The 118,823-nt window shown below is 46.9% G+C and overlaps 2 protein-coding genes across 4 annotated transcripts; both read left to right on the forward strand.

The window, feature by feature from the left end:
* Nucleotides 1,672-46,832, forward strand: HCK (HCK proto-oncogene, Src family tyrosine kinase). The gene is made up of 13 exons (XM_018057690.1): nucleotides 1,672-1,970; nucleotides 20,292-20,409; nucleotides 23,381-23,423; nucleotides 23,786-23,885; nucleotides 24,643-24,741; nucleotides 28,665-28,768; nucleotides 32,283-32,432; nucleotides 32,776-32,928; nucleotides 34,437-34,616; nucleotides 35,453-35,529; nucleotides 40,829-40,982; nucleotides 42,882-43,013; nucleotides 46,313-46,832. Exons 2-13 carry the CDS (start codon nucleotides 20,293-20,295, stop codon nucleotides 46,513-46,515), a joined length of 1,512 nt encoding a protein of 503 aa, XP_017913179.1. The 5' UTR covers nucleotides 1,672-1,970; nucleotide 20,292; the 3' UTR covers nucleotides 46,516-46,832.
* TM9SF4 (transmembrane 9 superfamily member 4) lies at nucleotides 61,655-114,973 on the forward strand. Of its 3 annotated transcripts, none has more exons than XM_018057691.1 (18): nucleotides 61,655-61,894; nucleotides 82,183-82,296; nucleotides 87,308-87,407; nucleotides 92,318-92,486; nucleotides 92,586-92,715; nucleotides 93,924-94,047; nucleotides 95,328-95,446; nucleotides 95,550-95,661; nucleotides 96,892-96,962; nucleotides 101,615-101,747; nucleotides 102,347-102,428; nucleotides 102,521-102,596; nucleotides 105,347-105,430; nucleotides 107,231-107,406; nucleotides 107,878-107,941; nucleotides 109,098-109,217; nucleotides 109,970-110,059; nucleotides 113,019-114,973. In XM_018057691.1, exons 1-18 carry the CDS (start codon nucleotides 61,880-61,882, stop codon nucleotides 113,166-113,168), a joined length of 1,929 nt encoding a protein of 642 aa, XP_017913180.1. In that variant the 5' UTR covers nucleotides 61,655-61,879; the 3' UTR covers nucleotides 113,169-114,973. The 3 variants fall into 3 exon arrangements, with proteins under 3 accessions (XP_017913180.1, XP_017913182.1, XP_017913181.1); XM_018057693.1 differs by having other exon boundaries at nucleotides 61,858-61,894; nucleotides 92,362-92,486; XM_018057692.1 differs by lacking the exon at nucleotides 61,655-61,894 and adding an exon at nucleotides 81,172-81,193.

The following is a 118,823-nucleotide window of genomic DNA, read 5'->3' on the forward strand; positions in this document are numbered from 1 at the left end:
GTCATTATCTTTCTCATTCATGGTTTGGTCCCCCTCCATCACCACCTGCCATCCCCCCCACCCCCACCACAGGGGACCTTTGGTCATGTCCGGAAACATTTTTGGCTATCACAACTGAGGAATGGGGCTGCTACTGGCATCGAGTGGATGACATCTGGGAATTCTGTTCAACCTCCTGCTATGCACAGAACAGCTCCCCACAACAAAGAATTTCAGGACCTAAATGTCAATAGTGGGGCTGCCCAAGTGGCTCCATGGTAAAAAAAAATCCATCCGCAGGTTCCACCCCTGGGTGGGGAAGATCTCCTGGAGGAGGAAATGGCAACCCACCCCAGGATTCTTGCCTGGATAATCCCATGGACAGAGGAGTCTGGCAGGCTTACAGTCTATGGGATCACAAAGAGTCGAACAAGAATGAGCGACTGAGCAGGCACGCAAATGTCAATCAATAGTGCTGAGGCTGAAAAGCCCTATGTAGCTCAGCCCCAGCATAGTGAATAAACGAGTGAATGAGAGACGGTGGGGGCCTGAACTGACTGGTAGTGGGTGGGACTACAGAGACACTGTAGTGTTTCTATACATTTTTGGAGGTGTGTTCAGCAGGATTTAGGGTGACAGTCCACTTCCAGGAGGAGATGGGCTCTGCCCTTGTCTGGCCCTGCACACCTCTCATTCATCTGCAGCCTCAAACTGTACCCTCCAGCACCACTTACTGCCCCCTTAGTTTTCAAGCTCCTCTGAGCTATCGGGAAACTGGCCAGGAGTGAGTCAGGCTGGTTCCTGCGGGAAAAAACTTTGCATGGAGTTTGAATAGCCAGGGCCTGAGGAATGGAAACCGCAGACCACAGAAGAGCTGGGAAGGCTGGGACACAGCGTTGGGGAGGGGACTGGGCTAGAAGGAGGCGATTGGAATGGTGGGGAAATGAATCGGAATGCTTGGGGGAGGGGGGGTACAGTCCTGTGAGAATGAGGAAGGTAGGGTTAGGATCCTCCCAAACCGGTTTGGAATCCTTTGATATGTGGGATCAGAAACCTGGAAAGCAGGGGTTGAATCTTTGAATGGGCTGGATTAGAATCCTGAGGGGAGAGGAGGATTAAAATCCTATGTGAACAGGTTGGGATTACCCAGGAGCGAGATTAGAATAGAATCCCTAGGATTAGGGTAACAAATCTTGAGGGCTGGGTTAGAATCTTTTTATGAAAAAGACTAGGATCCTTCACTTGCCGGATTAAAATCCTTGGGGCAGAATTAGAAACCTCTGGTAGACGAGTTTAAAATTCCTTCATAGGTGAGATTCAAAATCCTTTGGGGCAGAATTAAGATCTCAGGAGGAGAAGATGGGGTGCTGGGGTTCTCGAGAGGGTGGGGTTTAGAATCATTTGGGACAGGGTTAGGGCACTGGAAGGCAGGATTAGAATACATTGGCGGAGGTGTTAGTTTATTTGGGGATTAGGACCTTGGAAGCACCGGTTAAAATTCTTGGGGGCGGGGTTATTGCCCTTCGGGGATGAGGTAAGGATTCTTGGAGGCAGGGTTAGAAGCCTTGGATGGGCGGTGTTTAAAAAAATCCTTAGGCAGCGGGATTAGGATCTTGAGAGGTGGGGACAGAGATTGGAGTCCCTGGGGTGGGGTCAGAATCTTCGGGGCGGGTTTAGGACACTTGGGGGCGGGGTTAGCATCGCCCCGGGCGCGGCTAAGGCGCCCAGATGGTCTGTGGGGCGCCACCGAGTCCCTGGTTCCGGCCGGGACGCACCGCCGAGGCGTAGGGGCGAGTGGAAGGGGACAGTTCAGCGCCAGAGGGCCCCTCCCCCAAAGACGCACGGCACCGAAGAGCCCCAGCCTCTTCTTGAAAGCCAATTCATCTTCCCCTAGCTCTCAAGCGCCCCGGGACCCCGGGGACTGCCGAGCTGGGGGGGCGCTCGAGCTGCGAGGATCCGGGCTGCCCGCCGGAGGAGGAGCGGGCGCCCAGGTGAGTGCTTCGGACTCGGGGGTCAGGGGACACCGGCCCACGAACTTGGCCTGACGGTCGGGTCTTCGGGCTGCTGAGGGCACCCAGGGTGGTGAGTTGCGTAGGCTGGGGCGCAGCGGAAAGGAACCGTCGGCGGAGCGGCGGAGCGGCGGCGGGATGCGGGGACCGACCCGCGGGGGAGGATGTCCAAATGAACAGCCGAATGGCCCGGCTGCAAACCTGGGAACGCAGGAGGGTGACTTTCTGCCTGAGCTGCCACTTCCCTAGGCCGTCCAGGTTCCTCTTCAGCAAGAGACAAAAAAAAGGGCTTCAAGGAGCCTGTGAGGGGAAAAGCCCTTACTGTTCCTGCTGGGGCTGGGTGACGGTCACGGTCACGGTCACGGCGGCTTGGCAGCCATGGTGGGGAAGGGGACAGCTGGCCGTCGACGTGACAGCGCGAGCCCCACCCAGGCAGGGCTGCAGCTGGGTCGGTTCGCTCGCTGAGCTCCCTCCTCCTCCCAGCTGCGTCCTGATACCCAGGCGGTCTAGGTCGGACCCTGAAACCTCCTGGACAGATCACAGGAGGATGCCTGGCCCCTCATTTTCCTCCTGTGAGACTTTGGACAAGTCACTCACTCTCCCTCTTTAAATTCCAATTTCCTCATCTGTCAAAGAGGGCTATTAGGTCTGTCTTCCAAGATTGCGATGAGATAGAGTATATTAGAGGTCATGTAAGTGAGTTTGGGCCTCCCAGGTGGCGCTAGTGGTAAAGAACTGCCTGCCACTGTAGGAGACATGAGACCTGGGTTTGCTCCCTGGATCAGGAAGATCCCTGGAGGAGGGTGGAGGAGGGCATGGCAACCTACTCCAGTATTTCTGCCTGGGGAAGCACATGGACAGAGGAGCCTGGCAGGCTGCAGTCCACTGGGTCGCACAGAGCCGGACACGACTGAAGCGACTGAGCGTGCACTCAAATGACAGTTTAGTGCAGTGGCTAAGCAAGGGGTTTGGGGTGGGCAACCTGCCTGTTGGACCTTGAGCAGAGGATGTGGCCATTCTGTGCCTCCGTTTCCACAGCTGTAGAATGGGGATATTTGAAATAATGGCCACCTCAGAGGATCTTTTTAAAAATGCATTTATTTATTTATTTGACCGCGCTGGGTCTTAGTTGCAGCATGTGGGATCTAGTTCCCTGACCAAGGATCAAACCCATGCCCCGTGCATCGGGAGCTCAGAGTCTTAGCCATTGGACCACCAGGGAAGTCTCCATAGGGTTGTTTTGAAGATTAGATTGAGTTACTGACAGGTCTAACTGCTTATTGCCTAACAGGTCTAACTGCTTAATATCCATTAACAACAGTCATACCTATTACACGGAGAAGGCAATGGCACCCCACTCCAGTACTCTTGCCTGAAAAATCCCATGGATGGAGGAGCCTGGAAGGCTGCAGTCCATGGGGTCGCTGAGGGTCAGACACGACTGAGTGACTTCACTTTCACTATAGCTATTACAGTCTAGCCTGGTGGTTCTCAAACTTAAACAGTACATAAGAATCACCTGGAAAGCTTGTTGAAACACAGATTTTTGGTGTCTTGACCCCAGAGTTTGTGATTCAATAGGTCTGGCACAGGACCTAAAGTATTTTTATTCCCGGATGATGCTGTTGCTGCTGGTTCAAGGCCCACACTTTGCGAACCACTTTGGCCAGCACAGAGAAAGGCCTCAAAAGATATCAGTTCTCATCACTGCTTTCTCTGCACTATCCTTTTTTTTGGGGGGGGGGGGTGTTAAATACAGAAAAGTGAAGAGAGCAATATACTAAATATCCCAGGAACCCGCCACCCAGAATTAACAAATGTTCCCATTTTGTCACGTTTGTTTCAGTTTTTTTGAAAAATAAAATTACTAAAAGTAACAGATAACATTGAAGCCTCCCCACCCGGTATCCATCTTAGTTCTGTTTCTCTCCCTCCCCAGAGACAATCTCTGTCATGAATTATAGCTCTTCCCGTCTGTGCCTTTAAAAATGTATTACATATATATGTGGGTGCATAAACAATACATAAAATTGTCTTTCGTGTTTTAAAGATCTACATAAATGCTGTCTAACTGTGAGATTCTGCGGCAGTTTCATTTCCCTGCCTTGTTATCATTAAGTTGTCAGAATCTAGCCAGAATAAGATACAGAGCTCTAGTTTATTCTTTTTAAGTGGAGGATTCCAGGAGGGTACCGTTCTGCCCTACTTCTCATTCCCCCTGATGTTGAACAGTCAGGTTGATCCAGGGCTTCAGGACAACAAACAACACTGCTGGGGCCAGCGTGGATATGTGGTCTTGGGCTCACGTACAGGTGTTTCTAGGGGGAAACACCGAGAGGCTGAGTGGCTCTCCCAAGGGGCAGCTTTTGTGTATGAGGAGGACTGAGGCGTGGAAATGTCACCCAGGGGGTCTGGGGCAGAGAAGAGAGAAGAAAGGATTGGCTCTGCTGACCTTCCAGCTCCCTCTAGATCCAGGGCCACAGACACCTGTTCTCAGCTGCAGGAGGGCAAAGATTCTCTCCTCCGCCCTCTTCACTACGCCTGACACTTAGTACGCCTGACACTTAATATATGCTCCAGCAATAGGAGCATGCATCTTTTTTGTTTTGTTTTACTTTTCAGTTTTTTTGGTTTTCTTTTTGCCTCCCCTCACAGCTTGAGCAATCTGAGTCCCCCAACTAGGTACTGAACCTGGGCCCTCAACAGTGAAAGCATGGAGTCCTAACCAACGGATAGCCACAAAATTCCCAGAAGCATGAATCTTTAAAAAAAAAATGTTTGGGTAGCAAATGTTTTAGTTTATTTTTATAGCCTTCTTTTTTGTGCACGTTTTATTTAACATAATTAGTAAAATGCTGCATATACAATTTTTATCCCACTTATTTGCTTAGTATTACATTGCAAGCATTTTTCCATGTCATTAAAACATCCTCAAATTTTTAATGACTGAGTAATAGTCCACTGTTTGGAGGGACTATAATTTGTTTTAACCATCCTAGCAAAGCACTTTTAGCTAGCTTGCAATTTTTAAAAAATATTTTGATGTGGGCCACTTTTAAAATCTTTATTAAACTTCTTACACCATTGCTTCTGTTTTGTGTTTTGGCTTTTTGGCAGCGAGGCATGCGGATCTTAGCTTCCCAAACCCACACCCCCTGCATTGGAAAGCGAAGTTTTAACCACTGGGCTGCCGAGGAAGTCCATAGTCTTCAATTTTTAAAACTTTTTAAGGTGAAATTCATCTAACATTATAAAATGAACGATTTTAAGTGAGCAATGCAGTGGGGCATTCAGGGTTGTGTGATCAGCACCTCTGTGTAGTTCTAAAACATTTTGATCATCTCAGAAGGAAACGCCATAGTCAGTTATTCCCCTTCCTCCCACCCCTCAGCCCTTGGCAGCCACCAACCTGCATTTTGTATCAATGGATTAATTTATTCTAGATGTTTCATGTAAATGGAATTACATATTATGTGACCTTTTGTGACTGGATTCTTTCAAGGTTCATCCACATTAAATACTGACACATTTAATTCCTTTTATGGCTGAATAGTATTTCATTGTATGTATATTCTATGATTTGTTTATCCACTCATCTGTAGATGGAAATTCAGGTTGTTTCCACCTTTTGACTACTGTGAATGGTGATGCTATGAGCATGCATGTGCATGTATTTGAGCACCTGTTTTCAGTTCCCTCGGGTATATACTTAGGAGTAGAATTTCTGGGTTATATAGTAACTCCAAGTTTAACCTTTGAAGAATCACCAAATTATATTCCACTACTTTACATTCCCACCAGCAATGTACTAGAGTTCCAGTTTCTCCACCCTGTGGTCAACACTTGCTATTTTCCTTTTCAAAAATTATTATTAAAACCATCATTCATTAAGCATGAGTCTCAATCTCACCTCTACCAGGCTGCTCTCTGGGGGCCTCTTACCCCAAAGGGTGAGGAGAGAGTTGTCTGCATTCAGAGGACTGGTCAGGGCTTAGACTTTAAACTCTTTTAGAAAGTAACTCCCATGAGGGCACAGATATGTCTGTCTCCAAAACTACTGTATCTCCAACCCCTGGCACCTAAGACATAGTTCAGTTCAGTTCAGTCGCTCAGTCGTGTCCGACTCTTTGCAACCTCATAAATCACAGTACGCCAGGCCTCCCTGTCCATCACCAATTCTCGGAGTTTACCCAGACTCATGTCCATCAAGGCGTTGATGCCAACCAGCCATCTCATCCTGTTGTCCCTTTCTCCTCCTGCCCTCAATCCCTCCCAGCATCAGGATCTTTTCCAGTGAGTCAACTCTTTGCATGAGGTGGTCAAAGTATTGGAGTTTCAGCATCAGCATCTGTCCATCCAATGAACGCCCAGGACTGGTCTCCTTTAGGATGGACTGGTTTCCTTTAGGATGGACTGGTTGGATCTCCTTGCAGTCCAAGGGACTCTCAAGAGTCTTCTCCAGCACCACAGTTCAAAAGCATCAATTCTTCGGTGCTCAGCCTTCTTCACAGTCCAACTCTCACATCCATACATGACCACAGGAAAAACCATAGCCTTGACTAGACGAACCTTTGTTGGCAAAGTAATGTCTCTGCTTTTCAATATGCTATCTAAGTTGGTCATAACTTTTCTTCCAAGGAGTAAGCGTCTTTTAATTTAATGGCTGCAGTCACCATCTGCAGTGATTTTGGAGCCCCAAAAAATAAAGTCTGACACTGTTTCCACTGTTTCTCATCTGTTTCCCATGAAGTGATGGGACCAGATGCCATGATCTTCGTTTTCTGAAGGTTGAGCTTTAAGCCAACATTTTCACTCTCCTCTTTCACTTTCATCAAGAGGCTTTCCTCTTCCCTTTCTGCCATAAGGGTGGTGTCATCTGCATATCTGAGGTTATTGATATTTCTCCCGGCAGTCTTGATTCCAGCTTGTGTTTCTTCCAGCCCAGCATTTCTCATGATGTACTCTGCATATAAGTTAAATAAGCAGGGTGACAATATACAGCCTTGATGTACTCCTTTTCCTATTTGGAACTAGTCTGTTGTTCCATGTCCAGTTCTAACTGTTGCTTCCTGACCTGCATATAGATCTCTTGAGAGGCAGGTCAGGTGGTCTGGTATTCCCATCTCTTTCAGAATTTTCCACAGTTTATTGTGATCCACATAGTCAAAGGCTTTGGCATAGTCAATAAAACAGAAATAGATGTTTTTCTGGAACTCTCTTGCTTTTTCCATGATCCAGCGGATGTTGGCAATTTGATCTCTGGTTCCTCTGCCTTTCCTAAAACCAGCTTGAACATCTGGAAGTTCACAGTTCATGTATTGCTGAAGCCTGACTTGGAGAATTTTGAGCATGACTTTACTAGCATGTGAGATGAGTGCAATTGTGCGGTAGTTTGAGCATTCTTTGGCATTGCCTTTCTTTGGGATTGGAATGAAAACTGACCTTTTCCAGTCCTGTGGGCACTGCTGAGTTTTCCAAATTTGCTGGCATATTCAGTGCAGCACTTTCACAGCATCATCTTTCAGGATTTGAAATAGCTCCACTGGAATTCCATCACCTCCACTAGCTTTGTTCATAGTGATGCTTTCTAAGGCCCACTTGACTTCACATTCCAGGATGTCTGGCTCTAGGTGAGTGATCACACCATTGTGATTATCTGGGTCGTGAAGATTTTTTTGTACAGTTCTTCTGTGTATTCTTGCCATCTCTTCTTAATATCTTCTGCTTCTGTTAGGTCCATACCATTTCTGTCCTTTATTGAGAGCATCTTTGCATGAAATGTTCCCTTGGTATCTCTAATTTTCTTGAAGAGATCTCTAGTCTTTCCCATTCTGTTCTTTTCCTCTATTTCTTTCATTGATCACTGAGGAAGGCTTTCTTATCTCTCCTTACTATTCTTTGGAACTCTGCATTCAAATGGGAATATCTTTCCTTTTCTCCTTTGCTTTTCACTTCTCTTCTTTTCACAGCTATTTGTAAGGCCTCTTCAGACAGCCATTTTTCTTTTTTGCATTTCTTTTCCATGGGGATGGTCCTGATGCCTATCTCCTCTACAATGTCATGAACCTCTGTCCATAGTTCATCAGGTACCCTATCAGATCTAGTCCCTTAAATCTATTTCTCACTTCCACCGTATAATCATAATGGATTTGATTTAGGTCATACCTGAATGGTCTAGTGGTTTTCCCTACTTTCTTCAATTTAAGTTTGAATTTGGCAATAAGGAGTTCATGATCTGAGCCACAGTCAGCTCGCGATCTTGTTTTTGCTGACTGTATAGAGCTTCTCCATCTTTGGCTGCAAAGAATATAATCAATCTGATTTCAGTGTTGACCATCTTGTAATGTCCATGTGTAGAGTCTTCTTTTGTGTTGTTGGAAGAGGGTGTTTGCTATGACCAGTGCGTTCTCTTGGCAAAACTCTATTAGCCTTTGCCCTGCTTCATTCCGTATTCCAAAGCCAAATTTGCCTGTTACTCCAGGTGTTTCTTGACTTCCTACTTTTGCATTCCAGTAGAAATGAGAGATAGTAGGACCTCAAAAATACAGAATTGAGGGGTGTTGAACACTCCCTCCCCTCCTTTGCCTGAGATATTTCAGCAAATATGTGTGTTTTAGTTGGCCTCACACAATGCTGCTGCTGCTGCCAAGTCGCTTCAGTCGTGTCTGACTCTGTGCGACCCCATAGACGGCAGCCCACCAGGCTCCCCTGTCCCTGGGATTCTCCAGGCAAGAACACTGGAGTGGGTTGTCATTTCCTTCTCCAGTGCATTAAAGTGAAAAGTGAAAGTGAAGTCGCTCAGACGTGTGCGTCTTGTAATGACCCCATGGACTGCAGCCCACCAGGCTCCTCCGTCCATGGGATTTTCCAGGCAAGAGTACTGGAGTGGGGTGCCATTGCCTTCTCCGGCCTCACACAATGATTCTTCTTAAATGTGCACTAATATTTAAAGTCAAGAGAGCTCATGGAAATCTGAGTTTCTTTCTTCTCTTGAACAACTGAAAGAGCTGGGACTAGAGCCTTGGTCTCCTGTGCTCTGCTGCTATTCGCTCATCGTAGCGTGGGTGCTGCTGAGCGGGGCTGCCCTGTAGACTGCCCCTGAAATGTCTAGTTTGCAGCACCCTTGTCTGGACTACCTGCCCCATGTGGAAAGCCCTGTGGGCCCCTATAGCTCAGTTGAGTTTTCAAAGCCAGTCTTAAAATCATGACAAGGCCTCCCTTTTTATAGAAAAGAAATGTCAGGCCCAGAGAGGGTAAGTAACTTTCCCAAAGTTACAGAGTAAGTTAATGGTACAATCTCTTAGCCTGTCTTTCTAAGCCACCCCCGCCCCCACAGCGCTTTGATACCCCATGCCATTTCTCCAGTTTCCTCCACCCCAGGACTGGGAGTTTTAGTGTATAATTCCAGAGGCATGGGTAACAACAGAGAAGAAATCCTTGCTTGAATGTAAAATGTGTCCTGTTCTTGGCCAGTGGCTGTGGCCACACAGGCTGCACCCTCTGGGTGGCCCTGCCCTGCACTGGGCCTTGTGACAGTCCTCATCCTGACCTACGACACCTACCTGAGCTCCCACCATCACCATGAAATCCTTTGGTCCAGGAGACTTAGGTGCAGCCAAGAGAATAGAAGACCCTCCCTCCACTCTGCCAGAGAAATGAAGAGCCATACAGCGCTGGAGAAGGAAGTGGCCGCCCACTCCAGTATTCTTGCCTGGAGAAGCCTATGGACAGAGGAGCCTGGTGGGCCACGGTCCTATAGCGTCGCAAGGAGTCGGTCATGACCGAAGCTACTTAGCACGCATGCAGGCAGACAGAGCGCGGGAGGCCTGAGTTTGAGTGCCAACATGGCGTCCCACAAGTTGTGACGCACCAGCCAAATTCTTTCACTCCCTGAGTCTCAATTTCCTCATCTGAAAAATGAGGATAAGATGACTAGTGCCTCACCATTCATGCAAAACGGTATTCCTTTTATGTTAACACACACATAAAAAGCGATAATCCATATTTTCTATGAGTGTATATGTGTCAGCCTGAGTTTCCCCAGAAGCAGACCCTAGAAGACATGTCAAATGCATTCACTGTTTAGTTTATTTGGGATTTGATCCCAGAAAATCCTATAGGAGAGTGGGAAGCAAGACAGAGAAGAGAAGTGAAAGTGAAAGTTGCTCAGTCCTGTCCGACTCTTTGCAACCCCATGGACTACACAGTTCATGGAATTCTCCAGGCCAGAATACTGGAGTGGGTAGCCTTTCCCTTCTCCAGGGGATCTTCCCAACCCAGGGATTGAACCCAGGTCAGCAGACAATAAAGATGTGATCAAGTCAGTCCCGTCGTTGGCACCTAGAGCTCAGTTCTACTGGGAGTGCTGGGAGCCGCTGAGCCCGAGGAACTGGGATGCTTATCTGCCTGATCCTGTCAGTCACAGCTGATGGGGATGAGATCGGCTCCCGCGGGCTGACAATCCTCTAGCACTTCCACTTACCAGGCTCATGGGCAGAGCCGGCGCCAAGGACCACAAAGAAATCTAGACGAAGAGACGCAGGTCCTGGCAGTTGGATGTCCAGCAAGTGTTCAGAAGGGTGAACAGCTGAGCAAGGGGGCGGGGCACTGACATATCTGCTTTAGTATAATATGCAAATGTACAAGAAGAGGCTACCTGGGAGGGGGTGGTGAATGGAGGGGTGGCCGTGGAGGGCCTGGAAAGGGTAACTTACAGGCCTTATTCCAAAGCTGCCTTAGAGTTAGCTTTATTGTTTTCATTTTTAACAAGGACAATGTAGTGTTTTACTAGGTGATGAAAGGTAATTTTAAAAACCAAAATGCATACCCTCCAAAACAGAAAAGAACTGGCTCTGTCAACAATTAAAAAGAAAGTGTAAAAGGGTCAGAGCACGCGACGGAAACTTTGAAGTTTCTATTTGAGGGGGTCAGATTTGGGGGCAGCAGAACTTGGAGCACGGTGGGAGGTTGAAGTGAAAAATAGTCCCTTGGGCGAACTGGCCACCACGTCCTTTTGGAAGGGGGTCACCTTCACTCAGCTCCAATCAAGGAAAGACTTTGTTCCTCTCCAAGCAAAGATAAACAAACATGAACAGTCATTCTCAGTTTAAACACACATTTGTGACTATTATTTAAAAGGAGAAATCTAGGGCACCTTGTCAGCTAAGGGCATTTCATTCAGTTAGTCAGGTCCTTGGAGAAGGTGACTCTCAGAAACTGATTAGAGGGAATGCCTGTAGAAGGAGCTAGGAGAGGTTAGGAGAGGCATCAGATAAGACAGCAAGGCACTGTTGTTGTCACTCGGTCGTGTCTGACTCTTTGTGACCCCATGGACTGTAGCACACCAGGCTTCCCTGTCCTTCACTATCACCTGGAGTTTGCTCAAACTCATGTCCATTGAGTTGGTGATGCCATCCAATCATCTCATCCTCTGTTGTCCCCTTCTCCTTTTGCCTTCAATCTTTCCCAGCATCAGGGTCTTTTCCAATGAGTCAGTCCTTCTCATCAGGTGGCCAAAGTATTGGAGCTTCAGCTTCAGCATCAGTCTTGCCAATGAATATTCAGTGTTGATCTTCTTTAGCATTGACTGGTTTGATCTCCTTGCTGTCCAAGGGATTCTCAAGAGTCTTCTCCAACACCACAGTTCAAAAGCATAAATTCTTCGGGGCTTGCCTTCTTTATGGTCCATCTCTCACACCCATACATGAATACTAGCAAGGCATGTCTGACTCCAAATGAAAGAAGGAGAGAGGAAGGAAGGGAAGAAGCAAGGAAAGGAAGGTAGAAATGTCTTAAACTGCAGGGCAGTTCCAAGGAACATTGGCAAGGCTGTCAAGGAGGTTCCATCAGAGGTCCCCCTGGCATGGTCCTGCCTTGGTACCCCTGGCACTCTCAGCCACTGGGTGAGAGCAGCCCAAGGCAACAGTGATGTTCTTCACAGCATGACAGCTGGGGCCACTGGTCAGTTCTGCTCTCTGCATTTGGAGATCTGAGAGGCTCATCCTTATGGCCACCATATTAGATGGTGGCTAAAGCCATGAAGAATATAGCTGGGAAGGGGCCAGAAAGTGATAGGAGTTGGAGACAGTGCTCCTATCTTAGCCGGGGTGATAAGAGAAGACCCTGCTGAGAAAGTGAGATCTGCAAGAAGAGCTGGGTGAAGAGAAAGAGGCTTTCTGGGTGATGAATGTTCCAGAAAGCAGCCTGTGCGATGGCCCTGAGGTAGAAACATGGTTGGTGAGTTGAGGAATAGCAAGAGGCTAGTGTGGCTGAAATGAAAAAATCAAGGGGGGGCTGGAGGAGACAGGACTGTGAGGTTGAGGGGACCCCAGGCCATGGAGCCTTGCCAGCCTGGCCAGAGGGGACTTGGACTCTTACTCCAAGTGAGATGGCAGCCTCAGGATATTTTATTGAGCAAAGGAGGGACGTGATCTGACTTATATTTTAAAAACCTCACTTATCTGTAAGAAGCAGAAAGGACATTCAAACCCAGCTCTTTCTGGTTTCAAGTGTTAGTTGCTCAGTCATGTCCAACTCTTTGCGATCCCACGAGCTGTAGCCCACCAGGCTCCTCTGTCCATGGAATTCTCCAGGCAAAAGTACTGGAGTGGGTTTCCATGCCCTTCTCCAGAGGATCCTCTGGACCCTATATTTTTCCAAACTTCCCTGCCCTCTGCCTACCTTAAAGATAGAAGTATTCTAAGGAGGCTTACAAGTGCCCTTGAGTTCTGGAGTTGATCAGGTGACCCAGAGGTAACATGGAACACGATAAAAATTTACTACTTGTTTGGAGCAAGTGGTTGGAACATATACATCTCAGAGTCAACCTTCTGACTGAGTCAGGCAAATGACCAAAGACCCGACTTCCTCTTTCCTATGTTGCTCGGTCACTTGCTGTTGTGTAAACCAAGGCATGACACCCACCCTCTCTGGGTATTTGCAAAATCAAAGTTTTGAGCTCTTGATCAGAAAGAAGCTGACAGTTGGAAAAGGGAAGAGATGGAAAGTCAGAGGTGACCCCTAAATGTCCATCATGGATAGCAGTCACTTGGAGGTTTGCCTGGTTCATTCAGAAGAGTCAAGGAACCCGAGGAGAGGGAGCTATGTGTTCCTGAAAACTCTTTAGGAAGGTTTGTTCCCCTGCCCCCATGGCTGAGAAGGAAAAGTTCCTCTAAATGGACAGTCTTGATCCCTGGGGAGAATGGGAGGAGGAAAGCTGGGTTCTTGCTCTACCTGCCACTGACTACCTAGGAATCCTCTCTTCTGTGGGCCTCCATTTCCCCGTCTGACAAATGGGTTCACGTATATGGCCAGCCTAATCCATGTCAGGCCCTTTCTAGGCATGGCTTCAGTGCCACCAGCTTCATACTCCACACACCCCTCACCCACTCTAATCGATCTAGTACCCTCTTTACTTTCTTCTATCAAAACTTCCTTTAATAGCAGTTAGGCCATCTTTGCCGTAAGCCATTTACACCTGAGTATGAATTGCAATCCTTTGTAAGAATTTCCTATGCACTCAGCAGGCCTCTTTGAGGTTCAAAGGCACAGAAACCCAACTCAGACTGGCTCAAGCAGAAAAGGGATATTGGAAAGTCCATGAGCATATCTGCTTTATGCAGAGTTGAAGAATCTGTATTTCTTCATTACTAGGCTCTGCTTTGCAACACCCATTTTCCAGCCAAATGGGTGATTCTCATTGGCCAGAACTGAGTCACATGCCCATCTCTGCTTCTATTACTGCAAGTCTGATTGGCCAGACTTCATCACAGACCCATCAGCTCTGCCATAGTCCAGGAACTGATAATGGGAGAGGGGTGGTTCCCAAAGAAAATTGAGGAGCTATTGTCAGAAGGAGGAGGAGTAGCTGCTACACAAGAAAGAACTATAGCTGTCCCTTTCAGAGAACTAATCGCCCGACATCTCATCTCATATTTGGGGAAACTGAGGCCCAGAGAAAGGCTGGGACTTGCCTAAGGTCACACAGTGAGTTTGCGGCAGAGGTGAGACTAAACTCTAGGGCTCCTTGCTCCCAGCCCTCAGAAGCCACTGCTTGAGCCTAAAAGCTCCTAGGAAACCACCAGCCGCCCACTCCACAGGCTCCTCAGGCAGGGCTCTGAGAAGGAGTCTCTGAGGCCTCCGTGGCCAGCACGGTGACCATGGGAAGCAGTCAGGCCAAGCAAGCTGAACTTTCTTGTTTCCCTTCCACGCAGGGCCTGCAGAAACTGAGGGGACAGGGAGCTGGTTTCAGGTTCCAGGGGTTTCAGCAGTGAGTTGAGGAAGTGTCTTTGCTGGGGATCAGCTGTTCTAAGTTAATGTAGGGCCAGGCAAGCCACTTCTGCTCTCCGAGCCTGGTTTTGAGAGCAGAAGGTTAGACAAGAAACATGTGTTTTCAGAAATTTCAAAGAGCCTTTCAAATCCCTGTCCCACAGGACCTCAGGCCAAGCCTGAGAAGCAAGTGCCTCCTATTATAAAGGGGCAGAGAGGGAACAGAATGAGGCTCAGAGAGGGCAAGAACCTTACTCAAGGTCACACAGCAGTCAGTGAAAGAACTGGGATCCAAAGCCAAGTATTCAAACCCCGAGCTTGGCCTTCCTTCCACTACATTGGTGGGTCTCAAATTTCAGTGTGCTAAGACTCTCCTAAAGAATTGTTTGAAATGCAGATTCTCTGCCTTCATCCCCAGAAACCCTAGTTCTTTCAATTCAGAGTGTTGCCTGGAATAGTTAAGAGTCAGTGAGGACTCTTTGGGTACAAGTGGCAGAAATCCAATTCAAACTGGCTTAGGCAAAATTGAGAATTTATTTGCTCGTGAATTAGAAGAATTCTGAGGTTGAAAAGTTTTAGGCATAGCTGGATCCAGGTGTTCAAACATGTCTTCAGGAATCACTTTGTCCCCATTGCTCAGCTCTGTTGGCCTCTGATGGCTTCCCTCTAAGGCAGTCCCTCCCTTCATGATGTCAGAATGGCTCCCAAGAGCTCCAGTTTTCTACATTCACACCTACATCTATACTCAAATCTATACCTACACCTACATCCATTTCCATATCCACGGCCACATACATCCACATCTATACCTACATCTATACCTGTGTCCACATCCACAGCTACGTCCACATTCACACCCACATCTACAACAATGCTTATAGAAAGAGAGTACTTTTCCCCTAATTTTCCCAGCAAAACCCCGAGGCAGACTGCCTCAGATAGAATCACATACATACCTATGACTGAACCAACCACCGTTGGTTGTCAGGAAGACATGGAATTCTCTAGTGGGCTGGTCCTGTACCAAGTTGTCAGTCCCTGAAGACAAGGGAGGGGTTAGCCCCCCAGAAGCCCCACTGAAGGCTGTGTTCCTAAGGAATATCCAGGCATGGTTATCAGAAAAGGGATGGATGCTGATGAAGCATGGAGAAGGCAATGGCACCCCACTCCAGTACTCTTGCCTGGAAAATCCCATGGATGGAGGAGCCTCGTAGGCTGTGGTCCATGGGGTCGCTAAGAGTTGGACATGACTGAGCGGCTTCACTTTCACTTCTCACTTTCATGCATTGGAGAAGAAAATGGCGATCCACTCCAGTGTTCTTGCCTGGAGAATCCCAGGGACGGGGAAGCCTGGTGATCTGCCATCTATGGGGTCGCACAGAGTCGGACACGACTGAAGCGACTTGGCAGGAGCAGCAGCAGCTGAAGAAGCAAGAGCAAAAAATATTCACCATGCCCAGTTCTCAACTAGAATGATCACATGAATCACCTGGGCCTTGTAAAAACGTACATTCTGATTTGGGAGGTGGGGCCTGAGGGTCCTCATTTCTAACAGCTCAAATACAATGATGCTGCTGGTTTCCATGCTGGCCATGCTCCAAGCAGCCAGGCACCCTGTCACATTTCTAACTCACTTCCAGCCGCTCTGTTGTCCCCACCCTGCAGAGAGGCCCTGGGTTACACAAACTTCTTCTCTCGCCCTCTCCCTACCCCATCCCATGGTTCCGAAACCCAGCCAAACACCAGCATCATCTATTTGGGAAAAAGTGAAAGTCGCTCAGTCCTGTCCGACTCTTTGTGGCCCCATGGACTATACTGCTGCTAAGTCACTTCAGTGGTGTCCGACTCTGTGAGACCCCATAGACCAGACCAGGGGTCAAACCCAGGTCTGTCACATCCCAGGCAGATTCTTTACCAGCTGAGCCACCAAGGAAGCCCAAGAATACTGGAGTGGGTAGCCTATCCCTTCTCTAGCAGATCCTCCTGACCCAGGAATTGAACTGGGGACTCCTGCATTGCAGGCAGATTCTTTACTAACTGAGCTATCAGGGGAGCCCATTTGGGAAGCCCATTTGGGAACCACTTGTCAACATATAGGGGTTTCCCTTGTGGTTCAGGTGGTAAAGAATCTGCCTCCTATGCAGGGGACCCAGGCTTCTGATTTGATCATCCTTCCTTTCAAATGGTACAACAGAATCCTTTTTGAGTCTTGAAGTGCTCTGTATATGGTTTACTATCATAAACTCCCGCAAATTCTCTTTGAAAGACAGTGCTTCTATGAAATATTCCTGAATTTCCCCAAATCTTTATTGAAATCTCTCCCTCTCTTCAAAATTCAATTTATTATCCTGCTGCTCAATTATTATACACAGGTTGTTTTTACTATGAATAAAGTAACATATATATGTTAGTGGAAGAACCTGGATAGATATTATTCACAAAATGGCTTGATATTATATGTGTCTTACATGTTGTTTTTCTCACTCAACAAGCATTTTAGAAGTCTTTGCATGGCTCTGACTGTCTTTGCCAATACCTAACAGCTCCTTGGGAATGTAATTCTGTGTGTCCAGTCTTTGCATCCCAGCTGGAGCAGGAGCCAGGTCCAGATGCCTTTACCTTGGACTGACTACAGAAAGCATGGGCTTTGGGCACACATTTACTCACTGACCATGTGTTACACTCCTCCTGTGTGCCAGCAAGGTGCTGAGCTGACCACCAAGGAACACAGAAATGAGCAGGACCAGTTTCTGGGGTGCTGCTGTGATGGCAATATTCTGTATCTGCCCTGCTGAGTAGAGTAGCTTCAGCCACAGACAGCTCTTTCTCTCTCTTTTTAATATTTATTTATTTCTTTGGTCAGGCCTTAGTTGCAGCATGCAGGATCTTAGTGGTAGCATGTGGGGATCTTCAGTTGTGGCATGTGGGATCTAGTTCCCTGGCCAGGATTCCAACCCAGGGCCCCGTGCATTGGGAGCACAGTGTCTTAGCCACTGTGGACCTGGACTACAAGGGAAGTCCTCACAGACAGCTCTTGAGCACATGAAACATGGCAAGTCCTAGCTGAGATGTACTGTACATGTAAAACACACACTGAGATATAAAGACTCAACATTAAAAAAAAAAGAATATAAAGCATCTCATTGATCATTTTATGTTGATCACATTAATAATACTTTTGACATATTGGGAAAAGTAAATACATCTGAAAATTAATTCCCTTGTTTCTTTTTACCTTCAGAAAACACGGCTATGGAAAATTTTAAATTATATACGTGGCTCACATTACATTGCTGTGTCTAGTGGTCATGAAAATGAGCATTTCAGAGGCCACTCTAGGCCAAGCAGTGGTGTGATTCTCTTGGTTTACGGGGAAATCATGTTGTATGCAAATTTGACTCTTGCCCATATACCACTTAAAAAAAATACTTCATTGTGCAAAAACGGAACTAACAGGAATTCCCTATTTTAAGAAGTTAACTTCTCAAGTATTATGATATCGCTAAACTTGAGGCCCAAAGGACTGGCAAACAGTGTTCCTCCAGGGAAGGGCTATCTGCCAGTAAATGGCAATGATATGATTAGCTCTTCTGTAGAACTTAACTGTGTGGCGGATTCCTTCAGACTTCTCAACTCACTCTGTGCTCACCACCACCCTGAATCATGTGTTTATGTGTTAGGAGACCTACCCCTCAAGACCCTGTGGCCACGTTGAATATGTCAGTTGATGATGAATACCAAATACATGCTCAGAGAGGTGGAGGGAGCTGCCCTACCTCCCACAGCCATCCTCTTCCCAGATCACCCTTAACTTAATCAAAATACATCGGAATATGATTTTCTGTCATATAGAACCTCACAATAATCTGTTTTATTTCCCACAACTGTAATACATATTTATCACAAGCCAGAAAGGTGTTGGTTTTCATTTTCAGTTCATATGAGTACATTATAAAACAGTGATTAATTGCAATAATTTTTCAAATTAATGATCCAGTGCTCCAAGAGTCTGGATCAGTTCCTTACTTTATTTGCAAAAGGAGAATGAAGCAGAAACCACTTATCTTAAGGTGGTAAACTGTTCCCAATTCCCACCAGGACAGACAAAAACATCCTTGTAAATGGAAAGAATCTTTTTAAAAAAGTAAGTAAATAACTCCCATAAACCTAGGAGTTTGGGTTTTTTTCTTAAGCCACAAACACATGTTCATTTTAACAAGATAAGTATAACTGCTTTAGAAGAAAATTGCAATTGTGCAGAGCTGAGGAAAACAATTACTTCCTTATGTGACTTCCCAGCAAACACGTGCACATTTTGAGAAAAGAATAAAACGCTTCTACCACTTTAACGAAGTTTTGACTCTGATGGATCAATGTGTTTTCTTTAAATTTTATTAATCCATCAGCAAAGTCTGTCAGCTCTACCTCCAAAATATGTAAGCTGATAATGCAAGGGATACCAAAATGTCCCCTGACCCTTTCTGCTGCTTACCCCCTCAGTAACCACCACCCCAGGCCAGGCCACCATCAAGCATCTCGAGCCTGACCCATTCTCTAAAGGCCATATTCCACCGAGCAGCTGAACAGCTGACAGGGTTATTTAAAGTGCAGATTGAATCCTGTCATCCTTGGGAAACTTGCCCTGGTTTCCCATCAGCCTTAGAATGCAATCCAAATTCCTCACCACGGTAAAGATGGGGCAGCCTCGCCATATATCTGCTCCCACCTGCCTGTGACCTCCAGTCACACTGGCCTCCTTTCAGCACCTGATTCTCTTCAAGCACATTCCAGCCTCAGGGCCTGTGCACTCACTGTTTACACTCACCTTTGTATTCACTCGCTGGGAGCACTGTTCCCTCAGAGTGTTACATAACCGACTCCTTTGTGTCAGCTGGGCCCCAGGTCCAGCATCACCTCCTGAGAGAGGCCTTCCCCAGCCACCCTGACTACAGAGGCCCTGCGCTGTTGTTCCCTATCAACATCCTCTTTGAGCATCCTCACGCATTTCACTAACTAAATTTATCCCGTTAATTATTTGTTACCTGATCCTTACCTGTGTCTCCCATCCACCTCCAGGGTGAGCTCCAACAGGGGCGTGAACTTGGTTGTCTTAGTCATGATTTAGCAAAGTGCTCAGTAGGGAATTCCCTGGTGGTTTGATCCCACGCCTCCACTGCAGGGGGTATGGGGTCAATCCCAGACTGGGAAACTAAGATCCCCCATGCCATGTGGTGCGGCCAAAATAAATACATAACTGAAAATTTAAAGGAAGAAATGTAAAGGAAGAAAAGTGCTCAGTAAATGTTTGCCCGATAAATGAATGAACGAATGAATGACCAAATAAGTCCACGAGGGAAAGAAGGGAAGGAAGAAAAAGAGGGAGGGAGGGAAGAAGGAAGGATGCTGTTAGAAGGCAATTATAAAGTGATATGAGGGGTCTGGTGGCTTGACTGTTTGAGCCACATTATGTGACCTGATCTCTATTATTTAATATAAAATATTAACTTATTATATAACAAAAGTATAGTCTTACTGTTGGCTCATTGCCTGACTGTAGACTATTTCCCCACCCACGTACTTTCTCATCCTCCCAACACCCTGAGAGTAGGCTGTATTAGTATCCCCATTTCGCTGATGAGGAACTGAGACTAGGGAGCAGGGGCAGTGATAAGTGAGCAGTTAGTGTGGGGACAGGCAGGAAGGACCAAGTATCAGCTCAGGCTTTCTGATCCCAGAGTGTGTTGAATTTCAATAATCATCACGATTTATTCTCTCAATAAACTTCCCATCGCCAGAGTCCTTGGTAGCGTGACTTTGACAACTTGTCAGCTCTGTGTGGGTGCGTGGCAGATGTGGATATGGGGAAGCCCAGAGATGACAAGGGCAGAGTGAGCTCTGTAAGGTGAGGGTGAGGTAGCGGGGCTGACACGGGGAGGGGAGCCAGCCTCGTAACAGGGGGTCTCAAGCCCAGCACCAAAGACTCCCCCTTGCGGGGATCAGAGCAAGCTGGGCTCATCTCCCTTCTCTCTACCGCAGGATGGGATGCGTGAAGTCCAAGTTCCTCCGGAATGGAGGCAAGGTCTCAAAAACTGAGCCCAACACCAACCCACACAGCCCCGTGTATGTGCCGGATCCCACGTCCTCGGGCAAGCGGGTGAGTGGGGGAAGAAACGGGATGCTGGCGGCTGTCCGGGGCTGCCCCACTCTGCCCCAAACTGCTCTCACCGTTCCCTGTTATCCCAAGAGTGAGCAGCGTGAGTCCGGGGTGAAATGCAGCTGACCAGTCACCAGCAGTGCCCTGACTCCCCAGGATACACGCCTTGGCCCCTCAGCCTGGGTGACCAGGTCCCAGGGGCATAGCCGGCCGTCCCACCCGGCCAGCACCATAATCAGTGCTGAGGATAATGAATGAGCAGCTTAGTCACAACAGCAGTTGAAGAAATGACAGTAATGATGACAGCATCGGTATCATGGCGACAGCTGTAGTAACAACGGTAGTAATAATAGTAACAACAATCCTCGTGGGAATATAATAGCAATGGAGGTAGGAACCACAGCACAGAGTCTATGAGAGGAGTGGTAATACTCGCAGAGGTATCTGCTCACTTCTGTTACACGTACACAGAGCTTACGATGAACCAAGTACCGTCCTGAGGGCACGATGGATATTAACACCTTTAATCCTCACAATAGTGCTCTTGTGGGCCACAAGTTGTTTTATACCCGTTTCAGAGATGAGACGCAGACGCTAAATGACTTGCTGCACCTGCAAGGCTAGTAGGGATTCAAACTCAGTGCCTGTTCCGGTGTCCCAGTGGCAGGAACAAAGTAACAGAGGCAGAGCCAGCTGCTAGTGACGGGAGCCGTGTCATGGTGGCATTCGTGTGGCCTGGGGGCAGCAGTTGCCACAGAAGTCCCCCAACTAGTCATGGTAGTTACAATGGTTCGAAGAGCAATAACAATAGTAATAGTGGTGGTTACAGTAATAGTCCTAGTAACAGGGCTGACAATACTGTTGCTGCTGTTAAGAGCAGCAGCAGCAGTTGTAATAAGCATTATTGTTCTTTGGAAATCTTCTATGATCTGGGCACTGGACTGAGCTGTTTCTATACCATTCAGTTCAGTTCAGTTCAGTCACTCAGTTGTGTCTGACTCTTTGCGACCCCATGAATCACAGCACGCCAGGCCTCCCTGTCTATCACCAACTCCCGGAGCTCACTCAGACTCATGTCCATCGAGTCAGTGATGCCATCCAGCCATTTCATCCTCTGTCGTCCCCTTCTCTTCCTGCCCCCAATCCCTCCCAGCATCAGAGTCTTTTCCAATGAGTCAACTCTTCGTATGGGGTGGCCATTAATTCTCACCAAAAGCCGTGAGGCTGGAGTTAATGCTTCTTATAGCCAGGATGACAGAGGCTCAAAGTTAAAAGGCTCCCTGGGCTCATAGTGCTGGGAGGCAGCAGAGCTGGGTCGTTCTAAACTCAACGCTGGGGTTCTCTCTCCTCTGGGGTCCTTTCGTCCATCCCCTTATCTGAAGCTATCCCAGCAAGCACAGCCTCCGGAGGCAGGGGTGCACTTCTTCCTGGTGCTCCTTAGAAAGTTCTTCCTCATGTTGAAGGGAGGCCTATTACCCCATAACCCTTACTCCTGGATCCTATACCTCCCCCTTCAGTCCCGCCCCAAACACATCTACTACCTTTGCCCTGTGAGAGCTTGTAGAGATGGAAGGCAAAGATCTTATCCCAACCCACCCTTTCCTTCCAAATCATCTTTCACACAACATGGGTTCCTGGCCTCTCTTTACCTGCTTGCCCTTCTCCAGACATGATGCCTAGAACAGGACTAGTTCTAGAAACAGGAGAAGAGTGGAATAGGCACCTCCCGTCTTCTGACACTTGACCTCCATTAATACAGCCTGAGTTTTACTTCCCACACTGGTGATGTCCTGAAGTGACATCCTAAACCCTAAGTCACTCCCAGGTCAGCTTCTCTCCTAACTTGCGTGGCCCGGGGCCCTTTCTGTGGCTAGGGCTCCCAAGTCTCAGGTTCTCTGAGGCCCCCTGACTTGTTCCTAGGGGGAAGTAGAGGTTTTCTCCCATCAGTTTTTGCCTGTTCTCTCTGAACATCAAGTTTAAGGGACATTATTATCAGCCATTCATTGCTCTGCTCATGCAGAACTTTGATTTAGCAGTAATGTAGTAACTGAGAAAGGATTCCCAGGTCAAATCAGCTTGCAAAGCACCGGGCCACACACTCCTTTCCGTAGGACTTCCCAGAGCCTTTATGAATCTTTGTAATGGGCTTTATGCATCTCCCCAAAAAGGATATACTTAGTATTTTCCAAAGCTATTTATTTAAATTAGCATTTACTTACGTGTGTGACACACAAATTCATTCTCTTTGAAAATAAAAATCACAAATTACAGTTAAAACTATAGTGTCTGCTGACCAATGCCCTCCTCCCTAGAAATATGACACCCCAGCCCAGAGATAACAGCTGTTGTCAGTTTAGCAGGGAACCTTGCAAACCTCTTTCCATGAATTTACTCACACCTGTACAGTATGTGTCCACAGAAATTGTTTAGGATGTGTGAGTATGTGTTTTATACCAGCGTATCATTTTTACCATTCTGAAGAACTAGCTTTGTTTACTCAACAACGTCCCTTTGAGGTCTTGCTGTGTCAGGAATGAAGTGGCCTCCTTCCTATTAGAGCTGCTTAGAGCAGCTCCCTTAATTTGGTGCTGATTCCCCTTTGGATGGACACTTAGGTTGTTTTATGTAATGGAGCCTTTGTTCATGGGCTTGCTGGTAGACCTAGGATCTCTTCAAACATAGCTTGGAAAACACTGATCTGGACCAGCTCCCCTCACTGTATGTTGAGGGGAAGAGACAAGTCAGTGTCCCCCAGTATGTCTAAGGCAGAGCCCATAACCCTAGAGGTCTGCATCCTTGTACTAGCTGTGCCCCTAAGGTGCTGTGTTGCCTTGGGCACTTCCCTAGCCCGCTCTGGGCCGCCCCCCCCCCCATGACACATGGGGTTGGGATATCCTTTTTTGACACAAACCTTCCATGGATCCACACACACTGTTGGATTCATTCTCTTCTCCCGTTTTTTTCCCCACAGTGGCCTGACAGTAGCAACGGCAACCCACCAGGGTCCCCAGAGGGTAAGTAACTGGCAGGCATGTGCAGTGGAGTCTGGTGATTGTAGAGGATTAGGTTAGGTGCTTGGTGAGAGCTTGAGGCAAAAATCCAAAACAGTCAAAACCGCCCTTGAAAATCCCCTAATTTGCCCCCAAAGTACTTAGTATAGGCCATTGTGTTTCTATAGCGCTATTTCACAGCATGAACATAACTCCATTAGCTTTGAACTCAAGAATGACCTTTGGCAAGATGCTTACTTGTATAGCATGAACACACACACCAAGGGGTCCAGGGCTGGGTGCCAGGTCTTGGGGTGAGAAACACCCAGGGCTGTGGGTGTGCTCAGATAAAGCCTCACCATCCCATGTGTCTCCCTTCCCAACAGGTTCTGAGGATATCATTGTGGTTGCCCTATATGATTATGATGCCATTCACCATGAAGACCTCAGTTTCCAAAAGGGGGACCAGATGGTGGTCCTGGAGGAGTGAGTCCCCATCCCACTTCCCCTAAGACATAGCTATCTCTAATACTCAATTTTGCTCTCTTCTGTGTTTCAATAAAGAACCTGATAGGCTAGATTATACTAGAGTGTAAATGACTGATGAGAATGTGATCATAATAGAGGAAGAAGGGTTTGCTGTTAACCTGGGTTTTAGCCATAGTAAAGGGCCTTGTGTGCTGGCTAATGGTGCACATCCAGGCAAGGATAGACAGCTGACAGTGCTTTCCTAGGAAAGCCTTCCGTGGACTCCTATGATTAAGTGGCAGGCTTACCTATGGAACAGACCCTGTTGAGGTGACTTTGCACTCAGATCTGTGGATCTCTGAGTTTGCTACCTCCAATCTCCTATAATCCTCACCATCACTAGATGGAGTATCTAATATGTACTGGGACTGCTTATGCTTGGTCAGACTCCTGAGCCCAGTCCCTCTGGCCAGCAAGCCACTGTGAGTCTGCCATGGGCACAGGGCCCTCCCTTATATATGGTTGGTAAGGTCAAGGCCACAAGTCCAGGGAATGAGAGTGAGGCCAAAGACCTAGGACTGTGGACTGTGAATGTAGGGACAGAGCTTGATTCTAGCCCCGGGGTTGTTGTAAAGATATTAACCTTCATCATGGAGTGCAGGCTAGGGGCTGGGATGGTAGTGGCCCTGCCCTTCACCCTACCAGCTTCCTGTTGTTGGGGGTATTCTAGGCCACGGCTGCAGGGTTGACCCCTTTGCCCCCTTCTGTCCCCCAGGTCTGGGGAGTGGTGGAGAGCGCGATCTCTGGCCACCCGGAAGGAGGGCTACATCCCAAGCAACTACGTTGCCCGCGTCAACTCTCTGGAGACGGAGGAGTGAGTATTCCATCTCCCTGCCCTCCAGAAGCAAGGATGAGCTGAGCCAGCCTTGCTTTTGCCTCAGGGCCTTTGTGCTTACTGTCTCCCCTGCCTGGCACACTCTTCCTAGAGCTGTTTGCCTGGCTGGTTCCTTTTCATCCTTTGGGTCTCAGAGAGGCCTTCCCTGGCCACTAGTCTCAAGCAGGTCCCCACTGTGACTCTGTGTGACTTCCTGCTTTACTTCTTCTGAACACTTCTCACTAGCAAAAACAATCTTGTTGCTTTGGTTGTCCCCAGTTCGCTGTCTGCCTTCCCCCACTAGAATGGGAGCACATGAGGGTAGGGACACGGTCTGTCCTCTGCTGTATCCTGCACCCTCCACATAGGCTGGCATGCAGTAGGTGCTCAATGCATATTTGTTGGATGAAGTATAACAGTTGTGCCAAGGAGGGTCCTCTGAGAGGCAAGCCAGCCCACACCTGGCTAGTCACCCCTCACATGACTCATTCAGCCTGCCTGTACCTGCGCCTCCCTGAGCCCTGTGCCAACTAGGGGCCACAGAGCCAATGAGACATCCCCCACCCTCAAGGAGATCACTGTAAGCCCTCATTCTTTACTGCGGGCTCTTTGTGTCTACCTTGACTCAGAAAACAGACAGTTGTACTTTATCCATTCATCCATCCACTCAATCATTCCACAGACCCTTCAGCATCCGCTGAACCCCCAGTCCTTATTCCAGGAATACTAGATGACTCAGGCAGGCTTCTTCCCTGGAGATGTTCACAGTGTGGGGGGTGACACTGACAAGTAAGCAGGTGGCTGCACTATAGGGCGGCAATAGATTCATTTCAGAATCAGCCAGTCGAAAAGCTGAAACCTGACGGTCACCACAGTTTTATCTCCTTTGCCTCCTCCCTCTGGCTAGGTGGTGTTGAGGGTTTGGGATGCTTACTTGTTAAAACGGGCTTTTCCTATCTTAAAGTCACCCCTTTCTTAGTACACAGAAAACCTCTTTACCCTGTGAAGTCTCCCCTCTGTGGCCCGCTGTGAGGAAGCCCTCACTGCCAGCCCTGACCCTTCTGTCCTGGAATGCCCCCAGCACATGCCGTACATGCTGCAGCGGTGGGAGGCGGGGGGGCGTTGGCTGCTTCTCTGTCCTTCCAGGCTTCCTCCTGGGGCATCTGTGCTCTGCTCCCCTGCTCCAGGCTCTGAACACTTAGAGAATTCCTGCACCATACCTCACCCTGCACCATACTCACCCTCACCCGGCATGGCTGGTATTACTCCTTAAAGCAATATAACTGCTGAGTGGAAAAGGCCAGGTGCAGAGGACAGATGTGGTGGGTTATCATTTGGGTGATAACTTAATGGCTGGTTCTCAATCTTGAGTGCATCAGCATCACCTAGAGGGTTAGTTAAAATGCTGGTTTCTGAGCCCCACTCCTCAACTGTCCAATTCATAACTGGCATTTCTAACAAGTTCTCAGGTGAGGTGGATGCTGCTGATCCAGGGACCCACCTTGAGAACCACTGACCTGAATACCCCTATGAGTCTTGCACTCCCAGGCTCTTGTGTCCACATCAAGAGACTGCTCGCAGAGACTGCCTCTGAAGAGAGCAGCTGGGGCCTGGAAATCAGCGTGGGATGGGATCTTACTTCCTCATATGCCTTGAAATAAGCAGCATTTTCAAATGTTTCAAAATGCAAATGGTGCCGAAGGACATATACTAAAGAGTGAAAAGTCTTCCCCCCACCCTATCCCCAGCCAGCTACTTCCCTTCCAGAAGCAACGTTTCTTGTAAGTCCTCCCAAATGCTTTATACTTGATTAAGAAACTACATATCTCTTCCTCCAATTTGTTGAAAAATTGGAGTATAGCTGATTTAGAACGTTGTGGTAGTTTCAACTGTACAGCAAAGTGAATCTGTTATACATATAGATATCCACTCTTTTTTAGATTCTTTTCCCATAGAGGCCATTATAAATATTAAACATAGTTCCCTGTGCTATAGCCCCCTATTAGTTATCTGTAGTATGTATATGTCAATCTCAGTCTCCCAATTTATCCCTCTTCTTCCCTTTCCCCACTGGTAACCGTAAGTTTGTTTTCTACATCTGTGACACTATCTGTTTTGTAAGCTCACTTGACCATTTTTGTAGATTCCACATGTAAGTGATATCATTTGGTACTCGTCTTTCCCTTCCTGCCTCTCTTCACTCAGTATGATAATCTCTGGGTTCATCCCTGTTGCTGCAAATGGCATTGTTTTATTCTTCTTTATGGCTAATATTCCACTATCATGTCTGTGGTGGCTCAGCGGTAAAGAATCCACCTGTAATGCAGGAGACACAGGTTTGATTCCTGGATTGGGAAAATCCCCTGGAGAAGGAAATAACTTCCCATTCCAGTATTCGTGCCTGAGAAATCCCGTGGGCAGAGGAGCCTGGTGGGCTACAGTCCATGGGGTCGCAAAAGAGTCAGACACGACTTAATGACTAAACAGCAACAACAATATTTCATTGTATGTAAGTCCTACAACTTCTTGATCTATTCATCTCTTGATGGACATTGAAGTTGTTTCTGTGTCTTGGCTATTGCTAACAATGCTGCAAAGAACATTGTCTCTCTCCATTTTATTCTACACTATCCTCTCCCACCTCTCTTGTTCAGATCTTCCGTGCAGTTCCGCAGTGCCTCCGTTTCACAGCTGCAGTGTCTGCCATGTAGGTGCCCCACCATCCCTCGTCAGTGGTCGCTTAAGCTGTCCCCAGTCTCATGCTGCCTTGAGTCTCCTTGGGTATATGCCATTTCTTCCTGTGCAGAATCCATGGAATAACTTCCTGGGGGTGGGATTGCCAGGAGGACAGCTCTTACTGTGTACCCTTAACATTGCTTGAACATTTTACCATGGCTTGACTCACTTTACCAAATGAAAGCAAGGAAGGCAGGGGTGTTGCAGGGTGATTAGGACCTTTGGCTCTGGAGTTAGACTGCCTGACTTTGAATCCTGCCTACACCACTTACTAGCTGTGTGATGCCAGGAAAGTTACTTGCTCTTTCTGTTTCTTGATTTCCTCATCTGTAAAATGGGGATAATAAAGGCAATGATTCCATAGAGTTGTTGGGTGGAAAAGAGCTTGATAAATGGTAACTGCCTGTTTCCCCAGTTGATAGCAGAGGAAACAGAAGTCCAGAGAGGGAAATCAATGTGTTCTAAGTCACACATAGATTTGTGGCAGGGTCAAGGCCAGTTGACCTCTGGCCTGGGGCTTTTTCCATCACAGTGCATGAACCTCAGGGAATAAGTTTGGTTTTTGCTGCTTAAAGTTATCCTTAGATTTTTGAGGGGAATCTAAAGATCCCAAATAGTCAAGGAGGATGAAGAAAGGTCCAGGGATGTGGTGCCAAGTATAAAGTTATTTGAAATCTCACATTTGAGCTTAGAAATTCATGCTGATGTTATATTCAACTCTGTATCTACAGAGGAAGATGAACTGTGATGGTAACAAAGCTCAGCCCTCACTCACATGGGCCTCTAAGATCCTGAGAGGTTGATCAAACTAGAGAAGTCTGCAAAAGGAAGATTTTTGACCACAGTTGGTTAAGACTGCTGTATTTTTCCACCCAGTCTTTTTGCTCATCACCTTATCCCTCATGTTGGATGGTACTGGAGTAACCAGCAACATTTTGTATTAGTATTTATAATGCTGTATTATTTTTCTTAAAGAAATCCCAAATTGCAAGTTCCAGCGAACTAGATTCACTTGTGGTAAAATGTCAGTATCAAAGGAATGACTGCTTTCCCCCCAAAGAATCTTTGAGTAAAACTGACACCAGAGGAATCCAGGCCCTTGGAGTCCTGATGCCAGGTGAGAATGCCGATAGTCAGACAGGACTGCCCACCGCGGGCTTACACACTGCCCCCTCCCTTCCCTCCAGGTGGTTCTTCAAGGGCATCAGCCGAAAAGATGCAGAACGCCAACTCCTGGCCCCTGGCAACGTGCTGGGCTCCTTCATGATCCGAGACAGCGAGACCACCAAAGGTGAGGCCAGTCCTCCTAGCCCTGTGTTTCCACCCCACCACACAGGGGAGCCCCAGACATGACTGGACACCATCCTTCCCTTGGGGTATGCCATTGTCTGAACAACTCACCCAGCCCCCCTCCCCGGCTTGCCAGGCTTCCTTCTGCTCTTTGTTCAAGTCTTCTCAGCCCCAAGACCTACCAACTTAGGTCAGTGAAAGTAAGATGCAGTGGTTACTGCCCTGAAGAACAACAACCTGCTGAACTTGATCTTCATTAGCTTGGATTCTTTTATATACCCATCAAAATATATCTTGTCCACAAGCCTGACTCCTCTCTCCTTCCATAAGGAAATGAGATGGACTCAGGCTGTAGGAAGAGACCTCAAGCAATCTTGTCTGGGACCTGTTTCAAATAACTCCTTTGAGGTATTTGGATATTTTGATGTCAGTGACCTGCTTCCTGAAACTTCTGTGCTATGAGGGTGGCTTTGTGCCTGGTCATTGCATAGGAGGCAAGAATAGTGCCCCAAAACAACAAATAACTCAAACTGGCATCAACTAAGGCCAGTTTTGCCAAAGGGATGATTGTAAGTAGGAGTCCTGTGATTTCAGATTTCACACACAGTGTGTGCCTTTACTACTGTATTTAGATTCAAAACTGCTTGGTTCAGAGAAATCAGTAAATTGTATAAGGTATGACTTCACAGTACCCTGGACAGTCAGTTCAGGGGCCTTCTACTTGCCCCCTGATTTCTGACCTGGGGAAGCCTGAATGTGGCTAAAACAGCACTCACAATCTGTGTTTCGGGTCAGGGAATGTTTTGGCTTTATTTCCTCCCACCCAACAAACTCCCTACCAGCCCCCAGAGGAAAAGAAATGGTACAAAAAGATAGAGCCGTACACAGCCCTCGGCTTCTCTTCTCCCTCTGGGCCATCCTGCACACAAGGGCAGGAAGGTGAGCCTGGCCACTCCCGCAGCCCTCAGAGTGGGCATAGGTGGGTTCACTGAGTTAATAAACTTGTAGTACAAGTGCCCTGAGTCCCATCCTGCTGCTTCCTGGGTTCTGCCCTTCCCCACTCAGCATCAGCCAAGTCAGCCTTCCCTTGACTGGGCAGAGTGATTAACAGTGTGGTCCCAGCTACCTGGGTTTGAAGCCCAGCTCTGCTACTTACAGGCTGTGTGACTTCAGGTTAGGTACTTCATCTCCCTGGACCTCAGTCTCCTTACATACAACATTGTGGTGATAAAAAACTTCTACCTGTGGGGTTAATCATTCACTGTAATGAACAGTATAGCTTATTATAATGCATATAACTATAGTCCATTATAATGAATATTATTCCTACCCATTCATTGTTTATTATTTATTATTCCTATTCATTCATTGTCAAGAGCTGACTCATTTGAAAAGATCCTGCCTGATGCTGGGAAAGATTGAGGGCAGGAGGTGAAGGGGGTGACAGAGGATGAGATAGTTGGTTGGCATCATCAACTCAGTGGACATGAGTTTGAGCAAACTCCAGGAGATAGTGGAGGACAGGGAAGCCTGGCAGGCTGCAGTCCATGGGGTTACAAAGAGATGGACATGACTGAGCAACCAAATAACAGACATTAAAGAATCCGCCTGCAGTGCCGGAGACCTGGATTCGATCTCTGGGTCAGGAAGGTCCCCTGGAGGAGGGCATGGCACCCACTCCAGTATTCTTGCCTGAAGAATCCCATAGACAGAGGAGCCTGGCGGGCTACAGTCCCATGGGTTCACAGAGTCAGACATGACTGAGCAACTAAGCACAGCAGCCTAGCATGCATGAAAATCGATCAGTCGTGTCCAACTCTTTCTGACCCATGGACTGTACCCCTCCAGGCTCCTCTGTCCATGGAATTCTCCAGGCAGGAATACGAGAGTAGGTAGCCATTCCCTTCTCCAGGGCATCTTCCCAACCCAGGGATCAAACTTGGGTCTCCTCCATTGCAGGCAGATTCTTTACCATCTGAGGCACCAGGGAAGCCCCAGCGTGTATGGTCAACTGTAATTCATGCAACAATTTAAACCTCCCCCATATCCTATGACATGGTGCTATTGTGGTAGAGAAAGCTGAGAGAGAGAGAAGCTAATAACTTGCCCAAGGACACACAGCTCACAAACCAGAACCGTGGCCAGGGACTGAAAGACATGTGTGTTTCTGGTCTATGTGAATCCAGGATAGTTCCCCATCGCCAGCTCCTTAACTAAATCACATGTGCAGAATCCCTTTACCACATGAGGTGATGCACACACAGGTGTCAGGGATTAGGACGTGGCATTGTGGGGGGCCGTGACTCAGCCTGCCACAACATTTAATATGGACACTTACATTTCAATGTTTATATTGTAATAGTTGAACTGGATTGGTTTGTTTGTTTAATCTTTTTGCTTGTTTGCTTCTAAACAGCCTAACTTTTATTTTCAGAATTAATGTTTATTTGTATTTAAATAATCTATGGATATACCCATACTGCTTTCACTATAAAATCATCTATTTTTATTTTTTAAATTGACTAATTTATTTTGATTGGAGGATAATTACTTTACAATATTGTGATGGTTTTTTTGCCATACATCAACATGAATCGGTCACAGGTATACATGTGTCCCCCCAATCCTGAACCCCCCTCCCACCTCTCTCCCCACCCTATTCCTCTGGGTTGTCCCAAAGTGCTGAATTTCAGTGCCCTGCTTCATGCATTGAACTTGCACCGGTCCTCTCTTTTACATATGGTAATGTACATGTTTCAGTGCTATTCTCTCAAGTCATCCCACCCTCGCCTTCTCCCACTGAGTCCTAAAGTCTGTTCTTTACATCTGTGTCTCCTTTGCTGCCCCGCATCTAGCATCATCAGGACCGTTTCTCTAAATTCCGTATATATGTGTTAATATACAGTATTCGTCTTTCTCCTTCTGACTTACTTCAGTCTGTATAATAGGCTCCAGATCCACCTCATTAGAACTGACGCAAATGCGTTCCTTTTTATAGCTGAGTAATATTCTATTGCGTATATGTACCACAACTTCCTTATCCATTCATCTGCTGATGGACATCTAGGTTGCTTCCATGTCCTAGCTATTGTAAATAGTACTAAACAGCCTTGCTTTTTACCAAACTGGGTGTGGTATCTTGGTTTTGTGAAAAATAGATAGATAATAGGAAGAAAAAGAAATAATAATGAACTCAATGACAGCCAATATAATGAGCTTTTACATCCTGCGTGCAAGCATTACTTCTTTTGCCACCAGGCAGTGTGCTGAGGGGAGGAGATATGATGACCAGTCCCATTCTACAGATAAGGGACCTGAGGCAAAGAGAGGTGACTTGGTCACGTGTCCAAGGTCTCACAGGGGGACATGGAACAGCCTGACAAGCACCCGGCAGCCTGACTCCACCACCCACTCCTACCTTCTGCTCCACTGCGTGGAAGTCAAGACGGTACCAGCAGTGGCCTTAGAGGCTGTCAGGGTGCTCATGCCGGGTGGTTTCTCTCTGGCCCGCACAGGGAGCTACTCTTTGTCTGTGCGAGACTACGACCCCCAGCACAGGGACACGGTGAAACATTACAAGATCCGCACGCTGGACAATGGGGGTTTCTACATCTCGCCCCGGAGCACCTTCAGCAGCCTGCAGGAACTGGTGGCCCACTATTCGAGTGAGTCCTGCGGGGCTGCCTCCCTTCTGGGGGCCCAGCTGGGTGGGCCTCTCTCCTGGGAATCCTAGTCAAGGGGCACTGCTGCCTCTGAGGCCTGCTAAGGTTTTCCTGACCCTCCCCCCAGACAAACAATTGCTTTGGATTCTCCTGAAGTCTTTGGTCTGTTGAACGGGAGGGCAGAGATGCCATCTCACCATGCTCTGTTCTCTTGGGAATGTTTTCGATGGAGTGGCCCTTTGGAACAGGAGCCAGACGCAGTGGACCAGGAAGGGAGGCCTGGAGGGGAAGCCTGAGGCTGGCTTGGGGCTGCCTGCCCTTGGCTGACCAGGGGGCTCTGTTCCAGAGGGGAGCGATGGACTCTGCCAGAAGCTAACAGTGCCCTGCACGTCTTCCAAGCCCCAGAAACCTTGGGAGAAAGACGCCTGGGAGATCCCCCGGGAGTCCCTCAAGATGGAGAAGAAACTTGGAGCTGGGCAGTTTGGGGAAGTCTGGATGGGTAAGGACCCAGGGCCAAAGCCAGGAGGGGAGAGAGGGGAGAGGGAGGTCCTTGCTTCCAAGAACAGCCCGAGGCCAAGTGGGAATGCCACCCAGGGCAGAGGGGAGATTTGAATAATAACCGTAAAGGAGTGATTCCTCTGATAGCAAAGCGAATAGTCCTGTCATGCAAACACTGCCAGGCAAATCTTTGAGGTCAGGCCTGTTGGGGTCAAAAACTTTCTTCTAAGAAGCGGAAGTCCTCGATGAGGAATCTGCTTCCTCACATGGAGCTGGGACAGTCTGGGGTTGAGAGAACCAGAGCATCTCTTAGAATGATGAGAATTAAGAATGGGAAAGTATAGCTTGGAGATTTCCAGGTGAGTTGAATGTTGGCAGCTGATGAACACGCTGTTCTAAGCCCCTGCCGTGTGCCCAGCGTCACGCTAGGGCATTGTAGGGCTTCAAAAAGACATATTCCACCCCCGCTGGGCTGCCTCTAATGACTTAAGAATAGCAAAGCCTGCCCTGCAGAGCTGCGGGGGTAGACGCGATGCCTGGCCCAGTGCCTGGGGCCCCCCCAACACCGTGTTTATACTCCACCACGTTCCAAATGGGAGTGAAGACAGCTTACAGAGATGCCAACAATTCAGCCAGAAAAAAACAAGTTTAAAATCCACTCACTTCAACGATATGTATTGAGAGCCTGCTATATGTCAGGCACTGAAGAAGAAAAGGCAGAGAAAGCATGGTGAGGAAGGCAAGACAAATCAGACTGACGGGATTAGAAAACACACACACACACACACACACACTATATAAGGCCTTAGGCTCTTACTGTGGGAAGACCTCAACTCTGCATTAGAGCTTCCTGGCAGCTAAGGCAAAATGGAGACACAAGCAACACTGAGATTTACAAGATCAACAAGATGAAGCAGGGAAGGGGTGGGCTGAAGTGAGAGAACAGCATGAGCAAAGTCCCTGTGGTGGGAGGGGGAGACGGCTGCTCGAGGGACTGAATGATATGCAGGCAGGTTGGTGCACAAAAGGCAAGGGGTAGAGGTGTTGGTGGATGACAAGGCTAAGTGAGCAAGGCCAGTATATGCAGGGCCTTGTGGACCATGATGAGGCATATTTATTTTGAGAGCAGTGTTAAGATTAAATAAACATTTAAAGCAAAGATGGTGTGTATGTGAATGTGTGACAGAACAAAGGTAGGTGTGTGAGTGAGTGGCACAATCAGAGTGATGTTTTAACCCCTTAACCCCTGCATGAACCTTTGCATAAGAGGAAACCATAGTTCAGAGAGGTTAAGTGACCTGCCCAAGGGCACACAGCTAGGAAGTGGTGGACCAGCCTTCCAACCCACATCTACCTGAGGGCAAAGCACATGTCTCCCCTTCCTTCTCTAAGGGCTGAGATGGGCAGGAAAGGCTCGCTGGAGGAGGCAGGTCTGCAGCCAGGTCTTTGGGGCCTGTGAGGAAGAGCAGTGGGCCCTGACCACCTTTTCTGCTTCCTGTCCTGCTGCAGCCACCTACAACAAGCACACCAAGGTGGCCGTGAAGACGATGAAGCCCGGGAGCATGTCCGTGGAGGCCTTCCTGGCAGAGGCCAACCTGATGAAGACTCTGCAGCATGACAAGCTGGTGAAGCTGCACGCTGTGGTCACAACGGAACCCATCTACATCATCACGGAGTTCATGGCCAAAGGTGCCGCGCACTGGGAGCTGGGGGTACCAACTATGCCTCCTCCTGGTCACCTGCAGAGTCAGAGGTGACTCTGACGTGGTTCTTTGGCCTTCAAGATGCCCCCAGTCTGGCCAGGAACTCTTTTGACATAAACTCACTGAGCACCTTCGTATCCGACTGCCCCACTCTCCTGGTTAAGGGGAGTGAAATCATGTTAGGGGGATGCCAGGGAAAGGGGAGCACATGGACCTCTGGGAGAGGGGGTGGGGCCAGAACCCCTCTCGGGGATAGGAGAAGAGCCTTCTATAGGTTCACCATGAGCCCTTGAGGCTGGGGAGACTCCCTCAACCACCCCTGACCCCCTGACCACCAGCTATCTTCCCTGGGTGGACCAATGCTCCAGGAGACTCAGCAAAGCCTCCTTATGCATTGGCTAAGCATCCTTTCCAGGATGTTCCCATCCTGCCTGCACACAGTCCAGGATGTCTCAGGGATATTTTTTTTAGGCCATCATTTCTCAATAATGTTCAATTCCTGCCCATTTCTCAACATATAGAAATGTCCCACGTGACATCCATTTAGAAGGATTTGACGTCTCAAAGCTTTCATCATTTTCTAAACACACAATTATGCCAGCCTTATAAAACCATGGCCCCAGTCCCCCAGGTTCAGAAAGCTGTCTCAATCAAACAACCAGCCTGGCAAGCACAAAGTCATTCTCAAATGCTCAGATTCTATTTCTCATATGCTAGGAACAGTAAATAAATACTTTTATTTAAATTCATTATGATGAACCATGTTAACCACTTGTTAAAGTCATGAGAGTAGTAAATGCTGTTCCCCCTTCCCCCACACAGGCAGCCTGCTGGACTTCCTGAAAAGTGAAGAAGGCAGCAGGCAGCCACTGCCCAAACTCATCGACTTCTCAGCCCAGGTGAGAGTCTAATGGGGAAGTCGGGGAAGGGGAAGTCAATTATTTATTCAACACGTGTTTATTGATTGCGTGCTATCATAATAACAATAATAGCTAACATGTATTGAGTGCTCAGGATAAAAGTATTCTTTTTAACTGTGCCTTCTATGATCTAACTTGGGGCTTTCCTGATAGCTCAGTTGGTAAAGAATCCACCTGCAGAGAAGGTGATGGCACCCCACTCCAGTACTCTTGCCTGGAAAATCCCATGGACAGAGGAGCCTGGTAGGCTGCGGTCCATGGGGTCGTGAAGAGTCAGACACGACTGGGTGACTTCCCTTTCACTTTTCACTTTCATGCATTGGAGAAGGAAATGGCAACCCACTCCAGTGTTCTTGCCTGGAAAATCTCAGGGACGGGGGAGCCTGGTGGGCTGCCATCTATGGGGTCACACAGAGCCGGACACGACTGAAGTGACTTAGCAGCAGCAGCAGCAATGCAGGAGACCCCAGTTCAATTTCTGGGTTGGGAAGATCACCTGGAGAAGGGATAGGCTCCCTACTCCAGTATTCTTGGGCTTCCTTGGTGGCTCAGAAGGTAAAGAATCCACCAGCAAAGTGGATAGACCTGCGTTCAATCCCTGAGTTGGGAATATCTCCTTGAGGAGGGCATGGCAACCCACTCCAGTATTCTTGCCTGGAGAATCCCCATGGTCCGAAGAGCCTGGGGGGGGCTGCAGTCCCTGGGGCTGCAAAACAGCACTGAACAACGAGGCACGCACACAAGTCCCTACTCATACAGTCTTCATTCACATCAGCCTCCTAGGGTGAGATTTTTGTTATCTATTCCTTTGTAACCAATTGCTCCAAAGTTTAGTCGCTTGAAACAACAATGTATCATTTCCCATGATTCTGTGGGGAGGACTGGGGTTGGTTGGGTGATTTTTCTGCTCCACAAGGTGAAACCCAGCCCCCTCTTGAGGATGCGTTCCGCTGCGAGCTTCCCGGGGGCTAGAATATCTGGGATGGTGGCTCATCCTCTGGGTCTGTCTCCAGTGACCCCACATCACTCCTTCAGTAGCTTAACCTGAGCTCCTCCACGTCATGGCAGAAAGGCAGAGGGAGTCTTGCAAGGCACTAAGCGATCTTGAGCAAGCTCCTTTTCGCATCATGCAGGCTAACGTCCTGTTGGTCAAAGCAAGTCACATGGCCTAGCCCAGAGCCAGTGTAGGAGGGACGGCAAAAAGGCGTGAGTCCCAGGAGGTGTGGTTCACAGGGAACCATGATGTGACAGTCTGGCCACAGATGGGTAATTGTCATCCCGTTTTACAGAACAGGAAGTTAAGGCTTAGAGAGGAAGTAAAGAGGAGATGAGGCAACTGAGGCCCAGGGAGGTGAAGTAGCTTGCCTACGTGACTGTGTTACTTTGGAGGGATACGGCAGTGAACAAAATGGAAAGTACTGCTATCCCCCTAGGGCTTACACTTATTAAACAACTAAATATCTTAGAGAGCCACGACCCAAGTAGTCCTGGCTCAGTGTCAAAAGAATGCAGTATCCAGCAAAATTAATAATGTCCAGAAATCACAACAACGCTTCTTAAAACTCCATTTTCTTTCTCATCTTCCCTTCACTTTATGGAGCTCTTCTCACCCCCAGCCTGAGTGCTTTTCACTTCTGTCCTCTCTCATTCATTCTCTCCTGTCTGTGGGAAAACAGGGGAGGAAACGGGTACTGGTGGGAACCCACAGCTGGAGCACTTCTCCCAGTCCAAGAGCAATCAGAGGAGGCTTCCCAGAGGAAGCGGTCACTAGGCTGAGGCCTGAATAGAAGTTGCGCAGGTGAAGATGAGAGGGAAAGGTATTCCAGGCAGAAGAAACAGACTATGCCAAAGTCCAAAGGGCAAAACCAAAGCTCAACCTGGTCTGTTGGAGCCTGAGCCTGGCAAAAATGAAGGGAATGTGGCTTGCAGCCTGGAAGGTGTTAAGGGAGAGGGGCACCTGGGCCCAGGGCAGGGCCTTCAGGAGGTGCCTAAGGCAGAGTTCATTTGACTATGCAAATCCTGGGAAGGGTATAATAAAGGAAGAGTATAATAAAAGGCTTTGCCTTTCAGAGTCTTCCAATACCAGAGGCATATGGAAATCCAGAAGAGGCATTTCTCTTCAGTGAGCCCTACCTCCTGGGGAAACAGGAGTCTGGCCTGTTGCTAAATTGTAACCGTCACACTGGCAGAAACCTTGCTGGGAGGAGGGTCATAGACCAGGGCAAGAACAATTCTCCCCGTGGTACAAACGGTAAAGACAGAAACCATAGGAGGGAAAGAGGTGCCAGGCCCTTGTGCATCCAGGAGCAGAGGTGGACTCAGAGCCCAGGGACAGAAAGGAGCCACCCTGGGGCCTGGTCTTCACCTCCGGTCCTAGAGAGGTAGGTGGGCACAGCAGAGACTGCCCCGTCACCACCTGGCTGTGTAACGTCAGATCTACTCTGGGTCTCTCGGTCCCTCCATTTGTCAAATGAAGAAACTGGACCATCTTTGTGCTTTTCAAGTTTGAAAGCCTTTTTTCTTTTCTTTTTTTTTTTAGCTACAACTATGTTGGTCAAATGAATCTTACGGAGCAGCTGATAATTTTAAAATAGATTAAAACAGAGCTGCTCTGATTGAAGGGGTGACCTTTCTTTTGTCCCTCAATCAGATTCAATGTGAAGAGCCCTGAGCTGGAATATCCCTACAGGCCCTTCCAGCTGATTCTGTGATTCCCTGGTACTCTCTCAGAAGCAAACCCATGTGCCAATGACTGACATCATGGCAGACCATCTGGTGCTCATGAAATCTCACCACCTCATCAACTCCCAATTTATAGACCAATCCTGAACCCAGCCAACCTACCCACTATTCGTTCAGTTGACAGACTCTTGAGAAGCAACACTGTATACACATGGACTTAGCAATCATATGAGTTTTGCTGTTGAGCCCAGGGCTGCTTGTGTGAGTGAGAGTGAAGTTGCTCAGTCGTGTCTGACTCTTTGCAACCCAGGGGACTATAGCCCACCAGGCTCCTCCGTCCATGGGATTCTCCAGGCAAGAATACTGGAGTGGGTTGCCATTTCCTTCTCCAGGGGATCTTCCTGACCAAGGGATTGAACCCAGGTCTCCCGCATTGCAGGCAGAGGCTTTAACCTCTGAGCCACCGGGGCTGCCTGTGTAGTCTTGAGCAAATAGCTTAACCTTTCTGAGGGCTGCTTTCCTCAACAGGGACTGTTGAAGTGAATACTTATATGCCAGACTCTGTTCTAAACACTTGATATGGATTTAGAGTATTAATCCTCACATAAACCCTTGGAAGAAGATTCTCTTGTCCCATTCTACAGAGAAGAAAAGTGAGGTACAGTGGGCAAAGTAGTTTGCTTGGAGATCACAGAGATGTAGGGCTCAAGTTGAGCTGGCCCAACCCGGGAATAACCTAGGCTTTCTCATCTGCTGTCTTGTAAGTGGGGTTAGTCCCACTTGCCCCCTTGAGCTCATGTGCTCCTGTGCAAATCCATAACATGAGTGTCTGCGCCTGAGTACTGAAAAGTGCTGACTACTCAGCGTTAGTGCCTGCTCTGTGCTGAAAATTCAGGTAGGGTAATGGACACAGACCCTAAGCAGGGCTGTCAGATTTCCAGTCCTGGTCTCCACCTGGACCAGGTGGTTACCTCTCTGGGATTCAGTTTTATCACCTGTGAAATAATAGTGCTGAAGCAATAGTACCTACCCCAAAGCAGAGAGCAAATGCTATTTAAGTATTAAATATCATATTATGATTAAAGAATAAGCTACAACGTCCACAGTTAATGTTATGGCTGTTGTTAACTGTTCGTCTGAACTCCTTATAAATTTTCCACACCCATGAGGCCAAGACTGCCTCACTCACTCCTGGCGGGCGATGACAAGCAAAATCAGAAAGTCTCCTGGTTTCCTTAGAAAAGGCTGGAGACTCAGATCTCGGTTCCAACGGCCATGGGTGCCCCCTGCTGGCCACTTTCCGCAAGCCTACCATCCACTTGCCTCAGACCTTGAACAGACCTTGGTTTAGTCTGGCCAGAAACCCTACCTCCCCAAATAATCTCACCAGATTGCAGCCACCTGCAGTGTTGGAGTTCTGGGTGCTTAAAGGCAGCATGGAGGCCCTGGGGGTGGATATTCAAATCCCGGGGGCTGTGATCTGACAAAGGTCTCTGTACAACAGAGACGGTGCTAACACCTGGCTCAAGGACGTCAAAGACCAGTTTATGAACTATAAATGCTATTTTCTGAGTTTCTGAGGGTTAATCATAAACCTCTTTATGAGAGGTAATAAACAAACTATTGTAAGAGGAAAACGTCTTCACAGAAAAATCCCCCATCTTTCTGTCGGGCTTCCCAGGTACCGTTGTGAATAAGAACTCTTCACACGGTCCACTATGCACTCAGAAGCCCTGATGACATTAAAATATACATCAGACCATGTCACCCTCCTACTCTAAGACTTCCCACTTCCCTTCGTGCTCAGAATACAACCCAACCCCCTCTCCTAACCTACAAGGTTCTTCCCCATCAGCAGCCTTTCCCACAACCTCCCCTCTCCTCCCCACTTTCCCTTGGGCAACTTCTGCTCAGCCTCCTGTTCCATGAATAGCCAAGCTGCTTCCTACCTCCGGGCCTTTGCACATGATCTTCTCTGCCAGGAATGCTCTTCTTTGACAGAGCATTTGCTGAAGTTTCACCTCCTGACCATCCAATCCAAAACAGCCCTCTATACTTCATGTCCTAGCACCTGCTTTCTCCTTTCTTTATGGTGCTCATCACCACCTGTGGGGGCTTTGCCTGGCTCCCAACCTGTCCAAGTAACATGTCTGGTGCCCACAAGACATTCAGTAGATGTTTATTGAATGAGTAAAGGAATTTTCCCTACCCCGGCTTGGGAGTGAAGCAGGCATAATAGATACAACAAAATGTGATGTGAGCCTAGGTTGTTCCCAGTATGGGGATAGGAGATGAAAACCCTTCAAAGTATCCTGGGGTGTGTGTGTGTATTTCTCCTTGGAGAAATAATGCTTTTTCCTTAAAGTGTTTTCTGGAAGTCTTGGAACCCTAGAGAAGCTCCAGACTGGCCCAGGCTATGAGAATCCCCCCAACCTGATTAGGTAGACAGAGAAATGCCAATCTGAGACCAGGCCCGAGGCCAGCACATATATTTTCCAGTTTTCTCACACTTGGACAGTCGTCTTCTGCTTTTGGGTGAGACCCACCTTGGGCTGGGCCAAATCTGAGGGTAAAGGTGTCTCTGTTTTGGGTGGAGATTGCAGAAGGCATGGCCTTCATCGAGCGGAGGAACTACATTCACCGAGACCTTCGAGCCGCCAACATCTTGGTGTCTGCATCTCTGGTGTGCAAGATCGCCGACTTTGGTTTGGCACGGGTCATCGAGGACAACGAGTACACAGCGCGGGAAGGTAGGGGATGGTGTCGAGGGCCCCGTGGGGCCCACTGGGGTGGGTCGTGTGTACTGAGCGTTAGGACCTGTGAAAGTGGTATTAATCAAAATGCAAAGGTTTGTCCCAGTATCAGCTGTGTGTTATTAAGCTGGAGGGGCTCCATCTTGAGTTCTGGCCTCCAGTCTCCCCCAGTAAGTGGGATCAATTGTAGATTGGGTCAGTCAAGTCATGTTAAAATTAAGAGTAAGGGCAAGAGTGACTTTAGGTGTGATAGACAAAAACAGGGAAGAATCTAAATGTCCATAAAGGGTACAATGATATTTAAATTGTGGTTTATTCACAGAATATTATTATGTAGCAATGAGAAGTTACAAACCAATGACTCACGCAAACGCAAAAGATAATGGATGATTCTCACAGGCATAATATCAAAATAAGGGAACTCAGACCGAAAAAGTAGATGCTGGATAGTTTCACTTATATAAAATTCAGAAACAGGCAAACATGTATGCGAAGGTTGACAGCAGCATTATTCTTAACAGCCAAAAAGTGGAAGTAACCCAAAAGTCCATCAACTGATAAACAAATACACAAAATGAAATTTAGGCATGTGGTGGGATGTTATTTGACCATAAAAAGGGATGAAGTACTAATATACCCTAAACATGGACAAACTTTGCAAACATCATGTTCAGTGAAAGAAGCCAGACACAAAGGCCATGTATTGTATGATTCCATTTACATGAAATTCTAGGCAAATCTATAGAGACAGAGAGTAGATTAACTCCAGCCAAGGCTGGAGTGGGGAGCTAGAAAGAAATGGGTGGTGACTGTTACGGTCTGGGGAAGGGTGGGGTGAAAATATTTTAAAATTCACAGTTTTGTGAATATATTAAGAAAATCATTGAACTGAATACTTTGAGTGGCTGAATTATATGGTCTGTGCATGCATCTCAATAAAACTTTTAAAAAAAACAGACAAAACTCATTTATTGTGCTAAAGGTCAGAATAATACTTAACCTGGGTTGCAGGGGTATTGACTGAGATGAGGCAGGAGGGAGCCTTCTGAGATGCTGAAATTTTCTATACCTTAATCTGAACGGTGATTACAAGGGGGGATACATATATAAAAGGCATCTAGTTGTATAGGAAAGATTTGTATATTTTATTTCATGTTTGTATGACACAGTAAAAGTACAACCGCTAAAAGAATAAGAATAGAATGTATAACTTCTAAACCAGGAGAGGATAAGCAGGAATAAGGAAAACTCTCTCAGTCCCAAGGGAGGAAGGGATGGGGGGAGCAGGAAACACATAGAGAATTTTCAAAACTTGACTATGTACTAGATGATAAAGCAGGTCTCAACAAATTCAAAATAACAGGTATCTTTTACACTGCATTCCCAACTACAGTGGAATTGCAATAAAAAATTACTCACTAAAGGTTAACTCAACCTATCCCAGACCAGATGGAAGGAGAGCAGGACTAGCAGGAGAGACACCCAGTGACTGGGGGAAACCGAAATCTTCCCTTCGCCGACAGTGGTTAGGAGGTCGAGGTAGCAGGTATGACCTGGACTCAAAGTCCCTTGAATTTCTGCTGTCCCCAAAGGTCCTAGGACTCTACTCTTCAGGAGTTGTAGTTCATCAGGACATCAGCTGAATCAATGAGGTGGCCCTAAGAGGGCAATTCCCCTGCCACACCCCAGGTACCTTGGCTCACTCCTCCCTACTTAAGCCACTGGTCCTCAGAATGGATGCTCCTTGCTTCCATGGGGGCCAGATTGAGGGAAGTCACAGTCCTGCAGGGGGCAGATGTTGGCAGCTGTACTGATGTCCTGTTCCCTCCCCCTAGCAGAGACCTAGCTCCGATTGCTCTCCAGACTCTCCTTGACTCTGCTCTGTTCAAACCACAGGGGCCAAGTTCCCCATCAAGTGGACAGCTCCTGAAGCCATCAACTTTGGCTCCTTCACCATCAAGTCAGATGTCTGGTCCTTCGGTATCCTGCTGATGGAGATCGTCACCTATGGCCGGATCCCTTACCCAGGTAGGAGAGAGGGCATCAGCCTGGGGCTGCTTCCAGGGCAGCCTGGCTCCCTTCTCTAGTCATTGTGTCCATTCAGACTGAGTTTTTGTTTTTTTGTTATTGTGTTTGTTTTTTATCAATATTTTTAATGAAGTACAGTTGATTTACAATGTTGTGTCAATTTCTGCTGTATGGCAAAGTGATTCAGTTATATATACATATATATATATACATATTAATATAAGTTCTTTTCCATTACAGTTTATCATAGGATATTGAAGATAGTTCTCTGTACTATAAAGTAGGACCTTATTGTTTATCCATTCTCTACATGAAAGTTTATGTCTGCTCCACTCCATCCCTCCCCCTACTGCCTTTCCCTTGGCAACCACCAGCCTGAGTTGGTTGACCCTCACTGAGTTCTTGACCCTCACCCCCAGCCTCTCAGTTAATAACACTATTATCTGTCCAATTTCTTAAGCCTGAAATCTGGAAGCTTGCTTAGCCCTTCCTCTTCTCTCATCCCTTTCCACGTTCAAGAAGTCACAGGGTTCCAGCCATTGGACTCCAAAGCATCCCAAGTCTGTCCACTTCTAACTCCGCAGCCTCCACCCACACCAGACCAACGTCCTCCGTCATCTCACTGGTACAGTGGCCTCCTAAGCTGTCTGCCCTCTCTCCTAAAGGCCATCTCTCCCTGGGCCAGAGGGATTTTTCTAAAATTGTGGGTCAGAACTTTTCCCTTCTCCACCTCTAACTTTTTAAAGGCCTCCCAGCATAACTGGGACAAAATCCCAAACTCCTAATTGTGGCCTGCAGGTCCGGCTTGATCCAGCCCCTGCCTGCTTCTTCCCTCTCCTTTCATGTCATGCTATACCTCACCACCCAGTCATCTAAAGTACTATGCACGTCCCTGTGCTTCTCGTTTGCAATACCCTATGCCGTTTGATTCACAGCATTTATCACCATTGATAACTATATTTATTTGATATTTTCTCCATCACACTCTGAGGTCTGTGAGGCCAGAAATCATGTCTGTATTCCTTACTGGTGCATCTGGACCGCTACCTTTCTGCTTGGCCTGTAGTGGGTGCCTAGTAACTATTTGTCAAATGGATGAATTTATCTCCATGCCTGTGGGCGTCACTCTACACTGAGTAGACCATGGGGTATACACAGATATATCTGGCATGTAGAGCGCCTGGGACTCAGCAGATAAAGTTTTTCTCTTCCTTTTCAGTTGGGATGCTTCCTAGGGTATCTGTAGCCAGAACCCTGGGGCGGGAGGCAAGGTGGATATAAAGAGAATTCTGACTTTATAAGTAAATAGTCCTGAACTTTAATCCTGTTCCCATCAACACTTTGAGAAATTCACTTGACTTCTACCCCAGTTCTTCCTCTGTGAAAAATATAGGTAATGAAGTCAACCACCTTGCAGAAGTGGTTCTGAAAATTAGAAATAAAAGGTGCAGACACTTGGTTCACTCATCAGTATGTATCAAATTCCTACTGTGTGTTAGGCATGGAGTATACAGTAGGAGACAAAGCCCTTGCTTGGCAGGAGCTCACATCATAGCCTGAAGGAACACACACTAAATAGACGCACTTCTCAGTGGAGATCACTTGGAACAGAAAATGAAGCAGGGGCGTAGGAGAGTAACCTAGGGCTCCTGTGGGCATGGAGCACTGTCAGAGCAGGTCATATCTGAGCTGAAAGTGAGCAGAGTGAGGATTAGGGAAAGGATTCCAGATAGAAGGCACTGCCAGCTCTCAGGGCCTGAGCTGTCTCTGAAGAATATCAAACAAGCAAGGTAGACGGAGACAGGAAATGAGAGCAGATGGTACGTGAAGCGGGGCTTGGCAGGGGCCCAGTCAGGCGGGATCCCTGGTCATGGTGAAGACTGTGGGTGTTAGTCTAAGTGTAAAGAAGCTACTGGAGCATTATGGGCAGGGAAGTGGCATCATCTGATTTCCACGTGCAAGTGATGCTTTGGTTTAGCGTGGAGAGTGGATCAGGGCTGGGGAGACGGTGGCAGCTGCAGCTGTTGCACAGACAGCGGTGATGGTAACTGATAAGTTGATGAGCTGGTGCTGTGTTTTAAAAGAAGAAAGGCTGTGACTTGCTGATGTGGAAAGCGAGGGAGAGAGAAGAATAAAGGATGAGTCTCCTGGTTTTGATCGAGCAACTGGATGCCTGATGGTCTAGGGATAAAAATTTAAGAGTTCTGTTTTAGCCCTGTTAAATTTGAGGTGGCTTATCCAAGATGTTCAAGGAAGCACTTGAATATATGAATACGTTTGGAGTTCAAGACTGGTAATATAGGACTTCCCTGGTGGTCCAGTGATTAAGAATACCACTTCCAATACAGGGGACAAGGATTCAATCCCTGGCTAGAGAACTAAGGTTCCATGCCATACAACATGGCCAAGTATTTTTTTTAAGAAAGACTGCTGCTGCTGCTGCTGCTAAGTCGCTTCAGTCGTGTCTGACTCTGTGCGACCCCATAGACGGCAGCCCACCAGACTCCCCCGTCCCTGGGATTCTCCAGGCAAGAACACTGGAGTGGGTTGCCATTTCCTTCTCCAATGCCTGAAAGTGAAAAGTGAAAGTGAAGTCACTCAGTCGTGTCCGACCCTCAGTGACCCCATGGACTGCAGCCTTCCAGGCTCCTCCATCTATGGGATTTTCCAGGCAAGAGTACTGGAGTGGGGTGCTATTGCCTTCTAGTAATATAAAATTGGGGATCATAGATGTTTAAATGGTTGTTCTTGAGGATAACTAACATAAACTTTTTAATTGAACAAAGAAATGTTCCTACTTATAGGGTGACACTGAGTCGGCTCCCTGACTTGTTTTATCTTGAGGCTTCACCAATAAAAACCAGGCAGGGGGTTATAGAGCCCTGCAGGCGGCAAGTAACAAATTAGCAGACTGAGTGGCAGAAACAATAGGTAAATTGTTTCAACCCAGACTAAGGAGTCTGACACTGGAGACAGGTCAGTTCAGCTGCTCAATGACTCTCAGGTCTCTGGGTTGGTTCTTCTGTGATTGTCTTCCCCATGTGGTCAGATGGCTGCTGCAGCTCCACAGACCACGTTGTGTCACAGTGTCCAAAGAAAGGAGGAAGGGTGTGGCCAAAACTGGGCACCCGGCCCCTGCCCTCACTGCAGGGGAAGTGGGGGAAGGGATGCCTGGCTTGCATCGTGGGAGGAGCTCGGCTCCCATGAGGAGGTGGGGAGGGATGGTTGTTGGGGAGGCAGTGACTGTATGCCCGGCCGACCCCAATCCCTCCCTTTATAATTCTGTGGCTCCTTCTCAGGGATGTCAAACCCCGAGGTGATCCGTGCACTGGAGCGTGGGTACCGGATGCCTCGACCAGACAACTGCCCCGAAGAGCTCTACAACATCATGACTCGCTGCTGGAAGAACCGACCTGAGGAACGGCCCACCTTTGAATACATCCAGAGTGTGCTGGATGACTTCTACACAGCCACCGAGAGCCAGTACCAACAGCAGCCGTGATGGGGCGGCCAGGTGGGGCCAGGCACTGAGGCCATGCCTGCGCGGTGGCTCCCGGCACCCGGCTCACCCTTCCTATTCTCAGACACCCACCCTCCCTCCAGCCACAATTCCTTATCTGCCAAGTGGGTGGGACGGACTGGACACTCTCTTTTTGACTCTGGTGATCCACAATCTGAGATTCTCAGGACACTTCCAGTTGACATTTCTATTGCCTGGGACAGATGGATTCTAGTTACCGCTGCGGTTTGGATAGAAAACTTTTAAACTGATGAAATAAATATTTAAATAAAAGATCTGACAGCTAAAGGTTTTACTAATAGGTTAGCTTTTCTTGTCTTGCCGGTTTTGGAACATTTGCCTTTTGGTGGATGACAAGTCAAAGGGGGAAGGACTGGCAAAGAGAAGTGGGGTCCAATGCTCCCAGTTTCCTAACTGCCCCCTGAATGCTTGCTGACTGTATTAGTTTCCTATGGCTTCTGTAACAAATTAGCACAAACTTGGTGGCTTGAAACAAAACAAATGTATTATCTTACAGTTTCAGAGGTCAGAGTCTGAGATAGGTTGGCAGGGCTGCGTGCTTTCCAGAGGCTCCAGGGGTGAATCATTCCCTTGCGTTTTCCAGCTTCCAGAAGCTGCCCACGTTCCTGATTTCCTCTGCTCATCATTCCAAATTCTGTTTCTGTCATCACATCTCCTTCTCTGACTCTGAGGCCTCCCTCTGTTACTTGTCAGAACCCCAGTAATTACACTAGACTCACCTGGATAAGCTTCGCTGATAGCTCAGTTGGTAAAAAATCTGCCTGCAGTGAAGGAGGCCCCAGTTCGATTCCTGGGTTGGGAAGATCCGCTGGAGAAAGGATAGGCTAACCACACCAGTATTCTTGGGCTTCCCTGGTGGCTCAGCTGGTAAAGAATCCGCCTGCAATTCGGGAGACCTGGGTTTGATCCCTGGAGAAGGGAATGGCTACCCATTCCAGTATTCTGGCCTGGAGAATTCCATGGACTGTATAGTCCATGGGGTCGCAAAGAGTCAGACACGACTGAGCAACTTTCACTTTCACCTGGATAATGCAGACTAATTTTCCCATTTTCAGTTTCTTAATCACATTTGTAAAGTCCCTTTTGCCACACCAGATAACATCTTCACAAGTTCCAGGAATTAGGAGGTGGACATCTTTTTTTTTTTCCTTTTGGAGGGGGACAGACTATTATTCACCTGTCACACTGGATGGGTTTTTGTCTCCAAGGAGCTGCATGTGCCAGGATGACAGGAATGACTTTTCATGATCTGGGACAATGGCTCTCCTGCTAAGCCATGTTTTTATACAAGTTGGTTGGTCTGGATCTCCCCCAGGGCTGGGGGCTGCCTATAGCCCCTGCATTTCCCATGGCCCAGCAGCCATCATGGTTGTGATGGAATCCTACAGTCCTACAGTGGAAACGTGCCGGCTGAGACGTATCAGCTACCCTGAGTGGGAAGCTCTCAGAGGAGGGGAGGGGTGGGGGGAGAGGTACGAAGGAGGCAGAGAAGACAAGGAGGCAGTGGGGCCTTCCTGCATGTCGTCTTAGTTGAAAGTCCCCAGTGGTCAGCCTTGTAGAGGGAGTCATAGGAAGAGTTAGACCACGGGGTGGGGAGCAAGTGACACCCATCTGTATTCTTGTATCTCCTGAAGGATCTATATCCTTTTGCGATGCACCCGCCAGAGTCCCATGGAACCCTATACCGACTCGATTCTGTACCCCTGAGTAGCTCAGAGTCTAACTTTAGGCACTGGGTGTGAGAACAGTGGAAAATAAAATGTTTTAACTTATGTAGTTCATAACTGAATTTCTCTCTTGCTTCCTGGTTTGGGAATGTGTCTTTGGGTCTCTGAAAGCAAAGCCCAGGGTCCTGTGATAGGAATTTGCAAATATGTTTGGTGGCACATTAGATTGCTGTTCGGTAATCCATAAGAGGAGCTTACGTCCCTCCCTACCCCATTGATGTTGAGTTTGGCCATGGACTTGTTTTAGCCAATGGGATGTTAGCAGATATGACTAAGCAAAGGCTAGAAATGTGCTTGTGTGGGTAGGCTTGCCCTCCAGCCTTTTGACCTGAAACGAACAAAGTCCTGTGAAGATGAGCTACATGTGGAAAAGATCTGGACCCAACCTGCAGCTTGGATTTAAATCTAGGTGAGAACAGCCTTGATCAACTGAAACCCAGCTGTCCTATGGACATGTGAAAGAGAAGGAAATGCTTACTAAGCCTTTGAGTTCTGGGGTTGTTTTGTTATGTGGCCTTACTATAGAAATATATGATTGAGACATGATCTCAAAAGGCAAAATCTAAATGGACAAGATCAAAGGATCAATTCCTGCCCACCTGCTCTTTCTGTTTACACTGCCCTCTGAACCCCACTAGCCTACACTCTGATTTATCCCTTTGGTCACAGGAAAGCCTGATGAAAACATAGGGATAGGCACAGCACCAAAAGTATTCTCCATGAAAGAAAAAAACTGATAAACTGGAATTTATTAAAATTAAAACTCTGCTCTAAAATATTTAAAGTAAATGAAAAGCTCCAGTCTGGGAGAAAATATTTGCAAAACACGTATCTGATAAAGGACTGATAGCCAAAATATACAGAGAATTCTTTAAAAATTCAACAATAAGGAAACAACCCAATTTAAAAAGTGGGCAAAAGACCTAAACAGGCACCTCAAGAAGAAGATAAACAGATGGAAAATAAGCATATGAAAGATGCTCAACATCATATGTCATTCAGTTCAGTTCAGTTCAGTCGCTCAGTCATGTCCGACTCTTTGTGACCCCATGAATCGCAGCACGCCAGGCCTCCCTGTCCATCACCAACTTCACTCAGACTCACGTCCATTGAGTCAGTGATGCCATCCAGCCATCTCATCCTCTGTCGTCCCCTTCTCCTCCTGCCCCCAATCCCTCCCAGAATCAGAGTCTTTTCCAGTGAGTCAACTCTTCGCATGAGGTGGCCAAAGTCCTGGAGTTTCAGCTTTAGCATCATTCCTTCCAAAGAAATCCCAGGATTGATCTTCAGAATGGACTGGTTGGATCTCCTTGCAGTCCAAGGGACTCTCAAGAGTCTTCTCCAACACCACAATTCAAAAGCATCAATTCTTCGGTGCTCAGCCTTCTTCACAGTCCAACTCTCACATCCATACATGACCACAGGAAAAACCATAGCCTTGACTAGATGGACCTTAGTCGGCAAAGTAATGTCTCTGCTTTTGAATATACTATCTAGGTTGCTCATAACTTTTCTTCCAAGGAGTAAGTGTCTTTTAACTTCATGGCTGCAGTCACCATCTGCAGTGATTTTGGAGCCCCCCAAAATAAAAAGTTTGACACTCTTTCCACTGTTTCCCCATCTATTTCCATGAAGTGATGGGACCAGATGCCATGATCTTCATTTTCTGAATGTTGAGATTTAAGCCAACTTTTTCACTCTCCACTTTCACTTTCATCAAGAGGCTTTTTAGTTCCTCTTCACTTTCTGCCATAAGGGTGGTGTCATCTGCATATCTGAGGTTATTGATATTTCTCCCAGCAATCTTGATTCCAGCTTGTGTTTCTTCCAGTCCAGCGTTTCTCATGATGTACTCTACATAGAAGTTAAATAAGCAGGGTGACAATATACAGCCTTGACATACTCCTTTTCCTATTTGGAACCAGTCTGTTGTTCCATGTCCAGTTCTAACTGTTGCTTCCTGACCTGCATACAGATTTCTCAAGAGGCAGGTCAGGTGGTCTGGTATTTCCATCTCTTTCAGAGTTTTCCACAGTTTATTGTGATCCACACAGTCAAAGGCTTTGGCATAGTCAATAAAGCAGAAATAGATGTCATTAGAGAAATGCAAATGAAAATAACTGAGTGCAAAACTACTACACTCCTATCAGAATGGTTAAAATCCAGAATACTGACACCACCAAATGCTGGCAAGGCTGTGGAGCACAGGAACTCTGACTCATTGCTGGTGGGAATGCAAAATAGTACAGCCACTTTAGATGACACTTGTCTGTTTCTTACAAAACAAGCATAGTCTTACCATACCATCCGGCAACTGCACTCCTTGGTACTTACTCAAATGAGTTGCAAACTTATGTCCAAACAAAAATCTGCACAGAGGTCTGTAGCAGCTTTATTTATAATTGCCAAAATTTGGCAGCCACCAAGATATCCTTCGACAGGTTCCATCCTCCCATCCATATAATGGAATATTGTTCAGTGATAAAAAGAAATGAGCTATCAAGACATGGTAGAAACTTAAACGCATACTGCTAAATTAAAGAAGTTGATCTAAAAAGGCTACATACTGTATTCCAACTATGTGACATTGTAGAAATGGTAAAACTATAGAGACAGTAAAGAGGTCACGGGTTTGGTGGGAAACGAGGGAGGGATGAAGAGGTGGAGCATAGTGGGATTTAGGGCAGTGAAAGGAACTATTCTGTATGATACTCTTAATGGTGAATACATACCACTATAAACTCTTGATGAAAGTGAAAGAGGAGAGTGAAAAGGTTGGCTTAAACTCAACATTCAGAAAACTAAGATCATGGCATCCAGTCCCATAATTTCATGGGAAATAGATGGGGAAACAGTGGAAACAGTGCTGACTTTATTTTTGGGGGCTCCAAAATCACTGCAGATGGTGATTGCAGCCATGAAATTAAAAGACATTTACTCCTTGGAAGGAAAGTTATGACCAACCTAGACAGCATATTAAAAAGCAGAGACATTACTTTGTCAACAAAGGTCCATCTAGTCAAGGCTATGGTTTTTCCAGTAGTCATGTATGGATGTGAGAGTTGGACTATAAAGAAAGATACATACTGAAGAATTGATGCTTTTGAACTGTGGTGTTGGAGAAGACTCTTGAGAGTCCCTTGGACTGCAAGGAGATCCAACCAGTCCATCCTAAAGGAGGTCAGTCCTGAGTGTTCATTGGAAGGACTGATGTTGAAGCTGAAACTCCAATACTTTGGCCACCTGATGCAAAGGGCTGACTCATTTCAAAGACCCTGATGCTGGGAAAGACTGAGGGCAGGAGAGGGGGATGACAGAGGATGAGACGGTTGGATGGTATCACTGACTCAATGGACATGAGTTTGGGTAAACTCCGGGAGTTGGTCATGGACAGGGAGGCCTGGCGTGCTCTGGTTTATGGGGTCACAAGGAGTCAGACATAACTGAGCAACTGAACTGAACTGAACTGATAAACACTTCAAAACTCATAGAGAGTACAACACAAAGAGTGAAACCTCATGTGAACTATTGACTTTGGTTAATAATAATGTATCACTATTGGGTCATCAAGGGTAACATATGTACCCCACTGAGGCAACATGTTAGTAACAGGGATGAAATGGGGGGCGGGGTGAGGGCTGGATGAGGGAGTATACATGAACTCTATACTGAATTTTCTGTAAACATAAAACTGCTCTAAAACAAAATTCTTTTAATTAAATAAATATGGGGATAGATTTGGGGACACCAATATTATGGGAAAACTGCATGGACTCCTCCCTGGAAGATGTCAAAGAAGGCATAGGTAAGATGCTCTTTCTAAGACATTATTAACTTGGTTATATTTTCTCTAGTTGTAGCTTTGAGGTTAAATACAGAAAAAGCACTTGTTTCCCCTTGTGATTTGTAAAACTCCCTCTCCTCATTCCCCTACCTGGGCCCTCAATTTTGTCATGGATCTGTCCTCATTACAATAGGTTCTACTATAAGGCTCTGTCAGTTTTCATACTGTTTGCATCCTTTCCCTTTCTGAGGTTGGCAATGACTGCTGGTTGTCCCCATATCTTATCCATGTTCCCCCTACTGCTAGAGAAATAGAATTTTATCAGGGACACAATTCCCTGGAATGAAGATTACATTTCCTACTTGTGCAACAAAGTATGGTAGTGTGATTAAGTTATGATCAATGGGTTGTAAGTGGAAGCGTGGTGTAGCATCTTCCAAAATCCTTTCTTAAAGGACAACTAACATGGGCTCTTCACCTCTTATTTTTCATCTCTTCCTCTTTCTGCCTAGAATGTACATGTGAAGGCTGGAGCTCTAGCTGCCACCATGGACTGTGATGAAAATGAATTGATTCTAGTGATGGCAAAGCTGGGTGAAGCCTGAATCCCTGAAGATATTTTAGGCACAGCCACCATATCAGCTAAGACAGTCTTCCCTAGACTTCTCACCTTGGAGGGTGTGACATGCACTGTTGGTATCCTTACAGTGGACTGAACGTCTAGCTGTAGTTATCTGCATCACTGTGCCTGAGAACTCTTTTCCTAAAACTGCAAAAAGCCTCAGCTTCCAGTGTTCCCAGAAGGCCAAAAGTAACACCCTGTGGGATCAGTCGGAACTGTTCCCTTGCCCTCTGGGTAGGATAACTCTAAGGTGTGTGTTTTGCATGGTTATCCAGAGTTTCCCCACAAGGTTAAGCTTGTTAACCACGATGGTAACCTGCTTGACAACATATGCTCTTTAAGTACAGTTGCAAGTATTCATTGCAATGAATGTGGGTTGACAATGTCATGTATATTCATGAATCAGATGAATCTGGAATAATGAAGGCATTCATATGTCAGAATTTCACTTGTTAGTCAATGATACAAGCAACTTCTTTTTCTTTTTGTTGGAGTACAGTTGCTTTACAATGTTGTTGTTTTTATTTTACAGTATAGCAAAGTGAATCAGACATGCATTCACACATATTACCTCTTTTTTTTTTTTTTCTATCCATTTAGGTCACCACAGAGGATCAAGTAGTTAGAAAACTGTTATTCTAGGATACAGGTACCCCGATCTTCACAGCAGCGCTATCTATAATAGATAGGACATGGAAGCAATGTAAATGTCCATCAACAGATGCATGGATAAAGATGTGGCACGTACATACAACGGGATATTACTCAGCCATAAAAAGCAATGAAATGCGCCATTTGCAGAGACGTGGATGAGCAACTTCTCTGCTGAATAAAACGTGTCACATATTTGTGCTGACTACAACGTTTCACAGCTACAAACACGTAGCTGTTAAAGTTTAATCTGCATCATTGACACTTTATCACTTTAAGTCTAAGCTGGGGTTTGGCAAACTAGATTTTATTGGAACACAGCTCACTATTTATCATCTGTAGCAGCTTTTGTGCTACAAGGCCCAGCTGAGTAGTTGTAACACAGTCACATGGTCTGTAAAGCCTTAAATATTTATCGTCTAGCCCTTTACAGAAAATGTTTGCTAACAAAGCAAAAATTCAAGCCCTGATTTGTAGCCTTTGCTCATATCTGTGGTGTAAATATCCCCACCATGGCCAACTTCAGGCTGCCACCCAGAGCTGCACTGTCACTTTCATGGACTTTAAGCGACCTTGTCTTTGTAGGACTCTTCCTCCATAAAACATACATTTTATAAATACCGATGTAAATACTTTCATTTATAAATACAAATTGCAGTCAACAGCTGCATTGATATAAAAATGAATATACTCAGAACTTCCTGGTGGTCCAGTGGTTAGAACTCAGTGCTCTCACTGCTGGAGCCTGTGTTCAATCCCTGGTCAGGGAACTCAGATCCCACGAGCTGTGCAGCATGGCCAATAAATAAATAAATAAGCTCTGGTTTTAAAACAATGGAGTGCTAATATTATATACGAAAGCTTTCACTTCAACCCCAATGTTTACTTTTACCTTCTGATTTTAAAAGAAATTATTTCTTTTAAATATTTTCATGGCCCCTAAAAGTCTGGTGGGCTTTGGGCACTGTACCTACTGTGTTAATGCATAAACTGGCTCTGCTACAATCCAAAGCCACTGAGCACAGAGTTGGGAGGAGATGTGTAGTAGCAGGAATTAGAAGTATTCTGTTGTAAACAAAATAGATGTAAATAGAATCAGGAGCTTAGGGAATAGCAAATTAGGAAATGATGAGTTTTGAATGTTTCATGTGTGTGTGTGTACTCAGTCACTCAGTTGTGTCCGACTCTTTGTGACTCCATGGACTGTAGTCCATAAGGCTCTTCTGTCCATTGGATTCTCCAGGCAAGACTACTGGAGTGGACTGACATTTCCTACTCCAGAGGATCTGCCCAACCCAGAGATCAAACACATCTCTCGTGTCTCCAGGAGGATTCTTTACCACTGCACTATCTGGGAAGCCCTTTGAATGATTCATACTTTTGTTTTTAATACCATTTATTTAATTTTAAATTAATTTCATTTTCAAAAATGCCCATGTTCAACAACTGGCTCACAAAATTCCTAAGAATTTAGCCATCAGCTCTTGCAAACAGGAGCTGGCTCTTCCACATGACTGCCCTCTGGTATCCCTTTCCCTCCTTTTAATTATTTTAAATTACTCCCTTTAAACTACTTTTGCTTAAACTCCTGCATCTCAATTCCAGAAAAATAAACGACTCAATCAAAAAATGGGCCAAAGAGCTAAACAGACATTTCTCCAAAGAAGACATACAGATGGCTAACAAACACATGAAAAGATGCTCAACATCACTCATTATCAGAGAAATGCAAATCAAAACCACAATGAGGTACCATCGCACGCCGGTCAGAATGGCTGCTATCCAAAAGTCTACAAGCAATAAACGCTGGAGAGGGTGTGGAGAAAAGGGAACCCTTTTACACTGTTGGTGGGAATGCAAACTACTACAGCCACTATGGAGAACAGTGTGGAGATTCCTTAAAAAACTGGAGATAGAACTGTCATATGACCCAGAAATCCCACTGCTGGGCGTACACACTGAGGAAACCAGAATTGAAAGAGACACGTGTATCCCAGTGTTCATCACAGCACTGTTTATAATAGCCAGGACATGGAAGCAACCTAGATGTCCATCAGCAGATGAATGGATAAGAAAGCTGTGATACATATATGTAATGGAGTATTACTTGGCCATTAAAAAGAATACATTTGAATCAGTTCTAATGAGGTGGATGAAACTGGAGCCTATTATACAGAGTGAAGTAAGTCAGAAAGAAAAACACCAATACAGTATACTAATGCATATATATGGAATTTAGAAAGATGGTAAAGATAACCCTATATGTGAGATAGCAAAAGAGACACATGTATAGAACAGTCTTTTGGACTCTGTAGGAGAAGGCAAGGGTGGGATGATTTGAGAGAATAGCATTGAAACATGTCTATTATCATATGTGAAACAGATCGCCAGTCCAGGTTCAATGCATGAGACAGGGTGCTCAGGCTGGTGCACTGGGATGACCCAGAGGGATATGGGGTTCAGGATGGGGAACACATGTATACCCGTGGTGGATTCATGTCAATGTATGGCAAAACCAATACAATATTGTAAAGTAATTAGCCTCCAGTTAATATAAATCAATTAAAAAGATTAAAAATAAACTACTCTTGCTTAGACAGCAAAAGAGACACAGATATAAAGAACAGACTTTTGGACTCTGAGGGAGGTGAGGATGGGATGATTTGAGAGAATAGTATTGAAACATGTCTATTACCATATGTGAAATAGATGACCAGTCCAAGTTCTATGCATGAAACAGGGCACTCAAAGCTGGTGCACTGGGACAACCCGGAGGGATGGGATGGGGAGGGAGGTGGGAGGGGTCTTAGGGACAGGGGGACACATGTACATTCGTGGCTGATTCATGTCAATGTATGGCAAAAACCACCACAACGTCGTAAAGTAACTAGCCTCCAATTAAAATAAATACATTTTTAAAAGTTACTCTTGCTTGAATCCTTGTGTCAGAGTCAGCTTCTGGAAGAAACCAAACTAAGACAGAAGAGTAAGCATTTATTTTGTTAAGCCACTGTTGTTTGGGGTGGGGTCCTTCCTTACAGCCACAGCTGTTCCCAACTGATGGAGGCCTGAGATGAAATCGTAATGCAAGCATTCAACCAATATGTTTTTGGCACATACTTAATACAGACACAGTTGGGTACACCACAGACCCACTGTAGGCTTTCTTATTGGAAGAAAAACAATAAGAAGTAACCAAAGTATCTCTCCCCACTGCCAACCCAACCCTGTGTGTGTATGTGTGAGTGTGGCAGGTAACAACTCTCTGAGTTGCCAGTTGAGCTGAGACCTAATCATGAGAAGCAGCTAATCACACAAAATGTGAAGAGTATTCCAGAGAGAAAGGCCTGCAAGTACAAAGGCCCTGCGGTAGCCATGAGCTTGGCAAGTTTCCTGGGAGGTCTGTGTGGCTGGAGGCTTCTGAATGAAGGGGACATTGTGGGAGTCAAGGCCTGACTATTCAGGCCCTTGCAGGTCATGGTGAGGGCTTGAGATTTTAACTGGCTAAAGTTTTAAACAGGGGAGAAACACAGTTGATTCTTGCTTTTTAAAAGATGACTTTGATGGTTAAATGGAGAAGAGAGACGAGAGGTGACAAAAAAGTCTGCAGGAAAACCAGGTAGGAGGCCATTCCGGAGGCCCCGGTGAGAGAGGGGAAGGTGGCCTAGGCAATGATGGCGTCACGGATTGTGACAAAATGACCGCCAATGAATCATGCCTCCTTGAATTCATGCCTTTGTGTGGTTCTCTCCCACTCTGACTCTGGATTGATCTCGTAATTCATTTTACCAATAGATTGACTGGTTTGATTTCCTTGCTGTCCAAGGGACTCTCAAGAGTCGTCTCTAGCACTACAATTTGAAAGCATCAGCTTTTTGGTGCTCAGCCTTCTTTATGGTCCAACTCACACATCCATGTGTGACTACTGGGGAAACCATAGCTTTGACTATATGGACTTGTTGGCAAAGTGATATCTCTGCTTTTTAATAGGCTGTCTGGGGTTGTCACAGCTTTTCTTCCAAGGAGCAAGCATCTTTTAATTTCATGGCTACAGTCACTATCTGCAGTGATTCTGGAGCCAAGGAAATAAAATCTGTCAGTTTCTACTTTTTCCACATCTATTTGCCATGAAGTGATGAGACCGGATGCCATGATCTTAGTTTTCTAAATGTTGAGTTTTAAGCTAGCTTTTCCACTCTCCTCTTTCACCCTCATCAAGAGGCTCTTTAGTTCCTCTTTACTTTCTGCCATTACAGTCATATCTGCATATCTGAGGTTGTTGATATTTCTTCTGGCAATCTTGACTCCAGCCTGTGACTCATCCAGTGGGCATTTTGCATGATGTACTCTGCACATAAGTTGAATAAGCAAGGTGACAATATACAGCCTTCACATACTCCCTTCCCAATTTTGAACCAGTCCATTTTTCCAAGTCTGGTTCTAACTGTTGCTTCTTGTCCTACATACAGGTTTCTTAGGAGACAGGCAAGATGGTCTGGTATTCCTATCTCTTTAAGAAATTTCCACAGATTGTTGTGATCCACAGAGTCAAACGCTTTCATGTAGTCAATGAAGTAGTAGATGGATTTTTTATTTTTTGGAATTTGTTTTTTCTATGATCCAACTAATGTTGGTAATTTGATTTTTGGTTTCTCTGCCTTTTCTAAATCCAGATTGTACATCTGTAAGTTCTTCGTTCACATACTGTTGAAGCCTAGCTTGAAGGATTCTGAGCATTACTTTGCTAGCATGTGAAATGAATACAATTTTGCGGTACTTTGAATATTCTTTCTTTGGGATTGGAATGAAAACTGACCTTTTCCAGTCCTGAGGCCACTGCTGAGTTTTCCAAATTTGCTGGCATGTTGAGTGCAGCACACTAACAGCATCATCTTTTAGGATTTGAAATAGCTCAGCTGGAATCCCATCACCTCCACTAACATTGTTTGTACTAATGCTTCCTAGCGTTAATTTTCTGAATGTCTCACATCATGTGAAATGATGGGCTGGATGAAGCACAAGCTGGAATCAAGACTGCCAGGAGAAATATCAATAACTTCAGATATGCAGATGACACCACCCTTATGGCAGAAAGTGAAGAAGAACTAAAGAGTCTCTTGATGAAAGTGAAAGAGGAGAGTGAAAAGGTTGGCTTAAAACTCAACATTCAGAAAACCAAGATCATGGCATCTGGTCCCATCACTTCATGGGAAATAGATGGGGAAACAATGGAAACAGTGAGAGACTTTATTTTGGGGGGGCTCCAAAATCACTGCAGATGGTAACTGCAGCCATGAAATTAAAAGACACTTGCTCCTTGGAAGAAAAGCTATGACCAACCTAGACAGCATATTAAAAAACAGAGACATTACTTTGTCAACAAAGGTCCATCTAGTCAAAGAGATGGTTTTTCCAGTAGTCATGTACAGATTTGAGAGTTGGACTATAAAGAAAGCTGAGCACCGAAGAATTGATGCTTTTGAACTGTGGTGTTGGAGAAGACTCTTGAGAGTCCCTTGGACTGCAGAGAGATCAAACCAGTCAATCCTAAAGGAAATCAGTCCTGAATATTCATTGGAAGGACTGATGCTGACACTGAAACTTCAATATTTTGGCCAACTGATGTGAAGAACTGACTCACTGGAAAAGACCCTGATGCTGGGAAAGATTGAAGCCATGAGGGGAAGGGGACAACAGAGGATGAGATAGCTAGATGGCATCACCGACTCCATGGACATGAGTTCAAGCAAGCTCTGGGAGCTGATGATGGACAGGGAAGCCTGGCATGCTGCAGTCCATGGGGCTGCAAAGAGTCGGACACGACTGAGTGACTGAACTGAACTGAATGGACCCACTCCAATATTCTGGCCTGGAGAATTCCATGGACTGTATAGTCGATGGGGTCACAAAGAGTCGGACAGGACTGAGTGACTTTCACTTTGCAACTGGTTATATCTTTGTTTAGGCTTCCCTGGTGGCTCAGCTGGTAAAGAAGCCACCTGCAATGCAGGAGACCCCAGGCCGATCCCTGGGTTGGGAAGATCCTCTTGAGAAGCAAATGGTTACCCACACCAGTATTCTGGCCTGGAGAATTCCATGGACTGTATAGTCCATGGGGTCGCAGAGTCAGAAACAAGTGAGTGACTTTCACTTTAATGGGCACAGGGTTCAGTCTAGGGTGATAAAAAGTTCCCAGAGGTGGTGGTGACTGTACAGATGGTGAATGTGTTTGACACCAATGAATTGCACTTACAGGTGATTAAAATGGTAAATTTTATGTGATATACATTTCGTTGCTATTGTTTAGTTGCTAAGTCACGTCTGACTCTTTCCAACTCCACAGACTGTAATCCGCCAGGCTCCTCTGTCTATGGGATTCCCCGGGCAAGAAAACTGGAGTGGGTGGCCATTTCCTTCCCCAGGGGATCTTCCTGACCCAGGGATAGAACCCATATCTCCTGCACTGCTAGGCAGATTCTTTACCACCAAGACACCAGGGAAGCAATGTGCATTTTACCACAATTTAAAAAAAATTGTTAAGGGAAAAAAGAAATTTGCCTCTATCATGGAGCCAGTGGGTGATGGAAATGCAATCTAAACCCAGGCAGTCTTGCCCAAAGATTCTGATGTATGTATGTTATTAAAGGAGACTGGGTCATGAAAGCCTTTTGGGAAAAACAGAAGATATGAAGGGGAAAATGGAAATAACCAAGGAATAATATACCATTCATGGAGCTTCGTTCCTTATCATTCAACCCTCTTTTGGCTCCAGAAATGATAGGAAACAGCCAAGATTCAAGCTCCAGAACTGGTTGCAAGTTTAGAACCTGTGGCTTACTAGCTATGAAACTCCAGGGAAATGCTCCTCTTGCTCGCTCAAGTTTCTTCTCCCTTGGGGATTTATCTGTTGTGCTCCTCTTCAGGACGGTTGTATGAATCACAAGAGTTAATAGGTCTGTGTTTTAATTGCCTATTGTTTCATGAGAAACCACTCCAAAACCTAACACAACTGGGCTCAGCTGGGCAGTTTTGTTGTTGTTGTTATTCCGCATGGTGTCAGAGAAGGTTATGCATGTAGCTGCATTCAGTTGGCAGTTCAGCTTGGGTTAGCATGTCCATGATGACTCCATCCACATGCCTGGGAGTCAGCTGGAATTTCTAGAGTACCTGGAGATGTTGGCCGGGCCTCCCTCCCTCTCCATGTGGCTATCAAGCTTGGTCGCCAGATGTCTTCAGAGCCAAAATGATGGAAGCAGAAACTGTCAAGTCTCTTGAGGCTTAGACCTAGAACCGGCAGAGTCATTTGTATCATATTCTGTTGGTTAAAGCAAGTGATGTGACCAGCCAGATTCAAAAGGAGGAGAAACAGAGTCAACCTCTTGGTGGGAGAAATAGTATGTTGATGGAAAGATCTGTTGGCAGCCTTCTTTGCCTGGCAATCAACCATAGCCCTGCTCCTAGGTGGGGATCAGAGTTCAACCACCCCCTGCCAAGAGGGGGACTAGAGGACTAGACAAGAGAGCCTTATGAGTAGTTTTAGCGTGATGCTAAATGCTGCAGCACACAAATGTTCAGTACGTGATATTGACCATTATTAATCTTTCACAACTTTCCCTAACAGTTGCAGATAGCACTGGTACTGTACCAACTTTACAGTGATACATGGACCAACTGAACTTTCAGATTCCTGCCAATTTTAACACCACAGCTTCTTGAGTCCCCTTTTCTAGCTACTGGAAACTGAGGTTTAGGAAGGTGGAGTGACTTGCCTCGAGTTACACTCTTAGGTAACAAGGTGAAGTCCACATCCAAAGCTGTCTCCCCCGCCCCACCCCCCAACTAAAGACGCTGCGTTTTCTTCTCCCATTTAGTAAGTAGTGTATTGGGCACCTACCACACGACTGAAGGAGTAGACATAAGAGTATAATGCCATTTATTTAATAATGTTATTCAACATTAGTTAATTGGATTCTCATCATAAACCTATAATGAAGGTGTTAAAATAGTCTCCTCCCCATTTCACAGATGAGAGTGAGGCAAAGCAAGGTTAAAAAAAAGGATCTTACCCACATCGGGATTAGAGTCTATTGGAGAGAATACTGGATAGCCAAGCAAATACTTAAATACATTAATTACAAATCATTCTGCTAATGGAGCCCTGGTACGGATCCCACTCAACCAAATCAAGGGGCTCAGGTAACCCTGGCAACGAACCTTCCTGCCAATAGTAAAGATGGAACCCACAGAACAAGAACCTTTACGCACTCCGCTATTACCCACAATGCAGTGTCAGCCGGGGAAGGAGCGTGGGTCTGCCAGGAGTTAACATGGCTTCCGTAGTTACACCACCCTGTCTTTTTACTTAATCAGCGACCTAACTGCCCAGACCAGGCTAGCGATCAGGAGCTAAGTCTTCTTTGCGCCTCCACTCACCGCGACCACAAGAGCGACTGAAACAAGGCAGCACCTCGCGGAGGTAAACTCCGTAACCAAGGAAACCCTACTTCCGCTGACGTCATTACGGCGACACGTGGATCCAAGATGGCGGCGGCGATGGTGAGTGAAGGAGACTCCGGGAGCCGGAGATGGAGCGGGCCGCTCTGGGGGATCCTAGGACTTCCTGGCGTCCCATGCTTGGCCCGATCCACTTCAGGGACCCCTAGGTCAGGCCTGAGAGACATCCCTGATTGGGCTTGTCTCCCCCAAACTCCCCGTCTCCGGCCTTTGCCCCGCACTCAGGCTTGTCAAGGCCCGAAGTTTTGGGGGAGGCTCTGGGTCAGAGGAAGGGTCTCAGCTACCACCCTAGGCGGTTCCTATTCCAGTCTTGGTCTTTGCCTCCTGTGACCCCCATTTCCCAATTTTCACTTTGCAGTCCTCACCCCTTCAAAGAGCCCCCGTTACTCCCAGTTTTGCTCCTCCCTCTCACGTCTGTACCCTGCTTTCTCCGCCTCCCCGCCTCCCCACTATCTTGACCAGTCCGCGGATGCGTGCTAACCTCTCCCACCCCGAACCCTGTGTCATATCCTTTCTAGAGCCCTGTCCTCACCTCTACCCTCAGTTGTCCCCACTGCCGGTCTTGACTGCCAATACCCGGAAGCATGCCTTTACCCCTACCCCCCCAGCCCCCATTGTCAATCCCCAGATCCTTCTCTAATCACATCTCGTCTTCTCTCAATTCCAATTGCCTGCCTCTCTCCTAGGGATCTTTTATCCCACTGGTTGTCAGACTTTCCTGTGCATAAAACTTGTGGTGTGTGGGGGGAAGCTTGTTAAAAATGCAGTTTCCAAAGATTCTAATTCTGTTGGCCTAGGAGATGCCTAGGAATCTACACTTTTATAAGCACTCTAGTGATTATGATGGAGGTGGTCAGTTGTGAAAAGCACTATGCCAGTGCCGCCTGGCCCCCTCCCCTTCACGTGCTCCTACAAGGCCACACAGCTCTTTAGGATGAAGCGTTTGTGTGGATAAGGGTATGTGGATAAGCTGTACCCGGAAAGTGGGTCAGAACTGGCTGGCTTCTGGTATAGAATGCTGGAAGTAGATCTGTGAAAAACTGGCCCTTTCTTTTTCCAGAAGGTCGGCTCACATTCTGCTTGTCAAGAGACCAGAACCAAAATTGAAGTCACTTAGGCCAGAGTGATTTTGTACTGTTCCTATATGTTGCTTCCTCAGCACATAATTTCATCCTGGGACACAGGATGGGACACAAAAGACATTTGACTTTAGTAAAGGAAGATTCTTGTTTAAATTCTTTGGTATTGATTTTTGCCAAGCAAGGATAGGTTACTGGCTGATAACAAATTCCCCTCCTCCTATTAACCAACTGATAAATTATCCTTTTTATTTAATAAGGGATTCCTTATTTAGAACCTCAGAGGCCAGGTAAAAGACTTCACAGCCTTGCTCGATATCTGTGGTCTTAGACCACAGAAAAAAATCCCAAACGTGGTATGTTGAAACCAATTTTTTTTTTTTTTCGGACCACTTTCAGAACAAGAATGGCATAAGAACTTAACATGAACAGGAAAAGTCACACCCTCTTTTGCCATAGGGAAGGAGTTCAGTAAAGTTGCATTTATAGCATTGCACTGGGAAATTCTTGCTCTGTTCTGAGGTTTTAAGAGGTAATAAGTTAACATATTTCTGGTACACATTTATTTAATCAACAAATATTTGAGTGCCTGCTCTGTGCCTAGAGTTAGGGATGTACTGGTGAGTTAGAGGGTCAAGGTCCCTGTGCTTGTAGAGTTTTTCTAGCCTGAGAAGACAGTCAGTAGGAAAATACATGAACAAGGTAATGTCAGATAGTGGTAAATGTGAAGAGGGCAAGATGACGTGGTAGTAATTGGGGGGTGACAGGCTGGTGCAACTGCTTTGGATTACGTGGTCAGAGAAGTCTTCTCAGAGAAAGTGACGTGAGTTGAGACCTGATTGACGAGAAGGAACCAGCAATGCAGAGAGTGTTCCAGGCAAAGGAGATGGCAAGTATAAAGGACCAAGATGGGAAAGAGTATGTTTGAGGAACACAGAAGGCTGGAGGGGCTGAAACACGGTGAGGAGTCGGGGGTAGGGGAGAGCAAAGAATAATACAAGATGGAATCAAAGAGAGGCAGGAAGAGCTGTGTTTCTAGAAGCATGCCTGTAATTGTGGGTTGTAGTCTACAGTTTGTAATCTGTGGATTGCATTTTGAAAGACTGTTCTGTTACAGTGCTTACCCTTCCCACACTTTTCAGAATGTTACATTAAGGGAGCTGACTTGTTCTCAGCCTGCAGAGAAACCGTGGAAAGGCATTTGGATTTTATTCTAAGCACAGTGGACAGCAAAGTGATTTTATGTTTGTTGTGTCACCTGGGAGTATCATCCTCTGCTTTCATGATGAATACTATAAACTGATTTCCAGAAATTAAGAGTGTAGTGTGTACAGGGACCCACAGAGGCCACTTTAAAGAGGGCACATGAGCAGCTTCATGTTCGATGCAATAGTGAAAAGTCACAGAAGCACATTTATTACCAGAGAATACTACGTGTCCATCATACTACGTGTCTGTCATACTACGTGTGACGGGCTGGGTGGGCAGATAAACGAGCTTGGTCTGTGTGAAGCCCTTTATTATACAGAAGTCAGAACAGTCCCCGCACCCTCGTACAATAGGTTGTTTCACAACTGCTGGGCATGGAAGTGTGTGGCTCTGCTTTGGGGTGTCTGGGTTTCTAAGGCAAGTCATACAACCAAAGAGGAACCTAGCTAATAGATTCAGTGACCGTGGGAACATGCTGGCTTTTGGTTTTTTCTTTATTTTGAAAGTTAGGGTTGTGGGTGCAAGTTTCAAATGATATTTATGGGTTTTTACCTCCCTCCCTTTCCTTAGTGATTGGTTCTTCTTCCCCAGGGGTCGGCTGCCACCTCCCAGATCTGTGTTAGCACAGTGGGTGTTTCCTGAACTTCCCCAGCTAGGAGTAGATGGCTGATGTAAACAGAAGTTCTCTGTAGTTTTCCTGCGTTCCTCCTGCCCTGGCTTTAGATGACTATAAAGTTACGCGATACCTAGTTGCTCTAGCTGGGTCTGAGGTGAGGAGCAGGCCCATATCGCATCCTTTATAGAACTGTTGAGCATATGGAATATGCTCTGAGGAATATTGTTTTGGTGGAACTTGGGAAGTGTCCATTGATGTTTGTAGACATCTCGGGAGTCTAGAAACCTCTGTTTGGAAAATAAAACTCAGTGTATTTCTCTCACACATTGTTCATGCTGTGTGGGGTGTCATGTTTTTTTCCGTTTTATTGGATCATAATTCATAAAACATAAAATCCACCCTTTGAAAGTTCACAGTCCTGTGCTTTTTAGTATATTCACAGTTGTGCGACCTTCACCACTGCCCACCTCCAGAATATTTTCATCACCCCATTAAAAAATCCACTAGCAGCCACTCCCCACTCCCTCTTCCCTCCAGTCCCTGGCAACCATTAATATACTTCCTGTCTGTATAGATTCTTCTGTTCTGGACATTTCATATAAATGGGATCAAACAATATGTGGTGTTTTGTTATCTGACTTTTTTTTTTTAAACAAGGCATAATGTTTTCAGAGTTCATCCATGCCATAGCATGTGTCATGGAGAAGGCAGTGGCACCCCACTCCAGTACTCTTGCCTGGAAAATCCCGTGGACGGAGGAGCCTGGTAGGCTGCAGTCCGTGGGGTCGCTAAGAGTCAGACATGACCGAGCGACTTCCCTTTCACTTTTCACTTTCCTGCATTGGAGAAGGAAATGGCAACCCACTCCAGTGTTCTTGCCTGGAGAATCCCAGGGACGGGGGAGCCTGGTGGGCTGCCATCTGTGGGGTCGCACAGAGTCAGACACGACTGAAGCGACTTAGCAGCAGCAGCAGCAGCATGTGTCAATATTTCATTCCTTTTTATGATCAAATAATGTTCCATTGTGTGGATAGACCTCATTTGGTTTACCTTTTCATCTATTCATGGATTTGGGGATTGTTTCTACTTTTGAGATGTTATGAATAATGTTGCTGTGAACATTTTGTGTGCAAGCTCTTGGGTAAACATTGGTTCTGTTTTCTTGGGTGTATACCTAGGGGTAGAATTGCTGGGTCAGTTCTCATTGTTCTGAGGTTGAGTTTGATCCAGTCCAGAGGCAGGGGAATGGTCTGAATGACCTCTAGGTTCCTTTGATCAAACGAAAGCAGTGCTAGCCGTTCCTTCCTCCCAGTATCCCCCTCGGCCCCTGTCCCCCTGTTTCCGGGCCAGTCAGAAGCACAGGAATCGTGTTTTGTGATGAAGTCTGGCTGATAGAGGCCTGGGACAGAAGGCAGGAGGCCTGGACTCTGCCAGCAGTCCTGTGTGTGGCAACTTGCTGTCTCCCCGGGGCCTCACCTGGGAATGGCCAGCGGCTCATTGAGGAAGAGGCAGCTGGGGCTTAGTCCCAGCACTGCTGCTGATCTATCAGGTGGCCTGGAGCAAATGACTTTGGTGGTGTTCGTCTGTTTCAGCACAGGTCATATGTGAAATGAAGATTTAGACTTGAGGATTTCTAAATTCTTCAATGAAATTTGTAAAATCTTCAATGATATTGAAAATTTCAACTTGAGGTTGAAAATTTTGTGGCTTAGAATACTTGCATTCAAGGTGATTTTTGCTGATATGCCTATAAAATCAGATTTTTTTTTCCCGTGATCTTAGTCCCTGTGGTCTTTCCAGGCTGTTGTCTGTTGGTTGTATTGTCTGTTCTCTCCACTTGCTCCACCTGACACGTATTCTGCGGGAGCCGCTGTGTCCTTAGAAGCCGAGGCGCCAACACCAGTCCTTGGCACAGATGTGTTTCTCTGAGAAGTCCCTTTAAAGGAGTGCCCTTAATCCCCCCAGGAAGTCCAAGGAAGGCAGAGGTGGCATTAAGTTGCCTCTTGGTTTCTCTTTTACAACTTAGACCAAAGTTTCCCTTTGATCTCAGTGAAAAAGAAGCAGGTCACAGAATGTTGAAGGTTGAGTTTTGATCTCTGGGCACTGGCAGGAAGGTGGGAAGGACTCAGGATGAACAGGGCCATCTGGCCATAGGCGAATGGTAGGAGCCACCTACCGCCCCAGACCTGCTTTGATCCTTGAACCATTTGCTGACACTTGATAGTTCCCAAGTGGAACATGGTTTCGGACGCTGGGACTTCTTTCTCGGTTCTGTCCCATTCCTCTTCATTGCTTCCTTCTCTGCTCTGTACCATGACTTCTCACCTATCCCCAAGCATTAAAACTGACAGATCTCCCAGGGTTTGAAATCTCAAGGTTTTGTGTTCAGAGGGTATACTAAATGGTACTGGCAGTTCTTAAAAAACAAAATCAAATCACAAATTGGAGCTGAATTCATAAGCCAGTTTAGAAGGGAGTCTGGGTGCCCTGGCCAGTCACTTAGTATCTTTGGGCCTCAGTTTCTAATGAAGCAGATCTCATGCTATGAAGTGACAGTTATGGGGCACATCTTCACGTGGCTTTGATTGGGGTTGGGGGGCAAGGAAGAGAGGTTGGCAGGCACAGGACTTTACATTTTTTTCCAGTTAGTTGCCAATATTTAATAATTGGGAGATTCTACATTACAAAAGTTCTGGGTTTTCATTTTTCTCTTGAAAATTTGGGCCCAAATTTCCCATAAAGAACATTCCCCGTGCAGGACCCAGTCTTCCATACCTTTTGGCTTATTCCTTAGCAGCGTCACCCAGTAGGTAATTTGCATGGCCTTTCTAGGGGCTTGAATTAGCAACTCCTGAATGAGGTGGTCTCTCTATAAAAATCTTCCTATTTTGACATGCGGATTCAAAAGCAATATTTAAAGTTTGTGGTAATCCCCTAGGTTACCTAATTTTGAGGGGAAATTTTCTGTTCACAAGATACATGTCAGTTGATAAACCATATGTCCATCCACTGTTCCATCTAATCTTTACAAAAACCCATTTTACAAATGAAGAAACTAAGGCTGGGTCTAAGCTCATGGACTAGAATCTGACACTGATTGGTTTTATGACTTCTGGCCAACCATTTGGTTCTTTAAACCTGTTACTTAAAACAAAAATTTTTTTTACTGTGGTAAAATAGACATAAAATGTATCATTTAAACTATTTTATGTGTACACTGGCTTTGCATGTACAGTGGCATTGCGTGTACACTGGCTTTGCATGTACAGAGACATTGTGTGTACAGTGGCACTAAATACATTCACATTATTGTGCAACCATCACCACCATCCATCTCCAGAACTTTTTTGTCTGGATCAGTTTTCTTATTTTTAAAATGAGGATGAGACTCTGCAAGAATTGTGATGATTAAATGAAATGAGAGATGAACATGCCGTAACTTTCCTACTCCAGGGTTTGAAATCTTTAGGAGATGAACTATCTAAGCCTATTGCTTGGGCTAACAGAGTATTTAATAAATACCCAAGCGGGGAGGGAAGTTCCATGCATTTCTAATGTTTTATTTCTGCACTTTCTGGCCTCAAGTTCTGGGTCTGGATGTCTTCTGCTTGGTGAGGGTAGTTATTAGTTTCACCTGGACTTTCACACAGTTGGTTGTTCCCTACCCCCAAAGAACACTTTTGAGTCTTTGTGTGTGTCTCTGCCCAATAAATTATGTTAACTTTTTTGGCTACGCTGGGTGGGATCTTAGTTCCCTGACCACAGTCTGAACAGGATCCCTGCCCTGAAAGTGCCAAGTTTAACCACTGGGTCGCCATCTTTCTCCACTCTTTAAACGATGTATCAGCTACTAGTATTCAGTTCAGTTCAGTTCAGTTCAGTTGCTCAGTCCTGTTCGACTCTGCAACGCCATGAATCACAGCACGCCAGGCCTCCCTGTCCATCACCAACTGCCGGAGTTCACTCAGACTCATCCATCAAGTCAGTGATGCCATCCAGCCATCTCATCCTCTGTTGTCCCCTTCTCCTCCTGCCCCCAATCCCTCCCAGCATCAGAGTCTTTTCCAGTGAGTCAACTCTTTCACATGAGGTGGCCAAAGTCCTGGAGTTTCAGCTTTAGCATCATTCCTTCCAGAGAAGTCCCAGGGCTGATCTCCTTCAGAATGGACTGGTTGGATCTCCTTGCAGTCCAAGGGACTCTCAAGAGTCTTCTCCAACACCACAGTTCAAAAGCATCAATTCTTCGGTGCTCAGCCTTCTTCACAGTCCAACTCTCACATCCGTACATGACTACTGGAAAAACCATAGCCTTGACTAGACGGACCTTAGTCAGCAAAGTAAGGTCTCTGCTTTTGAATATGCTATCTAGTTTGGTCATAACTTTTCTTCCAAGGAGTAAACGTCTTTTAATTTCATGGCTGCAGTCACCATCTGCAGTGATTTTGGAGCCCAAGAAAATAAAGTTTGACACTCTTTCCACTGTTTCCCCATCTATTTCCCATGAAGTGATGGGACCAGATGCCATGATCTTCGTTTTCTGAATGTTGAGCTTTAAGCCAACTTTTTCACTCTCTTTCATTTTCATCAAGAGGCTTTTTAGTTCCTCTTCACTTTGTGCCATAAGGGTGGTGTCATCTGCATATCTGAGGTAATTGATATTTCTCCCGGCAATCTTGATTCCAGCTTGTATTTCTTCCAGTCCAGCGTTTCTCATGATGTATTCTGCATATAAGTTAAATAAGCAGGGTGACAATATACAGCCTTGACGTACTCCTTTTCCTATTTGGAACCAGTCTGTTGTTCCATGTCCAGTTCTAACTGTTGCTTCCTGACCTGCATACAGATTTCTCAAGAGGCAGGTTAGGTGGTCTGGTATTCCCATCTCTCTCAGAATTAGCTCTATTTTATTCCTGAAGAAGGAGAAGGCAATGGCACCCCATTCCAGTACTCTTGCCTGGAAAATCCCATGGATGGTGGAGCCTGGTAGGCTGCAGTCCATGGGGTCGCAGAGAGTTGGACACGACTGAGCGACTTCACTTTCACGCATTGGAGCAGGAAATGGCAACCCACTCCAGTGTTCTTGCCTGGAGAATCCCAGGGATGGGGGAGCCTGGTGGGCTGCCATCTGTGGGATTGCACTGAAGTGACTTAGCAGCAGCAGCAGCACCACCACCCCAGTAGTCACTCAGTGTCTATGGGCTCTGAAATAAAGGCTACATTTTCAGTCTCCTGTGGCTAATTTTGGTTCTGGGTTTGTTTGTTTTTCTTCCTGAGGTCTTTAGCTCCATGGATGCTGCTTGGTAAGTGGTCTTTGGCTGTCATTAGCTTTCGTTCAAGTATGGTTGAATTCTTAGGGAGCTTTAACTGATTAGGTAATTGATTTCAGTCAACTGTTGGCAAACTGCCCCAAAGTCTTTTTCTTTCTTCTCCCCCACCATGGCAAATCTGGGGAGCAGTTACTGAATGATCTTGAAATAATGATTGTATCTTTGAAAAGGAAAAAGAAGAATCTAGCTTACTCTTAAGGGAAGTGCAGCTTTTGCAGCAGGAAGGGCATGGAATAGGAATCTGGAAGGCTGTTCAGATTGGCCACGCTCTATACTCAGATGCTGTTTATGGGAAAGAAGACAGCAAGGCAGAGAGCTCCAGAAAACAAAAGGTTAACTTCTGGCCACAGAGAATATGAGTAAATGAAAAATTTTCAATTCTCAGGGGAAACTTCCTATTTTCTTTGGAAGAAGTTAATTGTTCATACCTTTCAAACTGGGTGGTGCAGAGTTGGCTGGGAGGGGTGAAGGGTACTTTTGGGTCCTAATAGTTCTTCATTTGGCTATTGTTTGGGAGAAGTTTTTCTGTGTGCCCAACCCCCAAGAATAAAATAGATAGAGAGGGCAAGACCTTGATTCTTAGGTCTCTTGAGCTTTATAACTTTCCTAGTCACCCATATCTTTGCCTGAGATGGAGAGTTAGATTACAGTACGAGGGCTTCTAGATTACCATCACCTTGTTCCTTGACATCCTACCTCTGCAGTTTTGTGACTTAGAAACCAAGTAAAGCAAATAACATTGAATGGACTGGTTCACCTCTCCTGTGACTCCCACTCTGTTCATGGGTCTGAACATGCAACAGATGTTTGCTAAATACTTAACTGACTTTTCAGTCTCATGTGAGAGTTTCTGGGGATCAGTTAAAAATTAAAGGAAGATATAAAGGGATTTCGCAAGAAGCAGGTACTTTGCTTCTTCCTAATTTCCTTACAGAAATGAAATACACGTCAAACATCCTCTATCAGGCGGTCAAGGGCTACAAAGGTAATTAAGTCAAATAATCACAAAAAGTTGAAATGGGATCCAGTACAAGTTCTTTAATCAAGGGCCTGTCAACTTCTAGGTCTTTGATCTCCTTGGACTCGTACGTCATATTCTGCATTTTGGAGTGTTTTTTTCCTGGGAGCAGCTTCTGTAACTTTTTTTAAGATTCTCAGAGGGATTTGCAACACTTTCCCAAGTTTAAGAATGACTGATCTGGTCTGGTTCAGATCACACACCTGGCTCCAGAATCTCCACGGCATCATTCTTACCTTATAGCTGCCATTTTCTGCCCATCTTCAGGGGAACTTGCCCAAATGCTTTCAGAGGAAACCTTCCCCTTCCTAAAATGTCAGTGTGTTTATTTTGAATATAGGTTATCCATGTACATGGAAAAAAGCATAAGTGTTACAAATGAAAAGAAAGTCACTCAGCTATCCCCTATCCATTCATCAGGTGTACTGATTTTTTTTAATATTTCTCCAGAACATTTTTATGCCCATAAAACGTCTACTTTTAAAAAAAATCTCCTTAAAAAAATAATCTGCTTTTTTAAAAGTAGATGTTTTATGGACATAAAAATGTTTTTTTGCTAGCTTTTCTGTCTACGTCTATGATCCATTTTGTGAATTTTTGTACATGATGTTAGGTTCCTTTTGGACATGGCTGCCAAATTGTGCAAGCACCATTTGTTGAAAAGACTGCCCTTTCCCTATTGAATTGCCTTGGCAACTTTGTTTAAAGTCAGTTTACTGTTAATACAAAGATTTATCTCCAGACTTTTAATTTTATTCCAGTGGCCTCTTGTGCTTATCCTTATCACAGTGTCTTCATTACTGTAGCTTTATAATTGCTTAGAAATTGGTAGAATAAATCCTTTAGTTTTGTTCTTTTTTAAAGTTATTTTGGATATTTTGGGTCCTTTGTGTTTCCAGGTAAATTTAAGGATCAGCTTGTCAGTTTCAATAAAAAAGCCTGCTGGGATTTTGATAGGGATTGCACTGAATCCATAGGTTAGTTTGGGGAGAATTGCTATCCTAACAGTACTGAGTCTTCCATTTCAGTATGGAATGTCTCTCCAATTATTTAGATATTTTTCACTTTTCTTAGCAATGTTTTATAGTTGTCAGGATACAAGTCCTTTTTAAAAGCGTATTCCTAAATACTTTATTCTTTTTGAAGCTACTGTAGATGAAACTGTTTTCTTAATTTTATTTCTGGGTTGTTTGTTGCTAGTATGTAAAATACAAGTAGTTTTTAATTGATATCGTAGTCTGTGACCTCGTCTAACTTGTTTGTTAGTTGTAGTTTTGTGGATTCCTTAGGATTTTCTTGATACAAGATATGTGATCTGCAAATAAAAGGACTTTTTTCTTTTTAATCTGGATGACTTTATCTTTAGCGTCGAGTGTATTATTTGCATTTATAGAGCAGTGCTGACTAGAAATGACACAAGTGGACATCCGTGCCTTGTTCCTCATCGTGGGAGGAAGCGTTCAGTCTTTCATCATCAAGTATGATGTTGGCTGTGGGTTTTTCAAAGCTACCATTTATCTGATTGAGGAAGTTCTTTTTTATTCCTAGTTTGTTTAGAGTTTTTATCATGAATATGTGTTGGACTTCATCAAGTGCATTTTCTGCATTAATTGTGATGATTGTATAGTTTTTGTTTTTTATTTATACGATGTATTGCATTATTTGATTTTCAGATATGAAGCCAACATTGCATTCCTGGGCTAGAACCCGCTTGGCCATGATATGTAAACCTTTTTCTGTATTGCTAGACTCAGTTTGCTAATGTTTTGTTAAGGATTTTTCCATTTGTGTTCCTGAGGAATATCTGTCTGTAGTTTCCTTTTCTTGTGATATCTTCGGCTTTGGTACATTCTTTTTAAAAATTTATGTAGACAAATGAGATTATAGTATACATTGATGTGCATCTTTATTTTCTACTTAATAATTTATGTTGGCAGTCTTTCAGTAATAATCCTGCCTCCCACTTAAGTGTATATTGTGCTAAATTGCTCTCCCCAAATTTATCTATATCTAGTGTATTCAGATTTTTTTTTAACTTTTTGACTCTGATAGGTAAAAAAGATGTCATTATTTTCATTTGCAGTTTTTAGATTCTGAATGGTGTTGAGCATCTTCTTGTGTCTGACCATATGAACCTTTTTTTCTTTAACTGCCTGTTCTTATTCTTTGGGGTTGTTTGTCCTTTATTGGTTTGTAAGAGTTCTTGGTGTATTGAAGAAATTAGTCCTTTGTCAGGTGTGTGCAAAATATTTTCATTCAAATTGTCTTTTTTTACAATGAAATTTTTTTTTTCATTTTCTTCCTTTCTGTATATTCTCTTTCTCAGTAGCTTCTGGATTTTGTTTTCTTCTTAGAAAACTTTTCATATCAAGATTGTGTTAAAGTATATTTTCTTCTAATATTTCTCCTGTTTCAATTTGTACATTTCTTTCCTGTCTTCTTCAGTGCCAAACAGGTTGTGTAGCTCTATATTTAATATTTAGTAATATTAGTCTGCCTTCACTTTTTTTTTTTTTTTTCCAAAATAATCCTGAAGTAAAAGATAATTGTGAAACTGACTACAGTGCTTTGGTTATTACTAGAAAAACATTGAATTGGGGGAGGGACAAGGAATGCGTAGTATTGGAGAAGAAAAGAATTAGAGGAGGGTAAAGGGAGATAAAAAGCAATTAATCTGTGGCATCAAGTTCTTCTTTGGACACCTCTAATCATGACCTAAAATTATCTCTGAGCATGGCTCGCACAGTGGGGACAAACTTCTGATCACCCAGCTCTGCCAGGTTTGGTAGAGCTGGACCTTCTTTACTCTGCAGACAACTTGCTGTGTGACCATGTCACTTTCCCTCTCTGGCCTCATGGATTATGTGACCCCCTACGGCTTCCCCTGGGGCTCAGATGGTAAAGAGTCTGCCCACAATGCAGGAGACTCAGATTTGATCCCTAGGTTGGGAAGACCCCTTGGAGAAGGAAATGGCCACCCACTCCAGTATTCTTGCCTAGAGAATCCCATGGACAGAGGAGCCTGGCGGGCTGCAGTCCATGGGGTCACAAACAGTTGGACACGACTACACTTTCACTTTCAGGTTCTTCAAGAGATATCTTTAAGGAACCCAACTCGGGTTGGAACTTTGCCTTGTTTTGTTCTACCTTTAGGCTGCTTGGCTTGGTGGAACATCCCATAGTTTCAAAGAAATCATGAATTTCTTGAGTTTCCTGGGAGGTCATGAGGCTTCTGATTCACTTTCCTCACTAGGGTAGGAATATCACCGTCCTCTTCCTTCCTTGTCACCTGCTTCTCTCTGTTTAGCTCTGCTTATGGGCTTTTCCTTACTTCCCTGATGGCTCAGAGGGTAAAGCGTCTGTCTGCAATGCGGGAGACCCAGGTTCGATCCCTGGGTTGGGAAGATCCCCTGGAGAAGGAAATGGCAACCCACTCCAGTACTATTGCCTGGAAAATCCCATGGACGGAGGAGCCTGGTAGGCTACGGTCCATGGGGTCACAAAGAGTTGGACATGACTGAGTGACTTCATAATCACTTCACAGTCACAGTGGCCTTTTCCTTAGCTAGGTAACTCTCTTGTTGGAAGTTTCCTTAGAATGAGCCTACATCTTCCTCCTTGCAGTGTCCTCATTGGTCCTGCCTTCCAGTGCAACCCAGAGCAAAGCCACTCTGCCTTATCAAGCACACTGAATGTGTACCGTCCTTAGTCCTTACTGCCGTCGTCACTAGCACCCTGCCATGAGTTGAGTATTAGTTTCCTAGTTTCTTCTCACAAATCAGAAACCTGAGACTCAGAGTTTAAAAAGCTTGCCCAAAGGCACACAGCTAGGAGGTGATGGGTCAGGACTTGAATTCATATCTGTATGACCCCCAGAGCCTGTGCTTTTTCCACTGCACCCATGGTTCTCAACGTGTGATCCCAAGACAAGTTCCAGCATCTCTTGGGAACTTACTAGAAGAGCAGATTCTCAGGCCCTGCTCCAGAACTACCAAAGAAGACATTCTGGGAGGTTAGGCCCAGGAATCAGCTTTAATAATCCCTCCTGGTGATTTCCTTGCCTGCTCAAGTTTCAGAACCACTGCCTACCATTTCTGCTCCCCAACCTGGCTGCTGCTTCTGTTCACATTTGACCAAGAATTTATAGGTGACTTCACTTATCCTTGTTAGTTGTCAAATGTAGGGCTGAACATTACAATGTCTCTGGAGCAGAAGTGTGCTGGACACATATTCACCCTCCCCCCAAACACATACACATATTCGGTTACCAGAGTAATCTTTACAACTGCAGATACTCCTTTCCTCCTTAAAGTTCTTCAGAGTCTCTCCAGTGCACAAAGGACAAAGCCGAGACTCCTCAGTGTGGCTTTGTGTGATGTATCCCTTACGTACCTTCCAGCCTCCTGTCTGCACAGACCTATTCATGCTTTCGACTCACAGAATGATCCATGAACCACAAGTGTTGTCATCACCTGTGAGCTTGTAAGAAATACACTCTCCACCCCTACCTCTAGGCCTGCGGAATCAGACTCTGCCTTTTAACAACGCCTCCAGGTGATCTATATGTACATCAGAGTTCCAGTAGCACCAACCTACACCTCACCTGCCAAAAACTCCTTATGGTTGCCCCCAGGCCTTTGTCCCTGTGTTTCACTCTTTATGCAGCACTCCCTCCTCCTCTCTCCTTTCCTTTGGAGGAGACTTGAATGCTTAGATTGACACCACACCCCTCCAAGACTGGGCAGGCTTGTTGTTGCTCTTGTGTACTCCGTAGCCTCTTGGCTGCTAGGATAAAAGACTAGGCCCTCCATAGCAACTGGGACCTAGCATTGCGATTGGCTGATGACTTATCTGTCCCACAACTGGCTCGTGGGGGTGCATTCTGTGAGGCTGGCACAGTGCCTGACAAATAGTAGGTGCTCTGTGTAGTGAACTCCTTTCTGTTCTGGTTAGAGCATGGACCTTGGAGAGAGACTGCTTTCATCTCTGAAATGAGAATAAGAGTCTCTGCCTCATACGGTTGTTGTGAAGATTAATTGTGTTGCTGCATGAAAAGAACCTAGAACTGTGCCTGGCACATAGTCAGTGTCCAGCAAATGTTAGCTGACATTGTTATCACTGTCATCATTACATGTGCATCATCTTATAATGCAGCTCACCTTCCTGAAAAGAGCATACTGTTTCTCTACATTCTGATCTTGAGCAAGTTATATAATCTCTGGGTCTCAGGTTAACCGGCAGTCGTCTGGGAAATGGTGATAGAAATCCCCAGGTAGTGGTAGTTGTGAGAATGGTGTGAGTCGGTGTTTGTAAAGTGCTGAGCACAAAGTGGGGACTTGGCACATGGAAGAGGCTGTACCACAGTGCCTTGTACTTACTTTTAGGTGCTTAGTGACTCTGTGACTTCCTGTTACTTTTTAATGTTGTTTTTCGCCAAGGTGAGTATTTTTCATCTTTTTGTTTGTGTGGTTTTTTTGTGTGTACTTGCTCCATTGGTTTGAGATTTTGGAAGAAAAGTATATTGAAGTCTTTCGGGATTTGCTTTTCATTCTTCTGCAACCTGAGGTCTCATGGAGCCCTTCAGTTCCTATGGGCAGTGTCTCTCTGCTAAGATTAGAGGACTCTGTTACAAAAGAACTGGAGTAACTTCTTAGATTTAATTGGCTTAATAGCCATAAGAGATTATAATCATCTGCCCTGGCCTCAATTGACAGTTATCAGATAAGGCAAGTCTGGTGTTGAGCTTCCTAGGAAGGGAAATTTAGAACACGCACACACACACACGCACGCACACACACACACACACACACACACTTGAGTTCAGTTCAGTTCAGTCGCGTCCAACTCTTTGCACCCCCATGAATTGCAGCACGCCAGGCCTCCCTGTCCATCACCAACTCCCGGAGTTCACTCAAACTCACGTCCATTGAGTCGGTGATGCCATCCAGCCATCTCATCCTCTGTCGTCCCCTTCTCCTCCTGCCCCCAATCCCTCCCAGCATCAGAGTCTTTCCCAGTGAGTCAACTCTTCACATGAGGTGGCTGAAGTACTAGAATTTCAGTTTTAACATCATTCGTTCCAAAGAACACCCAGGACTGACCTCCTCTAGAATGGACTGGTTGGATCTCCTTGCAGTCCAAGGGACTGTCAAGAGTCTTCTCCAATATATATATATTTAAATTTTATTGAAGTATAGTTGATTTACAGTGTTGTATTAATTTCTGCTATACAGCAGGGTGATTCAGTTATACATATATATTCTTTTTCACTATGGTTTATCACAGGTTATTTAATATAGTTTCCTGTGTGGTACAGTGGGAAACTCCCAGTCCTTTCTTCCCTCTTCCCCATTGGCAGCTACAAGTCTATTCTCGGTATCTGCGAGTCTGTTTCTGTTTTGTAGATATGTTCACTTGTGTCATATTTTAGATTCCACTTGTGAGTGATATCGTATGGTATTTGTCTTTCTCTTTCTGACTGACTTAGTGTGATAATCCCTAGGCCCATCCATGTTGCTGCAAATGGCATTATTCCATCCTTTTTATGGCTGAGTAGTATTCCATTGTGTGTGTGTGTGTGTGCGCACGCATGCGTGTGTGTGCGTGTGCGTGCGTGTGCATGTGCATACACCACATCTTCTTTATCCATTCATCTGTCAGTAGACACTTAGGTTGCCTCCATGTCTTGACCATTGTAAATGGTGCTGCTGTCAATATAGGGGTGAATGGATCTTTTTGAATTATAGTCTTTTTCTGGATATGTATCTAGGAGTGGGATCACTGGATCATAAGGAAACGATTTTTAGTTTTTTGAGGAACCTTCATGCTGTTTCCTATAGTGAGTGCACCAGTTTTCATTCCCACCGCCACCAGCACTATAGGAGGTAGAACACATATATTTTTGATTAGCAAGAAATAACGATGCTAACTGTGGGCTTTTCATATGTGGCCTTTATTGTATTGAGGTAAATTCCTTTTATGGGCTTCCGTGGTGGTTCAGACAGTAAAGAATCCGCTTGCACTGTGGGAGACCTGAGTTGGATCCTTGGGTTGGGAAGATCCTCTGGAGGAGGGCATGGCAACCCACTCCAGCATTCCTGCCTGGAGAATCCCGTGGATAGAGGAGCCAGGTGGGCTGTGTTCCATGTGGTTGCATGAATGGATGTTGAAATTTATTAAATGCTTTTTCTGAGTCTGTTGAAAAGTTTGGTTTTTTCCCTCTCATTTTGTTAATGTAGTTTATCACATTGATTGACTTATATTTGTTGAACCATGCTTATATGGTGGGATTAAGTCCCACTCGATCTTGGTGTCCGCTACTTTTAGTGAGGTGTGAGGTCCAATTTGCTGGCATGTGGTTTTGAGGATTTTTGCATCCGTGTTCATCCAGGGTACTAACCTATAGCCTAGAGCTGGTTTTCTTGTGGTGTCTGTGTCTGCTTTGGGTATGAGGGAGCTACTCATCTTAGGAGTTTGAAAGTGTTCCCTCTTGTATTTTTGGAAGAGTTTAAGGATTAGTATTAACTCTTCTTTCAGTGTTTGTTAGACTTTACCTTTCAAGCCATCTAGTCCTGTACTTTTCTTTGCTGGGAGATTTTTGATTACTGATTCAGTCTCCATTTCATTCAATTTGTTGACCTATAAACGTTCCCCATAGAACCTTATCCTTGTTATTTCTTAGGCTTCTGTTGTAATGTCTCCTCTTTCATTTCTGATTTTGAGTTTTTTTCTCCTCAGTGTTGCTAGGGTTTGTCAGTATTAGCTTTTCAAAAAACCAACACAGTTCTGTTATTTTTTTCCCTATTGTTAAAAAAGTCTCTTTTTAATTTATTTCTACTCTAATCTTGTTTCCTTAACTTCTTCTAACTTGGGCTTGGTTTGTTCTTTTCCTGGTTCCTCGAGGTGTAAAGCTGGTTTGTTTTTTAATCCATTCAGCCACTCTGTGCCTTTTGATTCCGAATTTAATCTATTTACTCTCCAGGTTAGTCTAATGTGCATCATGGTTGAGAACCACTATCTTAGATGTACAGATAGGCTATGGACATAATAGATGTCTCAAAGAGTCTCAGTGTAGGTCCTTGGATGGGTGGGAGGTACCACAAACTCCTTAAATTTGAAGATTTGAAAATCAGTTACCAGGGGGATATAGCTAAGAACCATAGTATTCAACCTCTATGTGAATGAACGATTTTATGTTTTTATAGATCAGAGGTTGCTTGATGCTTATTATTAGCTTGTTTGATAAGAGTTTATCAAGTAGTCACACCAAGAAAGCCAGGCAAGTGATTCATGTAGGTGGAGAGAGAGCAGATACTTAAACCATAATACAGCATGAAAAGTGCTAATAGTGGTGTGTTAAACAAGTACAGATTTAAATATTTGTCAAGTAACTTAAGTAGCCGTCTTTGAACATATATAGATGTGAAAGTTCATTTGGGTATTGGGTAGTTTCCAATTTCTTGCCTTTAGTGTTGTGATAGAAATATTCACAAAGAGCCTTAAAAAATAAGGAAAAAAGAGAATAATTCCTCCTGTGGAGATCTGAGGAGTTCTTGAAGGAAGAAACATTACCTACACGGGACCTCCGAGTGTAGGTAGGACCTGAATAAGGTGAGAGCAAGTGTCGGAAACACCCTGAGCAAAGCCCTTGAAGGCAGCCTCACTTGGGCAAGTCTGCTCACTAAAGACAGGGACAACCTTAGGGCCTTCCTGAAGGCTTAGAAAGAAACAGTGGGAGCCGCTGATGGAAAAACATCTTGGAGCCAGCAGGTGGAGTTCCTTCCATACCAAGCTAGAATTGGCTCTAACCTAGGCATTTGGAACAGTGTTGTTTTCTTTTGCCTGATTTATTTCATTATTTTTCTTAATTGGTATAAATTTGTATAATCCCCTAAGAAGAACTGGAAAATACAGATCTGTTGTGCTTAGTCGCTCAGTCATGTCCAACTATTTGCTACCCCATGGACTGTGGCTTGCCAGGCTCCTCTGTCCATGGGGATTCTCCTGTCAAAGATACTGGAATGGGTTGCCATGCCCTCCTGCAGGGCATCTTCCCAACCTAGGGATCAGACTTAGGTCTTCTGCATGGCAGGCAGACTCTTTACCATCTGAGCCATCAGGGAGGCCCAATTACAGATATACAGAAAAGGAAGACATTGCCTCATTTTCTCAAACATAACTTTAAAAAGCGGAGCAGATCTTGCTGAGCAGGGTTCTATTCCTTAATTTTTCTACTTAAATCTAAGCTCAGATATTCCTACTGAAAAAATACATCATCCTATTTAATAACTACATAAAAGGATACCCCGTAATTTGACCCATTCCACTAATATTGGATATTTTACTGTTGTAAGTCATGAACTATTTCACGATTTTAAATAATCCTGGGGTGAACATTCTTTTATGTACATTTTGGCATTTTGGCATATTTTTCTGAACATATCTAGTATTGGGTTGTCCAAGAAGTTAATTCGTGTTTCCTGTCCTAGCAGGGTCAAAGAGTGTCCAGTTCTGGGGGGCTTTTGTTACAGAGTATCAGACTGCCCCCCCAAAAATGTTTCACTTTATAATCCCTCCAGCCATATGAGAATATCAAAGCAGTGGCATTTTAATAGCTAAAACTAACAGTATCATCTTGGTATGGTCATTAATTCTAAACCAAATTTCTGAATTGCTTTTCGTTGCAAAAATATTAAGAATCTGGCATATTATGGAAATCATCCTTTGCCATGTTTCATCTGTTGATTCTTCCTCTAAGATAAATTGTTCTGTGGTTTGTTGATGGTATCTGGATTACCTGTTTTCTGCATCATTTTCAAAAATTTAGAGTTAGCTTATTATTTTTAATTGACTTTTGGATGACAGTTTATATGCCAGTAGTACAGGACTTGTCTTTCTTGCATTTTATTAACTGGAATTCAGGTTCAGAGAGGAATTAGAGGAAAAGAAAGGACAGGATTTATTTCTCTCGCACAAAAGTACGCACAATCTAAGGACTGCCCCATAAGGCCTAACAAAGAGAGAGCCGGAATCTCCTGATGACTGTTCAAGCGGAGGAAGTCCTCCACTTGATGGAGAGGAGGTTGGATGCTGGTAAGTAGCCCACAGTCAGTAGGCTTTCTGTCACAGAAAGAAAGAATAAAAGTCTGTCTGTCTGTTGTTGTTGTATCAAGGCAGGCCCATACTTCCGAATGCTTCCCTTTGTACGTGCATAGAATATCTCCAGAGGGATTTTCAAGGAACTGGTGCTAGCAGTTGTCTATGGGGAGCTGAAGAAGGAGGAAGATTTGTTTTTCATTGTTGTACCCATTTTTACTGTTTGAATTATTTACTGTGTATGTTTTACTTTTTCAAAATGTATTAAAATCTAGTTATTTTTTAAAAAACTCTTACCCATGGTTATGCAATGTGTTAACGTTAGAGGAGACTGGGTGAGGAGGCCATTTAGACAGCTTGTCAGTGGGGGCTTCTCTGAGGACTTGAGAGGGGCCTGAATGAAATAAGGGACTGGACATGAGCCAGGCAGGCATCTGTGGGAAGGACATTCTGGAGGAGGGAACGGTGAAGGTGATGGCCCAGAGGGTGCAGAAGGGCTCACCCTCAAGAAACAGTAAGAAGGCCAGTGTAGCTGGAGTCGAGATGGAATATGGGAGGTGGTGGGGTCAGGAGATGGCTTGTAGAAAAATACATTGGTAAATACAAGCTTCCTGACAGCGGGAGCCCATTGCTGTGTAGAGAAGCAGAATTAACAGGGTGCTGTGAGCTTTGTCTCCCGCTGGCCTGTGGGACAGTGGTACACGTGGAACAGTGACAGGAACATGGCTACTAGAGTGGGGAGCCCTGGCTCCTGTGTTAGTTTGCCCTGATGTCAATTACTGTGCTCAGTCTGTGGCTCATTTCTGGAAGTGCAGAATCTGCCTTGTATCACTTTGGGGGGCATTTGGATGGCAGTTCTTGGGGAGGTGCTCAGGCTTCTCAGAGTGGAGGTAAGATGGGGTCACTTGCAGCAGACATGAGGGTGCCGCAGAGGGTTGTTCACTTCTTTCCCCTGGTCTGACTGCTGCTTCTCTTCTTCCAAGCAGGATTGGTTGCCGTGGTCCCTACTGCTTTTCTCGCTCACGTGTGACACAGGGGCCTTCTACGTTCCTGGGGTCGCACCAATCAACTTCCACCAGAACGATCCTGTTGAGATCAAGGTAAGTGTGTTCGGGGTCTATGGAAGCCTCTGTGCTGGGCCAGGGACCTGGCTGCAGGAGCACAGTGAGTGGTCATGTCCCTCCTGTGGTTGCAGAGATCACAGACCAGCAGTCAGCCTGAGAGCAAGAGGGTCCCCAGCTCAGAGCTGGAAGGAGTCCACCCCCGCCCCGCCCACCCCCGGGGCCCCGCAGTTCCAGGATCTCCTGCTCTCCGTCTCCCTCTGGGACTCTGTGCGTTCTCTCTCTGTGTTCCTCTCTCTCTTTCTCTTTCTGCCTCTGGCTCTATTTCTGGTTCTTTCGGTGTCTTTGTTTCTCTACTTTCACTTTCACAGGTGTCTCCATGTCTTTCTCCTATACTTACTTCTGTGTCTTTCTGTCTCTCTTTCTGTGTCTTTGTCTCTCTACCTGCCTCCTCCTCAGTGATGTTTCTGCCTCCCTTTTGGGGCTGTTCCATCCTTCTCTGGGCTTCCCAGGTGGTGCAGTGGTAAAGAGTCTGCCGGCCAAGCAGGAGACTCGAGTTCAATCCTTGGGTCAGGAAGATCCCCTGGAGAAGGCAATGGCCACCCACTCCAGTATTCTTGCCTGGGAAATCCCATGGACAGAGGAGCCTGGCGGGCTGCAGTCCCTGCGGTCACAAGGAGTCAGATGCGACTCTGCACACGTGCACGCACATCCTCCTCTCTGTCACCAGCTTTCTCTGCATAATTCAGATCAGATGTGTGTACTCAGCCTATTATGGATTCTGTTTTTTCAGTTTTAGCTTCTGCCAGGATTCTGTGGTTTAGTATTTCTTAACTATGCACTGCATATCTGAGTGGTGGTATATGAGATGATTTTAAGTTGCTGACAAATATATTTTAATAACTGTTTTCTTTTAATTATACTATAAAATATAGCGATTACTTCAGCTCATGATTTCATGACTATCGGTTTTCCATTTTTAATCGCAATAAAATGTTTGTTTCTTAAATGAGTGTATTTATCTAAAAATGAATCATGCCCAAGCAAATAGTAGAATAAATGTTAGGTAGATAGGGCAAGTCAGTACATGAATGATTAGGGTTTGGAAAGCATTGTCCTAAATCAGAGTCCAGGCCACCTCACTTCTTCAGCTTAGGTGCCCACTTCCGTGTCAGTCACTTGTGACAGGGATTATGGGAGAGTCATTTTAAAATATGATTGATCAGGGGCAGTGGACAGTTTGACACCTTGGGTAATGTCTCCTATAACAACAGACTCTGAGTGGCATTCTCAAAGCCCCAAATAGGGCAGGGGGTTAATGGTGGACCTTTTCGTATTTAGTTTTCCCCAGAATCAAACTCTAAGGTGGAGCTTTGCTACATGAGATTTATTGTCTAGGCACTCAGGGTCGGCACTTGAGAGGGAATGAGAGAAGCAGGACTAAAAAAAAAAAAAAAAGAGAGAGAAGCAAGACTGAGCAGAGGGAGACCTTGAACTATGATACAGCAGAGTCCCTTGGAAAACTCTGGCACTGCAGTGGCTGGCCCTACAAAGCTGTCTTATATTAAGGCACGAGGACCAGCCACCAGGGAGGGCTGCCGCCTTGTACCAGAGCTCCCAGCTAAAGAAACTCCTCTCTCAGTTCAGTCGCTCAGTCATGTCTGACTCTTTGCGACCCCATGAACCGCAGCACGCCAGGCCTCCCTGTCCATCACCAGCTCCTGGAGTCTACCCAAACCCATGTCCATTGAGTCGATGATGCCATCCAACCATCTCATCCTCTGTCGTCCCCTTCTCCTGCCCTCGGTCTTTCTCAGCATCAGGGTCTTTTCAAATGAGTCAGCTCTTTGCATCAGGTGGCCAAAGTATTGCAGTTTCAGCCTCAACATCAGTCCTTCCAATGAACACTCAGGATTAATCTCCTTTAGGATGAACTGGTTGGATTTCCTTGCAGTCCCAAGGGACTCTCAAGAGTCTTCTCTGACACCACAATTCAAAAGCATCAATTCTTTGGCACTCAGCTTTCTTTATAGTCCAACTCTCACATCCATACTTGACTACTGGAAAAACCATAGCCTTGACTAGACGGACCATTGTTGGCAAAGTAATGTCTCTGCTTTTTAATATGCTGTCTAGGTTGGTCATAACTTTCCTTCCAAGGAGTAAGCCATCACCCAAATACAACTGCTCCTAATGCTTTTCTTAGTCTTTTTCTCTGTGCAGTGTTTACAGCCTAGTATACTTGGCATTCTCGCACTTCCATAAACCCCCAGCTTCTTGACTATATCAGTCCCCCATAGGCAAAATAGTTGAAATTTTTAGTAGTCCTTCAAATCCTTAGCAATTCTGTAAAAAGGGCTAGCAAAATTTATAAAGTTATGAAAATAAATTCTGCTCCTAAAATGTACATTTCTTACTTCATTATTGTGTTCTTGGGAAACCACATCTCTACTGATCTGTGCAAAAGCAAAGCAGAGAGTTGTAAGAAAATACAGTTTTCATCCTAAGCATCCGGTGTTCAAAAGGGAGAGCAGAAGACCAGAGGGTCTTGAAGGGCTGGGACGCGCTGTCGTGTACTACACATGCCTTTGTTTGCCACCACATTTTGGGTATTTGCAAAATTATAAATTGCTACATGTCATGCTTACTTGCGGCATTAGATTCAAGCAACTTTGCATTATCTAGGGGGAGTTAACTGATTTAGAGGTTAAAAATATGATACATTTGTGGAAAATCGAAAACTATCACAAATCAAGTTCTAGAAGGGCTGGAATTTTATCTTTTTTGGTTACTGCTGTGTCACCAGCTCCTAGTACGTAGCCTGGCAGGGTGGGTGAATACATATGATGAATTACTGTTAGAAAGTGCATTTGGAGCTATGTAGTGTAACAAGCAAAGGCTCCATTCCATGTGTTACATTGCTGTGAGCACCCCTCTTCCTTGGAAGTCCGTTTGTAATTTTGGGGAGCAATAATCAAAGTAACATGCCAGGCATTATGCGTGGCTTAGCTCAAGATGCCCCTGTCAAGAGCCCTCTGAGGCAGATAACTGTATATTTTAGAGATTTAGTGAACATTTTACAGTTATGAAAACTGAGGCCCAAGGAAGTGAACCATCTTGGCCAAGGACACATTGTGATAGAGACATAGGGTTAGTTTCAGAGCCTAGCTCTTCACCACTGCAGGACCTTCCTCCCAGTGCCTCAGCCAGAAGCCCCCCTCCAGAGCAAAGCTTGTGGTGTGGGGAAGGCTGGGTGGTTCTGGCTTCAGTCCTGCCAAGCTGGGTGTGTGAGAACATACGTGTGGGTGGGAAGAGAGAGGGCGGGAGGGGACATAAAGGTGAGACTGTCTCTTTGTAATGTGGATTCTTTTTTGATTGTCCAGGAGGAGAGAATATTACGAGACACAAAATAATAGGCAGTTACAACAGATAATAACTTTTTGATTATTTTGCTTCAAGCAATTTATGAACTGCTTCATAGAGGCCCCCAGTTCTCAATCCAACATCTAAAAAAGCTCTGAAACCAGGGTTTTTCTAAATTCATTGTAGGCAAGACCTGACCTGAATTTTTTTATTGACTTTATTTGTCCCATTTAGTATAATTATTTTTACATTTCTTTGTACAAACAGTCATTGAATGTGGGGTACTACTCCATATCCAGCTGGGAGGTGTTATAAAACCACATTGCTCTCTTAAAATTAGAAAAATTCCTAATTCCAAAACAAGAGTTTTAAGTAAGGATTGGACCTGGATTTTTAAAATTATTTATACTTTCAGATAGTGTATAAGGAATGGTCAATAGAGTCTAAACAGCGAAGATAATTTTAGTTGCATTTAAAGTTTATTTTTTGCAGCATTTTGATTGGTTCTGTTTTATCTGTGATTTGGGGAGTAGTCTGTGGCTGTCACTGTTTCCAGAGCTACATTCTTGCATCAGTTCCTAAATGTTCTCCTTCATGGTCTTCTTAAACTTCATCTTTAATGGTTGCATAATATTTAATTGAATGACTAGTTTATGATTTATTGGCCAGTTTCCCATAATGGAGCTTTTAGCTGTTTTTCCGCTTTTTTCCTCTCGTTTTCCATTGTGCAGACATTTGGTGAGCACCTCCTATATGCCTAGATCTGTAGGCACAGTGGTTACATAGGTGAGCAAGATACATACGGTCCTTGCCCTCATGAACCTTAAATCTTAAATTCCAGTAGGGGAGGCTGATTTCTTTTGGGAAAAAAAAAAAAAATCAAATAATTATATTTTATCAGACATGCTACAAAGATAACTAGGAGTGTTGAAGTAGAGGAAGTGAGGGAATTCCTTTGGTAAGATGATTAGGAAAGGACTCAAGGTGAAGAATTTCAGCTGAAACCCCAGTGGCTCAGCAGTAAAGAATCTGCCTACAGTGCAGGAGGAGACAGGAGTTCGATCCCTGGGTCAGGAAAATCCCCTGGAGAAGGGAATGGCAACCCACTCCAATACTCTTGTCTGCAGAATCCCATGGACAGAGGAGCCTGGTGGGCTACATACAGTCCATGGGGTCGCAAAGAGTTGGACACGACTGAAGAGACTGAGCATGCAAATGTGAGAAGGAGCCAGAATCAAGCCAAGAGGAGCAGGGTTCCAAGCTGGAGGCGGAGGGGACGGGTCAGGCTCAAGGAAATAGAGGCAGAAGACCACTGTGGTTAGGAATGAGGAGTGAGCTCTTTGTTCCTGAAGTGTTTTCCCTCATTTGGAGTTACTTCCTTAGGAAAGATACCCAGAAGTGAAATTATAGGGTCAAAGAATATCAACATGTTAAGGACTCTGAGTATATATTGGATTTGGTTGTAATTTTAAACAAAATCTATAATGCAGTCTGAAACTAGTGAGCTGTGAAATAATTCAGAATTGTAGAGTATATTTATAGTATACCAAAGTTGTGTCTGCTGCAGTTAGTTTGCTTTTTAGATAATAATACTGAGTATACTGAAGATGAGTGGGTACCAGGGAGGATTGTAGAAAGTCCCCTTGTTTTCTGGGTTGAGGAATAATGGCCTCTCTTCTCCCACCAGGCTGTGAAGCTCACCAGCTCTCGCACCCAGCTACCTTACGAATACTACTCGCTGCCCTTCTGCCAGCCCAACAAAATAACCTACAAGGCAGAGAATCTGGGTAAGTTCTTCTCTGGCACTGCTGTTACCCTGTCCCAAAGAGGAACTCAGATCTTTTCATAATGATAATGGCAGTTAACCCTTAGATAGCACATACTGTGTGCTGGACGCCATTCTACATAGTTTGTTTATATATTAGCTCGTTTAATCTTCACAACATCCTGAAGGAGGTAGTTGTATTTATTCCTGTTTTTACAGATTAAGTAACTTGTCACTGGTTATACTGTAAATTAATAGCTAAGCTGGACTTGGAATCTGTGTAGTCAGGCTTCAGAGTTGGAGCCCTTGGCTACTGTTCAGACTGGCTCTTCTAGATTTCCAGATATCCCCTCCTGTCTCTCATGGCTTCTGCAACGTGCTTTCCTTTTAATTAAGAGTGAGTGATTATCTCTGGCCTTGATGGAAGCAGACATCACTATAGTTCTTGCTAAGCTGTTCAGGCCTTGCCTCAAATAATGTGTGAAGCAGCCACCAGAGTGTCTGGCATATGTGTTCATAAATAGCAGCCGTTTTACTTTAATTCAAATAATTCTTCATTTGGTAGAATTTCAGGCTTAAAAGAAAAAATGTTTGGAGGACTCTGTTGAGGACATGATTATTAGTATTTTGTGCCTGTCTCACTTTAAGTCCTGGAGATAAAAAATTGGAAGGATGTCCCTCCACCCCACCAACTTTGAGAAAATGAAGAGACTTTCCTCTTCTCTTACAGCTTAGAGAGGGGGAAGGAGAGAACTGGTTATTGAGCAAGCCCCTAAAAGGGCCGCCTTCTCTGTCAGGGCTGAACATGGTTCTGATGTTTCCAGAACCTCTAGCCAGTGTCTGTACCTCCTGTTGGGTATCGGGCATCCCAGGCCAGCTGGGGCAGACTTTGACCTAAAGCAGGCAACACCACCAGTCCCCAAGTCTCCCCTGATGCTATTGAACAGAGGTTGATCTTAGGGCCCAGGCTGTTCCTGCTCACCTGCTGCATACCCTTCTTTTCCTGTTTTTTAGAATCATTCCCTTGTTATTCACTTTTGGCCGTGCTGGGTCTCTGTTGCTGTATGCAGGCTTCCTCTAGTTGCGGCAAGTGGGGACGGCTGTCTGGTTGCAGCGTCCGGGCTCAGCAGTGTGGCACATGGGCTCAGCAGTTGCATGCAGCTCGTGGACGCTACAGTGTGGGCTTAGTAGTTGTGCATGGGCTTAGTTGCACTGCAGCACATGGAATCTTCCCAGACCAGAGCTCAAACCCACATTCTCTGCGTTGGCCGGTGGATTCTTAACCATTGGACCACTAAGCAAGTCCCGCTTAACCTTTTTTTCCTCTACACCACGCCATGTTCCCAGCACCCTGCTGCTACCAGGAATCCTGACCTGCTTTGTCCTCCAGACCCCTCACAGCAGCTCCTCCCTTCCCGTGAGCTGGTGTGGATTTGTCCACAGCCCAAAACTCAACAGTTGGGCACACCTCAGTGTGATACTAGGTGACCTGAACCTCCGTGAAGCTAGGAAATGTTCCTGCCTCATGGAAATGGAAACTGGAGTGTACAGAAGTTATCCTGCCACACTGTATCTTATTCCATCTTTGTGTAGTGCCTCCCTCTGTGGCCCAGAGGCTCTTTGAGCAATGGGATCATGTCCTACATTTCTGTCTTTCTCTGCCACTTCTGACCCAGCCTCTCACACATCATCATCATTCAGTTAAAGTTAACTGTCCTCCCTGAGTGGAGCAGAAACAGCCTTGAGCGAATGCCTGTTGGGTTGCAAGCCTTGTTCTCTTCGTCATCATTATCATCACCGTTAGTCCTTACATGGCTCTCACAATGAGCCAGGGTTCTGAGCCTGTCTGTGCTTTAACTTAGTTAATTTTCACAACAGCCCTCTGAGGTAGCTACTCTTAAAATCCACTTGTCATGGACAAGGGAAGTGAGCCACAGGAGGTGAAGTCACTTGCCTCAGGTTACTCACCGAGTTGGTGGCAGAGCCCAAGAACTGTGGCTTCAGGGTCCAGAGCCTCAAGCAGCACAGTCTGTGTACCGTCTCACTTGGTTCCCACTGTGACTGCACAGCCAGGTACGCTGGCCTCCATGCCAGAGTAGAGGGCACAGCAGCTTCAGAGGTTTGAAAAAGTTGCCCATGGTCGGGGTGGTGATTTTAACCCAGGTTTGTTTTGTTTCTCTTTTTACTATTTATTTTTACTTACTTATTTGGCTGCGCCAGGTCTTACTTGCAGCATGCAGGATCTTGAATTGCAGCATCTGGGATCTAGTTCCCTGAGCAGGGATAGAACCTGGGCCCCCTGCATGGGGAACACAGAGTCTTAGCCACTGGACCACCAGGAAGTTCCCTTAACCCAAGTTTTTTAACTCTAAAACAGTTCTTTCTGTTGGCGGCTCACCTGGTAAAGAATCCGCCTGCAATGTAGGAGACCTGGGTCCTATCCCTGGGTTGGGAAGATCCCCTGGAGGAGGGCATGGCAACCCACTCCAGGATTCTTGCTTGGAGAATTCCAGGGGCAGAGGAGACTTGTGGGCTACAGTCCATGGGGTCACAAAGAGTTGGGCAAGACTGAGCAAGTAACACTTGGACTTTCACTTTTCTATTGTCCAGACTGCCTTTTCCAGAAAGGTTCATTTGGGCTGTCTGAGGGCTGTGCTCCTGATTCTCAGATTGGTTTACCGATAAAGATTCATATGGTGGGGGGCTTGTGAGGGGACATCTGCAGCGGATGTGCTAGAGGACAGTGTCATTCTCTCTTCGAGTGGCCACTTAGCCTGCTGTTCGTTTAGTGTGGCTTGCTGACTGCTCCCAGCTTTAAAAGTTAAAAGGAATACTTCTCTATTAGAAATGAGCTGTTGTAGACCACTGTGTCCTCCTTCTTGGTTTAAATCTAATTTCTAAATATTGAGAAGTGATACCTGTCTTACTAGATCTGCAGCCCTGTTCCTCTCTCTGTATGTTCTTCCTTTCCTCAAGTGAGTCCCCTGTTGACCTCACTGAAGACAAGTGGGCGTTAGGGCATGTGGTAGAGGAAGGAGCCTGGGAACTTGAGCTAGAACTTGGTTGTAGAAGCCTCAGAGTCTTTCTGATATGCACCCGTCCTCCTCACTCATCCTTTGTATCAATCAGTACCAAGCCCCCTAGATTTCACCTCTTGGTAGCTCCTGATCGTGTACTTGTTTCCACCCTCCCCACACCCTGGAATGCAGCCACCATCACTGTTCGCTTGCACAGTGCCTGCCATCACCCCAGACAGTTCCTTGCATCTCTGATGTTTTCTTGACAAAATAGCCTGACTGATCTGTTACCAGAATCAGATAATGGCTTCTGCTGCCCCATTAGAAACCCTTTATTGATTTTTGTTGCTCTCTGGATGAAGATCAAACTTCTGTGTGGCCCACAGGCCCCCTAAGGTCCAGCTCTGGCCAGTCTCTCTGACTCACCTCAGGTTACCCTTGCTGTCTGCACTGCAACCATACAGGCCTCTCAAGTTTACCCTGTCATCTCCTCTTCCCCCAACTCTTCCCCCGAGAAAGGACCCTTTGCACATACTGTCCCTTCTGTCTAGACTAGTCTTTCCCTATCTTTCTGTCTCTTTAATCCTCTCTTCCTTTAGAGCTCACTTCAAGCATTACTGTTTCCAAGAAACTGTCCTAGACCTGCTTCTCACATCTAGAGCAAGTTCCTCTTATTGCACTATATCTTCTCATTGTCCTGATTGTTTAATCAGTGTGTTCCTACTGGACCATAAGCTCCATGAATATGTCTGTACAACATTGTGTCTTCAGAGCCCAGCATATAACCAATACCCAGTTTAGGAAGGAACAAATGAGCAAACAAACAAATGACTAGGCCAGAAGTCCCACATCAGGCAGGTCCACTCTGACAGGCTGTTAGACCAGGTGTGGGTTCAGGCGTTAGTGCAAAGCCTATGGGCTTTGGTTCGTCTCCTTCAGCTCGCCCCAGTTCCTCCTCATCCCAGTAGAATTGTCAGAATGGCTCCACATGAAAGCGCTGTTGGGTTTAGTCCCTGACTGCTTGGTGCCTGCTCACAGGACACCTGGCAACAGATTTTTCTGAGGTCATAGGTGTGCAAGGGTGTGCCAGTTCCTTAAGTAAGATGTTTTGGCTAAAAATCTCCAGTGCTGGATTTTACACTACCTCCCTCCCTGCCTAAACCAGGATCTGAAGACACGGAAATAAATTATGTGCCCTTGAAGAGCTCATAATCAGGTAGCAGGGCAGAAACTTAAAGCATCAGTACATTGTGCAGAATCACAGCACTGACGTATGAAAAGGTACAGAGGTGATGCTGGTGATAGAAGTAGTATTTGTTGCCTTCCTACTCTGTGCCTGGTACTTTATTTCTTACTGTAATCCTGTGAGATGGGTACTGTTATTCCCATTTTGCAGATGAGGAAATTGAGCCTCGTTGAGGTTAAATTACTTTCCAGGACTGCTGAGCTAGTAAGCTGCAGAGCCACGGTTCAGTAATCCTCGCTTCACCATCGTACGATGCTCCCTCTGTGCTGAGGGCAATCCAAGGAGAGAGACGAGCTGAGCCTCAAGGAGGTCAGGAAGGGCTTCCAGAGAGTGGAATAAAAGCTGAGCCTGCAGGTTGAGAAAGTTTTCCAGGAATGTGGGGCAGGGATTGGCAAAGGAAGTGATAATGCGGCTCAGAGGCATGGAGTGACGGGGCATGTTTGATGTGCCCTGAAGAGTCTAGGGGTGCTAGAGCACAAAAGGGAGGCGGGGGCAACAGGTGGGGTCAGGTGGGCAAGCTTGGCCTGAACAGGCGGGGTATAACATTGAGTGTGCCAGGCTGCAGGACTGCTGGAAGCCTTCCAGGTGGGCCCTGTGTCTCCGTGGGTCTGCTGACCTCAGCAACCTCGGGGCTGAAGCTCTGAGCTCCATCTGTCTCTCTTATGGCAGGAGAGGTGCTGAGAGGGGACCGGATTGTCAACACCCCTTTCCAGGTTCTCATGAACAGTGAGAAGAAGTGTGAGGTTCTGTGCGGCCAGTCCAACAAGCCAGTGACCCTGACCGTGGAGCAGAGCCGGCTCGTGGCTGAGCGGATCTCAGAGGACTACTACGTCCACCTGTGAGTTGTCCTCTGCTCCCCGCCAGCCTTGGGTTCCCGGAGGGGAGGGCCCTGAGGGAGCGGCAGTCTGAGGGACTGAGCGGGGCCTTGGGTTTCCAGCATTGCGGACAACCTGCCCGTGGCCACCCGGCTGGAGCTCTACTCCAACCGCGATGGCGATGACAAGAAGAAGGAGAAAGATGTGCAGTTTGAACACGGCTACCGGCTCGGCTTCACAGACGTCAACAAGGTATTGGAATGCCCTAGTGTGCTGAGAGGGCTGGGGAGCCACGCCCCTGTCATGAGCACTTGGGGCCACAGAGCAAGGGGAAACCTACAGCTCTAGGCTTAGAACAGAAAATACAGGGATGGCCATGGCAAGTTCCTGCTGGTGCCCCCAGGTGTGGTCTGTCGGAAGTTTGGGTGCTGGTGGGCAGGGCGCTAGCAGATGCTACAGAGGAAGTGGAAAGTGCAGTGCCTAAAACCTCAGATTCTGTATAACTATATGATCATATGGATTATAAGAATAATTCTGCCCACCCCACCCCCACCTCCAAAAAAAATCTGGAATTTCGTCAGTGTGTTAGAGAGTGAGCTAAGTGGTGGTCAAGAGCATACAGGTTCTCTGGGTTTTGAATCCTGCCTTACTAGTTGATGAGTGACCCTAATCCTACTTCTTTCACCTCTCTAAGCTTTGTGTTCCTTTTCTATAAAATGTATGTGATAGCCATACCTGCCCTTTGGGGGGTCGTGCAGAGTATATCAGACAATCTGTGTAAGCACTCTGCAGCACAGCCACTGAGAAATACGCTAGTGGTGCTGATTGTAATGGGGATTCTCTTATATTTGTCATTTTCTAAACTGAACACATATTACTTAGGGAATAAAGAACAAGCACATTTCTTTTGAGGCACAGTCACTGTCCTCCAAGGGCTTCTGTCATAACTGGGGCGAGAACTGACAGTGAGAGGCCCTGGAGCTTAAGTCCCAATTCCAGTCCCATGGGCAGTGCCAGAGGAGTTCAGAGGGAGGGTCCGTGCAGTCAGGTTGTCACGGAGGAGGTGGGCCTTGAAAACTAGAGAGGCTTGAGCTGCATGAAGTCGGGATGGCATTCTAGTTGGAGTGAACGCTGTGAACGGAGTTCAGGGTGGGGACCGTTCACGAGGCAGGGAGAGATCCAGGGGAACAGGTGAACTAACCTGTCTGAGAATGTATGTCAGGGTTACAGGACAGAGGGCCTTGAATCCCAGCCTGTGGGGTCTGGACTTTAGTAAGCCCCACTGAGCCCTGGAGGGTTCACGAGTAACGGAATGCTATGAGAGCAGTGTATTTGGAAGGTTGGTGCGGCTGGGTCTGTTAAATGCGGGAAGGGACCGAATACCTGGCCGGCCTGCCTGTGTGGGTTTGCTGGTGGTTCCCTGGCTCCAGCTCCTTCGTTGCCTGTGTTGCCCTGCTCAGATCTACCTGCACAACCACCTCTCGTTCATCCTCTACTACCACCGGGAGGACCTGGAAGAGGACCGGGAGCACACGTACCGCGTCGTCCGCTTCGAGGTGATTCCCCAGAGCATCAGGCTGGAGGGTGAGTGGGTAGGTGTGGCCAGGGGGCAGGGCTGGGCGGGCCTGGGCTCCCATGCCCGGGGCCTCTGCGCCCTTGACTCCTGACGTGGCTGATAGGGGCCCAGCCAAGCTAGGGTCGCTGCATTCCCGTTAGAGAAAGCAGGGACAAGGGGAGAGCTGACACGCTGAGCCCTGGCCTGGCACCTGCCGGTTGACCCCCTCCCGGCCACCGGGGAGGTGTGTTCTGATTATGATGGGAACCAGAGGCTCAGAGAGCTCGGCGACTTGGCCACGACCAAACAGCAACTGGGCTTGGCTGGGCCCATCATAAGAACCAGCCAGCTCAAGAACAAGGGCTAGAGGTACAGACAGAGCTGTTGGGCAGCCAGTCTCAGTGTTTGTGCTTCTGCGGGTGAGTGAGTGGCGTAGACTAAAGTTGGCCCAGGGTCAGCCGTCCCGTGGGAATTTGAGAGCCCAGGCCCAGCCCTCTGGGCCTGACTGAACCTAGTCCAGCTTCACCTCGCCTGGCAGCGCTTGCTTACCACAGAGCGCACTTCCACTTAGTAGGCCTGGTCTTCTGTCCACCGTGGTGGTGGGTTTCGGGACTTTTTTTTAAGGTGTGGAACCTGGTATTCAGACAAACAAAATAATACTCAGAAGTCTCTTGTAAAATGTTGACCCTGTGCTTTCGGGGCGCAGACTGCCTCTCCTCCCGTCAGTGTTGTGGGCGCAGCCTGACGTTTACTGTGTGAGTGTTTGACAGCAGCTGCTGCCCCCGTGGTTCTTCGAGGTTAGAGACCCTGTCTTGTTTTCTCACTGTTTTTAGCCCAGTACCAGGCAGGCAGTAGGCGCCTGCTTATTGTATGTTTGTTACTGAATGAATGGACGATGGCAGGATGAATGGATGAGTAAGTGAAGGGAGAAAGTGACTGAGGGCTGATTGCTGGAGCGCCGGGACTCTGGGGACTGAATGAGCGAGGAAGCGTGTGAGGCAGTGGGCTGGCGGGGTCTGCGTGTTGAATGGGACCGACTGAACGAGCAGGTGGATATTTGCTACGAGTGAAGGAAGAATCTGTTTGACGAAACAGGGACTCACACCCACTCCCTGCACGCACCTCTCTGCAACCCCTGAGGCTCTTTGAAAAGTCAGGGCTCCAGGGAGCACAGTTTTAAAGCTGTCGTTGCCAGCTCTTCTCCCAGCCTCTTCTCAGCAGCACGCCACCCCCGTATACGCCCCCAGAACAGTCCCTGGGTAGTGGCACCTGCCCTCCCAGGAACAGACTGAGTCTCTGTCTCTCGCAGACCTCAAAGCAGACGAGAAGAGCTCATGCACCCTGCCTGAGGGTACCAACTCCTCGCCCCAAGAAATTGACCCCACCAAGGAGAATCAGCTGTTCTTCACATACTCTGTGCACTGGGAGGTGAGAAGGGGCTGCAGCCACAGCTGCAGGGGAGGAGGGCTCAGCTGGGTGCGAGAGGTCAAGCAGGAGGCTTGGCTCTCAAGCACTTCCTCCCCACCGCCAGGAAAGTGACATCAAGTGGGCCTCTCGCTGGGACACTTACCTCACCATGAGTGATGTGCAGATCCACTGGTTTTCTATCATAAACTCCGTCGTGGTGGTCTTCTTCCTGTCAGGTGAGAGCTGTGGGCTGGAGGGTGGAGAGAACAAGGGGCTGAGGTGTCACTTTGCTCACGGGGGACTTCTAGGGTGTTCTTGGAGCCCAGTGTGGGTCAGAAACGGACATCAGGGCTCTGTGGGGGCACCACGTACACAGAGGTGAACAAGACTCAGCCTCTACTCTGGAGGGCTCCTTGGGGAAGACCGCGCCTCTCCTCACACACACCTCCGCTGGTTCATTCAACAAGGGTTTGTCATTGCTCACCCTTTTGGGGCCCCAGCCACATGCTGGATATGGTGTTGAGCAAAACTAACCCAGCCTCTCCCCTCAGTCTATGCTCAGGTGGTAGGAGAGAGACAGAAAAGCCCCAGAGTGATGGAGTTCCAGGTAGTGCTAAGTGAGGAGAGGGTGAAAGCTGCCTTAGAGAAGACCTCTCTGAACAAGGAGCCGCATTCAGAGACCCAGGAAAGGACTCTTCTAGCCAGGGTCACACAGCCCTGCTGTGGGACAAACTTGGTGAGAAGCCAGATGACATGAGGGCGGGAGGGCAGTGGACATAACTGATCTTTTCAGTATCAGAGAGGAAGTAAAGATAATGTTGTCTTCATTAAACATTTACCCTGGGACCAGCTGTGGTGCAAATAAACACTTCACAAGCCTCCCTCCTCCTTTCAGCCAAGCCTAAAAGCAGTAAGTTAGCTCAGGGTCTGATAATCTGTTGTCTTAGCCGCTATACCGCTGCCTAGAGAGAAATAGCCCGTGCCAGTGCCGATGGGGGCCTCTGAACTGTTCGGGGTGTGTCAAGAGGAGATGTCTTGAAGTGTGAGTAGGAGTTAAGGCAAAAGGAGTAGCCTGGGTTATAGGCACACAGGTGAGAGGGAGATGGGCCATGACCTGATAACCAACAGCAATAAATGACCAGAGAGGTGAGCCTGGGGAAGTTAGAAGGACCAACCACTGGAGGAACAGGGATGCTGTTCCCCCTAGAGTGGAAGTAGTGTCCTGTGACAGCCTCCACCAATCCCAGCAGCTCATTCCTCCCCTGACACTTGAGGGGTGACCCTCTGTTTGCTCCTCCCCTGGTCGCTGAGCTGGAGCCCTGCCCAGGAGAGGACCTGAGGCACTGCATAGCCAGTTTCCACTGAAGAAAACCACACATGCTGGGGGGACCAGCAGCGCAGAAGACTCAGCTGGCAGTGCTGACGGCTTCTCTTCCTCCCCGCCCCCCGCCCCCCATTTGTTTCAGGCATCCTGAGCATGATTATCATTCGGACCCTGCGGAAGGACATCGCCAACTATAATAAGGAGGATGACATTGTACGAGGTCTTGGCTGGGGTGGGATGGACTTGCAGAGGGAGGGTGGTCTAGCAGCAGAGCTCCAGGCCCCCCAGACCAGGACTGGGGGTAGGGGGGGAGGGTTGTGTGATCATTCATAGCACACACCTTGAAAGTATTGAAAAGGAAAACAAAACGTTTAATGACTCGAAGTGACTGGGATAGATTTTCTCATTTTATTTTGCTTTTTTATTTTATGTTTGTGTTTGTCTGTGCTGGGTTTTCATTGCTCCACACAGACTTTCACTAGTTGTGGCAATCGAGGGCCGCTGTCCATTGCAGCGTGAGGGCTTCTCATTGTGGTGGCTTCTCTTTTTGCAGAGCACAGACTCTAGGGCACACGGGCTTAGTTGCCCTGCAGCATGTGGCATGTTCCCAGGCCAGGGATTGAACCTTTGTTTCCTGCATTGGCAGGCAAATTCTTACCCACTGGACCACCAGGGAAGCCCAGCTTTCTAATTTCCAAGCTTTCATAATGGAAGAAAACTGGATTGATTTGATGACATACAAATACTATATGATATTTGATTGATATTGATTTGACATACATAATCCTTTATGTCAAACAAAACAGAAAAGTAAAATGGCAAACAATATATGTAACAAATATTTTAGAAGATGATAGTTATACAATATTGTGAAGTAATTATCCTCCAATTAAAAATAAATGTTTTTAAAAAGGAAGATGATGGTTAAAAGAACTGGTATTAAAAAACACTAAAATTCTCTAAGGTGCTGATGAACAAAAAAATACAGACAAGGATACATGGCTAAGAAACATGTGAAATAGTGTTTTTATCTTAGGCATAAGTCCCCAGCATGGGCTTCTCTGGTGGCTCAGTGGTAAAGAATCCACCTCCCAGTGCAGGAGACGCAGGATCAATCCCTGGGTCGGGAAGAGTCCCTGTAGAAGGAAATGGCAATGCATTCCAGTATTCTTGCCTGGGAAATCCCATGGCCAGAGGAACCTGGCAGACTACAGTCCATGGGGTTTCAAAAGAGTTGGACACAACTTAGCAACTAAACCACAACATCAAGCCCCCCACATGCAGTTTCAATCATCAGAAGACAGTTCTGGACCTTCAAATTAGCACAGCTCTGTATATATAGTATTAATTGTTGGCAAGGTTAATGTGAAATAAGCACCTTTCATGCCACCTATACAAGTGTAAACTGGTAATTTTCTGAAAAGTAGTTAATTGACAGTAAGTTTCATAAACTGTCAAAAAGTTAAATTTTTTTTTTTTTGGCCTCACCATACGGCATGTAGGATCTTAGTTCCCTGAGCATCAAAACCACAAAAATTTGATCTAGAAATATTTATAGCAGACTTGTTCATAATTTAAACTGAATATAGATTGATATCCCATAATAATAACTTGGTTATAGTATAATATAGCTATACAATGAAAAATTGTACAGCTATTAAATAGTAATTGTAGAGAGTGTGTACTGACATGAGGTAATGCTCACGACCATCCCGCAGCTGAAAGTAACCAAGTAAATACAGTATGATCCCAGTTTTACTGTTAAAAGCTATATACACATACACACATGTATATATCTAAAGGGCTAAGGAAATAGATCAGAACACAGTATTATTAAGTATATAAATCATTTTTTTATTTTTCTGGTTTTAGTTTTTAATCCTTAAGCGTTTACGAGTTTTATATTTTTTGTTCAATCTTTCTGGATTTTTAAAAAATTGTCTGTGATACACATTTACTACTTTTTGTTCATTTGAGTATCATACTAAAGAATTTTTTTTAACTTTATTATGCATGTAAGAGTACATACAGACATACGCAGAGAGATTGTGGACTCAGTCCTAGGCCATCACAATAAAGTGATTATTACAATAAAGCAAGTGAGACAAATTTTTGGTTTCCCAGTGCATATGAAAGTTATGTTTATACTATACTGTGTCTATTAAGTGTGCAGTAGCAGTATGTCTAAAGAAGTACCTTAATTTAAAAATACTTAAGGGCTAAAAAATGCTAACCAACATCTGAGCCTTTATCTAGTCATTATCTTTATCTGGCCTCAATGTTAATGGCTACTGACTGATCAGAGTGTTGGCTGCTGAAGCTTGGGGTGGTTGTGGCAATTTCTTAAAGTAAGACAGCAGTGAAATTTGCTAAATTCTCACAGCCTCTTCACCAGGAGTAGATTCCACCTCAAGAAATCATTTTCAAAAAAAAAAAAAAAAATCATTTTCTTTGCTCCTCCATAAGAAAGAGCCCCTTACCTGTTAGAATTTTATCTAACAGGTGAGGTGGCAGCAGTTCAGTCCAGTCTTTAGGCTCCACTCATAATTCTAGTTCTCTTGCTGCTTCCACTGCATCTGCAATCACTTCTGAAACCTTGAACCTCACAATTTCATCCATGAAGCTTGGAATCAACTTCATCAGTACTTCTGTTAATGTTCATATTTTGACCTCTTCCTGTGAATCACTTAGTGGCATCTAGAATGATGAATCCTGGGACTTCCCTGGTGGTCCAGGGGTTAAGACTCCCTGCTTCCAGTGCAGGGTGCGCAGGTTCAATCTCTTGTTGGGGAACTAAGATTCCACACGGTGCAGTTTAGCAAAACAAAAACAAAAAACCAACAGCATTAGAATGGTGAATCCTTTCCAGGAGGTTTTCAATTTACTTTGCCCAGATCCATCAGAGGAATCACACTGTCTTATAGCAGCGTAATGAAATATGTTTCTTAAATAAGACTGCAAAGTCAAAACAATGCCTGGACCCATGGGCTGCAGAATGGGTGTTAGTGGGCATGAAGATAACATTAATCTCATTGTACAACTCCAGCAGAGCTCCTGGGTGATCAAGTACTTTGTCAATGAGCAGTAATACTTTGAAAGGAGTCTTTTTTTTTTTTTTTTTTTTCTGAGCAGTAGGTCTCAACAGTGGGCTTAAAGTATTCAGTAAACCACGTTGTAAATAGACGTGCTGTCATCTAGGCAGAGTGGATTTAACGTACTACTTCAAGGCCTCAGGATTTTCGGAATGGTAAATGAGCACTGGCTTCAACTTAAAGTCACCAGCTACATGAACCTGTAACAGAGAGTCAGGCTGTCCTTTGAAGCCAGGCTTGACTTCTCCTCTCTAGCTATGAAAGTCAGAGGTGGCATCTTCTTCCAGTCAGAGGCTGTTTTGTCTATACTGAAAGTCTGTTCAGTGTAGCCACTGTTAATGTAGCTAGATCTTCTGGATAATTCGCTGCAGCTTCTCCATCATCACTTGCTGCTTCACTTTGCACTTTTATGTTATAGAGATGGGCTTCTCTCCTTAAACCTCATGAACCAACCTCTGCTAACTTCAGACTTTTCTTCTGCAGCTTCCTCACCTGTCTCACCCTTCACACAAAGAGGGTTGGGCCTTGCTCTGGATGAGGCTTTGGCTTAATGGGATCTTATGGCTGGGTTGATCTCTCCAGACCACTCAGACTTTCTCCATAACAGCTATAAGACTGCTTTGCTCTCTTATTCCTATATTTGCCAGAGTTGCACTTTTAATTTCCTTGAAGAACTTTTCTTTTGCTTTCACAGCTTGGCTGAATATTTTGTGCAAGAGGTCTAGTTTTTGGCCTCTCTGAGCCTTTGACAGACTTTCCTCTCTAAGCTTAATCATTTCTAGCTTTTGATTTAAAGTGAGAGACATGTAATGCTTCCTCTTACTTACACATTTAGAGGCCATTGTAGGGTTATTAATTGGCCTAATGTCAATATTATGCCTTGGGGAATAGGGAAGCTGAAGAAGAGGGAGAGAGATGGAGCATTCAGACCATACGTTCATTGTTTGTTTGCCATCTTTATGGGTACAGTTTATGGCAGCCTCAAACCATTGCAGTAGTAATATCAAAGATCACTGATCCTCAGTGGTCTAGTGGCTGGGACTCCATGCTCCCAATGCAGGGAGCCCAGGTTCCATCCCTGGTCAGGGAACTAGATCCCACATGCTGCAACTAAAGATCCTATGTGCTGCAACCTGTGTGCCACAGCTAAGACTTGGTGCTGCTAACTAATAATTAGAAAAAAAAAAAAGATTATTGAGAATAGATCACTATAGCAAATATAATAATAATGAAAAGTTTTGAAATATTGCAAGAATTACTAAAGTGTGATGCAGAGACATGAAGGGAGGAAATGCTTTTGGAAAAATAGTGCCGGTAGACTTGGCTTGATGCAAGTTGCTACAGACCTTCGATTTGTAAAAATTACAGTATCTGTGAAGTGCTGTAAATGAAGCACAGTAAAATAAGATGTGTTTATATTATTTTTATAATCAGTAAAAAAAAAAACCAACTTGTAAATATACCACTCAAAAACTATCACAGCGTTTTAGTGTGTTGGTTTACATTATTTTTTCATGCAGTAGGTTTGTGGCATGTGGGGAGGAAATTTTCCTTTCATACGGCTGTCTGCTCATGTTAGTGGCCTCCTTTCCCCATGTGACAGTTCTCTGAGAAGTACTTTCTCACTTACACTCCTGTGTAAGAGTAGAGCTGGTTGACACATCTGAGGCACCCTCAAACCCGATCAGAGGATGTGGGTCCTAGGGGTGGTCCCTGCAGGAGCTGCCTCCTTGGAGCCCAGGAAGAGCCTCACTCTCTGGCCCTTTGCTGCAGGAAGACACCATGGAAGAGTCTGGCTGGAAGCTGGTGCACGGTGACGTCTTCAGGCCCCCCCAGTACCCCATGATCCTCAGCTCCCTGCTGGGCTCGGGCATTCAGCTCTTCTGTATGATCCTCATCGTCATCTGTGAGTGGGTCTTGCCGGGCTGGGGTCGGGTGGGGGGAACAGCACAGGCCTGAGTCCGAGAGAGGAGTGGGCTTCCCTTCCTGGGGCAGAGGGACTTGTCAGCATCTCTGGGCCAGACAGAGGCATCTGTCCCAGCAGAAGGGCTGCTCCTCTCAGCCACAGGCCCCAGTGCTTTGCTCCTCAGATCTTGCCAGCACCATCCATAGGCCCCTGCACAGCCACACTGCCAGTGAAGCCACAGATCAGCACGGGGAGGTTGGCCTCCTTTTGCAGCTAGGCATTATATGACCTACGCCTTTCCACGCCAGGATTAGACTGGAATCAGGTCTCTTTTCTCAGAAAACACCCCCCAAAATGATTATATAGTGGCTATAGGCAGTTCTGAAGTCAGTCTGCCTACTTTTCTTTTTTTGCTGATGTATGATAACTGCTGCACCCCTCTGAACCCCAGCTAAGACCCAGTCTTCTCCTGTAGAGAGGAGGGCGGAGGGAGAAGGGAGCCTCGTCCAGCCTCCCCTGCGCCGGGGCCCTATCAGCCAGCGGGACGGGGTGCTCGGGCTGGAGGCCCTGACGTTCCCTCTCTCCCACCCCCTCCTCAGTTGTGGCCATGCTGGGGATGCTGTCACCCTCCAGCCGGGGAGCACTCATGACCACAGCCTGCTTCCTCTTCATGTTCATGGGGTAGGTGTGTCTGGGGGGCTCGGGGCTGACTCAGGTGGCCTCCGCTTCAGCTAACAGGTCTCCTTGGTGTGGACCCCTGCCATTTCCCACAGGGTGTTTGGTGGATTTTCAGCTGGCCGTCTGTACCGCACTCTGAAGGGCCATCGGTGGAAGAAAGGGGCCTTCTGTGTAAGTGTCCCAAACCACCTCCCTGTGCTGGTGGGGAGCTGAGGCGCTTCCTCCTGGGCTCCTTGGGAGCAGTCCTGGGGGGTGTTCAAGGCCAGAGGCTGGGCAGCAGCATGAGGGATGGGAGCGGTGCACCCAAGGAGGAGCCCTGGGCTCTCACTTCACCCATGGGTGCTTGCCTCTGAAGGCCTTAGTTGCCACATTGATGAAAAGAGGGAATTGAAATAAGGTGACTTTTAGCCTGCGTTGTCCCATGGCTCAAGAACAAATAGAAATAGGGGATTCAGAATAATAGGAGTTAGGCACCAAGCCCAGGTGTCAAAAGTTTAAGGTCAAAACCTGATCAGCAGGACTGCTGGGAGAACACCTTGCCCAGCAGAGTAAAGAGAGAATTACCTGCCACAGGCGGGAGAGGCCGGGCCCCACGTCACCGTCAGCCTGCTTGCCACACTTGGTGCCGCCGTTCCTCTGGAGTAAGGTCAGCTCCTGACGATCGCTGTCCTGGTGGTGAGGAGAATTCTTGGCAGCAGAAAAGAGGAGGACACCTAGGAGTCCTAAGCCCCTTCTCCTAGAGCAAGTGAGCCCTTAGAGGACCAGGGAAACCCCTGGTGCCAAACTGGGAAAAGCCTTTAGACCCAGCCTTCTGAAACCATTCTCACAACTTTCAAAAACTCAGGGGAACTCAGGCTAGCCCAACTCTGGCTAATACCCTGGCACTTAGTAAGCCCTCAGTATGGAAGAGCCTTCAGTTGTTCTGGAAAGATCAAAAAAGTTTCCTGAGTTCATCATGCATCATGTGTTTTTCTCGGGCTGCTATGAATGCTCGACGCATCGGATGTTTTCCTTGGGCTACTGTGTACTGAGAGCCAGGGGTCTTCAGAACTGTAAAACCCAGCTCTGTTCTCCCCTGGTGAGACTTCCTGATGAAGTCTCCCACCAGATAGCCTCCAAGTCTCCCTGGGTGGGTCCCAGCACAAGCCCTGTCTGCTAGCATCCACCCAGGCCCCAAGGCAGACACCGGGGTGGCTCCCTTTCCTCCTCCTATCCTATGACCCCCCGCCTCCCCTCATCCACCAAGTGTGGATGGTTCTCCTGCCAACTAGTGCATGAATTCCTTCCCACCTCCATCCCTAGGACTCTTGGCCACATTCAGGCATCTTTGCCTTTCTCACGGACCTTGGCTATGCTAGACCTCCCCAGTTTCTCTGCAAGCTTGTGGCCCGTCTCTGGTGTGGAGCTCTGCCTCCCTTCCCAGGCGGGCCTCTGCTGCAGTCATGCAGGTGTATGACCATGCCTCTCCTCTGGCACCTGTGTGGGTGGTTAAGTCTTAGCTCCCTCCTCCTCCCCCGATTCTGACCTCAGTGTCCTCCTTGGCACCCCAGAGGGGCTGGGGCAAAGCCTTGTGCCTATGAGTGCCACGTGTGGTGTTCTCCATTTGTGGATCTGAACTTTTTCCCTGTTCTTCCTCATATCTAGCACAGTGGCCAGTCCATAAATTTCAGCCAGGAGGACAGACAAGGAATTCCCTGCTACACAGCAGAATAAACCAGGACAGACAGGAAGGAGGAAGTAACATTTGAGCTGGGCCTTGGAGAGGAGAGTTTCCACTGGATGGAAGCAGCCAGCAGGGCAGCCTCAAGTTCTGGAATCTCCTGGATCCCAGTCCTGGCCCAGTTCTCTCCTTGGTTGGTAACCTTGGCCAGCTCTCTGAGCCTTGGTTTCCTCATCTGTCCACAGGGGGCTGGTGTCTCCAGGTTGTTGTGTGGATGCAAGGAGACGCACATGGCAGGTCACCAGTGCAGCACTGACGCTCAGGAAGCGAACACCTGAGATGCTATTAACTGTGCCTTTGATGAAGGGCCAGAGTCAGAGATGTGGAGGGGCAGGGGCCGTCAGCGAGTGTGGGAGGCTGTGGGCCAGAGACAAATAAGACTGGCCATGAGGCTGAGCGCCAGATTGCAGGGTGCCTCGGGCATCATGGCGGGCGCCTCTCTTGGGTGCTCAGACAGCCACAGTAGTGAAGGAGGCTCAGCTGTGAGTCTAGAGCTTTGGTCCACTGGGCCTGAGCCCCAGCCCCGGAGATCCCGACGGGATAGACTGCCCCACAGGGTGTCAGAAGTGGGACCTCTGCAATCAGACAGCCAACAGTCTGAACCTCTGCTGCACCCTTAGCTGACTGTGTGAAGTTGGCATGGGGGTTATCTAACATCGCTGGGCCTCAGTGTCCTCTTCTTAAAAAGAGATGGTGGTGGTACTTCCCATCTAGGCCTGTAGTGAGGGTTAGGTGAGATCATGCACTTGGAGGCCAGCACCTGCCGCCCTTAAGACAGTTAAAGCTTCCCCACCACTCTAGATGGTTTGGGTTGAGGTGCAGACCAACGTGTTTAGTGAAAGCTTTATCTGGTCATTCCTATTCAACAAATGCTTACTGAGCACACTGTGCTCTGAGTGCTGGGAGCACATCGCTGAGCAGGACATGGTCCTCCCAAGACCTCACGTCTGTGAGGGTCACAACAGCATGAGACCACGAACTTGAATGAGGGCAAGGGAGGAGCAGTCCAGGGATCTAAAAGGACAGAGCAGGAGGCCTGCGTAGTCTAGAGGTCAGGGAGTGCTTTCTGGAAGGGATTATCTTGGTGCTGAGTCCTCCAGGACAGGAGGGCTTGGGAACCTCTAGTCTGGGTGCCCCAACTAGGGAGCAGTTGAGAGCCCCCCTAGACGCAGCTCCCCAGCCTGGTGTCTCTCGCTTCCAGACAGCAACACTGTATCCTGGCGTGGTTTTTGGCATCTGCTTCGTATTGAATTGCTTCATCTGGGGAAAGCACTCGTCAGGAGCGGTAAGTGCCCTCCCCAGCCAGGGAGGGCCAGCTGTGCTCAGACCCATACCCGCAGGTGACTTCCTGCTATTTCCTTCCCTTTTCTGAGTCCCCAGAAGTCTGTTCCCAGCCCTGGGGGCTGAGGGCTGGCCAGGGTTTCCCCAGCCCTGTGCATCCATCTGCCCTGACCCTCCCATGGACTCTTTTCAGACAGCTGCCTAAAGCTCACTTCTCTAAAAGGAGCTTTCCACAGTCCAGGGGCCAACTGGGGAATTTCCCTTGTCTTAACCAAGGGAAAGCTGCCTGGTGTGACTTGGTGAGGTCAGGATCCCAAAACAAGGCTCTCCTCATCATGTCCCTGCCAGCCCCGATATGAGGACTTGCAGACTCAGCTGGAGATGGGGAGATGGTCTTATTAATTGATGAGCTGCAGGAGAGGTGGGGTAGGCATTTGCCATCCCAGCCTCAGTGGAGGGAACTGCTTCCCTCTCACTGAGGTACCCATTGAAGGGCCTTGGGTGGGGCCCACAGTGCAGGCTGTGGAGTATTGGGTTCTTCCCAGCGGTCCAGGGAGCTGCCCTCAGGAAAGACCGGGTCCTGCTCTTCCTCTCACTTCCTCTTTTTTATACCTGTCTCCCTTCTCTCTCTTAATTTTCCTCCCAATTACCAGCTGCTCGCCATAAACACTCATTGTAGAAATTTTGGAAAGTACAGAAAAGTTAATGTAGATCTTTAATATGCTTTTACAGTCTTTTTTTTTTTTTTCTTTGATTGCACTGTGTGGCTTGCAGGATCTTAGTTCTCTAACCAGGGATCAAACCTGTGCCCTCTGCAGTGGAAACACAGAGTCCTAGCCAGGGAATTTCCTGTTTTTGCAGTCTTCTAACCTCTTTTTGTTGTTGTTCAGTCGCTAAGTCACATCCGACTCTTTGCGACCCCGTAAACTGTAGCATGCCAGGCTTCCCTGTTTTCCACTATCTACCAGAGTTTGCTCAAACTCATGTCCATTGAGTCAGTGGTGCCATCCAACCATCTCATCCTCTGTCTCATCTCAACCTCTTTTTAGATGTATTTAAAATGGAATAATGTAATTGTAAAATTATAAAATAATAGCAAACATATAGTGCTTACTTTGGAATAAGTTTTGTTCTAAATACTTTTCAGATATTAATTTATTTCTTTCATTTTGCATGAAAAATGTAAGACTGCAAATGGGGATTAAAGAAGAAAATGAAAAATCAATTGCAATGCCCCCTACCCCACCTGAGGAAGTGCTGTTAACTTTTTGTCATAGGCATCTCTGGACGTATATGCATATTTAAGTATTGGGGTATTTTCATTAAAATTAAGTCCTGTACATACAGTTTGATATCCAGCTTTTCACTTAGTGGTATAGTGTGATGTTTTCATTGAACAAAATTGGAAACACACTATTTGTGTACTTCTGGTTTTTTTTCCACTTAACGTAGCACATGTAATTTCCCTTTATTCTGGCCCTTCATCTCCCCTTCCGGTTCTCAGGCCCTCCCTTGTTCTCTCCCCACATCCTCCCTGGTGACAAGCTCCTCTGGGATGCCGTGGTTCCTTCTTCACTTCGTGGCTCAGCTGGCCCTCCGTCTGCCCTCCACTTTTCCCAGGGCTGGGGTCCACCCCAGGGTGGTCTGGCCAGGAGCCCTGTGTGGAGTGTGTCTGTAGAAGCTTACCCCTCGTGGTGTCCTGCTGAGCCCTTCCTGCCCTGGGACCCAAACGGTCCCCATCCCCACTGCACGGCCCTGGCCTGGGCATCAGGGCTCGTGGAGCCTCACAGCGCTGTGCCCACAGGTGCCCTTTCCCACCATGGTGGCCCTGCTCTGTATGTGGTTTGGGATCTCCCTGCCTCTCGTCTACCTGGGTTACTACTTCGGCTTCCGTAAGCAGCCATATGACAACCCCGTGCGCACCAACCAGATTCCCCGGCAGATCCCCGAGCAGCGGTGGTACATGAACCGATTCGTGGGGTGAGTCTCCAGCAGGGGCCAGGTGGGGGCTTCTGGGGTCCATAAGGCCAACACTTCCCAGAGCCGTCTCCTCGGGAAGACGTGGATGAGGGCATCCTTCCCGGCAGGGGCTGCACTGTGGCTGGCTCTAGACTGCGTAAGAGCTCAGCTTCACTCCAAGATAGAGAGGACCAAGTTGTAGCCAGACTAGGTGTTGGCCAGGGGTGAGGGGTGGGGTGGAAAGGTGCAGGGTGACAGGTGGCGACTGCCTGGGACCTCGGGCAGGCCACGCCCCTTCTGCACTGCAGCTCCCCATCTCTAAATGGGGAGAACGAGGTGCGCCTCTTGAGTAACTGTAGTGACACAGAAGCAGCTGGAAGCACTAGACCTACCCCAAGTGTCAGCACTCTCATTCTCCCTGGCTCAGGAGGGAGCCCAGAGCTTCCAGTGGCCCAGGTCTCCCAGCAGTGTTAACCCTCCCGTTCTCTGCAGTATTCTAATGGCTGGGATCCTGCCCTTTGGTGCCATGTTCATCGAGCTTTTCTTCATCTTCAGTGTGAGTACTGCTGCCTGCTCCCACCCCTCACCTTCACCCACACCAGCCTTGTCCCCACCCCTCTGCTCGGTGCTCTGCCACCTACTGCCTGTGAAATTTCAGACAGAAATTTTAACTTCTCTTAGCCCCCATTCTTCACCCTAAAATACAGTAAACGGTCCTCCCTCTCATGACAGCTTGGAAGGTTAAGTGAGATGTGCCATGTGTACAGGGTCTGATGTGGGAGGGGCTCAGTGAAATTTCTAGAAGCTGCTTTGGCTGTGTTAGCAATATTGCCATTAGTCACCACCTTTATTAATAGCATTGTTGCATCTGTTTTGATTTCTGGGTCTGCACGTGTCTTTACCTGTCTCAGTTACTCAGAACTGCTAGGAAAATGTGGGAAATGATGCTTAATTCTCAGGATCATCATGAGGCTGGAACATGATAATGTCTGCAGAAGGCACAGTGCTTGACATTCAGGAAATGCTTCTTAACTCAGAGCTGCTATTTTAATGATTACTGCTCCTCTCTCAGGCCTGCCCAGATGAAAGCTGACCCAGCTCGGTGTCCAGCACAGAGAGAGGACTTTGCCCTAAGTCAGTGCTGGACAAGCAACCGCACCTCTGGAGTGGCCCAGCTTGCCCAGCTGATACCCCCTCGCCCACCCAGCCCTGCCTGGGATGGGTTGGCTACCTGCCCAAGGGGGCCACTTCTGTTCTGTTTGTGTGACCCCAGGCCAGTCACTGACCTCTCTGAACCTTGACTGCTTCACTGCAGAAGGCCACCCTTTTACAGGCTGCCATGCGGAGTTGTGCATAAAACATGCAGCATTGTGCCTGGCATGTGGTGAGCCACCCCAGGTAGTGGTGGCTGCTGTGTAATTTTGATTGGGGTGGGATTTGTTATTTTCCACAAGCTGCTGAGTTCAGGCTAGGGCCCACCCATGGTAGGACCAGCCATGCCCCAGCCCCTCCCTAGGGACAGCCTGGCTCACCCTCTGCTCCAGAGAGGAGAGACCAGGCCAGGCACAAGCCAGGACCACAGGCCCCAAGTGGTGTCATGATGGTTCTCCATTCCTGCCAGTCCCAACTGAGGGATGGAGTTTCCGAGCACAGGCAAGGGCTGCGGGGGCAGGGGGCGGGCTCGCTGAAGGCCGGCTCTGATGTATCCACAGGCAATCTGGGAGAATCAGTTCTATTACCTTTTTGGCTTCCTGTTCCTTGTCTTCATCATCCTGGTGGTGTCCTGTTCACAGATCAGCATTGTCATGGTGTACTTCCAGCTGTGTGCAGAGGTGAGGGGAATGCGGCCAGCACTTGGGTGTCGGGGGAGCTGGGGCCAGCATCAAATGGTTCAGGGAAACTGGGTTTCCTGCGTGGTTCCATGTCTTCTGAGGCCTTGGGCAAGTGCGTCACTTCCCGTTGCCGAGCTTCCACTTGTTCAGCTGTAGACTCGTTGTGGGTGGAGGTCACCACGACCTCATGACAGTACTTGTGAGTACTGAGTCCACTCCAGTAGGGATTTCTTCAACAGCTAGCGCCGTTTGGGTAACCTGCCCTCCATCTGGGGACTAGCTCTTGGCAGAGTGAGCAAAGCCAGGTCTCTGGGACAGCCTGAGCTGAAACCCTGGCTCCTCCCGTGGCTCTTGGCAATCATTTAACCTCTGTGTGCCTTCCAGACCTAACTCAGAGGGCTGCTTCATGAACTCTGAGCTGATTCACAATAAGCACCTAGAACAGGACGTGGCATGTGGTGAACGTTTGCTCACGAAATGCTAATGTTAATACTGTTCTTTTGTTGTTGATTTTTTAAATTGAGATGTAATTTATTGACAGTAACGTTCACCCTGTTTAGTCTGTAGTTGTGTAAGTTTTTAGAAATGCATGTGGTTGTGTAACCACCACCACAGTCAAGGCATAAAACCTTCACATGACCCCAGATATTACCATCCTTAGACAGGGTCTTTAAGCTCCTCAGGCAGCTGTGAAACTTGGGGAAGAGATTCGGCCTGGAGACAGCAGTGACCCTTCTCTGTTTCCTTCTCAGGATTACCGCTGGTGGTGGAGGAATTTCCTAGTCTCCGGGGGATCTGCATTCTATGTCCTGGTCTATGCCATCTTTTACTTTGTTAACAAGGTACCACCCTGCATGAGGGAGCCCCTTTGCCCTTTCAGGGCAGGACTGTAGGGAGGGGGTGCTGGGGAAAAACCTCTAGTGTCTAAATCTTACTTTTCTACCAAGATTGGGGAGGACCAAGATCATTCTAGAACTGTTCCTGCTCATAGAACAGAATCTTTTTGGAAAGAGAATATGTTTGGGTGACAAAAGCCTTCAGGATAGATGACAATGAGAATGTTGTATGGAGAACCTGTGAGACAACAACCAAAGCGGAGCTAAAAGGAAGTGTATCACCTCACAGTGCTTTTAAGAGGGCGTAAGGTGACACAGTGTTCAGCTCAAGAAGACAGGGAGGAAAAAGAAACGAAGACGGGAAAAAAGAACGATAACATGAAAGAATAAATGCAAATGAGAAGAGTTAAAGAGATGAGAACAGAAACTGCTAAAGTAGCCTTTAGCACTCAGATTGAGGAGCTCAGCTGTACTCACAGAGCTCACTGTCCCCAGAGGGTGGCTTAAGGGTCCAAATAGATCCCCACAACAGGTTTGGTGGATGTGCGCATAACACAGAAATCAGATGGGCTGCTGAGGGGAGTCTGGGAGTCGCTTTGGTTGGACCCTGCGTCACCTCCGGGACTTAGCCACTGTATTTTGGGTTTCCAAAGCAAGAAGTCCTCTGCTTATAACGAAGCTGTATTCTGAAACCAAAGTAGAGCCATAGGCTAAGCAAGTGAAGCTTGAAATTCCCTTTCCCACAAACATCAGGTTGGAAAGGACTGTCCAGATATGTGAGTGTAGCGTTTCAGCCCTGCTCCCGGTCCCCTGACTGGCTCTTTCTCCAGCGATCCCAACAAAGGATCACCTCGCTAAGGAGTCAGTCAGTGGTGGCCTGTGGGCCAGCAGCCCTGTTGCCGTAAACAGTTTTATTGGCGGCTGTTCATTCAATGTTGTCCAGGCTGTTTTTACACTGCAGCAGCAGAGTATTGTAGTTTTGACAAGAGACCACTGGCCTCAGCTGTTGGCTTGGGCAAAATGTTCGATCGGGTTTTTCCATACTGTCTTCCAGAAAAATCTGAATGAACTTTTTGGCCAACCCAATATAACCTGTCCCTTTAAGAAGAAGCTTGCTGACCCCTGCTCTAGCACATCAGTGACTGAGGGCATTCCCTCCTGACGCTCCCATTCTCTTCAGGTAGCTCCTGTCATTATTAAGGTCTTCCTTGATTCACACTGAAATCTGCCTCGCTGTGAACTCTACCTAGAAATCAATTTTATTGCTGGAATCCTGCAAAACAAATCTAATTTCCCTTCTCTGCAGCCCCTATTTATCAGAATCTTCTGAATGGAAAGTGACCAAAACCCAGTTCCAGCTGGCTTAAGCAAAAAAAGAGAATGTTTTGGCTTATGTGAGTTTAATAAGAAGTTGAAATACAGCTTCAGGCTTGGTTAGATCCAGCAGCTTAAATGGTATCAGAGCTCTGTGTTTATACCTCAGCTATGTGTGTGTTTTCTTGGCTTCAGTCTGCAGGTAGATCTTTTCACAAAGTAGAAGGATGGCCAGTAGCAGCCGTAGAGTCTCTTTTTAGCTTTGCAGCCCTAGCAATAAAAGAAAGTGTTTCCTCTGTCCTCATGTTATCAGTCCCAGGGAAGATGCTCATTGGCCCAGGTTATACGTCACCCTTCACTGTTCTTCATGTCCAGTAGGATGGTGTACTCTGATTGACTAGCTTAGGCTTTGTACTGGACTGACAGCCCCAACAGGACCACAGAGTAGGGAGTGGGTACCCAAGACCCCGGAAAAAAGGAAGATAAAAGCCAGTGTTGGGCAAGTGAAGCCTGCTTCCATAGCCGCCTACACAAAGGTCACAGCTCAGCGTCCTGCCCTTCCTGCCTCTGCCCGAGGCTTTCTTCTCTGCTCTAAAGCCAGCCCGAGAGCCTTGTCTGAAACATGATGGCCTTGGCCTGTCTGAACTTTCCAGCACCGCCTTTTTGCCTCACTCCTTTTCTGGTTTTACCACTGGGTTTAGCACTACTCTGTCTCCCCCATCACCTTCACCCCACCTTCAGCCATAAGAAAGCCCATAAAAAGAGAGATGGGTGGTTGAGCTGGAAGACATGGCCTTCATCCCCCAATTTGTGGCTATTTGACTTCAGGGAGATGGTCTCAAACAGTGACCCTTATTGTTTTCTTGTGGACTCCTGGCATTTTGTGACCATGGGTCTGCCCAAGAGCCCTGGAACAGGCCCCACTTGGGCCCTGGTGGGCAGGCAGGTCCTGATACCAGGGTCCCAGATTAGCTCCACTTCACACAGTAAAGCCCACCACATGACAGGTTCCCTGGCATCACTGCCCAGGTCTGAGAACTCAGCTAAGGAGTTGAGATGCTCCAGGATCAACTCCCCGTGACTCCCCGTGAGATGGTAAAAAAAAGTGACAGAGCGCCTTCAGGCGGAGAGCACCAGAGGCTGAGGCAGGTTCATGGTGACTCTCTGGTCCTAAAGTCAGGAGCTGAGAACGCCTCTCTCCTCTCCCGACTTCTGTGCTCCAGCCATCCGCGAGTCTCACTGCACTGTTCTGGGGACTGTGGAGGGTGGGGAAGCGACATCTGTGGCCTTTCCTGCCTTCGTCATTCTGGCAGTGGGCCCTGAGGTCAGCCCCATCTCCCAGTGAGCTCCCAGGCCCTTCCCCAGGAATACTCCTACTCCAACATGGAATGGCCTGGTCAGTGGATTTGGGCCGCTGACTCCAGGTTCAAATCCCTGCTCCTCTGTAAAATGGGTTACTAACCCACCACAGTAGTCGTGAGCACGCAGGGCGGAGCACAGGCCCTGGTGCTGACGAAGGTTCACCCTGGCCGTGTGCCCCACATGCCCCTCACTGCCTGCCCGCGAGGTCCGGGCGAAGGTCGGGGGGCACCTGGGTGGCCACAGCAGGCTGGCACTGAGTGTCCCCCTTGTCTCCCCACTCGCGCCCCAGCTGGACATCGTCGAGTTCATTCCCTCTCTCCTCTACTTTGGCTACACGGCCCTCATGGTCCTGTCCTTCTGGCTCCTCACGGGCACCATCGGCTTCTATGCAGCCTACATGTTTGTCCGCAAGATCTACGCTGCTGTGAAGATAGACTGATGGGGGTGGACCATGGTCTGGCCCACTCCATCCACAGACAGGAAGCCGCCCCGCACAGGGAACTGCAGGCACGTAGAATAAAACAACTCCTGCTCGTTTGGAATGTAACTCCTGGCACGGTGTTCTGGATCCCGGGGCTGCGTGGGGGGCGGGAAGGCCTGTAGATAAATCTTGCATTTTTCTTCATCATCTTATTGCAGTTCTATGGGGGATGAGTTTTTTGTGGGTTGTTTTTCTTCAGTGCTAGGGAAGTTCCCTCCAGCAGGAACTCTCGGACCTGTTTATTCAGGTGTATTTTTGGTTTGGGGTTTTTCTCCCTTAGTTTTTTTTAACAAATGGATCCAGGATGGATAAATCCACCGAGACACTGGGTTCTGGTCACTGTCTCCACCTCAGTTCCTCAGGGCTGTTGGCTACCCCACGACTAACTGGAAGAGGAAACGCCGGGGCCTAAGGGAGGTTTCTGAGCCTCTCATTGCCCGTCCTCGCCATTGATGCCGCGACAAAGCACAGCTCAGCCTGGACTCGCATCCTCAGTGCCAACCAGCCTCTTCCAGCCCCTTCCCCTCCCTATTCCTTCCTCCCTAGCCTCCTCCCAGGGCTACTCAAAGCAGGGCTCCCCACCAGGCCTCTGGTCATCTTGTCACTGGGAGCAAGCCCAGATCTTGGTTGAGCCAAGGAAATCCCCCAGAAGTACTGGGCGCCAAGTGCCCCAGGACAGCAGGAATCGCCCCTGCTCAGAGCAGCCGGAGTTTGCTGGACCAGAGGAGAGACTTGCAATGAACTGTCTTTCGTGCCAAGAAACCCTGGATCTGGGGCTAAGTATTTCCAGAGCCAAACCAAGCATTCATGCGTCTGTCCGGATGAGAGTCCTCACCCCTCAGATTGCTCCTCAGCCCCTTCCTGGGTTGGGGGGCGGGGGGTGCTGCTCTTCGCAGTGTGTGCTGGTGGGACACCCTCTCCTCCCCCGCTTCCAGGGCAGGACAAGGCCTGGAGACCTCAGGTCTCCTCTTCAGGTGGCTGAGAAGAGGCTCTCTCCCTGACATCCCCCAGCCTGTGCCCACACAGCTCTTTCAGCCAGACCCTGCCCCTCCACTTCCTGTCTGAGCTCTTGCCTCCTTTGGGGAACACCCAGAACACTACCTGCAAGAAGGAAAGTGGAAAGTAAGTTGTGTCATTCCTTCCCCGAGTCCCAGGAAGAAGCAAGGAGCCTAAGTTAGAAAGAGGAGCTGACACGGATGCCTGGCTGCTTCATCGGCGCCCCCTCTTCCTAACCTCTGCCCTCCCCTCTGCCTGTCACAGACCTTTGCTCTCAAGTTGCAAGAGACCAAACACATCCTGGGGTCAGGGTTTAAGTAACAGCCACTCACCCTTGCTCCAGCCCCATTAGGACCCCCACCACAAGACAAAGCTCAGGATGCTGGCTAAGCTAGGAACATACCCACCTCACGCCCACCCCCAGATTCTCCCGGCAGCCCTCACCAGCTCCAACCAGTCAAACCAGTGATCTTCTCAACCTTGCCTCACAGTGACTCCGCAGTACCAAGCGGCGTCCACCAAGCATCAGGTTGGAGGAAAGGGAACCCAAGCAGTAGAGTATGATAATGGAGTCTTGTTCATTCACATCTTGAATTTTTTTCCCTAAGAGATTCTCTTTGTGGGGGGAGTGGGTAAACAGACTCCTCATAAATGGTTCAGACATCAATTTTTCTGACTTTTTTAATCATCATCTTTTTTTTTTAATTAAAAGATGCCTGTATGCCTTTTTTTGGTCCAATTGTAAATAAATATGTCATTGTCCTGTTGTCATGTCTCTTGACTCTCGCAAGGGTTACAGGTCTGAGGTGACACAGATTTCCCCCAGGGGGTTGAGCTGAGTGGTTTCCCCTAAAGCTCAGTCTCCCATCAGGCTTTCTGCCGCTCTGCCTGGTGCATGTTCAGAGCCTCTCCCACCTGCCCAGCCCCTCCATACTGAGTCACTCAGCAGGCCTCTCTGGCCCCCAGGTAGGAAATGGCAAGTGAGTGTGAGCATTGGCAGCAGTGAGCCTGGTTTTTAAAGGACTCCCAGCTGTAATGGTTTGCTGCTCACTCACGTCACCTGTCATGTAAGACTCCTTCAGTGTCAGGCAGTAGGGACAGGTCACACTGCCCAAAGCCCCAAGGACTGATTAGCTCATAAGTCATCAAGGACAAGAGTGGTTTGGCTTCAGGTCTGGATAGATGCAGGGGCACAAAGGATAGCCTTAAGATTCTCCCTGTCGTCACTCTGCTTTTCTCTGTACCATTTTATCCCATTGTCAACAGTCTTCCTCTGTGGGAGGCCGGCAGAGCATGGCATAGATCAGTCTAGGCCTACATTGTGCTGTGCTCACTCAGTCGTGTCTGACTCTTTGTGACCCCATGGATCATAGCCCACCAGGCTCCTCTGTCCATGGGGATTCTCCAGGCAGGAATACTGGAGTGGGTTGCCATGTGCTCCTCCAGGGGATCTTCCCAACCCAGGGATCAAACCCAGGTCTCCTGCATTGCAGGCAGATTCTTTACCATCTGAGCCACCAGGGAAGTCCAAGGCCTACATTAGCCAGTTAAGAAAGCCCAGAAGAAAAAGACTTCCCTTTATGTTAGTATATTCAACATAGATAAATCCCAGGAAAGGTCTCTAAGGGGCCCAGCTGGGATTACTGTTTGTACATCTTGGACCAATCACTACATCTAGGGGGACTGAGCACTATTAACAGGCTGCATACTCCAAGGATGTTGGATATTGTGAATTTCTGCCCACCAAAGTCACGTGGAATGGGTGATTAGGAAACAACGATTCACCATAGTAAGGGATGCACGGCAACAAAAACGGTAGTTGTCTGTTAGGTCCACCCAGTCTTAATGCTGGACCAGTTTTTAGATGCGGTTGCCATTCATGGGTTACTTCCTGTGTTCCAGACACTGGATACTTTTCATGTGTTAGCTCACTTAATCTTGAATATGATCCTCTGAGGCATGTTTTGTTATTAGCCTCCTTGACTCTGATGCTGGGAGGGATTGGGGGCAGGAGGAGAAGGGGACGACAGAGGATGAGATGGCTGGATGGCATCACTGACTCGATGGACATGAGTTTGAGTGAACTCTGGGAGTTGGTGATGGACAGGGAGGCCTGGCGTGCTGTGATTCATGGGGTCGCAAAGAGTCGGACATGACTGAGCAACTGAACAGAGGAGGTTACAAGCCCCAGTGGTTCAGGTAGACTGCTGAGCCATCCCATGGCAGGTGAGAGCTGTAGTACTCAACTGAAGAAGCCAGCTTCCAAAACCCGTTCTAACCATTACTATAGCTGCCTTTTTAAAAGACTGTTTATATTTTAAATTATAATTGACAAACTACATAACTTGATATGTTGTTGAAATACATATATATTTGGTCATGCTGTGTGGCATATGAGATTGTAGTTCCCCAACTAGGGATCAAACTTGCAACCCCTTGCAGTGGAAGCACAGAGTCTTAACCACTGGGTCACCAGGGAAGTCCCATGTTTTGACATATATACACACGCCATGAAACCATTATTAACAATCAAGACAGTCAACAGTTTCCTTATGTCCTTTGTAATAGTGGCCTCTAGCCTCTCAGGAAGGCAGTGACCCAGAAGCCAGAAATATTCTGGATGATGTAGCTCCTTGGGACCAGGTACAGCTGGCGCGTGCGCCCAGAGCTGCGCTCCCGGCGTAGGTAGGCCCTGTCTGCCTGGGCACTCACGGCCTCCTGCTCCCCACTTGACGGCTTCCAGCGGGTCCACACCTGGGCCACCAAGTTCAGGGGCCCCAGGCCTTCGTGCGCCTCCGCTCCCACCTCTAGCTTCTCCTCCCCCACCAGCTTCACCCCATCTCCCACCGGCTGCTTCCCCACGCCCCCCACCTCCGCCTTCTCCATGAAGATGGCGCCCTTCTCAGTCGTCATTTCCTCGACCTTCCCGCCGGCTCCAGCTCGAGCCCCCCACACTTCTGTGCGACAGGTTGCTGGGGCGCCGTCCCCGACAAGGCCGGTTTTCCGGGCTCAGGTCAGTGGCCGCAGAGGCTCCTCCTGGCGCTCCCGGACAGGCGGGGCAGCTGCAGGGCGGGCTGTGGGGTCTTGGGTACCCTCGTCCCCCAGCCTCTCGGGCCCCAGACGCAGGCACCGGGCGCGCAGCGGTTTAAAGGGGCCCCCCCCCCCGCCCCGCCCCGAACCCTGGTCCGCCATAACCTGCTGGAGCCCCGAGCCTGGAGGGGGGCTTGGGGCTTGGGGCGACGCTGCGGATTCCGCGAGAGGGAATGGCAAGGCTGGCAGCGACCCCAGCGGACCGCCTGCAGGAGGCCGAAAAGCGTGGTCTTCTCCTACGGGGCTCGCCCCGCCCCCTTTCGCCCCCACACCTTTTCGGGTGTGATTCACCAGGGCTCCCTAGCTAATAAGGGGCGAGGTACCCGATGGAGGGGCAAGGGGCTGTGACTGCAGGCACCCAGACAGAACTAGGAGTCGGGGGTGGAAAGGGAGTGATGTGCAGGAGTGTAGCAAGCAAGGAACAGCTCTGAACAGGGACCCAGATCACAGACAGATAGAACCTTCCATCAGAGCCACCATGTCAAACAGTAATTTTCCCACCTGCGGTGGACAGGTGGGAGTTGCTCGGTGCCCACTCTACTGTGGCCTTGGGGTAGTTTTGCAGAGGATAAATTACTCAGGCAAATGCAAAGGACTCAAGAGGTATCCTTCTGTCTCTGACCAGACTGAAATTTGTATAGTAGTCGCTGGGCACACAGAGGTGCTCAAAATATTTGTGGTAAAAGGAAGAAAAGAGGTTGAAGTGGAAGAATCAGGGACAAGGGAAATTCTCAGATGCAGCCAACCAGGGAGCAAGTGGGTCTCTGCCCGGTTTCCCTCCAAGAGCTGGATCCTCATGGCCTGGTGGGCTGAACATTGCTTTACCTCGTCCTGGGCCTCGGGGCTACCCCTTGTTCTGTTCCATTTTACAAACATGAACTGTAGTCTGAAGTGTAGGGCCTATGCCTGGAGAGTAAGAGCCTGGGTGGACCAACCCCTGCAACCCTAATCCTGCACATGCCTGCAGTCCTGTTATCTCAGCTCCCCAACCTGTGGCCCATGGTGGTCAGTACGCCTAATACTCCACCTCCTCACCTGAAAGTCTTTGCCACCTCCTCCGGAAAGCCTTCATCTTCTTCCTATCCAATGGAAAAGACTGCTTTGAGCCGCCAGACCCACTCCCAGGAATGCAGCTCCTGGAGGGCAAAGTGGATGTCCTTGGGGCCCTAGCAGAGGTCTGACCCATTGGGGTGGAGTTACGCAAGTCAACAAGCCAAAGAGATGAAGGGCCAGCCCACTGCCTTTGAACACAAAACACCTCAACACACATTAACATGGGATGTCCCATAAAGTCCTGGGCCGGACTCAGTGATTTGCACTGCTTCGCTATGGACAGTGGCTCCAGACCACAGAAAAGCAAGCTCAGTCTGAGCCTCGGATGAGAGGATCTCACTCAGTACAAGGGATGGGGCTCAGAACAGTGATGACCGCCTTCGCTGGACTGGCCAAGCAACATCAGGTGAAGCCATGACTCCTTTCAAGAATCTGTCTGAACCGGATGGGTGCCTACACACAAGTGTGGGCATG

This window comes from Capra hircus, chromosome 13 (genome assembly GCF_001704415.2).
Source record: "Capra hircus breed San Clemente chromosome 13, ASM170441v1, whole genome shotgun sequence".
Lineage (NCBI taxonomy): Eukaryota > Metazoa > Chordata > Mammalia > Artiodactyla > Bovidae > Capra > Capra hircus.

Bases quoted from the DNA above. Each gene is read 5' to 3' on its own strand.
- HCK (XM_018057690.1), top strand. From the start codon at position 20,293: ATGGGATGCGTGAAGTCCAAGTTCCTCCGGAATGGAGGCAAGGTCTCA. The intron at 23,424-23,785 runs GTAAGTAACTGG...CCTTCCCAACAG, and splicing joins CCCACCAGGGTCCCCAGAGG to GTTCTGAGGATATCATTGTG. The intron at 40,983-42,881 runs GTAGGGGATGGT...TTCAAACCACAG, and splicing joins CGAGTACACAGCGCGGGAAG to GGGCCAAGTTCCCCATCAAG.
- TM9SF4 (XM_018057691.1), top strand. The intron at 105,431-107,230 runs GTAAGTGCCCTC...CTGTGCCCACAG, and splicing joins GAAAGCACTCGTCAGGAGCG to GTGCCCTTTCCCACCATGGT. The intron at 110,060-113,018 runs GTACCACCCTGC...CTCGCGCCCCAG, and splicing joins TCTTTTACTTTGTTAACAAG to CTGGACATCGTCGAGTTCAT.